Source organism: Cydia pomonella, chromosome 21, assembly GCF_033807575.1.
Source record: "Cydia pomonella isolate Wapato2018A chromosome 21, ilCydPomo1, whole genome shotgun sequence".
In the NCBI taxonomy this organism is placed as follows: Eukaryota; Metazoa; Arthropoda; class Insecta; order Lepidoptera; family Tortricidae; genus Cydia; species Cydia pomonella.
Window position 1 is genome coordinate 15,181,437 of NC_084723.1, and position 144,179 is coordinate 15,325,615.

The 144,179-nt window shown below is 37.5% G+C and overlaps 3 protein-coding genes, 5 long non-coding RNA genes and 1 pseudogene across 10 annotated transcripts; 6 read left to right on the top strand and 3 right to left on the bottom strand.

Moving 5' to 3' along the window:
- Positions 1 to 23,568: 23,568 nt before the first annotated feature.
- Positions 23,569 to 25,408, top strand: LOC133529623 (uncharacterized). The gene is made up of 2 exons (XR_009801179.1): positions 23,569 to 24,014; positions 25,213 to 25,408. It is a non-coding gene; the product is annotated as an uncharacterized LOC133529623 (long non-coding RNA).
- Positions 25,409 to 42,301: 16,893 nt separating this feature from the next.
- On the top strand, positions 42,302 to 44,622 carry LOC133529570 (uncharacterized). The gene is made up of 2 exons (XR_009801165.1): positions 42,302 to 42,993; positions 44,412 to 44,622. It is a non-coding gene; the product is annotated as an uncharacterized LOC133529570 (long non-coding RNA).
- A 324-nt stretch (positions 44,623 to 44,946) lies between these two features.
- LOC133529572 (uncharacterized) lies at positions 44,947 to 46,284 on the bottom strand. The gene is made up of 2 exons (XR_009801166.1): positions 45,977 to 46,284; positions 44,947 to 45,678 (listed from the first exon to the last, which is right to left on the bottom strand). It is a non-coding gene; the product is annotated as an uncharacterized LOC133529572 (long non-coding RNA).
- Positions 46,285 to 53,420: 7,136 nt separating this feature from the next.
- LOC133529915 (uncharacterized) lies at positions 53,421 to 56,793 on the top strand. Its single transcript, XR_009801239.1, has 3 exons — positions 53,421 to 53,914; positions 54,329 to 54,496; positions 55,360 to 56,793. It is a non-coding gene; the product is annotated as an uncharacterized LOC133529915 (long non-coding RNA).
- Positions 56,794 to 65,977: 9,184 nt separating this feature from the next.
- On the top strand, positions 65,978 to 70,758 carry LOC133529563 (uncharacterized protein K02A2.6-like; annotated as a pseudogene).
- A 3,833-nt stretch (positions 70,759 to 74,591) lies between these two features.
- On the top strand, positions 74,592 to 90,087 carry LOC133529806 (26S proteasome regulatory subunit 10B). The gene is made up of 9 exons (XM_061867617.1): positions 74,592 to 74,773; positions 74,999 to 75,118; positions 75,506 to 75,642; positions 78,051 to 78,149; positions 78,415 to 78,564; positions 79,522 to 79,645; positions 80,022 to 80,232; positions 81,684 to 81,849; positions 89,931 to 90,087. The coding sequence occupies exons 1-9, from the start codon at positions 74,668 to 74,670 to the stop codon at positions 90,006 to 90,008; spliced, it is 1,191 nt and encodes a 396-aa protein (XP_061723601.1). The 5' UTR covers positions 74,592 to 74,667; the 3' UTR covers positions 90,009 to 90,087.
- LOC133529808 (uncharacterized) lies at positions 84,373 to 87,836 on the top strand. 3 transcript variants are annotated; one of them, XR_009801219.1, is made up of 4 exons: positions 84,373 to 84,819; positions 85,104 to 85,247; positions 85,482 to 86,428; positions 86,586 to 87,836. It is a non-coding gene; the product is annotated as an uncharacterized LOC133529808 (long non-coding RNA). The 3 variants fall into 3 exon arrangements; XR_009801218.1 differs by having other exon boundaries at positions 84,373 to 85,247; XR_009801220.1 differs by having other exon boundaries at positions 84,373 to 85,247; positions 87,397 to 87,836.
- Positions 90,088 to 90,266: 179 nt separating the features above from the next.
- On the bottom strand, positions 90,267 to 103,115 carry LOC133529807 (TGF-beta-activated kinase 1 and MAP3K7-binding protein 1-like). Its single transcript, XM_061867618.1, has 8 exons — positions 102,802 to 103,115; positions 102,284 to 102,418; positions 100,771 to 100,876; positions 97,650 to 97,757; positions 95,188 to 95,335; positions 94,634 to 94,689; positions 93,274 to 93,374; positions 90,267 to 91,018 (listed from the first exon to the last, which is right to left on the bottom strand). The coding sequence occupies exons 1-8, from the start codon at positions 102,960 to 102,962 to the stop codon at positions 90,469 to 90,471; spliced, it is 1,365 nt and encodes a 454-aa protein (XP_061723602.1). The 5' UTR covers positions 102,963 to 103,115; the 3' UTR covers positions 90,267 to 90,468.
- Positions 103,116 to 104,080: 965 nt separating this feature from the next.
- On the bottom strand, positions 104,081 to 105,556 carry LOC133529511 (transcription factor BTF3 homolog 4). The gene has a single exon (XM_061867236.1). It carries the CDS (start codon positions 105,381 to 105,383, stop codon positions 104,862 to 104,864), a length of 522 nt encoding a protein of 173 aa, XP_061723220.1. The 5' UTR covers positions 105,384 to 105,556; the 3' UTR covers positions 104,081 to 104,861.
- Between the last annotated feature and the right edge of the window lie 38,623 nt (positions 105,557 to 144,179).

The window sequence follows — 144,179 nt, forward strand, 5'->3', positions numbered from 1 at the left end:
GCGCGAAGCATTATGTTAGGTTTACACCACTAGATGGCAGACTTTACTATGTGAAATGGAGTCAGCGTTAAGTGTAATTAATAAATAAATAATTATTATAGGACATTCTTACACATATCGACTAAGTCCCACAGGCACAGTGAGCTCAAGAAGGCTCGTGTCGTGGGTACTCAGATAAATCATATACAATATAATATACAAATACTTAAATATATAGAAAACATCAATGACTCAGGATCAAATATCTGTGCTCATCACACAAATAAATGCCCTTACTGGGATTCGAAACCAGGACTATCGGCTTCATAGGCAGGTTTACTACCCACTAGACCAGACCAGACGTCAAGGTGTAGGGGGCAGCACCTGCTTAGAAGCGTGAATTGTTTTCGCTGTCGATTCAGGCCACGAGATGGCGGACCCTCCATCCTGCCCTCCAGCACTCACGGTCTCTTAATTTAGCTGCATCGAGTTGGCAAGCCACAGAGTGGTGAAATAATAATATTATAGTGACACCTCCACATTTTGTCACTGTAAAATCTGTGCGGAGTCAGCTTAGACGGAATCTCATTGAAAAGCCAGTCAGGCGTTTTCCTTCACTGAAAAGTGACTGATTAATGTTATTGAAACTGGTAAGTGTCTCGTAGACCTCGTGGACCCATGGGTCCGCCATTTTGAACAGTCGCCAAAAAGGTCTCTTAATTATCAAACCTGCTGCAATCGGTTGAGAAATGCTACGAGTACATGTAGAGGAGAACAGCCCGACAGACGTACGAAAGCAAGCAAACCGACGCGACGCCAACACCGATGATCGAACAGGTACAGACGAGGTCAATACAGACGGGGACTTGATTATAAGTAATTAGTGTAAGTTAATTATAAATTAATACACACGCACGACGCGCCCTTGATGACCAACTGGAAAACAATACTTATTAACAAAAATATCTAAGTCAAAGTCAAAGTCAAATCTTTATTGCATATCACAAATCACATAAGATGGAACAGAAAGTGTAGAATTACATGTGACGCCCTGCAAGGGCACAGCAATTTAAGAGGACTAAATCTACTTTAAACAATGAGAAACCAATAATCTAAACATTGCAATTAAATACATGAGTTTTAGCATAAACCATTAGTATTACCATCAATCATTAGTATCCTCTTCAAAGTATTCACTTAGGGAATAATAGCATTTATTTATTAGAAATATTTTTAATAATTTAGTGAATGTAGTAGTCTTTTCCTGATTTTTTATAGAGTTAGGTAACTTATTATATATCTTGATCATCATGCAGTGAGGGCTAGACGTTACAATTTTCATTCTCGAGAAGGGCAATTTAAGTTTATTAAGATTCCTGTTATTTCTTCTAATATCTGTTACTGGGGTATATAGTTCAAAATGTTTTCTTACAAATTTACTGCATTCAAAGATATACATGGAAGTTAAGGTAAGTATTTTAAATTTAATAAAGTATGGCTGGCATGATTCCATTTCCATAAGATTAATGTTAGCAAGAATTCTTATGCATTTCTTTTGAAGAATAAAGATTTTATCGACTTCGGTACTTTGTCCCCACAGGACTAGACCATAAGACATTCTTGAATAGGCAAAAGCGTAGTACGCCGTGAGAGCCGTATTGAAGTCGGTGCCGCGTTTGAGATGCTGGAGTGCGTATATAAAAGAGGAAAGTTGCTTTGAAAGTTTAAGGATATGAGGTTTCCAGTTAACGTGGGTATCCAACTCCACTCCTAATAAGGTAGCAGAACTAACAGATTCAATTTTAATATTATTATAGCAGAATTGAATTGGCAGTGAGGCTTTATGATATGGTTTGAATTGAATAATTAATGATTTCCCCAAGTTGAGTTTACAGTTTATCTGGATTTTATTTCTAGCTGATTTTTAAATGAGTTGGTTAGTTTACCATCAAGCGTGTCTATTGTATCGGTGTTTAGAAGGACTATCGGTCTTTAGAAGGTTGTGCATTCATTACCGAACACCCGATATAAAGCTTAGAATACATTTAAAAGTACATAGAAAATAACTGCCTTGGGTGAGACTTGAACTCACGGCCTCTGAATCGATACTGCAGCGCTCTGCCAACTAGCATCGCAATAATAATAGCATCGTTCGCAGACGTTTCTGCTTGTTAAAAATTAATTCACCTGTATAATAGGGTTGTTTCCAATTTTTCGAAACGCTTGGATTACGTTCTATATTAACTAAAAGTTGCTCTAAAATTCAACTTTTATACTAAATACGGCTTTAAATATATTAAATTAACAAAATATATTTTGACAGATGCTTTCGCGCCCAAAACGCTCTTTGAAAATTGTGTGACGTCACAGTTTACGGTTTGACACATAACTACATACACACGTAGAAGATACGAACTGTCAACTGACATTTGTCATTTGTTGTTTATCGCCTAACTGTCAACAGTGTCAATCCGAGAGTTGTGACGTCATCAGAATCTTCAATGACGTTTCGAGTTTGGTCACGTGACGTGTGCCAAAAGATATTTTAAATTCAATATTGAAAAAATATGGTCATTACAGGTCCCCTAAAAGTAGTTTAACATGTTCTTATAATCCAAAAGAATTTATTGGGATACAATTCTGCCCTGAGATTTGTAGATGGAAACAACCCTATTCCACACAAGCTCCAGGATGTTTAAGCTTTTTTAACGACTTATTTGTGTTCACTCCGACTGCAATATCTGCATAGGAAATAACGAGACCCAATATAATGCATGATTCTGTTCTACGATTATGTTAAACACTACACAGACGCCACACCACGGATTCATTGATACAGTACGCAGATAAAATCCGCTTTGTATAAATATTAAGTAGGTAGATACGTCCCGGAACAGTATATCAATGTTATAACCGACATGTTCAAGGGTGCAAGGTCAATGGTAAGGACGGTGGTGGGTGAAACAAAATCTATAGCGGTTACAGAGGGCGTTCATCAAGGCTCAGTACTGAGCCCCTTCCTGTTTTGCTTGGTTTTGGACTCACTCACCGAGGCAGCGCAAAACTTAGCGGAGTTGACTTTTGTTTACGCTGACGATGCGGCTATTTGTACCGAGAGCCGTATGGAGTTACAGGCACCAGTTACAGGCCGGTGGCCTAGTGTAGAGTATTGCAAAGACACAATTCATGTCCCTTAACGAGCCAGATCCAAGCGACAACAGCCCAATATTCTTCGATGGGCAACTATAGTCACCATGTGCGATCAGTACAAGTATCCGGGTAGTATGATGAACCACTCTGGGAATGTGATAGCCGAATAGCCTCTCCTTGGCTAAAATGCCGAGAAGTGACTGGTATTACGTGTGACATGAGGACAAAATCCGTATCGAGTACGTACTCGATACGGATTTTACGGATTTTTCCTCGTACGTACGAGGAAGCCTGGGCGTGCTTGATATCGCCGACAAAATGCAGGAGAGTAGGCTGCGATGGTATGGTCACGTAAAGAGGAGGCCTTCTGACTACGCTTAGCACTACAACTTTCCATCTCATGTCTGAGATCCAGGGTCAGACCCGGAACAAGATGGAAAGATGTAGTGTTAAAGGACATGAGTGAGTGCAAGTTACCCGAGGACGATGTCGTGGACAGGGCGAAGTGGAGAAGGTTAAGCAGGAAAGCTGACCCCACCACCATGTGGGATACATAGCTGGGAAGAGAGATTAAGTAGGTAGATATTCATATTCAGAGAACAACCGTGAATTTGTGATTTCAATATAAAATAAAACTAGACACTTTTATTATTATGCACTTAACTTTAATGCAAAAAAAATAGAAACAAAAATCATCTTCACCATGAAAAATTAAGAATAAAAAAAACTATAATGTATGTAAACCTTCACACACAAGAATCATAGTTAACATTGATGCCAATTTACGCACTGGTTAGTGTTTCAGTTCATACATTTTCTATTTGTGTTTAGCAGTAAATGTATTAACTCGTAATAACACTAATCAATGTAACGACCATCAGCTACACTTATCTGTATATTATAGTAGTAATATTGGCAATTCATATCGAGTTTCGGGTTTAGCATATTGTGGTTGCATTACTTTTGTTTGCCATCGAAATAACAAACCACGAGTTAAATTGCATTCTGTGAACTTATTATACGACTTCCTTATTTTGAAATGGCACTATATTTAAACAACGACACTATAGTAAGATTATTTTCAGCTTCTGATCAGACTTGGTCATGTCGAATGGAAGCTGCATTTTAATTGTAAAAGGGTCCACCATATTATTCATATCGCGTTTCGCTTCCTGCTTCATTGCTGAAGAAGCCAAGTTGAACCATATATCGAAAAATGGCATCATCGCTCTCAGAATAAGTTTCTTTCTTTTATGTTGCTTTAGCATATTTCCGAAGCAAAAATAAGCGTCTGCGGGACCTCTTTTCAAGAGAAGATCCTTAATGTCCTGTGCTTTTTTTTCTACTGCAGGACGCCCAGAATTTATCCATCCTTTATATGTAATATCCAGGTATTCCAGGCTTTCACATCCACGAGCTAATCCTTCTAAAAACGCACTGTTCACATATCGGTTATTTTTCATTACAATGCATTTTAAATTATGAAGCTGACTAAAACTTTCGATGAATTCGTCGCTCAACTCAATACCTTCAACATCATAGTCACATAAAGATATGTATTCTAATTTTGGCATACTTTTAAATAGTACATGCAACTTAGGATATATTGTTATAGAGTTCCCGTCAAACTCTAGCTTTGTAATGTTTTGCGAACTATCAGCGACATAATATAAATGCTCGAACTCTAAACGTGAGCAGTGATTAAGACTTAAAGATGTTAAATTATTTAAGTAGATCGATTTTAGAAAATATCCAGTCAGGTCAAGAAATTCAAACTTAATTTCTTGGAAATAATCATTACGAATTATTTTACATACTGTTTGATCTGTAAAACTGGTGACGGAACACAGACCGTTGCTGCTCAATTTTAAACGTCGCAAGTGAGGGCAATTCAACTCAATGATGTCCCAAAAAGTTTTGTCAGTTTTACAGGTAGACAAACTAAGAATTGAAGACCCCATTTTCTCTACTATATTGCATAATCGAGGCAAGGAATAACCTGAGGATATATCTATGGTACGATAGGAGCAAGTGACTAAAGATTTAAAGTAATCACTATAGAGTAAAGGCTTGGCTATCAAATTAATATTACGACAAGTCTGAAGGTATTGTAGTACCATATGCTGCCACCGCCGGCTGACTGTCTCAGAGCGGACGATATCCTGGATGTCCACGTACACCAGGATCTCTCGGCGACAGATATCTACTTCAAGCACATCTAGTATTGTTACCGCATCAGGATCTTCCATAGTTTCTTCGTTCCGAACTGCCAATAAAACAATCAAATGTCTAATTTGACTTGTCAAAAATTTAAAAGGTATTTTAGATTTCCGTAGTAGTGATTATATGCTCTTTGGTATTCTACACAAAAAGTACAGTAAATAAGTTCAAATCTGACATGTTAAATTAGACATCGATTGTCCACTAATGTAGAATATCTGCTGTATTTACATTTAAGTGTTAATTTAAATAATATTTGGCAGTTCTGAACAAATAAACTATGGAAAATGCAAATGTGGTAACAATACTAGATGTGCTTGAAGTAGACATCTGTCGCCGAGAGATCCTGGGGTACGTGGACATCCAGGACATCATTTGCTCCGAGAGAGTCAGCCGGCAATGGCAGCATATGGTACTCCAATATCTTCAGGATTGTCGAAATATACATTTGATAGCCAAGCCTTACCGTTGCAGACGTAACTTTAACTCTTCACGCACTTGCTCCTACCGTACCGTACATATATCAGTTTATACCCTGTCTCAATTATGCAAGATAGTAGAGAAAATTGAGTCTTCAATTCTAAGTTTGTCTACCACCATAGCTGACAAAACATTTTGGGAATTCATTGAGTTGAATTGCCCTCACTTGCGACGTTTGACCTTTAATGGTAAAAGGCTCTCTCCCATGACCGGTAGTTTAACAGATCAAAATGTATGTAAAATAATTCATAATGTAAATTGGCTAGAAATTAAATTTCAATTTGTTGACCTGCCTGAATGTTTACTTAAACTAATTCATTTAAATAATTTAACATCTTTGGAGACCCAATCGAGACCCAAAAAATCACTGCTCGTGCATAGAGTTCGAGGATTTATATTTTATTGCTGATCGTTTGCAAAACATTACAAAGCTGGAGTTTGATGGGAACTCGATAACAATATATTCTAAGTTGCACTTACTGTTTAAAATGATGCCAAAGTTGGAATATATATCTTTATATGACTATGAAGATGAAGGTATTGAGTTGAGCGACGAATTCATCGAAACTTTCAGTCGGCTACATAATTTAAAACACCTTGCGATGAGGAATAACCGATGCGTGAACAGTGCGTTTTTAGATGGATTAGCTCGTGGATGTGAAAAACATGAGTATTGCATACAAGGGATTTAGCGATTTTGGGCGTCCTTCAATAGAAAAAAAAAGCACAAGACATTAAGAATCTTCTCTTGAACAGAGGCCCCGCGGAAGCGTATTTCTGCTTCGCAAGCCTGCTAAAGAAACCTAGGGAAAAGAAACTGATTCTGAGAGCTTTGATGCCATTTTTTTTCAATATGGCGTAAATGGGCTACTCGGGCCATGCAAGAGGAAGCGAAACGCGATATGGATAAACTGATGGAACCTTTAACGCTAAAGATGCAGCTTCCATTCGACATGATCAAGTCTGACAAGAAACTGAGAATAATATTATCATATTAACACCGTTGTTTAAGTTTAAGGATAGTGCCATTTAAAAGTAAGGTAGACGTTATATAAGACGAAGTTCACACAATTCAATACATTTAGTGGATTTTTATTTCAATGGCGAACAAAAGTGAAGTGAAGTGAAGTGAAGTGAAGTGAGTGAAAGTGAGTCATGCAATTCAACCACATTACCACAGAATAAATAATAGTACTACCATACTGAAAGGAAACTTCCTACAAAGCCGAAGCTTGACAGCGATTCAGGGACGAATCATGTTGTCCCTTTCTAATGCAAGGGATAGTCCCTTTCGGCTATTTAGGGTTGCCAAAATTCATGTAATTATCTTATCTGTGGTTGTGCATGCAAATGAACGTCAAGTTTTGCCAACCCTAATAATTGATCGGAGCAATGCTGAGCCGAACGAAGCCGAGAACGCTCAAACGCTCTAGTTACCCCCCCGACATAACGCTTAAACCAAAACAAGATATGAATTGCCATAATTCTCCATTTAATGTAACTATGATTGTTGTGTGTGAAGGTCTACCTACATGTATCATAGTTCCTTTCTATTATTATTAATATCTTGAAAGTAAAAAGATATCTTATTTATTATTATTCCTTTATTTCTCTTTCTTCTTAGGGTTATGTTTTTTACAATATGGATATAAAAGTAAAATATAAAAATACATTTAAAAATACTATACAAAACACATATAAACACATTGTAAAAAACTTAACCTAGTGTGCCGCCAGCAGCGGGGCAGGGCCCAAGCTGCCGGTGGTCAGGGCTGCAGAGAGAGGAACCGCCGCACTATCCGCGCCGTGTCCAAGATCACCGCCTTCTGCATCTGACCCTTGATCCAACCACCTAGCGAGAGTCTCTCAAGGTGTTGGTCGAGACTCTTCGCTATGAGACCGTTCGCTGAAACGACTATTGGGACAATGATCGTCGAATCAACATCCCACATGGCGGTTATCTCGTGAGCCAAGTCTAGGTACTTGCTGGACTTGTCCTTCTCGGCTTTCACGAGATTCTCATCATGGGGGATGGTGATATCAACGAGCACGGCCCGGCGTTGCGATCGATCTATTATCACGATGTCAGGCTTATTATTATTATTATTATTTTATTTGATACACTAGCAGCTCTTGGAGCTGATTCGTGTATATCGCAGCACTTGTGTTTATTTAGCACTTTTTAATGTTCTAAAATGTGTACGTAGTCTATTTTTGAAAGAGTTCACTGACGTACTCGTAGCAGGTGCACTAACAACTGTTTCTGGTAGAGAGTTCTTGTTGATCTTGATTTCACTTTTTTTGCATTAAAGTAAAATGTATGTACAAGCAAGCGTCTAGTTTTATTTTGTATTATTAATATTTTGATATGGATGAATATGAACTGGTTTTGTATACATCTAATGTATCTAATACATTCAAGGTTCAAAATATTCTATATTCAAGTAGACATAGTAGACAAGCACTTTTCAATGACATACATAATATGCAACTTATACAAGACATTAGGTTTCAAAACGTTATTTAATAATTAATAAAACCTAACAAATAAAGTACAGCTCATATATACCGTGGCACATAATATCTTATCTAAGACATTTACAATCACCTAAAATGATACAATGAAAACACAGATTAGATATATATAAGATATGGCCACCCCATACATTAAAATGCGACCGCCTAAAAGCGCGTCGATACTAGATGGCGTTACTGAAAATGCGCTGTTGCCTAATATGGAGACTAGATGGCGTTAAGTGTCACATCCAGGTCATAAAACTTTTTAGGAAATATCATCAATACCATATAATATTATTGCTCCTAGCGACATCTATACATCTTCATTGAAAGTTATTTAGACATGTCGTTGTCATCGATTACGAATAATCAACAGGTGTCACTTTATTGAGTAAATTGAATAGATTTATTTTCTTGCGATAACTTATTAAGAAAATATTTAAAATAATTTAAAAATGAGTTTGTTGTGTCAAACTATTAGTGAAGTGAAGCTAAATATGATCCATGGTTCCAGCGGGGTTCGAACCGGCATCTCCAGAAACTGTGTTTCCCTATACCACGAATATCGAAATAAGGAAATTGTCTATCTGGGCATCTGCCACTGGCCCACTGGAATTGCGCAAGAGCGATAGAGACGGACTTACACGTTCGATTTAGCGACACCCGTCTGCCTATTTATATTGCTGGCATTTTTAAAACCGACCACGACTTCGTGTGAGGTGAATCCACCGGGATCCTTGTATAGGTTAATTATTTGCCGAAGATAGCTGTTTGATAAATAGTTATCATATCACATATACAATTTTTTAGATTTTTTCTGGTGAGAGGGACAGAGAAAAATATATTAACATTTCTTTGATGCTAAGAATCTACGCAACAAGCTAGCAGAAAGTGTCACGCTGAAGATTAAATGTAATAACCTCTAAAGGCCTCTCGCCCTGTGACAAATCACACGCGGCTTTAGATACATTGCCGGCTAAGTGTGGTCAACCAATGCAGTTGGCAACAAACATAGGTAGCATAGGTTTTGTCTATTTAATAATATGAACGGGTTTACCGCGAAATAATAATGAAATTATGTCGCGGTAGCCTAATTCTAGTTTTGTTCTATTAGATTTGGCTTAAAGGATTAAGGAAAGGATCCAGGCGGTAAAATTTCAATAGAAAAAAGAAAACCGGCCAAGTGCAAGTCAGACTCGTACTGGAAGGGTTCCGTACCATTATCTATAAAAAACGGTCACCCATCCAAGTATTGACCCCGCCCGACGTTGCTTAACTTCGGTGATTGGAAAGAGATATTTATTTTATTCTGTTTTTAGTATTTGTTGTTATAGCGCCAACAGAAATACATAATCTGTAGAAATTTCAACTGGCTAACTATCACGATTCATGAGATACAGCCTGGTTACAGACGGACGGACAGACGGACAGCGGAGTCTCAGTAATAGGGTCCCGTTTGATCCTTTGGGTACGGAACCCTAAAAACAAGAATTTGACACTATTCGTAGGACTGGCCGGTAAAACCTATGGGCCAGCCAACCCCATTCAATGGATTCGATAAAAAAAAATCTTAGTTGTTCCCAGTGGTAACAGATGAAAAACTAATTCCCATGTTACCGATAGCAACAACTTGGTGGTAGTAATGCATACTTACGATATCAGCCCGCATGTAATTAATTATTTACAACATTCCATTGGTTGGACCTCTGTCACGTCACTTGAATGACGTTAGGACAGGGATGGCGGATCTTTAGTACCTATATGTAGGTATAATTTATGTTATGAACTATTTTTCGGATAGGGCGGTGTACTGAATTAGGGCACTTATATTAGGCAATACAGGTGTGGAGAAGAGGCAGGGTACAGAGAAATAGCGTAGTCAAAAACGGGTTCTAATATACTTTCTGAAAATTAAACTCTGATGGTAATATTATACCTACGCTACATAGTCAAGTCTTACCTAAGTGATTTGACCTGCTGAAAATAAAAATGTCATAATAATTTTGCGCCTGCTACCACCCACCACGGCCACACTAAAAGAATTAGACATGGTGTATTCTCATCTGTTCCCACAATACATGTCCCCACCGGGCACAAATGGGAAGAATCCATTCACATTGTTGCTGGCGGGGACAAATGAGAATGAATCCTTCTCACCTGTGACCGCCTCGGTTTCTTCCTGTCCTTATTATTATACAAATGTCGATTAACTGTTCAAATAGCAACTGTCAAAACAATGACAGGAAAAAACCGAGGCGGTCACAGATGGGAATGGATCCTTCCCACAAATGGGAATACACTTTAGACATTCCCTACTGGCGTAAGAAAGTGCATGTACCACTGGTATCATCAGCACTGTACCTGCTTCATACATTATATGTATTACGTATGATTATTCATATATAGTACATACTAGGTATTTCAAATGCCTAGGGAAATAAAACAACAAGCATGACAACTACTTATTTCATTTATTTTGTAACAACCTAAGCTTTTGTTGATTTTGAATCCTGTTTCTTTTTTGTGATTTGCAGTAATAATTGATTTTTGTTTCAATTAATTTTTCTACACTGTATTTAAAATGCTCTGTACAGTATAATATATATTATATGCGGTAGCGTGATCTATTTTTAAAATACATATTAAATGATTAGTCATGTTTTTTAATACATTTAATTTAAGTTTTATAATATTAAAATTGGTCCTCATAATTTGTTAGACAAACGTCAATGACTTGGTAAAAATTGACACTTGGGCATTTTAATGTTGTTTTCAGCGAGCCCATAGGTTTTCTCTAGTATAAATAATTGTTTTTTTATCACTTAAATCGACATTTTTAGTCATCGACTTCAAGCATTTGTTACATTTAAAGTTGTTGAAACATTTGTTTGCTATATATATCCTGCGAAATAAGTGACAGCGCATTGTTCGAGAGTCGGAGTCCCTGTGCTATCGGCGCGGGCGGCTGTGCGAGATGTGCATTGTGCAGGGCGTCGGAGCCTTCTCCACTTGCTGTAGGGCCGTGCTGCGGGGCACAACACTTGCTGTAGGCTCGGGTGTATCCTCAGAATCCGAACTGAGGCTCGGGCTCCGGCTCCTTGGTGAGGTTCTGTCTATTGTCAGATAGGTCACAATTTGATACATCTGTCTGCTCGCAATTTTGATGACCCGGTAGCCGTACTAGCATTTCAGTTAAATAGCTACGAAAGACTGACCTTAACATTCGAGCGCTTGGATTTTTATTGTTCCCGCCCTTTAGTCTATATGTTGAAAATAAATTTTCTAACACATCCTGATTTAACCTGTTTGTTAACAAGTACTGTACACCTTCGGTGTTTTCTTCTGTGTACAATAGTATTATGCCATTTGTAGTGTATTGAAATAGGAGGGTACTTCTACAAAACCAGTCTGGATTTGTCAGGTAGGCATTCCCATGTGCTCTCCCGAATTTCGGCGATTATATCGCAATATAATAGTGGCGACGAGGCAAATCGAGGCAAATCATTGTGTTAGTGAGTTTTTGTGAAATTGTGAGTGCAAAGTGCAAAAAATGGGTATTAAATTTGGTGAATTTGATATGGGTCATGGCTGCTGGGAAAACTACATTACAAGGTTTGAATTCTGTTTAAGTGCAAATGATATTGTGGATGAAGACAAGAAAAAGGCTAATTTGTTGGCGGTATGTGGCTCTCAATTATTTGATTTAATAGTTTCTTTGTCATCACCAACTAGTATAGGGAACATAACCTATAAACAAATTTTAGAATTTTTGAAGGCTCATTTCCACCCCACGCCTAATGAGATTGTAGAATCTTTTAAGTTTCACTCAAGAAATCAAGAGGAGGGGGAAAAGGTCAGAGATTATGTGGCAAATTTAAGGAAAATGAGTATTCATTGCAATTTTACAGACTTGGACCGAACTTTACGTGATCGGTTGGTATGTGGTATTAGAAGCAAAGAGGTTCAAAGGAAATTGTTACAATGTGAAAAGCTGACATTTACTCAAGCAACTGAGATAGCATTTTCACATGAGAGTGCCACATTTGATTCCAGTATTATTGTAGTGCCAGGACCATCTAAACCAAATGTGGAGGTCGATGAACCCATGGAAGTAAACAAAATCACTAACAAAAAAGTTGACAAACAGAATAAAGTATGCTTCAGATGTAATAGGCAGCATAGGGGGGAGTGCAGATTCCGTTGGAGTAGATGTAATGCTTGTGGTAGAATTGGTCACATTGAGGCAGTGTGTCTTACCAAAAATAAACAGGATGGTGGACATAAATCAAATTGTAATGGGTTGTATGCAAATGTAAACAATGTTAGAGAAAATAAAGTTGATCCCATTATGGTAAAGGTATCAATTGAGGGTTCTATCATTGAAATGGAAGTTGACACGGGATGTCCATATACTCTAATTTCTGAAGTGACAGCCAGACTCATTTGGAAGGGGAAATTACCTATATTAGAAAAAGATGATGTTGCATTGACTACGTGGACAGAGAACCAATTAGGAATATTGGGGAAAACTGAAGTGCAAGCTTCTTTTAAGGGTTTGCAAAATAACCTTATGATGTATATAGCCAGAGGTCATGGACCTAGCCTCTTAGGGCGTAATTGGTTCCGGCCATTCGGAATACAAGTCCAAGGAGTGATGCATTTGAAAATAAGCACTGAAGAAATAAGAGGACTTCTCCAGAGATACAGTGATGTTTTTCAGGAAGGTTTGGGAAAATATAAAGGCCCCATGGTGAACATTAAACCTAGGGAAGGAGCAGTGCCTAAGTTTTTGAAAAGTAGACCTATTCCGTTTGCATTGAGGGTAAGAGTGATTAAGGAAATAGACAGACTAGTAGAGGAAGGAGTTTTGGAACCAACGGCACACTCTGAGTGGGCTACCCCTATAGTACCAGTTCTGAAACCGAATGGTAATGTAAGGCTTTGTGGTGACTATAGGTCTACAGTAAATATGGTGACCGACACTGATACATACCCTCTGCCTACTCTGGATGAGGCTTTCACATCTATACAAGGTGGCACAATTTTCAGCAAAATTGATTTAGAAAGGGCATACACCCAAGTTAGTGTGGATGAGGCAACAGCACAGCTATTAACAATAAATACACCGAAAGGCCTCTATAAAATGAAACGTTTAGCTTTTGGGGTCAAGGCGTGCCCAGGCATCTTTCAAAGACTAATGTCTTCGTTGCTTGCAGGAATAAGAGGGATAGCTGTGTTATTGGATGATATTGTTGTAAGTGGCACAGATGTCGCTGAACATAACTGCAGATTAGAAATGGTGTTAAAGAAATTACAAGAAGCTGGCCTAAGGGTAAACAAGGAAAAGTGTAATTTTGCAGTAAGAAGTGTGAAATTTTTAGGATTTCTCATTGATGAATGTGGTATACATCCATGTAATGAGAAAATAAATGCAATTGAAAGTACACCGGCCCCAAGTAATGTTAAAGAGCTCCAAGCATTCTTAGGATTGCTTAACTTTTATGATCGGTTTTTACCACACAAAGCTAATATTGCTGAACCGCTGTATAAGTTGTTAAATAAGGATGTGAGATGGCACTGGACTATGCAGCATCAAAAGGCATTTGAAAAGTTGCGCAAGATGTTGTCGAGTACTGACACTCTAGTCCATTACGATGTGAATAAAGAGATAATTATGTCATGTGATGCGTCACAATTTGGCTTGGGAGCTGTTTTGGAACATGTGATGGAAGATGGATCTGTCAGACCGGTAATGTTTGCTTCAAGAACTATGAACGTTCATGAAAGGAATTATGGTCAGATAGACAAAGAGGCAGCAGCTATAGTATTTGGCCTTAAGAAATTCCACCAGTTTATTAGCGGCCGCAAGATTACGATCAGAACCGATCATAAACCGTTATTGGGGTTGTTTGAACCTAAAAAACCCATTCCTAATGTTATATCTCCAAGAATGCTCCGCTGGGCTTTACTATTGAACTCCTATGATTACTGCATACAATACGTGGAGGGAAAAAAGCTAGGAAACGCGGATGCTTTAAGCAGGTGGCCGTCCCATGACCAATCGTCTGAAGAGGAATACTTAGGAGTCCTGCTCATAGAAGAAACTCCATCAGACCTGGAACTGTCAGCCAGTGAAGTGGCGAAACTAACGGCTAAAGATAATACATTAAGCAAGGTATTATACTGGAGTCGAAATGGGTGGCCTAGCAAAGTGGATGCGGAATATAAGGTGTACTGGCAGAAACGCAACGAAATTTCAGAATATAAAAATTGCATTCTGTGGGGTAATCGGGTGATTATACCGGACAAAATGAGGTCCTATGTCCTACAGGAATTACACTCAAATCATGACGGGATAGTGATAACAAAAGCCATAGCACGGAGTTATTTTTGGTGGCCGGCTATAGACAAAGAAATTGAAAATTTGGTAAAAAAATGCGAAACTTGTGCTGAAAACAGAAATATGCCGTCACAAGTGAGCCATAAGTGGATAAGGCCGGAGAAGGCATGGTCACGGTTGCATATTGATTATGCGGGGCCATTTCAAGGCAAAACATTTCTCATACTGATTGATGCTTATTCAAAATGGCCTGAAGTAAAGATTGTTCCTGATATGAGCTCAGGGACACTAATAAATGTTTTAAGGGGCATATTTGCAGAACAAGGTTTACCGGACACCTTGGTCAGTGATAATGGCAGAAGTTTTATTTCAGATCAATTTAAAGAATTCCTATCAACAAATGGAATAAGACAAGTCTTGACACCACCTTACCATCCGGCGTCTAATGGGCAGGCCGAGAGGACTGTTCAGACAGTTAAGAATAAATTAAAGAAACAGTCCACACTTCCATGGAGCATAAAATTACCTACAATATTATATGGGTTGCGTACTACACCAAATAGTACTAACGACAAGTCACCGGCGGAACTTTTAAATAATAGGCGTTTCAGGACAAAGTTTGACCACCTTAATCCTCTCACATTTAAGAACCAAGAGGAAACGCAAGTATGTGATGAGAACGAAAACAATAAAGTACGTTCATTTCAAACGGGACAGACAGTGTATTTCCGGAATTACAGTTCAGGGCCACGCTGGTTGAAAGGAGTTGTAGAGAAGAGACAAGGCATTTGTAGGTATATAATAAGATGGAACGGGAAGCTGATGAAAAGACATATTAATCAGATACAAGGTCATGGGGGAGAGGCGAGAGATATCCGCCAGAATACATCAGAAGATACTGGTCGTGAAGTTATACATGACACGGAGAAAAGTAAATCATGTGAAGATAGTGATGAAGATGAGGAAATTAATGTACAAGTAAATGCTACCCCCCCGGCCTCACAGTGGGCTGATATCATAGGGGTTTCTGGGCCTCAGGATTATACGTTTAAACAGAGCCAAGAACGCATACCGCCAACCAACAAACGAACAAGATCACCTTCATCCCCACAAAACATGGAAGCCAAGAGATTAGCCATAGATTCCTATGAGAGTCTGTCAGAGTCTGATTATGAACAGACTGAAGATTCAAACCAAGATTGGTAGACGATGATAGTTAGGTTTAGTATAGATATATGATAGAGTGTAAGGACCTTGTAGTGGACAATTAAATAGTGTTAGTGAACTACCAATAAACAGTGAAACTTAGTGTTAGTGAGCTATCAGTGATTTGTGAAACGTAGTTTTAGTGAACTATCTCGAGGGGAAGGCATGTAGTGTATTGAAATAGGAGGGTACTTCTACAAAACCAGTCTGGATTTGTCAGGTAGGCATTCCCATGTGCTCTCCCGAATTTCGGCGATTATATCGCAATATAATACCATTAATGCTTTGCTGTAAGCCCTCGAAACAAGGAGGCGTAGTTTTCTTTTTTAGATTTCCTTTAACAACAATTTTTTTTAAGTCTTGTAGAATTCTGAGACCATTTTCTAATGCTTGCCTCGCAGCGTTATCTTTTGTTAATCCACATTTCTTTGGATTCTTGTCAAATTTAGTTTTGCTGTTGAGAGCGTCAAACAAGTTGTTTATCTGAACAATAAACTGAGCTGTGTTCGCAGCAGTAGGGCTTGACAGTTCTCCTGTTTGTATTGCTGTGTTGATCGCTGCGCCAACTGAATGGGAAAATATTTGTGTAGCTAATTTTACACGTGAAGTAATCTTTTTCTCTTACGGCACTCCTCCATGCAAATGCATGTTCAAATTTTGACGAAGTTGATGAGCTTCCCGCTTCTTGATCGTGTAATACTTGCAACGCTCGTTTTCCATACACATTTCTTGGGGTCAACCTTTAATTTTTGTGGTGATGTATCAGGTGTCACTTCAACTGCAGTTCCTGAAATTAGATTTGGAATTGAGAAATAATATTTGGATACAAATATAAAGAACGAAAAAGTTCCTTTAAATAAAAATCGGCCAAGAGCATGTCGGGCCATGCTCAGTGTAGGGTTCATGTATCATGTACATTACAAGTATAAGGGAGTACCTTCGCAGCGCTTTCTACGTCTTTTACTAAGATGAGAAAACTTTTGCAATAACTCAAAAATGGCTGGACCGATCATGTTCGCTATAGTTTTCATTGAAAGTATTTAATAACCTTTTATTTTACAAATTAAAGCAAGAAATATTACTTTGATAATCCGCGAGAAAATAACGTGTTATGTCAATCAGTGCTAACCCGTTATACTTACTTGCGTATTTTTACATGCAATTAATGTTCCCACCCTCCCACATTACCAAAAAACAAAATTGGTAATGCATCCACATTACCAAAAAACAAAATCAATCCCCTACACCAAGAACATTTTAACAAGTGAACAATAAAAAAAACTTGGACCGAACATGAAATTGATGACTTGTCAACAGTTATAGAATTTTTTTTGTAATTAAGTAAATAAAACAAAACATACCTGAATTGTTTATGCATGTTCGTAGACGATTTGTATCCTTTACTGGAAAACGGAATAATGAATGAGTTCCGCTTGTATTTAGGCAATTTATGTATTGACAGCGCCGGGTAGGAGCCATGTTTTTTGTGTTTCTTTGTCCGTTCAGTGTGCCTTGTTGTCGTTATCCCTTGTCAACAAATCCGTATCGTGGAGCAATCGTAAGTCCGTAGAGAATGCCGAAGTCAAATAACAAAAAAACAAAACAATGAATAAAAAGTAATGAATAACAAGGAGCGCATACGCAGGAGTCACATACCGAAACGAAACCACACTAACCACAGACTACAGACACCACAGTACGTTCCGTTCCGAAACAGAGGAGAGGGCCTACCGCGAACCACCATTGACGTGTTGCCTCTCTGTCGCACTTGTAACTTCGCACGTAAATGTGACAGGGAGGCAACACGTCGAATGTGGTTCGCGGTAGGCACTCTGCAGTGCAAGTCAACGATATAGTATTGCCAGTTTAATTTCTATCAATCCCCACAAATTCCAAAGTATCTTTATTCGTTTGAATTAGAATTGAATTTGAACACGGGTCTTAGAAATATATTTTAAATTTATTTCTTCGTTTAAATATTATTAAGAATACAAATAAAAATATTTATTCTTATTTTACCATTTTACGTGATGTAAAATATGTAGGCAGGCATGTATAATTGTAGGTAATAACGTAATCAGGTTGGTATTGGTTGGTACGGTCAAGGAATTTAATTTCTTACCCATTTCGTACCTTGTCACAGTGACAAACAACATGAAACTCGCTAGAGACCTCATACTATTGTCACTGTGACAAGGTACGAAATGGGTCACAAATTAAATTCTTTGACTGTACTTATAATACATATTAATTAACGTTATACATAGATTTTATTTGACTAATATTAACATAATTTCATGTGGAGTTTAGATAATGGGAACAAAATTTTTAACGTTTTTAAAAGACAATACATACTCGTATTAGCGAAATTTTTCAAGGCCTCTACAAACCACACCGACAAATTGCGTGCGATTTGTGCGGCATTTGACCGATCGGTTGAATTTGTTGCACTTAATTGTCGGTGATTATCTAAAACGCAAGTAGTTCTTTATACTCTTGCAAAAAAACTTTGTGCCTAATGGAAAAAGGCGTGAAATTAAAAATATGTATGGGCTATAGATCCTTCGTGTCTACTTTTTGCCGCCTTTTTCTACTGACAAAGCTGGATTTTGAGAATATACAAGGCCTTCATTGGCCTAAGAGGACTTCATGTTTACAGTTTTTAAAAATATGGTTTCTACAGATACCATGTCTTGCAACATGCGATTTCATATAAATACTATAATAATGGCCTGAATACATTGTTTAAAGGTCCCTTCTTTTAGTTTTTCTTAAATAACTCGTAAACAGTGGCCTATACCATAAAATGTTCTTTCACGTAAACAATCTAAGTATATAAAATTGCCTACAAGAAAGATTTAGTACTTTTTTTCGCTAGCATCAACATTTAAAAATTGTATTGAATTTTTTTGTAGACAATTTTGTGTACATTATTTACGTTTAACAACGTTTTTGCGATGTGCAAATCAACTGCCGCAATGCAAGCATGTTACGCAAATCGCATTTAATTATTAATGAAGTTTGTAGAGGCCCGGCCCATAGTCTCCACAAAATAATGTAGTAGACTGCTCGCAGTGGTAGCGTTGTTGCCACTTGCCAGCTCAACAGAATGCGTTCGAAGCTAAGCAAGCTGACAACGTCGCGAGGCAAGTTTCGTAATGTCTCATATCTTTATCTATATAATGAAGTATCAGAAGACACCATAATTATGTTATTAAGTGCATGCCGGGGTCTATAACTACATAAGAGTACCTAAAGCGCTTCACACGCCTTACTTAATCTAGTATAAGTTTGTTGGACGTTGGAACGACTTTTTGGAACGAAGTTCCTTGTTGGACGGTTGGCGGATGGCGGCTAGGCGAAAAAAGTGTAATAGTAGGAGATACGTTATAAGGAATTACATGGACACTTATTATAGGTGATAGAAGTTTCAAGAGGTATGGTTAGATAAACCGGTAAGGTCCAGTAGGTAAACAAATCAAGCCGAAATAATTGCTGATCGGTAAAAGTCTAGTTAAACAATAGCACAACAAATAGAAGCGGGATAAGTATTGAGTCAAAATAAACGTGAGGCGAGTCAAGAAGGTAGAATCATGACAATGAGCATGAGCTATAAGCTATGCTATAGTACCTGGGCGACCGAGCTTTGCTCGGTTATAACTATTTATTGTAATATGGTGGTGTATAGGTGATAATCTTAACTACTTACATTTTTTTACTAAATTAAACTTGTATAAAACAATAAAAATTAAAAAAAAAAATTTATATATATATATATAAAGAATAAGTAGAACACTAGCCACGGTGATTATCGAGCTCGCAATATTTTATTCTAAAATAAAAATAAATAACACTTATTGTGTGTGAGAAGTGACATAAATATATAAGTAAAGTGATCAGCATTGACGAACAATGTTATCTTTAAGAAACAATACCATATATAGTGATAATACGGACAAAACCAGTGGTAGCATGGTGACGCAATAACAACAATATTAGAACTACTATCAGTGAACTTCTTGGTGAAACCCTTCGTGAACACACTTACGGACTCTACAACCATGTTTACAGTTATAAAACACCGTTCTATTACCCTTAATTAATTATTAATCTACCGTTAAAATACAAATTACGAATATATAACAGTTTCTGTCGCGTTGGAATGTAAACAAAGGTCAGCTGACCAATGAGATTGATAGCCTGTCAGCCTGTCACATTTGACACTAAGAAATTGTTGCCATAACAATCACATACTAAGACTTACCAAACTTTATTTAAACGCCATCTACAAAACTATATTAGAATTACAATATAGCGACATCTATCGACTTTTGCGCTAATTACTAGATAGATCAATATGGCATCGGAAGCAAACATACAGCACCAAAACCCATCAAAAACTGATCCGGGTAGGCGCCGCAAGATGGCACTAGTATGTTGTAATAAGTGTAAAGCATATGTTGACGTTAAAACAACGGCTCTATGCTCAGTATGTACTAAAAATTATGAGTTCGATTGCGCTGGCTTTTCTGAGAAATTATATGACTTAATGAGTGAAGAGTCAAGGAAAAAATGGAGATGTAAGCCGTGTACAGCAAAAATGACACTTAAAAAATCACAAAATCAACCCATAAATAAAAAATGTAATAAAAACACTATACCCAAAACGCAAAGGTAAACCTTAATAGATTTAAAAGTGAACTACAGAAAACTGACTGGTCGTCTATAATAGTACCACAAAATACACTAAATGAAAATTTTGATAGTTTCCATAATCTTATAAAAAACATTCATGATCAATGTATGCCCAAAACACTAATTAAATTAAAACCTAAACCTAGAAGGCAATGGCTGACCCGGGGAATAAAAATCTCTTGTAAGCACAAACGCTACCTCAAGACTTTAGTTAATCAATCCAATGACCCAATATTAAAAAGACACTTCAAGGCTTACGGAAATATCTTAAAACAATCCGTGTATATCTCAAAAAGAATACATAATATAGAAAAAATTAATAAGTCAAGTAATAAATTAAGGACCATATGGAAAATCGTAAACGAACATACTAAAAAATCTAAAGATAAAGGTACAGTAAACATGAGCCTAAAACTTGATGACAATAGTATAACCGACGATCCACTTCTGGTCTCGAACACATTTAACACTTTCTTCGCATCGGTAGGACTGAATACATCCAACAGCAAGCCACGCGGTCGTCCAGTTATGAATCCTACTATCAATTCATTTTTCTTACCACCAGTTAGTCAATATGAGACGCATACATGTATATTACAGTTAAAAAACAAAACTAGCTATGGGGTTGACGAGATACCTCCGACGCTTGTAAAAGAATGCGTAAAAGAGCTTACAAACCCACTTACGGACCTTATCAACCAATCTTTTTCTTCGGGAATATTCCCGGAAAAACTGAAAACGTCTCTTATAAAGCCTATTCCAAAGATAGGAAATTTGTCAAGTCCCGAAAATTACCGCCCAATAGCGTTACTAAGTACATTTTCGAAGGTCTTTGAAACGATTATGGCGAAACGGCTAACTTCATTTTGTGACAAATATGAAATTTTTGATAACTGCCAATTCGGTTTCAGAAAGGAAAAATCTACAACCCTTACGGTGTATAAATTTATTCGAGAGGCTATAGGATTAATAGAAAATAAACAATACGCGTTTGGGCTTCTCTTAGATATGAGCAAAGCTTACGACCGAGTACAACATGATATTCTTTTAAACAAACTCTACGGAATAGGTGTTCGCGGTACAGCACACAAATGGTTTACATCATATCTTGAAAACCGACAACAGGTTGTGGAAATTGAATATTTTAATGATGAAAACAAAAATGTAAATAGAGTCCGTTCTTTCACCGTTGCTACAAAATGCGCTATCCCGCAAGGAAGTGTTTTAGGATGCATCTTGTTTATTTTATACATAAACGATTTGCCAAAACTACTAGAAGTAAATAATATTAAATCATTACTATATGCTGACGACATATCTATAATATTCCCCAGCGACAACAGTAACGAAGTTTCAAGTAAATTGGACACAATCTTTAATACAACATTGTGTTGGCTAAAAGACCATAATTTAACTATAAATCTACGGAAAACCAATTTAATCCAATTTAGACCCCACCAGAAATCGCCCCTAGACCTCGACTACTGCTACCGTGATTGCAAACTAGAATTAAAAAGCAGTTGCTCATTACTTGGTATAGATATAGATGAGCATATAAACTGGAAAACTCACGTGGGGAAAATAGCCGCAAAATTATCTTGTTTTGCCTATGCTCTTAGACAAATAAAAATTAGTACAAATATGAAGACAGCCATCTGCGCGTATCATGCTTTTGCCCAGGCTTGGCTACAATACGGCATAATATTATGGGGCAATAGTGTTAATGTCAATGAACTCTTTTTACTTCAGAAGAGATGTATAAGGGTACTAGCAAACGTAAATAGTGATATAAGTTGCAAGCCCTACTTCTTGAGATTCAAAATTCTAACCCTTACAGCTTTATATATATTAGAAACATGTAAGTTCGTCCGGAAGCATGATAATCTATTTGCTAAATATAAAGCCCCCAATTATGAAATGCATAACTTACGTCCGCGAAATAGAACGCTTGCAGCTGCTACTTCTAGGCTTCAAATGTCAAATAAAGGTCCCCATGCGATGGCAATAAAAATTTATAATAAACTCCCTTTAAGTATCTCAGGTCAAATAAAATATACTACCTTTGTTAATAAACTTAAGCTGTTCCTTATAAACTTGTGCCCATATACACTGCAGGAATTCTTAGAAACTGAACCCTAAATACATGTAATAATAATATCTGTTAATAATGCCTGTGATAGCTAAGTACAATGTCTATTTAATTTGATTAGAAATGTCTCAAAAATTGCATGCTATGATTTAAGTTGTATATAATATTTGTATATTCGTAGATGTAAGTGTAACATTGCTACACCCTAGTAGGGTCCATGTATGTACTGGTAAATTAAATGAACATCCTGTAAATACCATGGTTGCAAGAAATAAATGAAATGAAATGAAATAAACTTGAACATATATAAAAAAAACAAAAGTTAGTCACCGGGCGAGATTCGAACCCGTAACACTCGTTTCTAGCAGTCCGCGTCTTAACCCGCTGGGCCAGACGGACAGTGGCCGGCGACACGAAATTAGCGACCATATTCTGCGTCGAAAGAAAAACGCATGAAAACTCGAAAACACGCGTTTTCCCAAACATAAGACAACTCTAGATCGATTGTATACCCCCAAAAACCCCCATATACCAAATTACAGCGAAATCGTTAGAGCCGTTTTCGAGATCACAGAAATATATATATATATATATATATAAAAGAAAACAGTTGTGTGAGGTACAACTTTTTGTTGTGATTTTTGCCCGAGGAAGCATTTCGACAAACTTGAAAACATTATTATGTACCTACGACGATCCGAACTTTAGGATGCGACGTTGTCAGGTCATTAGCTTCACGGTCACAGTCGTTGCGATTTGGCAGGCTGGCAACGTCGCCTGCTTTCATTGAAGTACAAAATTATTGTTACCTGTCTATGATTGTTACCAAATAGTACTTTCATAACGTTCCTTTCTACAGCACAACATTTTTTAAAACAGTCCCGTACTTCAGGGTAAAGTTGTCAAGTTGTTTCTTAAAAAAACTTCGAGATTGGAATGGAAAAGCTATTTATTTTAAAATTAAAGCATATGATATTTTATTGTTTTTTTAAACAATATATATATTATGCTTTATTTTATTCTAACTGAACACACATGCACTAGACAAGCAAAATCGTGAAGTTATTTTTAGGGAGACAAAGAAATTTAAATGGCAACACTCAAAATAAGTTGTCACTGTTCCAATCCAATTTGTAATGAAATGGTTTTGTAATAAATGTTTTTTTTGATTTGATTCTAAATGTAGAAATTAGATACATACCTATGAACGTCACTTGCGACTTTGTCTTGCAGGCACAAAATAGTGAATTCAACTAAAGCAAAGCTAAAGCTATTGAAATGATGTTCCGGTTTGGGAATCAGTGATGAAAATTGCATGCGAATGGATTATCACTTCAGGTAAGTCGTGCTTTAAATTTAAATCTTAATTTGTGTAAATACTGAAACAATTCAATACCTACTCTTTATAACTTTATTTTTACTTCCTGTCAATCTGAACTGAAAACTATCATGCGCACGAATATGTATGTTATTTATGTTAAAACCAGAGTGATACTCTTTAAGTATTTTTTGTCAAACATGATTTGGTCGTTTCAAAAAAGTAAATGGAATTCCTGTTGTTTAGATTCAGATTTATTTATTAAGCAACATACGATTGCATTACAAATAACATTCATGTCAATATATATGAATCTATATTGTGATCTCCTTCCTCGCGTTGTCCCGGCATTTATGCCACGGCTCATGGGAGCCTGGGGACCGCTCGACAACTAATCCCCAGAATTGGCGTAGGCACTAGTTTTTACGAAAGCGACTGCCATCTAACCTTCCAACCCAGAGGGTAAACTAGGCCTTATTGGGATTAGTCCGGTTTTCTCACGATGTTTTTCTACACTGAAATGAATCTATGTATATTGTGAACGTCAAAATAAATCTAGCTATTCCTAAAACGAAAAACCAATAGACATCAATATTTAGAATTTATTTTATACCTATAAAAAACTAGGCAAGTGCGAGTTGGACTCACGCACGAAGGGTTCCGTACCATTATTTATAAAAACGGCAAAAAAATTAGTGCGAAAGCGTCATTTTTCAGCATACTGCACTAAATAAAGCTGCCGCTCTCCAGCTCCATCAAACAGTTAATAGTATACACACCTCGGGAAGTCAATAAGAAAGCCTCAGATCACATGTTTCCATTACATCACTTCAATTACATCTGATCTGAGACAATTCTTACTTTACTGCCCTAGACTGTGACTGTACAGTCGACGCAAAAAAATACAGTCTTGCATCCTTCTCTATAAAAAGGTGACGCACATATTTGTCAAATCTAACCTTTAATAACATGACAATACGAGTCAAGGCACGCATTGTTGTGAATAACATAATCTATATGAGAATGCTTCCAATTTCATAAAGAAGAAGGACATTCAAGAATGTTTTCGAATGGTCTGTTCAGTGTTGATGTTGGTTGCCCAAGTTCTATGACTGTCTGTTGTAGACTTATTCTTGTCAAGTCAAAATGCAGGTTAGGAAAACTGTATCTATAAGTATTGTTATAGAACTTTTTAACAAATATATTTTCTTATTTCAGGGACCAGTCTCTAGCTACTAGAAGTAACAATATAGTATGGGGCAGGACAATGAGATGAGATATGGTCAATGCATCTCATTACCCAATTAAAATATTTTGAGGTAAAAATGGTATCAATTTTTATACCTGCCTCAATGGATACAGACACAAGCTACGAAAATCTTTTTAATAGTAATAAATCCTCATAAAAAAGAAACACTTGACAATGATTTTATTTTTGTTTACCCCCTCAATGATGTCTACTCAATTGCTACAACCAATATTATCTCCATCCAACTCTAAAACCACTGAACTGATTTAGATAAAATTTGCTATGGAGATAGTTATTTAGATAGAGGATTATCTATTACATCTACTTACGAATGAAGACAAATTTCATAGTAAAGTTGTTCATTAGTAGTGTGTGTGTATAGACTTCAATCTTAGCAAACATATCCCTTAGTAGTCTACCAGTTTCCATAATAAATGTATCTCACAATAGTACACATTTTTTACCGAATATTCGGCGCTTCGGTCTACGGTGTGACCGAACATTCGGTATTCGGCCTAAACCACTATTCGTGGCATCTCTAGTTATGAGCCCTTTCCATAATAGGTTATCTACTTAGCATATTAGTAGTGTTCTACACATAGTATAAGAATAAAAAAAGTGTATCTTCGCATATCGCAGTCGGATTGTTTAATCCGCCGTATTACACGACGGCTAGCTGTTATCAAAAACAGGGCCGTTTTGAATTGCGGCGGTTCAACGATTAGCCAGATTGTCATTGTGATACGTTCGTCAATAAGGCGGCCCACGTTTAGTCGCATCGCATCGTACTCATTGACATATATATCTAAGGACGGGCCTTACAGGCACTAAGAATGGCGCTAGTTCAGTGGTGTCACTCTCGAATTCGAGCCAATCGTGCAGTCTAACGCAACTAGGTGCGCCCAATCGCGCGCGTGATGCAAACTCATCAACCAATCGCGTTGCGGCGTTAGACCGCACGATTGGCTGGAATTCGTGTGCGTGACACCGCTGTACTGGCCCCATTCTTATTGTCCGTAAGGCCCGTCCTTAGATATATATGTCAATGATCGTACTACTATTTAGATTGTAGGGTGACCAATGACCATACTTACAAAATAAAACGGCATTCAATACGGCTAATTGTTGAACCGCCGCATTTCAAGACGGCCCTGTTTTTGATAACGGCTAGCCATAATGTAATATGGCGGATTATACGATCCGACTCAAAATAATATATTATTTCAACGGCCAACTAGTCGGTAGTGACTCTGCCTACGAAACAGAAGGTTCCTGGTTCGAATCCTGATAAGGACATTTATTTGCTTGTTCATCACAAATATTTGTTCCCGAGTCATGGATATTTTCTATGTATATAAATATTTATATATAGCGATATAAATAATTATTGTAACTTTTCTAAGAACAAAATATTTTTAGTTTATATGTAGGATAACTACAGTGACATCTTTTGATACTTATCCTTAAACAATCCAGCTATCTCGTACACTGGTAAGAAGTTAAACTGCCAAATGGCGCGATAGATGGCGCTTAAAATAATCTCGCGATATTACATCGATTTTTTTCCGCATCGATTAATTATGTTTAAATGGCCTTTTTAAAAGGTTTTTTTGTTGTAATATGCCAATCAATTGGAATTATACACGTTTGGTTGATAATTGGAGAGATTTTAATTAAAATAAATACCGATGTAGGCCAAATGGTGCTCTGAGTGACATCTATTGATTTTCTCTGGAACTAATCGAGACTACTATGGGTTTGTTACTCTATATATATTTACTTTATGATGAAAATTAAGTTTACATTTTTGTAGATTTTTCTGATATCAAACCAGCTCTTACCATTTGAACCAAAAGCTTCGGAAGTACATTATTAAGACTGATATCACTTACAATCGTTATTATAATGTAATGTTTGTGATTTTATTAGGGTACAGTGGGTCACAGTGGATCACTTTTTAAAGAACTATAGTTGCGCCATTTCATTTCAACTTCAAATTGTATCGTTTTCTTATCTAAGCCTAGAGTATAAAACTATCTCTTAAACCTTATTAAGAAAAAAGCTGTAAGGAAGGCTAGAAAAAAAATAAGATGAGCGTACTTATTGGCAAAATGTCATAACGATCCGAAAAGCATATATTGCTTATAACGGTTAGTCAGCCATATGCTGTCGCAAATATAATATGTGAAATGTAAATTAAAAAAGAGCATCTTCCCTGCCTTGGCCTGCAATTTTGTACGAAATTTCATCACAGTATCACGTTTCGGGCGTAGCTAGCCGAGAGGTCTTCATCTCGTCTAGCCGCGCCCGAAACGTGATACTGTGTTGAATTTTCGTACAAAATTGCAGGCCAAGGCAGGGAAGATGCTCTTTTACTTCCCAGCCTAATATGAAGAACATAATATCAATATTTCATTGCATGTTTGAGATAAACTCCTTGCTCGATATCCTCCGTAGCTGTGTGGGTTCGCCAAGTTGGCGAGCAAAGAGTAAAGTAGTATGTAGTAATATTAGATTGGCGAGTGCCACTAGGGAGGCCAACTTACACCTAACCTAATTGAAAATACTATTCAGAATTTATGTTTACCCCTAATAAAGTTTAGCGGCGAGGGAGCGCTATGTTATAAAATGGTATATGGTAAATCTTGTTTTTATATTTCAGATGCTAAACTGGGTGCACTCCTTTTTTAGGGTTCCGTAGCCAAATGGCATAAAACGGAACCCTTATAGTTTCGCCATGTCCATCTGTCTGTCTGTCTGTCTGTCTGTCCGAGGCTTTGCTCCGTGGTCGTTAGTGCTAGAAAGCTGAAATTTGACATGGATATATAAATCAATAAAGCCGACAAAGTCGTACAATAAAATCTAAAAATTTTTTTTTTTAGGGTACCTCCCCTACACGTAAAGTGGGGGTGATTTTTTTTTTCGCTTCAACCCTAGAGTGTGAGGTATCGTTGGAAAGGTCTTTCAAAACTAATAGGGGTTTTCAAGAAACATTTTTTGATAAAGTGAATACATACGGAGATAATCGCTCCAAAAGAAAAAAAAATGTGTCCCTCCCCCCTCTAACTTTTGAACCATAGGTCCAAAAAATATGAAAAAAATCGTGGAAGTAGAGCTTAAGAAAGACATTAAATGAAAACTACAGCGGACATGATCAGTTTAGCTGTTTTTGAGTTATCGCAAAAAGTTTTCCCTTCATAGTAAAAAGACTTACTTTAATTAGGTACTGATTATGCAAATTTGCCTATTTGTTTAACTCGGGTGAAAGGTACCGTTTCATCCCGAGGTTAACAATTTACTATACTTTAAGCTCCAGTTTAGCTTATTGTGACGGAAGAGTAACTACGGAACCTTACACTGAGCGTGGCCCGACTTGCTCTTGGCCGGTTATTTATAATTGTTTTTCATATATTATAGTCTAATATATCGTTATTTTGAATAACATAATAAAGGACATACTACCGTAATACCTAATTAACGGCAAACATAATATTATTATTGGTATAATGGCCATAAGGTATTTTTACACTTCGGCTAATATACATTGCTATAATTATTACATACTAATACTAATAAGCATATTATTTGTTCTAACAAGTGACATCACATAATTATTTGTGGTTAGGTTGGGACTGCGACTCCGCACAAACGAACAAAAAGGAAGATTAGGTTAGGTTAGGTTAGAACTTCGACCCCCCGCCCGTAAAATAAATTAGCTCGCAAAAAAGTGGTATAGGTAAGGTTTGAACAGTGGCCCCCACAGAATTAAACCTTGAAAAAATTGGTTAGGTTGGGTTAGGTGGGATGATAATCAACCTAATTATATGGTCTGTGTACTACTTGTTATAAAAATGAAGTTTTACATTATCGTTAAATTGAATATGACAAAAGATGTTTCACAATATATGTATTTACACTTGATAAAATCATATATCTCATTATAAAACACGTCTATATATTACTTAAAAATTATATTACAATAGGCATTATATAACTGACAGTTTAGATAAAATCATAATATAACAAAATAAACATATAATAGAAATTAAATAAATAAATATTATAGGACATTATTACACAAATTGACTAAGTTCCCCACAGTAAGCTCAATAAGGCTTGTGTTGAGGGTACTTAGACAACGATATATATAATATGTAAATATTTATAAATACTTAAATACATAGAAAACACCCATGACTCAGGAACAAATATCCATGCTCATCACACGAATAAATGCCCTTACCAGGATTTGAACCCGGGACCATCGGCTTCATAGGCAGGGTCACTACCCACTAGGCCAGACCGGTCGTCAAAAAAATTACATTATAACATAGAATAATATATCAAATATTACGCATTACACACCCGCTAAAACTAGTGGCTTTGCAAGCTGATACCACTCGAACCAAAAAGCTCCGCCATTTTGAAAATATTCCTCAAATTGAATTGACAAAAAAATAATATACCGAATAAAATTTCACAAGAATCGATTGGCAGCCTACTAAAATGGTGCCTTAGAGCCACCCCACAGCGTCTCCCGAGTGTCGGCGTCTAGTCAACTCTATGGCTGCTGCTTGACGCAACGTTGGCGCAACTGCGCAGCGACGTCATTCTCCATAGCGCTGACCAAAGAGCATATAATCACTACGTTTTCTAGACGCCGACGCACAAAAGACGCTAGTGTGGGGTGGCTCATACTGTCCAATGATTTGAAAAAAACTATAAAAACCATATACAAGTAATCTTTACCACCAGCAACAACTGAAATATCTTGAAAAAACAACAATAGCTTATCTGCAATCTTCTTAGACCATTATCATCACAACATAAAACTTAATATTCACAACGACAATGTAGGGCTCGATTTTGCAAAACAATTTGATAAGGTTTATTTTATTTTAATATTTCACACGAGATAATTCAACGTGTGTGCCCTATCCTAACCCTCGGTGCGCGAGTATAACGAACTCGCACTTGACGGGTTTTTTTCTTTTAGTTCGGCATTTGTTGGTGTACGAATGTCATTTTGGCTAGGCCCTCTGCCCGCATAGCCATCATGCCAATCGTTAACGCTCCGTAGCAATGAAACGCAACTTTCACTGTCGCCCTAATATGAAAGAGTGACAGAGAGAGAGATGACGACGCTACGCGGGCTGAATGCATTTATTCATAAATATGGAAGGTGAAGGCAAGGACAGAAATCTCCATGTACCAAAAAGTGTCGTCAAAAAACCTTAAATAGGTGGCGCTATAACCTAGAATACTTGAACAAAAAAATCAAATCATCAGCGCACTTCACTCCGTTAATAACGCCTAGGTTCTTAGCTACTATAGCGCTACTCTGGAGAGATTTGGAACTATTATAAATAATAAATAATAGCTATAAATAGCTGACAGCTGAAAACTTTTGCAACAGTTCTACCATAAGAGATTTCACTCCTTTTTATTTCCACACTACATAAAGAAGACACCACACTACATAGAGAATGCCTTTTGGCATTAAGTTTGCCATTTGTACATTTTTCAAAGTTTAAATAAATAAATAAAGTAAATTTACATGTCAAAATTGAATTACTACTAAATTAAAGTTAAAATTTAAGCACTAATTCTCTCATCTGAGCACTAATTAGCTGAAGCAGCTCACACCGACTAGGTTGTATCAAAATAAAATGAAAGCCATCAAATTTCTTAAACCAGAATCGCCCTCCTTATCTAATTCTATCTAACAAGAATGCACAGCAAAACTACAATTGTAAAAAGCAAAGCTTTGAAGCAAATAAACAAAAATTCAATCTTGCACAAAAGAAAAGGAACTATTCGCCATACTATCCAATACGGACGGCCATTTGGTGAACTAATGTAAGATAAACCGAGAAAAGAACTGCCGTTTCTTCGTTTAATTCCCTTAAGGGCAGCGGTTAGGGATGGGCGGTTGTCTATACTTATTTCGATTCAATATCGATGAAAACTTTTTTAAAGCAAAAAAAAAAGAAAGGAAAATATTGGGTGGCGCAGAAAACAATGTTAACAAATGGTTACGTTCATGTATCAGAGCTAACCAATCCTTTTTCGTACAAAAAAGTGTTTATTAGTTACCTACTTACTCAAAGCTAAAGTAGACTATTATGAAGATAAAACATGAATTGAAACCCGTGGCGAAAAAAAGACTATGGGGAATATATTGTACAGGTAATTTGAATGGATGTGAACGATACGGATTGGTAAAACATTGCCTACAGCGAAAAATATGACAGGAAATAAAAAAGTGTGAGAAATTATATGCTGGTGATAATGACGTCTGGAAATTAAACAATATGGGGAAAAGGCGAATAGGAATATAACGATTGGTGAAAAAATATTGGGTAATTCATCTATACAGTAATTTTTTTAAATTTCGAAAAATAATATACAAATATCGATATCGCCCCATCACTTTCTGTTAGTCTAACCACGTTAAAGATGCTATTTAATTTGTAAAATCCTGTTTTTCAGACGATTCTGTCTGTGCGTTTTGTTTCAGCTCAGGGAATTCGCCGGGATCTTTGATTACAGTGTAGAAGACAAAAAGTTTAATCGGAGATAATTTAAAATAATGACTGTCTTTGTATAACATAAATAATAATGTAATATTATTATTTATGTTTAATATAAATACTTATTATATGTATAATATAAATACTTACATACAAGACATCCATAACTCTGGAACAAATATTTGTGATAAGCACACAAATAAATACCCTCTACCAGGATTCGAACCCAGGTTCTCCTGCTTGGCGGGAAACTTTGTATAGAAAATACCAATCTTTTTTATTGACATCTCTCTGGTTTATAACATACTCAAACCAAGTAATTTAATTAAATGTATAACAATGTGTTCATAATAAAAATAAGTAAGAAGTTTTGTAGAATGTAAGATTAAATATATTTAAGACGACATCTATAATTCGGTCTAATTGTAATATAATATTTTATGAGTGTAGGTATATAATACCTACTTACTCGTGACGTCTATCTGTTTGTATGTTCGCGATAAACTCAAAAGCTACTGAACGGATTTTCATGCTGTTTTCACCTATCAATAGAGTGTTTGGCGTGGAAGGTTTAGTTGTGTAATTTGTTAAGGTTTACCCGTGCGAAGCAATAAATATAAGAGCCTCGGAAGAGAGTACCATTTTGTACAATTTGGCGCTGAAAATGTGCATGGGGTCCCAGCGCGCACAAGCGTCTGGTTGACGTAACTGGTAACCGAAGAGCTGGCGGCTTCCTCGCACAACGTATTATTATTCCGATACAACGAGTAAATGCCGCCAGCATCCTTGTTACAATGCCTCATAGGCCTATTTTAGATTTAAGCTAGTTATAGTAATCCTCTGTATATATCCATTAAGTATATATAAAGAAGAAGAAGCTCATGTATGTGTCAGTATGTTTAAAATGTGATTTAGCTACAATATTTAATCCAGCTGTAGTTTCAGTCCCGCGAGATTCTCAGGCTATAGCGTCTGCTGACTTGTCGTTTGGGTGTTTGCAACCGCGAGCCAAATCTGAAACTAGGGCATTATGCCGAGTTTTACCTCAAGGGACGTGAAGGTTCCCCACATCTCTCTTATGCCTACCAGTATAAGTTTGAGCTCGAATTACTCAATAGTTTTTAGCAGCTCTTATTTAACTTGCAATGTTTGTTTGTATGTATTATGTAATAGTATGTTATGTTTTTGATATAAGCTAGTTATAGTAATAATCTGTAAATATCCATTATGTATATTGTTATTGTAATTAAAGAGCTAATAAATATAGTATGTATGTTTGGGTTTAATCTATGTAAGTCCCGGCGGTTCCGCGACCGGCACCCTGATACTGCGGGGTTGCAAATTAAGTGCATCGCAGTCATAATTGTGTGTTTTTAGTTTTACGATATATTTTATAATGAAATGTATGCTAGTTTTAAGATATTTATTTATTGGTCAATAGTTGACTGACAAAAAAGATTTTTAATTATTCATTACTTTCATTAGACACAAAAAAAATTTGGTTCAAAAGTTAGAGAGGGAGACGCATATTTTTTTCTTTCGGAGCAATGATTTTCGAAATTATTAACTTTATTAAAAAATAGTAGTTGGTGAGCCCTATTGATTTTAAAAGCCCTACTTATCCAACGCAACCCTACACCATAGAGTTAAAGCGAAAGAATTTTTTAGGGGAAGTAACCAAAAAAAATGTACTTTTTATTATTTATTTATTTACTTTATTGATCAAATAAGTAATACAGCATTACAGTAAAACTAAGGCAGAAACTACAAAATCAAAGAAAATACACGAAGACAAACATTAAAAATTGTATTTGGGCGACGCCGTAACAGCGTGCGTTGTCTTGTCTCACTCGGCAGGTTGACTCGGAACTCGGAACCGCCGAGACTCCACACCCTTCGGCCAGAAGTCCGCGCGGCCGCGACACGCGCACTACAAATGAACTGAAGTACATATAGCGACATAGTGACGCGACTGAAGCTGGTGAACCCTCAGCGTGAAGCCAGTCTTCCGACGAACTCCACCACCTCGTGGGCCACGGCGGAGTAATAGGCGTGACACGTAAACACTTTGTCACGACGATTTTGTACCTATCCATGCAAAAACAATCACGGAGCAAAGCCGCGGACGGACATGGCGAAACTATAAGGGATCCTACTTGACTCATCATTCTAGCGTTTGTCCTGTACTGTGACGGGGTCCGCTTTCTTACTTTTCTCCTTCTACTTCGCTCTATCCTGGACCTCGTTTTCCGCTAATCCACAGGGGTTAAATCTTTGGCGATGACATTGCGCGAACGCTGCCTTGGTTTGCCTCCTGTTCGGGCCTGGTAAGGCAAAGCTACGGGCTCTGTTGCCTACGTATTCTGGCGGCCATCTTTTACCATGCCCTAACCCCCTCAACCGACTTTCGAGCTTAAGGGTTTCTAGTTGACTACGGAACCTTAAAAAATAAAATCCCCTTTGGTTTATGTTTGTTTTTTTTTATCAAATTCTGAAATCGGAAATCTTCCGCTGGACACCCTTGCAACTACATACATAGATTGACATAAATCTATCTCGTTAGGCGTTAATAATAACGAAGCAGTTAAGCATTCTAGGATAAGTAAGTTCCTTTACTAGTGAATAATAAATACAAAGCACCTATTGAGAGTTTATACTTGTTTAAGTTACCACAAGTTACGTTAATATTGTATTTAGTTGGGATGTACTAAGTGCTAGTTTATTGCACGAGCAGGAGAGTGCGATATACAGTTTTTTTGTAACAAAATATATAATTAAGCTTAGAATAAATTTAAAAGTGGAATTATTACTGCCTTGGGTGAGACTTAAACTCACGGCCTCTTGATAGATAATCCAGCGCTCTGCCATCTGAGCCACCTGAGCTTGGGTGAGTTCAAGTCTTACCCAAGGCAGTAATGATTCCACTTTTAAATTTATTCTAAGTTTAATAGCATCGTTTGCAGACGTTTTTGCTTGTTAAAAATGAAAGTGTTTTAGTATTTTTTAAACAAATGGGGCGGGGCTTAAAAATAACAACATTTTATCAGCAGTTGAAATAATGCTTGCATCATACACAATATACTTCATATCGAAATCATTATTATGGCTACCTATATAGTAATGGAAGAGTTCCCTGTAAGTCATAGGATCCCACGGATCCCACTGTCCTTCATCAAACTATTATTATTACTAGGTGCGTATAGAACCAGCGCAGAGTACCAGTATTTTATGGCATGATTTGTTGCCGGGCGACAACAAACTATGGCACGCGCCACGCCAATGAATTTCACGGCGCTTACAACGATCTGGTCGCGTGGTTCACGCCCCGCTCCACTACAGCACAAAGTAAATAGCGGCGGCGCGCGCCGGAGCAGAGTTCGCTCAGTACAAAGTGCCATTTTCGCCGCACGCACACAGACGTGACATTTACGCACACAGACGTTACATTTACAGGTGTTCTCGGGCACTCTCGGGCAGAGCTTAGTCGGGCTGTGCGCGCGTTGCTCACTTCACGTCCCCGCCGCTACGTAGGTACCTACTGTCATGTACGTCATAATGCAGTCTCTAAGGAATGTAAACATGATAAGATGTATGTATAAACGAATAGATGTATGTATGTCTGTAAACTTATATTATGTACCTACTCCGTTTTATAATATTTACCAGTCGCTTTTCGGTGAAGGAAAACATCGTGAGGAAACCGGACTAATCCCAACCAGGCCTAGTTTTACCCTCTGGGTTGGAAGGTCAGATGGCAGTCGCTTTCGTAAAAACTAGTGCCTACGCCAAATCTTGGGATTAGTTGTCAAGCGGACCCCAGGCTCCCATGAGCCGTGGCAATATGTCGGGACAACGCGGGGAAGAAAGACTCCGTTTTAAAATTCGAAATTAATACAGAAGGAACCCTAGTGATTCGGGCAAATTTAGTTTAGGTATGTATTTTCAAGAACGGCGGGAACGGACCTTCTATTTTTTTTTGTGCCTACAGGCTGCGATTGCTACAATTTCATTGTTTATGGCTTCTCTATATGAAGTAATAAATAGCTCAATGACGTCCTTTGATATTTTGAAATCAGGTAAAATATACGTAACTTCTAGTTTGTAATAAAGTTAATAAACCTCTGTAGCAACTATTCTCTTTCTTATTCCTATTGCCATCTGTCAAATCGCTGGTCACGTCATATTGCAATATTCAATTTGTATTCAATAATCATCTGTCTGTCAGAAAACCATGTAAAAATCTAGTTTTATCCTTAAAGAATTTCCTCAGAAATTCCAGCCCAAAATCAGAAATGAAATAACTCCAGCATCAATGCCGTGATCAGCTATGTGTACCGTCTGTATTATAATTCTTGCTTATGCACTCTGGGCAATGTTATAGACTTCGTGTCTAGTCATTTTATTAACTAGATCTGCAATGGAGATTTAACAAAATAAATATAAGCACATAGCACAATTTAAAATTGTGCATATATGTGCAAAAGTTTATACATGAATATCTAGTCACCCAAATGTTAAATCTATCTTGACTTTTTATCGTAATCAGTGTCAGTAGTAGAAGAAGACCAGTAAGCAATTCGACTAATATAAATACTAAATACGATGTGCAATTTAAAATTGATGACAATTGTTAAACTGATTACTGTGGCTTACATTATAGATAAAATTATACACTAACTACTACGATATTCAAGATATAGAAGAGATACTCAAGATATAGAAGATAAATAGAACAACAAAAAAAAACTGGATACCTAAACGTCAAGTGGCAGATCTAGTATTAAATGCAAAGCAGCAGCATATTCTTTAAGAAATCATTAAGAAAGAAAACAATGGAAGGGCTGTAATTTTCTGAGATCTTTGAAATCATTTCTCAAAGGTTCAAAATGTGCTGTATATTTCCTTTATTATTTTCTCCGTTTCTGTCTTGTATCCCGTGCGTAAATCCTATTTTCAACATGTGCCTTCCTCGCGATGAACTATATTCCTCTCCTGTTAATGTTGAGTCTGGATATGCTTACGAATTAAGTTTAGAAAAATAAGTGATTCAATCATCTGTAGAATACGGAGAACAGAACACTTTAGAGATACTACTAAAGAAGTTTTAGATATTTATTTTAATAAAACTAAAAGACAAAGAGCAATACTGATTAAAGTGAAGACTAGTCGACATCAAGGAAAAACTGAAGCGAACAGAAGGTTAATTATTTATTATATTAGGACTCAGTAAGATTTTTATTTCAAAAAGGCTTCTACGGTTGCAAAGAGAAACAGAACAGAAACGCAACAATATACGATTAAAACTTACTTAGTTCACTGTTATATACTTATAACAGTGTGAAACTAGCAGCTGTAAGGAATCAAAATGGGTTGTTTAGACTCATTCTTACCTCTACTGTTTATTCCTTGTATATCATGGGTACCATGTTTCAATTCTTGCATGGAAAGCATCAGCCATGACGATTATTACGAAAGATATGGTCCCACTGGATTACTTCCTCCTTATAACTGTAAATGTACAAAATGTATGCAGTATTTTCATTAAATTAGATAAAACCCACATTGAAAGTTAACAAACGCTAAAAATATATATAAAAATCTACATAAACAATATTTCCAAAATAATTTTCACAAAAAGACAAGAGATAATAGACAGACAGATGTCGAACAAGAGACATTCAACAAAATAACATTGCTATGGATGCTAATGAAAGTCTAAATATAAAAAAGATAGATGATTAATTTGAAAACGAAGAACAGAAAGAAACTGTAACAGCATAACTATTTTACATTAGACGGATAATAAGACGAACAGAGATATAGAACATACGCATGAAACATTATAGAGAGTGAAAAATTGTATAAAACGAAACGTCCATTAACATCTGCATTGTTAGATAATATATTTAAGAAATATTGTTGATTTGTAAACGAAGTATGGAAAATATGAAAGTGTATAGGAACAGCATAATTGTTCTCCAGGAAACTTGAAAATGGGCTTTCTCCTAAACTGTTGCATTAGTATTTGTCTATGCTGTGTACTCAGTTGTGTTTGTGTAAGTTACGACCCTTGTTTCGATATGATTATGGGTGAAGACCGAAAATGTAAACGCCAAGTATGCGATTGTAACAACAAAGAACGAACGATTGGGTGTTCATTAAGTGGTTCTATCGGACCACCATTACCACAATGAAAACTATTGAGTGTAACAATTCTTTAACATACAACATCTCATTTTCAAAGTTAATTTAAGCCTACCTACAATTTTTAATAAATATTAATTCGATTCTATTTCGTGTTTTATTGTATGCTTAGTAAGTTAGTAACGAGCATTTTATTTAATTAATTAACTTGTAATAGGAGTACGAGAGTGTGCACGTTTTTATGAGACCATGTACAAAGACAAGCCAGTCACATATGTCAATCTTCGGAAATACTGACTGACACTACTTTGAAACCACTAAATCCTAACTTTTTACTTGTAGTATGAACTTCTAATTGAACAAAATCCTCAATATAAGGAAGAATTTAGGATCCATGCCATCAACTTATTGAACCACAAAGACCAAGATACCTTAAATTCGTTAGATCTAAACTTCCCTCAAGAAAAACTAAATACACTTTGGTTTTTTTTTTATACTACGTCGGTGGCAAGCAAGCATACGGCCCGCCTGATGGTTAGCAGTCTCCGTAGCCTATGAGCGTTTGTAACTCCAGAGTAACATGCACGTTGCCGACCTTGAAACAAAAAGGAAAGGAAAAGAGAGCGAGATAAGGAACCAAACCTCATTTGTTGCTCACTTTTATAAGAAACTCTACTTACCTTTCAATGTATTCATAGCAAAAAAGTCATAAATAATAGACATTGTGTCAAATACTGCAGCAACGTAGCAACTGTCATTGTCAATTCTTGTAAAATTTCTAATTACATGCATTGATTACTCACAAAATTAAAATTGTAAAACCCCGCTTACCATCCGTTTCTCGATGCCCCTTTGGCTGGTCTACTGGTGACCACACCCAACGAACGGACGGTTTTGCGGGGACTTTAATGAACCAACTAACCTAAAATTAGAAACTAAAGTAAAATATCTTGAGAATAACAACTAATATGATATACCTCGAAAAGATGAAATATAGGAAATTGTAGCAGAAAATGTTTCCTAAACCCATTAAAGTTTGTATTCAAAACAATGCAAAAGGCAACCAAACTGAATCTAAGGAAGAAGAGAAGTATTAGTGAAAATTCAAAATAAATCAACAAGATAAAGCAGAGGGATGAAGTTACCTTGAAACAAAAAGGTTTTCAACATATACCGTGCCGTCAGCAGATTAACAAAATAAAATGTTTGGTAATAATTGAATAAAATATAACAAAAACAGCCAAAAATTGCTTAACACATAGTATAAAAATCTACCAGATTCCAAATGTGTTGCTGTGTGCTACTACTGCCTTTTATTGTATATCCATTCTTTTTATGTGTGCCATGTTTTGATTCCTGTTACGAAAGCTGTGCTTCTGCTGCTGGTAAAGATGATTTAGAATAGAAACAACAAAAACCAGATGGAGAACGACAACAATTTTAAACGTATACAAATAAATACATAAACATACACGAGGACACACAAGCTGCAGAAGACAAAGCAAGTTATGACTTACACCATCAGTCAAAGGACAAATAGGAAAAACAACTTTGAACTGTGCTTCGTTATACAAGATGTGTTGCATTATTTTACCTATTCTTTTCGCTCCTTTTCTTGCATGTCTGCCGTGGTGTGATTGCATATATAACCGATGTTTTCCTGAAAAAGACATTCCTAAAAGCCTTAAAATATCAACTGATATCTCTTTCTGATCTGTCTGAGTAAAAAGGACAAAGAAATAACATACATTTTATTTTATATCCATTATTTTTCTATGTGTGCCATGTTTTGATTCCTGTTGCAAAATCTGTGCTTCTGCCGGTGGCAAAGATGATGATTTAGAATAGAAACAAAAATAACCAGGTGAAGAACGTCAACAATTTGAACATATATAAACAAACAAACCATGTATGGTGTAATGCAATCAGGAAAGACACAAAAGCTGTAGAAAATAAAACAAATGACGACTTACACCATCAGTGATAAGAAAAATAGAAAAAACGCAGATTTTTAACTGTGTTCCCTTATACAAGCTGTGTTGCATTATTTTCCCTCTTCTTCTCGCTCCATTTTTTTCATGTGTTCCGTTTTGTGATTGCATATATAACCGATGGGTTCCTGAAAAAGACGAATATCCTAAAAGCCTTACCTTATCAACTGAGTGAGAGGGACAACGAAATAACAAGTATTTTATTATATATCCATTATTTTTGTTGGTACCATGTTTTGATTCCTGTAGCTGAAGCCGTGCTTCTGCCGCTGGCAAGGATCATTCAGAATAGAAGCAACAAAAACCAGATGGAGAACAACAATTTTAAACCTACTCAACAAATAAACCAAATACGTTAATTATTTAATGCATTCCAGAAAGGCACAAGAGCTGTAGAAGACAAAACAAATGAAGACTTACACTATCAGTAAAAAGACAAATATAACTTAAAACGCATATCGTGAACTGTGCTTCGTTATACAAGATGTGTTGCTTTATTTTCCCTCTCATTCTCGCTCCATTTCTTTCATGTGTTCCGTGTTGTGATTGCCTATATAATCGTTGGTTTACTGAAAAAGACGGATATCCTACAGGCCCTAACATATCAACTGAGTGAGAGGGACAAAGAAATATACATTATATTGTATATCCATTATTTTTATGGCTGCCATGTTGGATTCCTGTTATAAAAGGTGTGCTTCCGCCGCTAGCAAGGATGACTTAGAATAAAAACAACAAAAAAACAAATAGAGAACAAGAACAATTTTAAACTTACTCAACAAATAAACCATATATTCAAAATTGTTAAATTATTTTATGCATTCCGAAAAGACACAAGAACTGTAGTAGACAAAATAAATGAAGACTTACACCATCAGTAAAAAGAGAAGTATAATTTTAAAAAGGCATATCGTGAACTGTGCTTTTTGTACAAGATGTGTTCCATTATCTTCCCTCTTCTTCTCGTTCCATTTCTTTTATGTACTCCGTGTTGTGATTACTTTTATAATCTTTGTTTTACGGAAAATGACGATTATCCTACATACGGATCCTAAAGGCGTTAACATGTCTACTAAGTGAGAGGGACAAGAAAATGACATACCTTTATTATCTCTCTCAGCAGAAAGTATATAGAAACGAAAAGGTAAATGAAATTCAAAAGACTGTGAAACGGAAATAATAACAGCAATGGAGACAAAGTGAGCCTGTTTTGAGAAAATACGATAAAGTAAAAACAAAAATAAAGACAGTTATTGAATTGAAGAAGAACTGCTTGAACTTTGAAGACACATCGGAAGTGTTATAAATTGAAGAACATGACTAAGAATAATTACTGCAGAAACACAGTAATCCATACAGTTACTTAACAATAATATCAATAAAGATATAGTTCAAGTAAATATACCAAACAGCGAAATTAAATCAGAAAGTACTGATGTGTGCTAGATGTTGGCCCGAGTAAAAATTGCTGAAGATTGTACAGACATTTAAAACATTGGAGTTTTATAAGTACAAAATAGTTAGTTTCAACTGTTATAAATATGTGTTGCTTGATCCCATTGTTTATGAGCCCCTTTGTGGCATGTCTTGCGTGTTATGATTGCTTTTTCGCCAGATGCTTTCCGAAAAAGGATGAAAGAGATAGGTATATAGGATGATTCTTGGGCTTATTATATCTACCTTTTCGTTGGACACTTTCTGCCATTGTTCAGCTTATAGACAAGGAAAGATAAAGTAGATATAATAAGCCCTGTTACAAGCAGAATAAACAATAAACATAAATACAATCTTAATTTGTGTTTAATTATTTGGTTAGATTTATTCATCTTCCAGTGTAAGATAGGGTCAAGTTAAAGGTAATAGTAGATGGTATCACAAGAGAGCAAAATTATATATTTACGGCGTAAGCGTATATTGAATCCTGAACGAACCGAATATTTCTATGATTGAACCCTGTGCGTAGCGAGATATTCTTACATAGAATCCTGAGCGTAGTGAGATATTCAAGTGTTAACGCCCAAGGTGGAAATAATGCTACCATGTGTCACATAGGTACTGCTTTTCACATCAAGTATAAGGAAATTATCATCTTATATTTTAATTTCGGAAGCCCTGCGACTGGACTTTCAACACATATGGATCTTTTGTGCAATTATCCCCTAAAAGAATGGTAATCATTAAGTTCAAAATATTGTTTAAGGCTAAAAAAGTTGTATCCAAAAAAGTAAAAAAAATGTGTCATAGAATAGAAAAGTACTAGCAGGGAAAAAGTGCTTCTTTGATCCTCTTAGAGGGGAAAAAAGCCCTTTTTCGAATAGGTAAAGATAAAGATAAAAGATAAAAAAGAAGCGAAAAGTAATGTATGTGGATAAGTGTGCATAGACTCCGACTACGCTTAGTGCTTCATGCCAAGTGCTAAGTCAAACATGAAATTCCATGCTTCTTTATATTGTAGTTCATACGATACGTAATAACTTAATACGCAAGTCCTTAACATACGAGGGTTATATGCTATGGTTACATGTACAATTTTCAAAAGCCATAAGATATTAAATGCTTAATACACCTTTTTTGCCACATCTTTATTACTCCTATATTCCACATTGATAAAAAATAAAACAATACTCACCGCACGACACATGTCACAACATTTATGACATGATTCTCTAACCCAGCAAAATGTGAAAATTGTAATCCGCAAAAATCCGCAAATAATATGTGTTTAATCGTAGTCCCTCCCGTGTGTGCCTTATCTTGGTTTCTCATACCTTGCTTACTTCTACCCTTATGTTGTGCTGCTGCCAAGAAGACTTTGAAAGACTGCGAAAACAGGAAGTATAACAGCAGTTACTCTACAGTTAAAGTTGAAGAAGTTTTGTATGCTTAAGATAAAGAGAATTCAGTTTCGGAGGAAGAATTGTTTGAAGACACATTTGAAGAACGTGATTAAGATAAAGAAAATACTGTAGTGTATGAGCTATTGACATCAATTTTGATAAAGGAAAAGCTATAGTTAATAAAGAAAACAGCGATATGAAATCAGAAAGTGCTGTATGCTAGATTGAGTCAGGAGCAAGAAGTGGTAAGGATTTTAACGACGTTTTCAAAGATAACAAAGTAGTAGTTTTGAATAATGTGTTGCTTCATTCCGCTGTTAATCAGTCCTTTAGTATCATGTATGCCTATTGTAGGCCCATGTTTGAGGCTCTGTGGCATTGATGCTAAGGATGAAGATACATATACGTACTAAGTACTGCAGGAAGGCAGAGACGGGAGGGACTCGATATTCAGCCAAACCACTCACAGGAATTTCATGAATAGTAATTTAAGAGGATTGATAAAATAGTTACTGTAACGTACAATAATACCATTTTTATTTAGGAATTGGAATAAAAATAGTAAACATAAAAGAAAAGCTTTTATTGTAATCAGAGTCTAGTAAATATAGAAGTCTGACAAACTTTTTACAGCTTTGTACTTATATGTAAAACGGTTTTTAATAGAAGTAAAATAACAGTTATCATACTTATAATGGCGCATTTACATATGTGAGTGTTAGTTAGTCATCTGTAGTTAGGGTTCTGGGCATTTTCCGCAAGTCGACAACCATTGTACCTATTTTGCGTGAAACGAGGTAACGCTACTCTAACCACTCCAGCTCCAGGTTTCAGGTTGCTAACTGCCTCCTTTAGTGTGCACGGAGTCTCTAGATATTTGCTCCTGTATACTTCTACCTATTTGCAGTCTAGGAGAATATATTTGTTGTTAACTCATCTTCCATGCAGACTCTGCATATGGGGCTGTTTGTTTTACCCATATAGTGTAGGTGTTAAGGGCCGGATTTAGGGGAGGGCAACCGGGGCTACTGCCCCGGGCCTCCACAAAAGACCCCCCCCCCCCCCCCACAATAGAGAATTCGGTAAATTTACCATTTTATTTGGAAAAAATTTGGGGCCAGGAGGCCTCCACTCCTTTATTGCCCGAGGCCTCCAGACCTCTAAATCCGGCATTGTAGGTGTTTGTTTAATATGTATGTCCTGTAACCTGTAATTATTCCTATATGACTGTAAGGCGAACCAGGAGACGAATAGCGAACACATATACGCAGGAAAAACGGACCCCACCACGAGAGTTAGACCAAGCGAAAACCAACTTGGCATGCTATCAAATGTGGAAGACTATAATAAACTTTATATTCCTATGAAAATATGACTACAGAGTGCTACTTTCACAGTACAAATATATTAGGTATATTTTAATAATAGAGACCCGCCCCAGCTTCTCACGGGTTACACAAAACTTTAACAAATTATACACTTAAACCTTCCTCAACAATCACTGTATTGATAGGTGAAAGCTGCATGAAAATCCTTCAGTAGTTTTTGAGTTTGTCGCAAACATACATACATACAAACGCACGCGGCGGGGTCTTTGTTTTATAAGGTTTAGTGTCAGTTTCCACGATATTTTAAATTTAATGATATTTCTTTTACTCAACAGAAACGAAGAGTATCCGAAAATGTGCTGGTTAACATATTTGTGTTTCCCCATGTTGATAATCCCATGTGTAGCGTTATTCCCCTTCACCTGTCCTTGTCTAGTCCAGTGCTGTGAGACAGAGGAGGAAAATGAGAAGAAGATCAAAATCGAGAAGGATTTGGATGAGCTTAAGTTTAATTATATGCTGAATTAAAAATGTGATTGTTTTCAAGTTTTGTATCATTTTAACCTACTGAAGAGAATGTGTTCTGGAGATCTCTGTGACGGACATTTGCTACACTTGTAAAGCCTGACCAGTGATATAATAACCCCTCTTGACAATGATCATATAAGTAATTCATATATATCTGGTCAGGCGTTAATACAATTCTGTTTATACCTAGAGCAGTAAAAATGTATCAGATCATAAACATTTGATCTGAGAACTTATTTACTGGCCGAGGTGTGTATACTATTTTTCTGTTTGACGAAGCCAGGAAGCGGCAACTTTGTTTAGCGCAACGTACCGGCAGTCCGCATCGAGAACAAAAAAAAATTAATTTCATAATCATTTTAATAAGCTTATCAAAGAAGCGATACCTGCATAGCCAACATTACAGAAACTGTACAGTGAAACCGTAATTATTAATTAAATCGTTCAATATTTATCGATCATAGAATATGACTAACCAGAGTTGGTAATACAATATTAGTGTCTTTTGGAGATCTCTGTTAGAGTTAGAGCTCTTTTCCACTGATGTTCAGTTTTTGCGAGTACAGTTTTCTGCAGGATCCCGTTTGAGTAGTATACGTGCTAATATAGTAACGTTCCCTTAGTAACGTACCCTCAAAAAACTGGAGGTCAGTGGGAAAGAGCTCTTAAGGTGGTCTTGCTGTAATAAGCACTGTAAGCAGGCCGATTTCGCGATCATTGTTTGATCATATCGGTCTTGAATTGGACGATCTTCTAGAATTGATAATATTAGTATCCACTGACTGTATAGTGCTGGATATTTCTATGATGGTGGTCTTGGTATAGCAGACACTGTAGACACGCTAGGTTCACCATTCATGTTTGATGTTATCTGTCTTGAATTTGAGGATCTTCTTGTGGAATTAGTTATTGAGGATCTTCTTGTGGAGTTGGTTACATTAGTGTCTACTGAATGTGTAGATATTTCTGTGACAGTGGTCTTAGTGACGTAGGCAGGTCGGCTTCGGGAGCTAACAGTAAAGTCAGGGTTGTTCTCGTCGAGATGAACGACGAAGCATTGGCAGTATTTCATGTCTGCAAATAATATAATGTTAATAAATAAAGCATCCCGTTACATAGGTGATATAGAACGCCTTAATCGTAAAAGGAAGGACCTTGAAAATTTATACAATATATTCTTTAAAACAGCTACAGTAAGGATACTTTAAACCAAACCTCAAGGGGCTCAAAAGTTAACAGAATAACATGGTTTCAAGCGACAGCCCGTTTTTTCAGAGGCGTAAAGTGGATTCTGTGCTCCTTTTGGGTTAAAACCAGGATAAAGCTAATCTTATTAAGAAGTAAGTAAGGAAAGAGGAAGTAGTTATGTTACCTTTAATACAGCATGGTAGGCAGGCCAAGCATGGGCTCAAAATGGATGGAAACCAGCACAAATTAGGAACGCATAAGCAGAAACACATGTACTATGCTAGGCTTTGTATCTTACTTATTTTAACATTGTTAATTTTGCTTTGGTCGATCTTAAAGCTTGATTTATATCCTAAGTGGTTAAGATAAATTAACATAAATACTTCTTGAGTATAAGTTATGAATGTAAGAAATGGTTTTCCAGAAATTGACTATAATGTGACGGGAAAACTAATAAAAAGACATAGAGATTCGATAGATGATAGATGATATAGTTGATGTCTGTCATTCTTATAAATAACTGCGTCCTGCGGCGGTATCATGGTCGCATTTTTATCACTTGTCATGCCATGCGTCACTTTCGCACTTACGTACTTGTTAGAACGTGACAGGCATGACGACAGATGTTAAATAAACGACCATCTTAGTCCTACTGTTTTCTACGTTTCTTATGACATTAATCACTTGACAATTGGAATAGATGACAGAATAATTGACAGATGTAAGGCCCAGACACATGAAGTCAGTAAGTAAACGTAAGAGTAACTGATTTTGAGAGCTCGTTCTGTTTGAGCAAGTGGCATGACTTTAAATAATGCAACAACACAAGTTTGTGATTTGATGACGAAATTTATGAACTGCAATAATATAATAGTTACTTTACTCTTTAACTGCACTGAAAAATAAATGAATGCTGTGCATTTTTTTATATTATATCTGCGATATGTGCAATTATTTAAAGGGTCGGCAACGCGCATGTAACACCTCTGGAGTTGCAGGCGTCCATAGGCTGCGGTGACTGCTTACCATCAGGCGGGCCGTATGCTTGTTTGCCACCTTCGTGGTAAAAAAAAAATATTTTGGCGTCTTAAAATTAACGCTTTTTTTTTCAAATTGCGTTTTCTACAATTACAGATTTTAACAGATATTTCTATTGGGAATCCGGATCCCATAGCATTAGCCATATACGTTTACTAGCTAAAAAAAACCGGCCAAGAGCATGACGGGCCATGCTCAGAGTAGGGTTCCGTAGTTACTCTTCCGTCACAATAAGCTAAACTGGAGCTTAAAGTATGGTAGATTGTTAACCAAGGGATGAACTGTGGGTGTACGTCTTTTTACTATGAAGGGGAAACTTTTTGCGATAACTCAAAAACAGCTAAACTGATCATATCCGCTATAGTTTTCATTTAATGTCTTTCTTAAGTTCTACTTTCAAGATTGTTTTCATATTTTTTGGACCTATGGTTCAAAAGTTAGAGGGGGTGGGACACATTTTTTTTTCTTTCGGAGCAATTATCTCCGAATATATTCACTTTATCAAGAAATGTTTGTTGAAGACCCCTATTAGTTTTTAAAGACCTTTCCAACGATATCCCACACTGTAGGGTTGAAGCAAAAATTGTCGGCTTAATTGGTTTATATATCCATGCCAAATTTCAGCTATCTAGCACTAACGACCACGGAGCAAAACCTCGGACAGACAGACAAACAGACGGACATGGCGAAACTATAAGGGTTCCTAGTTGACTACGGAACCCTAACTAGAAGAAAAAGCAAGCCTAGAATAGCTCGCACAGGTAAACAAAATTCAACTCGTGTACACCAAGCATTATACTAGTTGTATTTTAGGAGCGCACGCTTTATCATCAAAATAGGAATAAATACAAAACTACAAGCGTGTCGCTCCTAATCTACAACTAATACAAAAAACAAAACTACAAATATCGCAATACAATAAATCAACAAGATCCCCAAAACTTATCTATAAAGACAGAAATAACCTAAAAAAACCAAAATGCCGAAATATGTTTATTGTAAAAAAGCAACAATGTGTGATATTCTGAAAATGAAATATCAGTGTTGGAAGATGAAAAAACATAAGTGTGGTGTAAAGGACAATATCATAATGATGTGTATTTTATGTTTGCCGTGCATATTCTTCATACCATGCCTGTGGCCTTTTATCTGTTACTGGTGTCTTAGGAAGACGTTCTGCTCAGGTTTTTGCAAATGCTGGTGGCCATTTTGATTCAGGATGCAATCGCAGTGCTTCATAATGTCAAGAAGGTAAAATGATGAGGATCATTTCTCAAAAAATATGTCTGCGGTCAAATTGTCGGGACCTATACAAAATATATGAAAAGACACAGACATATTCTTAGAGAATGACCTAAGTTTGGTTGGGTACTTAGGTTAAAGTAACTGGTAAAGGCTAAAGTCATTGCAACCCCTCTTGTGGAAAAGTAAAAAGTCTTGGCTGGGGTCAAGGGTCTTAAAAAAGGGCCTTTTCTACAACAAATAACTAATCCCTCTTATTCATAAACGAGTATTACGACATATTGGTATGATGGAAAGGGACAAACGGTGATCAGCGGCATCGTAACTTTAGTACACGTTTATGAATAAGGGGGTAAATGTTTTCACCACACCAACTGGTAAAGGTCCTCTTGATTGTTCAAAAACGTTGCATTTTATACACACGTGGGGCTAAGTAATCTAAAGTAAAGTAAAATAAAAAATGTGTGTGCTGTTTTGCGAGGGAAATAACTATTTCTGCCAAAGTTTAGTTGCTGAAAGATAATGCCAAGTTCTTCTAGGTAACGCCTATTAAATATGAGGATACTTAAGTATTTATTTCTTTCTTTTTCTAGGAAGTCACTTTGGAACGCCAAAAATTGTCTAAAAAATTATCAACCCAAACACTGAAGAGATAAAATCAAAAGAAACTGCGCAGAGAAGTTAAGAATAAAGAGAGGTACCTACCGGACTAAAGCATCTAGTTTGCCTTGAAGCTGTTTCAAGTCGAGTGATAAGATCTGACCATCTAGCATCAGTTCCGTTCTAGCGCACGAGTCAATAAGGAGTTTTACTGCAATGTTCTGCCACCAGAGAGCAGCACTATCACATTACATAAACCATAGAGTAACTTATACATACTATGCTAGTTTTTTGAGAAGTTATGACATTGATGCATCAAAGCGGTTTGTTTACAGAGGCCTGCTGCGAAACGCGATAATCTAAATTTCGTTATCTGGCCTCTTTATCGTTTGAATATGCAAGAATGATAGGCACGTAAAGAAATTTTGATTTTCTTGTTTCGTGGTAAGCCCACAAAATGTGGTAGTGGCGCCCTCTACGCAGAGTTTTGCGTAATATCCCCTATATTTGAAGTCGCGCAGGGTGTATGGAGTCGCGCGCAAGAACGCAACTCATGCGAGCAGTTCAGATAATTGCGTGAACATATTTATTATAGATTAACATCCTATAATGTTAGGTCATAAAACTACCGTCCTGGAAAGTGTCATGTCGAGTTACTTTTCTGTCTTGGAAGTCTTTCATAAGGAAATGTTTACCCAGTTATTCTCAATAAAAATGTATAAGCAATAAAACTTGAACTGAGTTTTATTAAAATAGTATATTAGAAAAGTAGGAAATGACACGATAAACTTAAACACGACCGAAGGGAGTGTTTAAAATCGACACGGGTTGCAAATTACCTATTCGCACGTGTATCATACAACTTTTTCCACTACAGTCACATCTTAGATATCAATACGAACAAAGTCCCAAAAATATGCATAGAAGAAATACGGACAAAATGACACAGTAGGCTTATTTCGAAATTAGCAGTCTGTAGTGAGCTTATCGACACAGCAACACCTCACAGTTGCCATTTTTACAATCCTGCGAGATGCCCAGCATCATTGGCTCGTCGCATTGAAGTAATGAGTGTGAACGTTTTTAGTGCCACATAAGTTTATTTTATACGTGAGTTTCTTCAGTTTTCATTAGAATTATGCGTAGTAATTTTTGATTGTTTTTTGATTAAAACTGAATACGAATGGTATGATATATTTGTCTTAATTTTACTACAATTGGCAGTTATTTTAATTAAAAATAATTTTTAATCTGTCTTGTTTACAATTGGGCAAAATGACAGACATAGGTATACACTGGACAAAACGACATAGTCTATGCCATACAGTACCCCTAGTGTAAATAAATTCGATTTCGAAACGTGACGTACGCGTTTGCGTTTAGTCTCATTTTGTATGTGATTTAGAAAGAGCGCGCCAAGCGGGACGTTTTGGAAACTCAAAATCCTATACAAAATGAGACTTAACGCAAACGCGTTCGTCACGTTATGATGTCGATTAAATTTACACTAGGGGTACTGAGCAAGTACATACCTATACATATAACTGTTTAAATTTTCGACAAAAACACGCAAAGTGCTAATTACGACTAAAGCTGAAAATTTTAAAATTAAAATATAAATATAATAAATTTTATAGGATATTCTTACAGATTGAATATGTCCCACAGTAAGCTCAAGAAGGCTTGTGTTGTGGGTTCTCAGACAACGATATATATATATGTATTATATATTATTATTATTTAAACTTTATTGCACAAGTACAAGTATAATGTACAATAGGCGGACTTAATGCCTTGAGGCATTCTCTACCAGTCAACCACTGGGCCAAACAGAAATTTGCTAAGGTGGGTGCAGTGTGAAAAAAAAATATTCCAAAATTAAATACTAAGTCTAATACTACTAAGCCAGTATACAAACTAATAGGTAATATATAATACTTTTATAAACTACACAAATTATCATTATAAATACATATATAAATTAATTACATAATATACTATACAATATACATAAATATACTTCTGCATGTGTGCGGGGCAGGGGGGAAGAGGGGGGGGGGGGTCCCACTAGACAGTATCTAGCAGGTGCTTGTAGAGAATACGTTTGAAATTCAGCTTGTTTGCGGCTTGTCTAATCGTTAGAGGAAGCGCATTCCAAAGACGGATTGCTTGAACAGCGAAAGAAGACTTTAGGAAACCAGTATGGTGAGGGAGAACAGAGAGTTTAAGAGAACGGGCAGAGCGCAGCTCGCAGCCTGGGCGGGGGGTCATAAAGTTGAAGTTACATTTGAGATATTCTGGAGTGGAGGGCTCGAATAGGATAGAGAAAAGTGAGGAGAGTATTCGAAAGGAACGGCGCTGACGTATGGGAAGCCACTTGAGCTGGCGACGGTAGCTAGATATATGATCAAACTTTCGAATTCCAAAAATGAAGCGTATTCCATATACAGATACATAAATACATAGAAAACATCCATGACTCAGGAACAAATATCTGTGCTCATCACACAAATAAATGCCCTTACCGAGATTTGAACCCAGGACCATCGGCTTCATAGGCAAAATTATTTCTGAAAATACGCATTTTATTTATTTATTTAAATTTTACACGATAATTTTTTTTACAAATAGCGGACTTAATGCCTTAAGGCATTCTCTACCAGTCAATCAATTATATTTATCCCCTCCCCTCCCCTCCTCGATTACTTTTTTTGTTAAAACTTACTACAAGTCAAAATTCAAAAACATGATATCCTCGGTCCCGAGCACGCACATCCATCTCGCTCACACGCTCATTGAATAAATAATAAATAAATAAATATTATAGGACATTATTACACAAATTGACTACGTCCCACAGTAAGCTCAATAAGGCTTGTGTTGAGGGTACTTAGACAACGATATATACATATATAATATATAAATATTTATAAATACTTAAATACATAGAAAACACCCATGACTTAGGAACAAATATCCATGCTCGTCACACGAATAAATGCCCTTACCAGGATTTGAACCCGGGACCATCAGCTTCGTAGGCAGGGTCACTACCCACTAGGCCAAACCGGTCGTCACACCACCAATATACCACCAATATCTATTGAGAGTAAGAAAACACGAACCTACGGGGCCTTCATTGAAAACTACCCTATCATCGTTCAACAAAGTTACTCCGAACGAAGCATTTGAACTTCGAATTGGAATTTGGAACTAACCCACTGAACGGCACTGAATCCAGATCTTTACCAGCGGAGTTGCGAACAAGAAATTAGTTTTGTTCAGTCCGTGTATCGGTTAACGAACATTGATAGTTCGATATAAACAAGGACTGGATAAGCGTAGTTTCTTGCAGGGGACAGTACCCCTAGTGTAAATTTGATCGACATCATAACGTGACGAACGCGTTTGCGTTAAGTCTCATTTTGTATAGGATTTTGAGTTTCCAAAACGTCCCGCTTGGCGCGCTCTTTCTAAATCCAATACAAAATGAGACTAAACGCAAACGCGTACGTCACGTTTCGAAATCGAATTTATTTACACTAGGGGGACAGGTTTGGAACAGTACGGCAACTTAACATTCCTTATGCGAACTGCCAAGGAGTGGAATGCCCTGCCCGAGTCTGTGTTTCCGTATGAGTACAATCTGAATCTCTTCAAGGCTAGAGTAAATAGGTATCTCATAGGTAAGCGTGCTACACCGTAGACCGCATCATCACTTACCATCAGGTGTGATCGTGGTCAAACGCCTGCCTATCCTCCATAAAAAAAAAAAAACTGCATTTTCGTCGTCTTTCGCTATATACAGTCGCCATCAGATATATCGGAGCGGCTAAGGTGCTCACAAATATCTGAACACGCCTCTATTGTCAAGGTGTATTGTCTATTGTGTATTGTGCGTGGTAAGATATTTTTGAGCACCTCGGCAGCTGCAATATCTAATGGCGATCTTAGAGGCTCGTTACACTACCAATTTAAATTAGGTTATATTTAATAAAGAAATATATTTTTATTTAATCTTTATTGCACAAAAGAAAACCATTTATATAGATTTTGATCCAGTTAACCGCAGAGATTCTTTTAGATTCTATAAACGAATAATAATAATAACGAATAAAGAAATAATAAAGCTCCTAAATAATTGATATGAACTAACTAAATTATCATATATTTTTACAAAATTAAAACTAAAGTTTAACTTAAAATAAAATCACAAACTATAAAATATACTTACCTACAAAAACAAAAACCAATTACAAAGAGTTGCCCTTCTAAGAAATCGGCCTGTGGCATGAACCCCGTTACATTTTCGGCGTTACCCCTCTGTATCGTAAGGGAAATACGTTGATAGAGGTACGCGCCAGCCCTGGGATCCCCTGTGGTGTCGACCAGCAGCGCCGACAGTGCCCTCATGAATACAACAATTTAAAATAAAACTAGATGGAATTTTTACGAAATCAAATGATTTTGCAAACGGTGGTTTTAGTTCTATAGAAAAGTTACTGCTTTGTGGAATTGTGGCTTACCGATTTGTTAACTATTTTTCATTTACAATAGTGTTTCATTTTATAAATCACATTAGGTAAACTCATCAACCAAATCTTACACAAAACATATGAAAAAGTTACTTAAATACCTACTCAAAAATCTGCATAATGTTAAAAGTCCTGTAGCGCCGTCTGTTGGAAGATCAAGTAAATTAAAGCAGAGACAATAAATTTATTATTATTGACTCTTTGTAGACATTGAAGTATTCTCTTTCTCTATATATTCTCTTTGGGCATGACATAAGAAGATTGACAAACGCTGTCACTGCTTTTGGGGGCGCAATGAAAACGAAACGTTGCGCTCCCAAAGCAAAATAAAAAATATAAAATAAACAAGAAAAACTAAAAAAAAAATGCCGTGTTGTATATTTTGGAATCCATTTGCTTGTAGACAATGTAAACGAAGAAACGAACATGAACCTTGTTGGTCTCGTTGTAAGAGAAAGCCCGATAAGAATAGAATGCGTTGCAGTAAATTGGATGTGACTATCTTTGGTTTGCTGCTATTTTGCCCAATATTGGTGGCATGGCCGTGTTTATGGCCGTGTCTTTGTCCGTGGTTGAAAAAGATGAAGAAGACGACTTATCATAGATGCATGTAGATGCATTTCCTGTACTTTAGTGATGCAGACGTCTGCGAGATGGAGAGAATAAAACGTCTGCGAGAATATAGACGTCTGCGATAATACCTATAGGTATGTGAATAGGAGAAAATATTACAATTTACAGTTATCGCATTTAAGTTTAACGAACAAACTTAATCAATTCAGCTTGAGAATAATGCTTTTAAAGGTTTAGTTTTAACTCTTAGGAAGCCAATAACCCTTAAAATTGCCGTGAACTGACTCTATTTCAATATAATGAAATCTTAATGCTTCTGATTAAAATCAATTATTTTCATGAACTAGAAAATCAAATATAATATGAATGAGTTTAAGAATCACATAAGCAATTTTAAGTAGAAAAAAGCTAGGATTATTTTTAAAATGAATATCGATAACTGGGATACATTTATAATTTCGTACCTTTTCTTTTTTTTTTCGTTTCTTTTCTTTTTTCTTTTCTTTTTTTGCCAAACTAAAACAATCAACGATGTTATCAATTTACAGAAGTCCAACGATGTTACACACTAAAGAAGTAAAATGTTGTCTGCAATTATTCAAGAACACAGACGTAAAAGTACAATGTCCACGTTTTATACATCTGTCATACTTATGTGAAGATTGAATGTGTATGTTAACTTGTTGACAAAACGGTACTAAAACTAATAAAAGTTGGTGAGTACTTTTGATTACCTATAACAATATTAAAAAAAAGATATATACTTTTTCAAACCATTTTCAATGGAAAACGTACAGTCGAGTTAATCAATATGTATACATTTTTTCACCTTATTGCAATCTATTTAGGAGAAGAAATAGTAAGCACCCCTATAATGGAACAGGCACCAGTAATGGGATGGTATAGACAAATCCTGTAAAACAAGTATTTTATCATCAGTTTTTAAACGCTGGCAACATTTTACCATAAACAAGAGCCAAAGAGCTGCTTAAGTTTAATTTTTCATTGATATTTGTTAGTTTGAAAATTAATGACGCCATACATCCCATGACTGGAGCACAAAACCATAGTTTTAATTGGTTAATAATATTAAAACCAATTGCAGTAGCTTCCATTCAATACATAGAAAACATAACGGACGAATTGGACATTCAACTTTTAAAGGATAAAGCGGTAGAAATTTTACAGATGTCGGTGAAACATCAAACATACTCCAAAAGTCCAAATATTGTCTTAAATGTCCCATGATTGGTGCCGTTAACATACATAGTTATGAACACGACTGTAGATGTAGTACCTACATGTTACTTTACTTACAAGTAAAAATGTGACGTTATCTATGAAAAGGGACCTTATTGTCGATGGCGCTTCCGCCGTTATAAACGATGCTCCGATACAAATACAACGCTGCGCAACGCGCAACGTAAGCGCCATCGACAATAAGTTCCCTTTTCATAGATAATGCCACAAATAAAAACCTTAATGATATATCTAAAAAAAATACTTAGCGCGGCAAGAAACAAACATCTATGTTAGAAAAATAAGTCAATCATCACTTTCATTTTTTTTTTTAAATTAGGTGCCACATATTGCTTCTCAACTGTGTACCGTGGCCGCGCCCGCGGGTATCTCCCACTCCGGTAACCGCGTTCGGTGGTAATGTGAGGACCTATCAATAGAAATAACTGTACCTAGCTAACATGTTACTATCTCTTTCACTCTTGTGACGACCATGCAAGTGTGAATGAGAAGTTTTACGACCCAATTTCAGTTTGATTCGCGGATAGTATAGTCCTTGGTTGTGTTTTTATTTTTTAGCCTTTTGAACGCATTCTCTCTCGCATTGAAATGTGGCATACACGCACATTTCAACTAGTGAGAAAGGAATTTAAACCTTATCTGTCAACAGTAATATTGCTTTGACAGCGTCTGCCATGATATGCCCTTTTAGTGGTCGTTGGCGTGGCAGGCACGACAGCCACACGACCACTTTAGTGGCTCTTGGCGTTCAAAGGGTTAAACAAAAGGAAATTTGCAAATGAATATGTTAGAGTGATATCATGTTTCCTGCACTTTTTATCTTGGTCTGACTCTATCATACACACTGTGTATGATAAGAAATCAATAAATATAGAATGGAGTAAAATAAGCTGCAGCAACTGGAAGCTCACCCTGCTCCGTACAAGTTCACACAGAGATCATAACATAACGATAGCTGCTGAGGGAACTGTTACCAGTGCAGTGCGACATCGATATATCGTATCATAACTAATATCAAATATATACACGGTGCTCACGAGGAACCCGAAAGATTTTAACCACGTACTTCTGAGGCCAAAAGACGGAAAAAATGTTATATGAGTTTCACTAAATTTGGCCAAAAAAATATATTTTTTTGTTTTTTTTTTTTCAAATTTTGAACGTATTTGTACATAAAAAGTTAATGTTATGGTAAAACTGGCACTGAAAATATTTTTTTACGATTTTTTTTGTAAAAACTAGTTCTTGCAAAGGTTACTTGTCACTTTTTGACATCTATCAATAAGGATATTTAGACTACGCCCCATAATGGCATTATCGCGATCAAAAAGGCGTTTTGAACTAAGTTACGATAACATGTTTTTTTTTACATTGGTATTAACTCTGAAACTAGGCGAAATCCAGAAAAGTTTATATGACATTTTAGTCTCTAAATGTGATCAGTAATACACTGTCAAAATCTTTTGGGTTCCTAGTGAGCACCGTGTATATAACTCCGTATAAGATAACTAAAATGTAAGAAGGGAAGGAGGCACGATTTCTTAGGGTCTACAAACTCTTTCCTAGGAAACGAGCGAGGAATCCAAAGAAAGTTAGAAAATCCCTTTCCACGCAATAGTTATTTGTGTCCCATGGGAGGAAAAGTAGGAAATTGCGTGCCGCGTGTAAAATTGTTACCCTAGCCGAAGGCGAGGGTGACAAACACGCGGGATGGAATGTCCTGCGTTTCCTCCTGAGGTGCGCATACTATTTTTCCGCCCGGAGGGCAGAAAAAATTCTTATCCCACCTTTCTCTAGTTTGTTACAAAAACAAAAGATAAATTCTCTAGCCAGAATTTGAACCCGAGACCTCTTGCTGGTCTCGGGTTCAAATGGGGTTCAAACGACCGAAGGGAGTGTTTTAAATCAACACGCGTTGTGAATTACCTTTTCGCACGTGTATTGTACAAATACAACGTTTTACAGTACGCACCATATGTACGTACTGTAAAACAGAAAATTTCTACGTGAAGCTGGATTTCCAGCTATAAAATAAAATTAAAGTGCTCATTCCGAATCGGCTATCAGCCGCTGAATCTTCCACATAACCTCAACTCGATACAACCTCAAACGTCTCGATGTTACCTCAAATATTCCCTCATAAACCTCAAATATTTCCGCAAATATTACGGAAGGAAACGAAGGTTAATTTCCAATATGCACTAAACTCGATGTAGTAAGTTTATGATACAGATTACATAAATTTTTAGATACACCGAGTGTGGCCTGTAACATGAGCAAAAAAATTAACTGTAGGCTGTACTTCTTAAACTAACAACATTAGAATAGAATAGAATAGAATATTTTTTATTCGTAGACACAAACAAGACACATTAAATTACATGATATAACAAAAACAAAGGAAGTATAAATAAAGCGCCAGCGCCGATCTTCCGACATTTGCTCAGCAATATTTAAAAATAACTGGTATATTGATTTTAGAACGTTTATTGTAAGACGCAATGTATTGCGAATTTTGTTATATTTAAAGCGTGACAAGCAACGTCAATTACACTGTTGACAGTGATGACAGTGTACATTGAAGGTAATATTTATTTTGTATAAAAAATAAGAAGAAAACACTTCATCATTTTTAAAAGTCGCTGAACAAATGTTATAAATGTTGTTATGTATTTTTCATGTAACTATATGATGTTACTATAAATGTTGTATTGACTTGTAAAAGAGCCCTTGAGGCCTACTTGCAGTATAAATTTATGCATTTTGAATTTTGGTTGGACCTACTTTCAATTTAAAAATTTTACTTAGAATTGAAGTTTGTTTATAAAGTTTGTTACTAATCTTAATTACCGATAGATAGGAACTAAAATGTTCTTCTAGTCTTTTGACAATCATACTTATCGTACACAGACTAATATTGTTTTAATGTACAGAACACGGCACCCATACAAAACAAAATTTAAAAATCAGGAAGAAAACATAATTTTGCACGCGCGTAGCTTTGATAGGTACAAAAGCGGTTTAACTAACAACAAAACTGACATAGGACAATGCAGTCTTCAATCTTCATGAAATTCCCTGCAACGAGCTGCTACGGCTACCACCAGTTCCTGACATATTCGCTAGCATGTGCGTATTGCGCGTAGCTTACTTTCTATGCATCTCGCTCGTACTCGCATATGAGTGCGAGCGATATGTATAATGGCTCGTCTACACGATGGCCCAGCGTTAGACCAGCGAGATGGCCATGCGATGGTTATGGCTCCTCTACAAGATGGCCCAGCGCTGGACCAGCGATGGCCATGGGATGGTTGAGGGCACGCACTATGGAATGGGCCACGTGTAGATGCGTACGCACCATCGCTGGCCCACTGCCTTTGATCTGCGGACGAAAAACTGACACCGTGGCCATCCCATCGCCATCCCGCCATACCATAAACCATCCGACACCATACCCTCTCTACACGCTGGCTCATCTTAGTAGGCCAGTATGATGGCCTATCGTGTTGAGGAGCCATAAAAAGTAAGTTACACAGACGTTAGCGAATATGTTAGTTTGACATTGCTAAGGCAGTCGTGGTAAAACTAGTTGTCATATGAGCATATTTGCCATATTTAATTAAACCTTTTTTCTGAATCCCAGTGAGTACAACCACAGCTCAGTCCCGGGGCGCCGTGTATCTCAGTGTTGTATCTACTTTCGTTTTAAGTACTCTGTTGTCAGCTGGAGTTTACGAGCGAACGTGTAAACTAGTTACGACGCTGTGGATCATTTATCATGGTCGCCAATTTGCTATAGTGTGCTAAACTACTTACCGTTAAACCAGCCAACTATAATCCAGCACTACAACTATGTTCCACAAGTCCTACACGTAATAATTTTATTCATTTAAACTTTATTGCACGATATAAAATTGTACAAACGGCGGGCTTAATGTCTTAAGGCATTTTCTACCAGTCAACCATTGGGTCACCCATCATCATCATTGGGCCATTGGGTGGACCCAGAAAAGTGGTGTGCTCTTTTGTTGGAGGCCAAGATTTTGGGTCATCGCGCCAACCAAGTAAGTAAGTAAGTAACCACTGGGTCAAACAGTGCAAAGTATCAATACCTATCTTTTTTTGTTTTTCTTGGTTTTCCTTCCGATTATGAAATTATAGAACTGTGGCTTTTTTATGATAGGAGACAAACGAGCAGACCCATCACCTGATGGTAAGCGATTACCGCCGCCCAAGGACACCTGCAACACCAGAGGTGTTGAAAGTGCGTTGCCGTCCTTTAAGATGGGAGTACGCTCTATTCTTGAAGGTTGATTTAAATAATAGTCAGGTCTAATCGAAAATATGTTAGTTTTCAAACCAAAAGCCCAAAGCTGGGAGGTTTTGTGCTATAATATGCACAGCATATACATTAAACTATAAAAGGCAGTGATATAAAAGGGGGAAACAGAGGGAACTGGCATGGTATAGTATGATTTAACAGACAGTGGCGCAGCTAGGCCTGGGCAAATTGGGCCCTCGCCCACGGCCTCGCGCCCGAATGGGCCTCGCGCGAGGCTCCTTCGGGCACATTAATACATATAAAAAGGCCTCACAGAAACGACTTCGCCCACGGCGAGATTAGTTCGCGCTACGCCACTGTTGACAGACGAGCAAAACTGGGATGTATAGCAACACGAGGCTGGCTTTTCTCAACAAATACAGTAGGAACCAAAAATAACCTAAAAAGTTCAACGTAAAAGCTGAGAATAAGCGTATCTCACCTAAATCTTGCTAACAGACAGCTAGACAGACCGTAAGAGTATTACAATATCATTTATCAAAGAAATTGCATAATTTATTTCCCTGGCGTGTCCGTCTTATTATATAAAGCACTTTAACTAGATAAGTAACGGACTCCTTTATCCACTTTTAAAGTCACAATGCACAAATGCACTTTTCTCTGACTTGCTTTAAATGGATAAAATACGTCACACTCTTTCAGAAAAAGTGTAACGAAACGCTCTAGTGGTATCATTCTGATCACTTGCCGATGTCTTAGCTCAAGACTGCTTAAGTCGATATCAACCGTCCAGTGGCGCCCTCAGTGGTGGCCCCAATTTTCCGTCTAGGTCATCAGTAAGACAGCCAACGTACATATTCACGCTCCGTTGCGAACGAAACGCAACTGTCACAGTCGCACTAATATGAAAGAGTGATAGAGAGAGATGACTACGCTACAGAGCGTTAACGATTGTAACGTTGGGTACGCGGCCAGTAGTATTTGAGGGATGTAGGATTTATACAAAAAGTAATTGATTTATTAGAAAACACAATTCACCCAAGGAGGGCGCCATTATACATTGTAGAATTTATTTTTACTGAATTTGGTGTATATATTTAATTAACCACAAATGAAGGGGCATTTGATTTTTTATATTTTTTAATTATTATAGAAGTGTTTTTTTTTAATGGTTCATTTGTATTATGTAATGGTGAATTAGTTATTGCTACTCTTATTATAACTAGTGGCTCTGACAGCTGTAGACCTCGGGAGCATAGGTTAATATTCAATAAACCATAAATTGAGTAAAAATAGTTTCCATTCAGAGAGGAAAATGGGAGCTACTTATGTATGGAGAAGCGCTCGTCCACTATCGTCTTATGGCTCCTTCCTCTACACGATGGCCCGGCGCTGACCAGCGAGATGGCCATGCGATAGTCGAGCACACGCACTATGGAATGGGCCACGTGTAGATGCGTACGCGCCATCGCTGGCTCACTACCATCGATTTGCGGACGAAAACCCGACACCGTGGCCATCCCATCGCCATCCCGCTGCGCCATAAGCCATCCGACACCACTACTCTCTCTTCACGCTGGCCCATCTCAGTGGGCCGGTATGATGGCCCATCGCGTAGAGGAGCCATTAATTGTTTAGCCTGCGGCGACTATTCGCTAAGCAATGTGATTGAGAGTCCAGGAATAGCTGAAGTTAACAAATTATAGCATTTTTCCAAGTCGGATAGGGATAGGACAGATAGAAGCGGGACAGATTGTCAGGGCTCGCTTATCGTGCGAGGTATACGGAACGGAGAAACTTCACGATGTCACAAAGTTTTTAGGGGTCCGTAGGCAAAATGACAAAAAGAGAACCCTTATAGTTTTGTCATGTCTATATTTTCCTAGCACGAACGAGGCAACGCTAGTGACTTCCTTGCGAGATTTAGTACATCGATATCAAAGATACATCGATATCTTATAAATATCTAGGTATCTTGTAAATAAGTGAACAAGAATAACAAAATTATTTATTTATTAATACTTTAACTACATAAATAATAATAATAATTCAGCCTATATAGGCTATAGACGTATATACGTCCCACTGCTGGGCACAGGCCTCCTCTCATGTGCAAGAGGGCTCGGGCTATAGTCCCTGTGCGAGACAATATGAATAGAAGGGGTCCTGGTCCTGACCGTGTCTCCACATTAAAACAACTCACTTTAATTCTTCATCATTTTATTTTAACTCCACCAAATCTATAACATTTTTATTTCATTGACAAGTCAAATTCTTCTCTTGTTCGTCTTCTTTTGTTTCCATAGACTTATAGACAATAGAGTAAAAAAAACTTAAAGAGTTTCAATATAAAATTGTGTTCGGTTATGAACAGTCCCCACGCTAGCCCAATGCGGATTGGGGATTGGGGACTTCACATACACCTTTGTTGAATTTCTTCGCAGATGTGTGCAGGTTTCCTCACGATGTTTTCCTTCACCGAAAAGCTAGTGGTAAATATCAAATGACATTTCGTACATAAGTTCCGAAAAACTCATTGGTACGAGCGAGGATTTGATGGCTGAGATACACGTCATACTCGTGAACGGGTGCTGTTTGTGGAGACCGGTCTGTTTAAGCTTACACGGGGTACAGGTTATGTTAAAGTATGTAACTTTACTTTTGTTTTGAGTGACATTAACGTGAGACACTTCATTCGGTTCTTGTCTGTTTTAATTTTTTTGTCTTTTAATTATTTATATAAGAATTCAAGCCTTGGCGACCCTCTACATCTCTAAGGATAATTTAATATATATTTTTATATTTTATCTCTGACACTTAGAGACTTATACATCTCTAAAGAATTTTAGTATTTTATGGTTTTATTTTTTTATCATAGTTTTTTTGTGTAATTTGACGGTTAGAGACAGTATACATCTCTAATAAAGTATTTATTATTTCATAGATTCGATATTTGTAATTGTTTTTTTTATTTTTTATTTATTGTTTGTAAAAATGGACATGTAAAAGTGCCCCTGTGGCCTATTTGCTGAATAAATGTTTGATATTTGATATTTGAACCCACGACCTCCAGATTGAAAGTCGGACGTCATATCCACTCGGCCACCACCGCTTACTTTAACTACATACTTCAAAAAAACTCCATGAAATACACCAAGATTGGTTTTCAAATTCCATCGCCAATAAAACCATAATACCATGATATCATTTGACGACCGGTTTGGCCTAGTGGGTAGTGACCCTGCCTACGAAGCTGATGGTCCCGGGTCCAAATCCTGGTAAGGGCATTTATTCGTGTGATGAGCATGGATATTTGTTCCTGAGTCATGGGTGTTTTCTATGTATTTAAGTATTTATAAATATTTATATATTATATCTATCGTTGTCTAAGTACCCTCAACACAAGCCTTATTGAGCTTACTGTGGGACTTAGTCAATCTGTGTAATAATGTCCTATAATATTTATTTATTTATTTATTTTAATACACTGCCCCTAGTGTAAATTTATTCGATGGCGTAACGTGACGTACGCGTTTGCGTTAAGTCACATTTAGTATGGGATTTTGAGTTTCTAAAACGTACGTCACGTTTCGAAATCGAATAAATTTACACTAGGGGTACAGGTTTTCTTATATGTATATATATGAAACAAAGAAGTGGCCTACCACATATACTTTTTAAAACTATATTTCCATAGACAATGTTAGACGGGAAAATATTACATTTCTTTTTTAATTTACTTATTAAAAAATAGATTCTCAATAACGTATCTAAGGGACGAAGATACACCCTTTTGCTGGTATGGCTTTTTATACCGTATTTAACGAACCCCATTATGTGGGGCCCGAATCACACTTGGCCAGTTTTTTATATGTGTGAATATAACTAGAGTCCGCCTAAGCCAAGGGTCTCAAACTTCTGACCCGAGAGCCGCAGCCGTGCAGCCTTGCCTCCGCTTCCTTTTCACGGAGCGAATTGTGTAAAATTTGGTAGTTTTCTCACCGACTACACGTAGTGTTCTAGTGTTGCTAGGAACTCGAGTCTTTCGAGTCTAAATGCAAACTCGACTTGTTTTTATGCGACTTAGCGCTTAAAAACTTCCGAGTCTTTTAAGCCCCGAGTCAAGTCCTTTATTGAGTCTTTAAGCGCAACTTAAAAGAACTCGAGCCTTCGGTTAAACACTAACCCCCTTATTCATAAAACTTTACGGGCCTGATTTGGTTAAATTATATTCTATCCCTTTCTTACAAACGCCTAAGTCAAAATGACAGATAAAGACTAACAATTTATAGCTAATTCAGGGCAGTAACGTGTTTATGAATAACGCCATAAGGAAATAGGCGTTATTGAATGACGTTTGAACCTTACCCTTGAATTTCATGTGAAAACGATGCCTTTTTACAAAGTTTTATACATAATTTAAGAGTTATCTTTAAAGGACTCAAGTCTTTACAGAAGACTCGTGTCTCGATAAGGACTCAAGTTTCAACTAAAGTCTGAAAACAGAGTCGAGTCTTACAGCAGACTACTCGAAGGATTTGAGTCTTCACCAACACTAATACGACATCAAAGTGTGGCACGCCATCTTTTTTCATAGTTCATAGGCAGGTATTGGATTTTAGAGGGCAAACTTTAATGACAGGTAGTGAGTTCCTAATATATCGATAAACTCAATTGTCGATGCTCTCCCCATATGCTACCGATCCTCTGCCTGCCAAAATGCCCTCTGTCCAAAGTATTTACCTTGATCCTACAACAATGCATGATAATATATGCTTCCGTAACTTTTTAGATAAGACTAGAAACTTTACCGGCTTATATGCTTTGGATTATCCACCGTAAGATCCGTAAGGGGCGTATGCAGGTTTGAAAAATATTATATTGATTTATAGTTTATGCTTTTTTTATTGCTAATAAACAAAAAACATAACTATTACAAAACTTCGCCAAACTGCGAAACAGTTTGTTGGCGAACTAAATACACCCATTTTATAGTTAGGTACGTTTACTGTCTAACCTAATTAATATGCACTATGAAAACGGAGTACCTTGTGTTTTACAGTCGAGTTCATAAATATGTATACATTTCTTCACCTTAATCCATTGCAATAAAGTGAAAAAATGTATACATATGTATGAACTCGACTGTACCATGCAGAGTTCGCTTGGACCGACTCTACGTTCTACGACTTCTACGTACTTGAGAGGAAAGAATAGCTTTGCGATATAACGCTAGCGAAATAAACTAATTCTTCCTAAAACTAAGTCTTAATCTGATTGTGCTATTGAGTGAGATACGATTTTTCAAAAGTAACGACTCCGATGACATTCAATTTGTCACTTGTTATGGATAAAACATAGAGGTGACCATAAATGTCGTAAATAAAATAAAATAAAGTGTTTGAACAGAAAAAAATAATTTAACATTAATCTCGCAAATACCGGTACGAAACAGTTACTGGAAACATATTGAATACGCAGGCTTAATCCTGCTCACGTCTCCTGAATCATCCTGTATAGAAACACTTTGGGAACACATCAATTTATTTTGTCAAATAATTTAATTTCAGTTTATAACTTTTTAAATTTTGTTTTGATAGAGAAGCAGACTGTAATGCAACTGGTTGAGATTCTAAATTGGAGGCGTTACAAAATAACTACAACAATATAAAGTTTGCGTATAATAAAATCAAATAAAAAAACAATTCGGTCCGGGCATATCTCACCTTAATTGAAGGTTGTCAATATGTAATAATACATTACAATACAAGTGCGAAAAATAGGAAATTCGAAACGAGTGGCGATAAATAAAAACACGACCGAAGGGAGTGTTTTAAATCGACACGAGTTGCGAATTACCTATTCGCACATGTATCGTACAACTTTTTACAGTACATATGGCCCTTTAAATGTATTACACAGTAACGTAATATACTAATTTTCGCACTAGTGCGGTAAAGTAGCACCATATGTACTGTAAATATATTTTAAAATCGAATTAATGACGTGATTTATATTACAGAATAAGAAATAGCACTTTAGTAAATGTTAATATCCATCAAAGCCATAACCCAGCTGTAACTGTAAATCTATATACAAGGTGGGCCGAAATAACCAGACCAAAAACTACATACAAGGTGTGCTGAAATAACCAGACCAAAAACTATATACAAGGTGGACCGAAATACCCCGCACCGAACCTCCACCAAGTTTGACCATAAAACCGAATGCCTCATTATAGGTTTTTCAATACATCTACCTAAAATATCTCTTTCTCGCTTTCACTTATAGCTTCGTCCTTAACAGACGTAGGGTGAACCACCTTCCACACGATTGAAAGTTCTCGAACCGGACCAAAATTGCGGTCCGGTACGCCCGTCTAGAATGGCTTTGAAAGTGGAACATTGACTTCATTCAGTTTAATCAGAATTTAAAATGCATTCAAACGGCTATTTTAAAGCCATTTACGTTTAGTGGGCACGTTCAAGATCTTAAAACTTATACATCATACCTAATAAATTGAGATTGGGTATTACAAACTTCTTTATTTTCTTAATGTAATTCTGAATTACGAGACGAGATTAAATTTAGATTTGACGTAAAACTGTTTTATATTCTGTTTCAATAGCAGCTAGCTTTCTTAAGTATCTTAGTTTTGTTGTATATGTAATATATGTATACATGTAGCTATAGCGGGTTCGGTGCCTCGACCCCTACTTAAGGTAACACTTCGCATGAATATAACCAGTGTGATTTCAACCGCCGTTAGTTTCACTTGTCCCCTGTCACATACGGAACAGTGGCGACGAATCTACCCGCGTTTTAAAAAAGTGAATAGTACAATGTCTCATTTTGGGATATTAACCAGCTTTGATCATAATACGGGAACGTGGCAGGTGTACAAAAATCGGTTGTCACAATGGTTTATCGCGAATGATATAACCAAGGAAGCCGACACTACCGGAGTGAAGCGGCGCGCGATATTGTTGAGCGCACTCGGCGAGGCTACCTACAAGTTAGCGGCAGATTTAGCCTTGCCTAAATTACTACATGATTTGCCTTATGAAGATATTCTTTGTATTTTGGATGCACACTTTTCCCCCAAACGCTGTATTTTTGGTGAAAGATTTACGTTTTATTCAGCCGTGCAAAAGGAGGGTGAAAGTTACACGGAGTGGGCTGCAAGATTGCGTGGACTGACGGAGCATTGCAGTTTTTCAAACCTCGAAGAAGCATTAAGGGACCGTTTTATAATGGGAATGCTTTCTGGGAAGGAGCGAGAGAAGCTGTTTGCCTTAGAACCTGGCAACGTGACCTTGGCAAAAGCAGTCGAGTTGGCGGAGACCTTGCGCAGCGCACGCGCAGGAGCTACCCCGGCCCAGGCCTCGTCAGCGCCCGAACAACTGTTTAAGATCGCTACGAAACCTAGTGCTAGTGCTAACGCTAAAGTGAAGTGCGCGGTATGTGGTTTTAAAAACCACACCACAGAGCAGTGTCGGTTCGCTAACTATACTTGCAGGAAGTGTAACAAAAAGGGTCATCTGAATAGGATGTGCAAAAAAATTAATTATGTGGGAAACGAGAGTGTCGATGAGAACGGCGATGATGGTGAGTTACTTAATATTCGTACTGTTAATGGCGAGCCAATGACAGAAATAATTGACGTTCACGGGGTAAGAATGAAGTTTCAATATGACTGCGGCTCAGCGGTTACCGCAATTTCGGAACAAGTGTATTTACAATATTTCAAACACGTGCCGCTATCCCAACCAAATAAGCGGTTACATACTTATATAGGCGGAAATATTTCTTGTGTCGGCATCGCCCCATTACTTTTTTCTTTTGGGGTAAACCTCATACGTTTGATGTTCATGTCATCCGTAATGGGGGGCCACCAATTTTAGGTAGGGACTTTATGGCTCACTACGGTCTAGAAATTACCACACCCGTTAATTTTTGTGAAACTTCAAATACCTTTTTAGATAAATTACAAAAACAATATCCCGCGGTTTTCTCTGACGAACTAGGAACTTTCAATAAATATAAAATAAAATTATTTTTAAAAAGTGATTCAAAGCCCATATTTTTTAAAGCGCGTCCCATGGCCTTCGCTTTGCGCCAAAAAGTTGAAAACGAATTAGAGCGCTTAGTACGAGTAGGTATATTAAAACCGGTCGAGTACTCGGAGTACGCCTCGCCGGTAGTGCCGGTCTTAAAACGCGATGGCTCTTTACGTCTCTGTGCAGATTATTCTGTCTCAATTAATAAACAGCTGTTAGTGGAACAGTACCCGTTACCCACTGCACAAGAATTGTTTACCAAATTGCATGGCGGACAGCAATTTAGTAAACTAGATCTCTCACAAGCATACGCGCAGTGTGTCCTTGACGATGAATCTCAAAAACTCACTTGTATCAACACGCACAAAGGGCTATTTCTATATACCAGATTAGTATATGGCTTAGCAAGCGCGCCGGCCATTTTCCAGCGCGTTATGGAGTGCGTGTTGGCAGGTATGGACGGAGTTTTATGTATGTTAGACGACGTGTTGGTGACAGGAGCTAACAGGGAGGAGCATTTAACGAGGTTGCGGGCAGTACTTCAAAGACTGCAAGATGCCGGTCTGACCTTACAAAAAGCTAAGTGTGACTTTTTCAAGGACGAGTTAGAGTATTTAGGATACACTATAAACAAACACGGCTTGAAAAAGTCACCCAAAAAGGTTGAAGCTATTGTAAATGCGCCTACCCCGACTAATGTTGCCAGCTTACAGTCATTTCTGGGCTTAGTAAACTACTATAGAAATTTCGTACCCGGTGCATCGTCACTACTTAGTCCGTTATACCAATTGTTACAGAAGGGAAGCAAATGGGTTTGGAATTCCGTACATAACGATGCCTTTATGGCCATAAAAAAACATTTGAGTTCAGATCAGGTGTTGGCCCACTTTAATCCAAACGCGACTATAATTTTGACTACGGATGCATCCCCGTACGGCCTTGGTGCTCTTTTATCACTTATCGATGCTGATGGCGTCGAACGTCCAGTGTCTTATGCTTCACGAACATTAAATGCCGCCGAGAAACGTTATTCCCAACTACAGAAAGAGGCTACGTCAATCATTTTCGGAGTCCGTCGTTTTCATCAATATTTATATGGTAGGACGATTCCTTTTGTTTTGCGCACTGATCATAAACCCCTTATATCAATATTCGGTCCATACAAAGGAATTCCAGAGGTGTCAGCAAACAGATTACAACGCTACGCTATGTTTCTAAGTGCATATAATTATACAATAGAATACATACGTAGTGCTGATAACAGCGCTGATTACCTTTCCCGCGCAACCCTGCCCGATGACTCATGCACCGGCTCGCAGTCGGGCCACGAAACCAGCGCAGGGGAAGAGTTTATTGACGATCGGGCTTCATACATTAATTTTGTAGTTGATGAAACATTGCCAATCACATTCAATACATTGCGTGAGGAATGTATTAGTGACCTAACTTTAAGGAAAGTGTTAAAATATGTTCAAGACGGGTGGCCTAGGAAAGTGTCTGATTCAGATATCCGGCCCTATTTTTTATGTAGGAACCAACTTTCAGTTGAGAACGGATGTCTTATGCGAGGCCATAAAATAGTGATACCGACAAGATTGCAGACAAAAGTATTAGCTGAACTTCATAAATCACATTTAGGTATCGTAAAGTGCAAAGCGGAAGCACGGAGTAGATTATGGTTTCCGGACATAGATAAGGCAATTGAAAGTACTATTGGGAGTTGCCTAATTTGTTCGCAGCTCCGACCAACACCTCCCCGTGCGCCGTTGGCTGTATGGCCCTACCCTCCGCAGGTATTCTACAGAATACACATAGATATACTCGGACCGGTAAATAATAAGTCGTACTTAGTTGTCGTAGACGCCTATTCTAAATGGGTAGAAGTATATTTTTTGAATAAGACAACTTCGAATGCAGTTATAGCTAAATTGTTTGAGTTCATGTCAAGATTCGGTCTTATGCATACTTTGGTTAGTGATAACGGCACTTGTTTCTCGTCAAATGAGTTCGCGCGTTTTTGTGCGGTAAATGGGATTTCCCATATAACTTCTCCCGCTTATAACCCGACCAGTAATGGGCAGTCGGAAAGCTTCGTAAAGGTGGTAAAAAAAGGTATACGAGCATCATTGCTAAGTAGTAGTGCAAAGGAAGTCGATCAAAACTTATTAAAATACCTATTTGACTATAGAAACTCGGTTCACTCCACTACGGGCGTTTCGCCTGCCCAGTTGGTATTCGGGCGGAAACTTCGTTCGCGCCTGGATTTACTTGTACCTAATGTACTTGCCGCCGCGCCGTCCTCACCGGACACTCTCACTGAGGTTGTAAATTATAAACAGTGTTTGCAGACTAAAGCATATGGTGGCACCAACAAGCAATGTTTTAAGCCAGGTGATAAAGTTCTGTTTAAAAAATATTTCAGTAACGGTAAATTTACATGGAATAGAGGTGTAGTAATGAAGAGATTGGGTAAAACTGTATATATTGTGAAAGACAGTGTAACCGCATTGCAATTTAAAAAACACAAAAATCAATTGATAGCTTTTAGAGGGACAGTGACAAACAACAATCTTAGTGGCACTAGAGACATTGATACTTCTATTGAATCGACATCGGGTGACGAAATTGACCTCTCTCCATCTGAGTTATGCGGTGAGGAACCTGAAATAACTCGTCCAGTGTCAGCGGAGTCTTCACAGTCCCCCACTGTGGAGGGGAGTGGAACCACGCCGACATCTACTGCGACGACTTTACCAGACCTGCAGACATCGAAGGCCTCACCGCCGGCCGCGTCAGCTGATGACGGGGGTCACGACGAGTTCTTCGAAGCACGAGAACAGAGCCACGACACAGAAGGTGTACAAGATGCAGAGACTCAACTCGAAGCCGTAAGTCCGAGTCGAACGGCTGGACAAATGTCGTTGCGTCCTGTCCCTAGGGTCGATTATAAACCGTTTTTTTGTCTTATGTAATTTAGGTGGTAGTTTCTTAATTGTTTAATCAACGATGGATTGTAAAACTATTAGGGGGAGATGTTGTATATGTAATATATGTATACATGTAGCTATAGCGGGTTCGGTGCCTCGACCCCTACTTAAGGTAACACTTCGCATGAATATAACCAGTGTGATTTCAACCGCCGTTAGTTTCACTTGTCCCCTGTCACATACGGAACAAGTTTATTTTCTGTTATTAAATTTAAGTCATTTCTGACCTACATTATTTCTGCTATTTTAAGGCCTAATTTATTTTAATTACTTACTTACTAATACTTAACTAGGATGAAGTGACTTACATACATACGATGACATTTCAAACATTCGTCCAACCCATGTCCTACCGCTACCCTACCCTCCATAATTCGTCCGCCACATTGTAATTTTGGAACATGTTAGGCCAGGGATCGGAAACCGGTATTTTTTGTATGGGAACGAAAACGGTATTTTTTCGTTCTTTGTTAATTACTTCATTTCTAATTAGGCAATCTAATAATACGAAGTCGTTATCTGAAAACACAACTGAGTCCTACATTTAGAGTATAAAATAAACCGAAATATATGGTTATTTCGATGTTTTTGCAAAAAAACCGGTTCCGATCCCTGTGTTAGGCATCGAAGGCACAGATCCATCCAACATTCAGCCATGATTAGATACATTAGATTACTGCAAATAAAAAATCAAAAGACTTGTGACATATAATTCAAAGTCCCGGAAAGTCTTGGCATATATTTCTATACGTACGTACGTACGTGTACGTATGTACTTTAAGACGTTTTATGTCAAAAAGGTTCGAATTCAATTCAATTAATTTATACAAGTATTTTAATTTAGGTAGTCATGTTCTGAAACAAAATTAACGAAACATTACGAATTTACGCTTAAATGAAAATCGTCTATTAAAACGATATTGTGCAAAAAATTTAAAAAAATATAATCTGACCTATATCTAAAGTTAATTTCCTCACATATTAAAAGCTACGTACCGTACTTTTGTGATTACGATATTTTTTTCATGTCTGACACGTCTGTCTCGGTGATATTCGCAAATACTTTCCTAACGCGTCGTAAAAAACCAGCTAGAGTCAGACCAAGCTAAGTTGGCAGCGGTTTTGATAGCCCAGACGGTGCAAATGTTATTTTAAGTAAAAATAACAAATAGATTTTTACATTGCTGGTTTTGAACGCACGCTAAGCCTGGCTCGGCAAAAACACACAATCGCCAGCTCGTGTCATGATGAAAATAAATAATATATACACGGCAACAATATAAATTGTTTTTAGGGTTCCGTAGTCAACTAGGAACCCTTATAGTTTCGCCATGTCCGTCTGTCTGTCTGTCTGTCTGTCCGAGGCTTTGCTCCGTGGTCGTTAGTGCTAGAAAGTTGAAATTTGGCATTGATATATAAATCAATAAAGCCGATAAAGTCGTACAATAAAATCTAAAAATTTAATTTTATTCAGGGTACCTCCCCTACACGTAAAGTGGGGGTGAAATTTTTTTTTCGCTTCAACCCTAGAGTGTGGGATATCGTTGGAAAGGTCTTTCAAAACTAATAGGGGTTTTCAAGAAACATTTTTTGATAAAGTGAATATATTCGGAGATAATCACTCCGAAAGAAGAAAAAAATGTGTCCCCCCCCCCCCCCCTCTAACTTTTGAACCATAGGTCCAAAAAATATGAAAAAAAATCGTGGAAGCAGAGCTTAAGAAAGACATTAAATGAAAACTATAGCGGACATGATCAGTTTAGCTGTTTTTGAGTTATCGCAAAAAGTTTTCCCTTCATAGTAAAAAGACTTACTTTAGTTAGGTACTGATTATGCAAATTTGCCTATTTGTTTAACTCGGGTGAAAAGTACCGTTACATCCCTTGGTTAACAATTTACTATACTTTAAGCTCCAGTTTAGCTTATTGTGACGGAAGAGTAACTACGGAACCCTACACTGAGCGTGGCCCGACATGCTCTTGGCCGGTTTTTTAATTATATAACAGATATCTTTAAGACAAAGAATATTTTCCGATGAAAGGACATACAGGATTAACAGCTCCAACTTTATTTACGGTGTTTGAACACTTAATTATTGAACAAACCGTGATTTTGATTTTGCAACCTGACGTGACACGCGGAAAGCGGTCGCGGAGCTGACTGATGTCCGCTGCGAGCATTGGAGACGTGCGGCGACTTTTTTGCACGCGAGGGACATTTCCTTCTATCTCGATATAGTTATGTGTAGTAAAGCTTGGACAGACTCTATTTACCTGCTGTTGCGAAACCCTATAAATTACACAAGCATTCGTTTTTACAAAAGCAACTATATATTAGTTTCTTTGACCAAAACCTGACTGGTAAAGATCAAATGATGTTTCAGTAAGTACATCAATTCCGAAGAACTTATTGGTACGAGTTGGTGGGCTTTAAACCCGTGACCTTTCGCTTGAAAGTTGCAAGCCTTGTCCAGGCTTCCAGAAGGTTCGTTCCAACGTTCTCTAATGACAGTTAATGTAATAAAATTAAACACCACGGGTTTGAAAAAAAAATGTATTCCTTGGTATTTCTAAAACCGATATAATTATGTTTGTCAAGCCGTCAGTAAAAAAAAACGGCAAATTTAAAATATGTAGGTGCGATGCGTTATCGTCCCATAGAAAATTTTAATTTCGTGCCTTTTTATACTGACAAAGTTGTTTGACTGGCTATAATTATAATTCGGCCAGGAACTCTGTTATTTCAAACAGACAGAGAGAATCATTACTGGCTTTGTCTTACGCTAGTACTAGCACCCAAAAGAAAGGAATGAGTATAGTTCAAAAAGTATAATATATAGCACAGTATAGTTTTCCTAGTTCTTACTACTGACAAGTTGTTTGTAAGACTATAAATTTGTTGTCAATTTACGCTTAATGAGCATAGTAAAGTTATCCTGCATAAATAACAGTCGAGGCAGAATGTTTTCTGAATTAACACAAAACTCCTGGGTCCCGCGATCACGTCTCTGAAAAAAAAAATAAGCCACGTCTTTAATATATTTAGGCGGGAAACTGAGCAATATGGCGGACGCGAGTCACGCGTTATTTTTATTTGTAATGTACAATCTTGTGAAGTCGTGTGCGGTGAAATATTGTAATTTTGTGTAAGTCCCAAGGCAGTTTCGTTTTATTTCAACTTTATTCTTTGATGACCTAACAGCAAAGTGTAGCTAGTTGATATTATAATAAGACAATTAAAAAATATGATACACCTATTTGTTTAACTTATTTTAATATGGCACTTCGTCTTTTGTTTTAATTTTCATTTTTAGCCTTTCGACGACTTCCTTATTTGACTTCCGCCAGCATAGGCAAAGCAGTTTCTGGATCGGTGTATTCCCTCTCCGCTCCTTCTCTTGCCAGTTCGTCTGCGTTTTTATTTCCTGTTACTCCTCGGTGTCCGGTACTTATGCCACCGTGGCACTTTTCGACTATCGAATTCAATTCTTTGAATTATTTCGCCATTAACGCTGTGTCGGTCTAAGGAGCGCCAGTTTGCTGCGTGTTGTCTTGTTCTTGTCCTTAATCTTTCGCGCGCTTCGCATTTTCATACAGAGCGGCTACCGGGAAAATCGAAATTCGTCAATTTCGGGCATTTTTCTCTGTCACTCTAATTACGTCTTAGTGAGAGTAAAAGAGAAAGATCCCCGCAATTTGTGAATTTCGGTTTTCGCGGTAGGCCCCCAGACATCTGCCTGGAACACACTGGCATACGTGCTCAGTGGCACAGATACTTTCACTCCCAGTTTTAGAATTCTTGACCCACCTTACCAATAACTCGCTAACTGGCCCTTGAAGTAAAGATGTATAAGTCGCCGAGTTCACGAAATGTTCTAAAACTAAAGGGCCCAAAAAATCTTCAAAGAAACGCATGCAAATTCTGACGGCTTAGGTACCGCGAACACCAAAGTTCGCAAATTGCGGACATCTTCCCTGTCACTCTAATTACGCCTAATTGGAGTTCTAAACCCCAAAGGTTGGGTCAATTGGAACACGGTGTATATATTGTTTGGCCCAGGACTGTTGCATTTCAAACATAGACAGAGAGAATTATTCTGTCTTTGTCTTACGCTAGTACTTGCACTACTAGTATTTCTCATTGTTCAACGCTTTTGTTGCCATACGAAATAAACCTATAACCAGAATCCAGGGCAGACGCAAAATATTGTTAAAAAAAAACAAACGTCGAAACGAAACGTCAAATGACTTGAGATTTGTGTTGCAGTGTATTCGAGTTTGATTTAATTTTTAACTAAAATGCCCGCTGGAACGTCTACCATGGACCCCTTGAGGGAAAAGGGGTTTCAAGATTACAGAAAGAAGTTGATGGAACACAAAGAAGTCGAGTCTAGACTCAAGGATAGTAAGTAAACCGTTTTTAGTGTTCGATTATTGCCGAATCATCATTAACTTTTTCTGTAAAACAATGAACTTTGAACATTATTTATGTTTGTTTATACTTTTTACTCTAAAATATTGTTAATTCGTCGTGGTTTAATCGATATTTACGTTAATATTGGTGTTTGTAGCATAAGATTTAGGTTACCTGTTTGTTTCTGTACTAATATCTAAATTTTTGTGCTTTCAGTGAGAGAACAGTTAAAAGACCTGACAAAACAGTATGATAAGAGTGAAAACGACCTAAAAGCCCTACAGAGTGTTGGTCAAATTGTAGGAGAAGTACTGAAACAACTAACAGAAGAAAAGTGTAAGTATTTTACTGCTACCATTACCACATATGAATATGAATGAAAATTCACTTAAATCTAAGGTTCGATCGAAGTTAATTTTATGTATTAATAAGTTTTTTTATAAATTTCCATTTTGGGTTGAGTTGGTAAGGTTTAATCCAAATGCACATTCCAGGCTAATCCTACCTATAACAGTGGTATTAAAACTTTTCAAAAATTATATTTACTTGTTGAGACTTATTATGATCAGAGAACTCTATTATTTAAAAAAAAAACTCCACTTTGCATCTAGTAGTGATATTATTGTACATGTTTTTTTCCACCACCTTTTTTCTCACAATGCAACTAAATTCAGGCTCATATTTTACTGATTTGTTCATAAATATATTATTTTTCTATTCCAGTCATTGTGAAAGCAACCAACGGTCCTCGCTATGTTGTTGGCTGCCGGCGTCAACTGGACAAGAACAAGTTGAAGGGAGGCACCCGTGTGGCCCTGGATATGACTACACTTACCATCATGAGGCATTTGCCAAGAGAGGTAAGCCTTATCTGGTTACTGTAGAAGCAACCAATGGTCCTCGCTACATTGTCAGCTGCAAGCATCAGCTTGAACAAGCACAAACTGAAGGCAGGCAGGGCCCTGGATATGACACTCACCGTCATGATGCATTTGCCGCAAGAGGTAAGTTGTTAGTTTATTGTGAAAGCAACCAGTCCTCGCTATGTTCTCAGCTGCAGGCATCATCTGGACAAGCACATTGTTTATCACGAGTTCAGTTACTTGCTACTTGTGTTTAGGGCCAAATGTATGCACTAAACACTAATCATGTGTAAAAAGGCCCTGGTATGAAGGACAGTTCCAATTATCCGAGAATCACACGTACCCATATTGACATAATAATTTTCCCGACATAAAATGTCTATTTTCAAAATTAAGTATTTATTTATTTAAACTTTATTGCACAATATAGTAAATAAAGTACAAATGGCGGTCTTAATACCTAAAGGTATTTTGTACCAGTCAACCATCAGGCTAAACAGAAACAGTAGTCATGCAGGCATTCTTTCTTTTTCTTTTCATCCTGTGACCCCCTGCTCGGGTGTAGGGCTCGAACCATTTTTTCTACTGACTCCGGTCCTGGGCAGCTCGGGTAACCTTCGCCCACCCCATCCCTAATACACCCAACTCTTGCTCCACGGAACGGCGTCAAGTAGATTGACGTTGAAGAGGGAAGCCATATTTGGTACACTGATGGTTCCAAGAAAGGCAGTGATGTAGGATGTGGGATCTATGATGAGAGACCTAAGTTCAGAGCTAGCGTCAGCATGGGCACACAGGCCTCAATCTTCCAGGCAGAAGTCTACGCCATCAACAAATGTGCGGAGATTAACCTGGATAGGAACCTAAGACACCAACATATCTACATCAACTCAGACAGCCAGGCTACTCTTCTGGCACTAGAATCCCTTGAGTCAAACTCAAAACTAGTCCAGAACTGTAAAACAAACCTAAATGCACTGGCTAACTCCAACAAAGTCATACTTAGATGGGTACCAGGGCACTCCGACATTAACGGAAACGAAGAAGCGGACGAACTTGCTAGAAAGGGCGAAGACACACCCCTGGTCGGCCCAGAACCATGCATATTCTCTGCTCAGGAACTTAGAAAAAACAAGAGCAATCGATTGGTGGAAGTTCGTCAAAGGACAAGAACACTCGAAAGCTCCAATCAAAGGGTTCAACAACAAATTTGCTAAGGAGCTCTTAGAGCTCAAAAGACACAAAACCTGCGCGGTGACCAGAATATTGACTGGACACTGCAAGTTGAACAAACACATGTTTCAAATTGGGAAGAAACAAGACGCGACATGCAGGTTCTGCAAGGAGTCGGAGGAGACTGCACATTCTGTTCCTGTGGACCACTAATGTCAAAAAGAAGTACCCACTTAGGGCGGCACGTATTGCAACCCTATGAGGTACAGAACATTACGGCCCAAAGAATCTGGAATTTCCTGGATTCAACGGGCATCAGTAATGAACTTTAAAGGTCTGTCACAATAGATCATTACCTGGTCGACGTGGCACTTAAAGGCCCAAAAACCCCACTAATAAATTTAGGCTGACCATGTGTCCGTTTTCCGGGCATCTTCCAGGTCATGGCCACCTTGGATAGTTGGGTGTCAGGCTTCCCGAGGATAAGCCCAATTCAAAGCCATTTGCGCGTTTGTATCTCCTTATGTACGGGTGCTTGTCCGGTTATTCTCCATAAGTGGGCGTTTGTGATCCAGTTAGGCCAAAAGATGCGCTGAATTTGCCTTCAGCATTTGTTCATAAACACTTGGAGTTTTGTCATTAGGTCTTTGCGGACAAACCAGGTTTCGCACCCATACAGTAACACGGCCTTTACATTGGAAATGAAAATCCTCACTTTAGTTCTGCTCGTCAGGGTAGAGGAGTTCCACGCAGGTTTAAGCTGGCTGAATTCGGCTCGGGCTTTGTTTATTCGTGTTTCAATGTCAGCTTCCGTGCCTCCACTCTGGTCGAAAATACTGCCAGACAATACAGGTGCAGGCACTAAACAAAAAAAAAACAGAAAAAGTGACTTAAAACAAGCTAAATAGCGATAAATAATATATACTAATGGTAATAAACTTACATAAATATACTATAATAAAATATACTTATAATGTGCACAGAATTTGCAACAACCTTCGTGAACGTTCACGAAGTTAAGTCGACGGCGATATGCAGATTTGTGGTCATTCTTCGAGTCCGATAATAAATCTAGTGCTGTTATTAAGATCTAGATTGTACAGAGAAACTTGTGTGATATTCCCGTAATACACATCAGCATAATCTACAATAGGTAACACAAGTGCCTGAACAAGGAGTAGGAGAAAGTATGTGATTATTTAAGCCTAACTTTTTCTTGTAACTTGTTCCAGGTGGACCCATTAGTATACAACATGAGCCACGAGGACCCCGGAGATGTCACATATAGTGCTATTGGCGGTCTACAGGAGCAGATCAGGCAGTTGCGTGAGGTATGGAGTAGAATATTATATAAATAATAGTATTCCACTGGCTCCACATAAAACCAGCATCGGTTGACTACTCTAGTTGTGCCATTTCGGCTTCACATCTCTGTTTCCACTGTTTTCTTTATCTTTCCTGTATTTACTATATGTGTTATTTGTATTGATGTGTTGTCTGAATAAATGATTTTTATTCTATTCTATTTGAGTTACTGTTTTAGTTTTTAGATATTAAGACATGCAACTCTTTTTAAGACAATGTTTTTATGAACAGGTCATTGAACTGCCCCTGATGAACCCCGAGTTGTTTGTTCGAGTGGGTATCACTCCGCCCAAAGGTTGTCTGCTGTACGGGCCTCCTGGCACCGGGAAGACATTGCTGGCCAGGGCTGTGGCTTCACAACTCGATGCGAACTTCTTGAAGGTTAGTGTTGCTTGTTGTTTCATTGCTTATAAGTTTAGTCCCTAACTTCCTATAAAGATAAAATAAAGTTTAATAAGTAACTTAATAACATCATAACATACAATTAACAGTTGAATTAAGACACTTATGAGTCATAAGTTGTAACACACTTGACCATTGGTTTGTAATTGGTTTTGGACCCGGGTACATCCTTAAACTACGTCCAAAAAAGAGGTATGGGCACTGTGGATGTCATCTTGCTTTGTGTGGTAGGGCACAGCACAGCGGATGTCATTCCAGCTCTAGAGCAGAGCCTAACTGGGGAAGTACCTCCACCTTATAGAAAACCGCAGCCAAATAACACTAGATCCTACTCATAGTGTTGTGTTCCTGTCGGTGAGTAAGGTTGCCAGCGCTCAACAAGGGTGAGGAGTGTTAGGGTCAACGCGTATGTAACTCCTTTGGAGTTGCAGGCGTACATAGGCTATGGACACTGCTTACCATCAGGCGGGCCGTAAGCTTGTTTGCCGCTGACCTAGTATAAAAAAAAGCTCAGTTCTCTTGAAGCCTTCGGCTTGCCCACCAGACGTTTCACGTAAACCTCATTTTTACAAGCTTTTATTTAACTTGCAATGCTTGTATGTATGTATGTTCGAGTCACATCTTGCAAGCTATATTAGATCCACTTCCCATTATTGATTGAGCGGAAAGTTCACATACATAAATTGGGTCACGATGCAATATTATGGGGCCATCGAACTGATCTGATGATGAGACAGCACGTGGCCATAGGAACTCTGATAAAACAATGCAACCTCATTGTGTCTGGGATTGTTAGAATTGTCTTGACAAGTATTAGTTGTCTGTTGAAAGAAAAGTACAGTCAGCTATCAAATCTTGTATCAAAATGAAATTTTTGTCAGAAAGCTTATTTTACTCCTTTCAAAGTGTGTTTGGTAAAATTGTGAATGATCCCAGGTGGTATCATCGGCCATCGTGGACAAGTACATCGGAGAATCAGCGCGTCTGATCCGCGAGATGTTCAACTACGCGCGCGACCACCAGCCCTGCATCATCTTCATGGACGAGATCGACGCCATCGGTAAGTTATACTTGACCTGGGACTAGGGCTGCCATCCGTCCGGGTTTTCCCGGATTTGTCCTAGTTTGGAGGCCGTCCGGGGGAGGTGTCAAGAAGTGTCTGGGGAAAACCCGGACACTTTTCATGTAAAACACATTAAAACTACATGTAAAATTAAAGGTCTTGTTTTTTAAAAATATTATTTTCGGACTCGTCCGAGGAAAAAATGCGATTTACGCCAAATGTTCGGGTTTTTTTGAATCTTTGTCCGGGTTTGGCGAAATTCGAGATGGCAGCCCTACTTGGGACCTGGGGGTAAAACTGGTATTTACGGTACGGGGGTGATAAGCTAATTAAATATGTCTAAGATCAATGAAAATAATGTTGTCATTCCCAGGTGGCCGTCGGTTCTCCGAAGGCACGAGCGCCGACCGCGAGATCCAACGAACCCTGATGGAGCTCCTCAACCAGATGGACGGCTTCGACTCGCTCGGCCAAGTCAAGATCATCATGGCCACCAACCGGCCCGACACGCTGGACCCCGCGCTGCTGCGGCCCGGCAGGCTGGACCGGAAGATCGAGATACCGCTGCCCAACGAGCAGGCCAGGTCAGGACAGACTGACTAACTTTCTAGGATCAGGCAGATAGACGTTGACTGCGGCTGAGTTGAAATTGTCTCGGTCAACTGGCTATCCGAATAGCCAGATGAGGTACAGACAGAGCTTTCGATTTCAAATGAAAATCATAATCAAGGCCCGGAAACCGGTTAAATTTCTCAACCGTTGTACTTGGTGCAAAACCTTTTAATTTCGGTTTCGCTCGAAAAACCGTTAATTTTAATCCGCTATTTATGAGAACAATTCTTGTCAAATTAACCGGTTTAGAGCAATACAAACTGGTTTCTTCTCATGTTGGTGTCTATGTTTAGGTGGCACACCAACAGGGCCGGCTGGCAGTTTCGTCACTCGTCGAGTAAACCGGTTTTTTTTAGTTTACAATAAAGTTCTTAAAACGTTCGCGTTCTCATAAAAGTTCGGAGGAAACCGGAATAAACCGGTATTTTATAAACCGGTTCCGAGCCGTGATAATAATCAACCGGTTGTACATTATTACACTCGGGCAGATGTTTCATCATGCTTTTAATTGTAGTTTTATGTTTGTGTCATTAGCTAAACCAGTATAATTTTGCTTTAAAGTTAGTTAATAACGAAATGACAGGTGAAATACGGTCGAAGCTAAAATGCAGACCGTAACAAATGGCGCCACATATTTTTTACGCTTTTTCGCTAGCTTTAATATTTAATAAGTTATTAATACCTTATTAAGGTATTAATACCTTATTAAATATTAAGGGAGAAATTGAATTAAAATCAATTCTTCGCATTATTTAACTTTGCCACTTTATCCGTTTTAAAAAATATTGATCCTAGGGAAAAGTAATCCCATGTTTCTTGTAGGAAATTTTATGTAAATTATTTATCTATAAGAATTTTATTTGCTATGGGTCATACTTTACAAATTATTTACGATAAACTAAAAAAAAAACTTGAGAATTGATTGTAATTAACTTTCCCTTTAATATCTTTTTAAATGCAGCACAAGTTAGTCCTCCTCCGCGCATATGCATAGTTTTTATAATATATTGTTATTATATATTACCTATATGTTGTACATTGATATTATATGTTATATTTATGTATATATATATTGGTATTTATATAGCAATATGGCTATATATGTGTAGTACCTAATATAATTTGTGTAACATTGTAAATAATGTTATTAATGTCCAAAGTTGTAAATAGTTTTTTAAAATTACTTGTATTGTTGTCATTTCTTTTGAATTATTTTTCTCACTGCACCCACATTCGTAAATTTCTGTTTTGCCCTATGGTAGACTGGTAGAGAATGCCTTAGGCATTAAAGGCATTAAGTCCGCCATTTGTACTTATTTTTATTGTGCAATAAAGTTTAAAATAAAATAAATTTTTATATGTATACATGACCTAGGCGTGTGCATTATATTTTTGACATTAAAACAACAACAATTGTTTACAGGCTCGAGATTTTGAAGATCCACGCTCTACCAATCGCGAAGCACGGCGAGATGGACTACGAGGCCGTCGTCAAGCTGTCCGACGCCTTCAACGGCGCCGACCTGCGCAACGTGTGCACCGAGGCCGGCCTCTTCGCCATCCGCGCCGAGCGCGAGTACATCATACAGGTGCGTGCCACTCCTGCGAGGCCGGCCTCTTCGCCATCCGCGCCGAGCGCGAGTACATCATACAGGTGCGTGCCACTCCTGCGAGGCCGGCCTCTTCGCCATCCGCGCCGAGCGCGAGTACATCATACAGGTGCGTGCCACTCCTGCGAGGCCGGCCTCTTCGCCATCCGCGCCGAGCGCGAGTACATCATACAGGTGCGTGCCACTCCTGCGAGGCCGGCCTCTTCGCCATCCGCGCCGAGCGCGAGTACATCATACAGGTGCGTGCCACTCCTGCGAGGCCGGCCTCTTCGCCATCCGCGCCGAGCGCGAGTACATCATACAGGTGCGTGCCACTCCTGCGAGGCCGGCCTCTTCGCCATCCGCGCCGAGCGAGAGTACATCATACAGGTGCGTGCCACTCCTGCGAGGCCGGCCTCTTCGCCATCCGCGCCGAGCGCGAGTACATCATACAGGTGCGTGCCACTCCTGCGAGGCCGGCCTCTTCGCCATCCGCGCCGAGCGAGAGTACATCATACAGGTGCGTGCCACTCCTGCGAGGCCGGCCTCTTCGCCATCCGCGCCGAGCGCGAGTACATCATACAGGTGCGTGCCACTCCTGCGAGGCCGGCCTCTTCGCCATCCGCGCCGAGCGAGAGTACATCATACAGGTGCGTGCCACTCCTGCGAGGCCGGCCTCTTCGCCATCCGCGCCGAGCGAGAGTACATCATACAGGTGCGTGCCACTCCTGCGAGGCCGGCCTCTTCGCCATCCGCGCCGAGCGCGAGTACATCATACAGGTGCGTGCCACTCCTGCGAGGCCGGCCTCTTCGCCATCCGCGCCGAGCGCGAGTACATCATACAGGTGCGTGCCACTCCTGCGAGGCCGGCCTCTTCGCCATCCGCGCCGAGCGCGAGTACATCATACAGGTGCGTGCCACTCCTGCGAGGCCGGCCTCTTCGCCATCCGCGCCGAGCGCGAGTACATCATACAGGTGCGTGCCACTCCTGCGAGGCCGGCCTCTTCGCCATCCGCGCCGAGCGCGAGTACATCATACAGGTGCGTGCCACTCCTGCGAGGCCGGCCTCTTCGCCATCCGCGCCGAGCGCGAGTACATCATACAGGTGCGTGCCACTCCTGCGAGGCCGGCAGCGACTTGTACACATTTTGGTTGAAATAATGTAAGATTGTTTTGAGCCTAGCTCGTTTTAGGTACAGATATACTGATCTCTTTTAAGGTTTACAGAGGTACGCTGAAGGTACAATATAACTGCATACTTTTTCATAAGATTTCATAAGTCCACCCGCCATTCTGACGTCGGAACCTTCGACGACCTTTTTTGTTAAATATCTTGTTTGAGGGAGAGGTACACTGGTTTCTATTAAACATACACTGAGGTACACGGAAGGTACGACATGTTTATAAATATTTAGTTGAAATTCGCTGAGGTCCACCCGCCATTCTGACGCTCACCAAATTAATGCTCAGCTAGCAAATGCCTGCATTCCCCGCCTAGACAATAATACAAGAGTTAGACCAAGCTAAGTTGGCAGCGATTTTGATAGCACAAACTGTGCAAGTGTAATTTAAAACGACGAATTTCTATGAAACTATGACGTTTAAAATAATACTTTCACAGTCTGTGCTATTAAAACCGCTGCTAACTTAACGTGCCCTATTTTTTACTAATTAAATCTATATACTTATGTCTAAAATACACAAGAAAGAAGTAAAATTTTAAGTATTTTTATGACGCTTTTCGTCATATGTCATATGTCTAAATGTCTAATTTAGTTAGATCAGTGGGGTGACACTGATCCTTTCGGGCGTTCTCGGCTCAGCTCAGCATTGCTCCGAGCAATCATTTAGCGTTGGCACAACTTCGGTCATTCGCGGATGGTCTATAACGCAAAATGACTACTGTAATATTTTGTCTATATCGCCATTGGTCTAGAACGCAAAATGACCACAACATTTTATATAGGTAGGTTAGGTTCGTTAGGTATCTTCAAATGGCTGAAGGCCAAACAGTACAGAATAGCTCCGTCGACATCGCTATAAAATTAAGATAAAACGGAAAAAATTATGTCGGCATTTTGCGTTCTAGTCCGTTAGAGCGGTAGACTATAACCGATGTAGGTAAAATATTACACTAGTCATTTTGCGTTCTAGACCGTCCGCGAATAACCCCACAACTTTTTTTTTTTTTTTTTTTTTTTTTTTTTTTTTCTTCTGGCTTTTACTCCCTGCCAATTTGCACAGGGTGAATTCGCCAATGTCGGTGTTGACTTTCACACGAGAGGAGAATGTTCGGTAATATTTTGAGCTTGTGGAAGGATGTGGTAGGGAGAACCTAAAAAACAAATAATTGTTATGGACATCACAAACGAACACATGACGTATACAATTGTTAGCAAATAAGCGGGAAGCGGATGACAGAACGTTAATAGTGCCAACATGAAGGAAGTGAGAGAGAAGAAAACCATATAAATGTATAATGTAGAGTGTGTATAAAATTAAAGATATATAATTAGGTCTGAAAAGATAATACTTTATTTATAGTTTAATGTTATTTGCTTGTAAATATTTAATTAGGATAGAAGTTAGAATAGGATCCATGTAACAAAGTAGCGAGCTGAAGCATATAGGTCGTGGAACATTATCGGGCAATACATCGTACAGTGAGTAGCTACACTTTGAGCATGCAAAGAAAATGTGGTCCAAGTTGCCCTCATCAAGCCCACAATCACACAATGAGTTCGCACGAACACCTATCATAGCCAGAAATAACGGAGTACATACTTTGCCCAAACGTAAACGACAGATGGTGGATATTACCCATTTCGGAGACGTACGGAATCGATAGAACCACGGTTTTCGAGATATACGAGGTTGTATACAGCCATAATGTCTACCTGTCACTAATCTCGAGATATCCCATTGCTCCTGCCATGTATTAAATAGATCCGACAGTGAACCACTCAGAAGGTCTGTACTGTAAATATCCTCTTTTATTAATCCAATGTCAATAGCTCGTTTTGCCCATGTATCAGCCATCTCATTGCCGCTAATACCACAGTGGCTTGGAACCCATCCGAGAACAATATTTAGGCCCCTTAATTCACACCTACGCAGTACAGCTTTGATTTCTAAAATCAAAGGAAATTTGGCTCTAAGTTTGAATTGGTTGCCTACAATAGCCTGTAGGCAGCTTCTACTATCAGAGAAGATAATAGTTTTTTTAATACTATGGGTCTCTGCATATTTGGCAGCTTCAAGAATAGCAACTGCTTCACCTGTGAAAATCGACGCTTGAGGAGGACACCTAAATGAGAGGACAATATTGTACCGAGGAATCCACACTGCTGCTCCCACACATCTTGCAGGATCCACCTTTGAAGCGTCAGTATAAACCGGTAAATAATCTTGCCATTTATCTAAAAATGTATTAAATTTGTTGTTTGCTGCAGGATCATTTTTGAAAATTCCTATGTCTAATATAACTTTAGGGGTATATATTAGGGTTTCAAATGCCGCTTCAAATAAAGGATTAGTGCCGGATGTATATAAACTTGGGTAAATATTAATTAATTTTGAAAAAGATATCATTATTTTAGGAGAAGTTTTATGTGTCCAATATTGGTTTTCAGTGAGTTCCAGTGCAAGTGACCGCAAACGTGGAAGCAGCAAATGGTTGTAGTAAGAACTGGCTTTGATTAAAAATCTATCGGCAAGATATTGTCTGCGGAGAGACAAAGGAGGCTCAACACCTTCCACCTGCATGGCGTTCTTGGGAGAAGAACGCATAGCTCCGAGTATGATCCTCAAACATTTAGCTTGTATGAGATCTAATTTACCTAGTCCATCCTTATTGCAAGGTTCCATTAAAAATGACCCATAGTCTATATGACTGCGTATGATGGCATTGTAGAGTAGCTTCTGACAATATGGATGTGAGCCCCACCAAACACCTGACAATGCTCGCAGAATATTGATATTTTTTTCACACTTACCTATTATATACTTGTGATGTGAAATGCCAGACATTTTGTGATCTAAAATGACACCTAGGAATTTTACTGACTCCTTACTTGGAATCATAACACCGCCATAACGGACATCTGCAGCAGGCATGATTCTTCTGCGACTGAACGTGACTACACAACTCTTTGTTGGCGATAGAGTAAGACCATGTTCATCAAGCCAATCCTTGAGGTAACCCAGAGCTGTGTTCAAACTAGCAGCGGTTTTATCTATTGACTTTGCTGAGGTGTATAAGACCAGATCATCAGCATACTGCAAGATATTACAGAAGGATAAGACAGATTGCTCCAAGTCGTAGGTGTAGATACTGTAAAGCAGAGGGCTGAGTACAGATCCTTGCGGGAGACCCCGCCACAAAGTCCGAGGTGGATGATAAGAATTACCATTCCTAATTTTAATTGACCTACCCATAAACAACTTGGTGACAATATGTACAATCTTCGCGGGAATGCTCAGATGTAGCATTTTTGCCCTGAGCACCGGAAGAAGGACATTGTCGTAAGCCGCAGAGATATCTAGAAAACATCCTAGCAGATATTCGTTTTTTGAAAAGGTAAGTCGGATATCAGTTGTTAAAATGTTTAAACTGTCCATTGTACTACGGCCCTTTCGGAAACCAAATTGAGTGTCAGCTAGAATGCCCTTATTTTCTGCAAACCATTCCAGTCTATTTTTAACCAGGTGCTCCAGTATCTTTCCCATTGTTGCAGAAAGAGCAATCGGCCGATATGAGCTAGCCTCGTCTGGGTTTTTAGACGGTTTTAGGATTGGAATAATTACTTGGGTCTTCCAGTCTCCTGGGATCTCCCCCGTGTCAAAGGCATGGTTTAGGATACCAAGTAGATATTCCTGTGATGATGTATTTAACTTGGTCAAGAAACAATATGGTATGCCATCCTCTCCAGGTGTAGTATTCCTTAGTCCATTAAGCACTACACTAAGCTCTGAGAATGAGAAAGGCTTATCCAAGTCGTTGGAGGTGCATAGCAACGGGGGAAGTAACAAGCAGGATGCTTCGGGGACAGTTGGAGGGGCAAGTCTATCTGCGAACTCTGATAGCCAGGGGGAATCCGTGGTAGTCTTAGACTCTGGATTAAATGAACCCCTGAACCTCTTTACGTTTCGCCATATAAGTGTTGAGGGGGTTCTAGGAGATAAGCTCTCGCAAAATCCCCTCCATCCCTTCTTCTTAGCCTTTGCTAGGAAACGCTTTGTACGGGCCGAGATTTTTTTAAATGAAATAAAGTCATCCAAATTTCCTGACTCATTGAAAGCTTGCTCCGCAGCATTTCTTTTTTTTACGGCTGCTGTGCAGTCAGCGTTCCACCACGGGGGTGATGGAATTTTATGTTTAACAGCTCTCTTTTTTGGGATAAACTTATCGGCAGCTTCTAATAAAACATTTTTAAATTTTAAATATTTTTCGTCTTGACTAATTTCGCTCGTGTCCCACTCTTTTATATTTTCCTCTACATAAAAAGCATAATTGGGCCAGTCTGCTGATTGTATTTTGTGTTTCAGCAGCGGTTCAGGGGAAGGAGATGGAAGAATAGATGAAGGCTTAGTGATAATAATAGGGAAATGGTCACTGCCAAATGACTGGCGTAATACCCTCCAGGATAATAAAGAAGATAAACTAGGAGAACAAACAGATAAATCGAGAACTGATTGGGGATTCTGGCCTGGGTATACCCGATGCGTGGGAGTTCCATCATTAATAACTCCCACATTGATGTCATCGAACAGATCCAGCAGGGCTGACGAAAACGAATCTGAATGGTATGATCCCCAGGAGATATTGTGACAGTTAAAGTCTCCTAAAATTATAAGAGGAGGTGGGACAGATGTGAGAATAGATTGTAATTCATCTATATCAACTTCTTCAGGATGGGGGATATATATAGAGATGAAATTAATGCCCATAACCTTGGCAGCTACGGCATTAATCCCATCCGAGTGAGGGGGGATCGGAATTTGGAAGAAAGGGTAACAGCGCTTGATCAATAACGCGCATCCGGCGCGTCCGTCACTACGGTCTTCCCGGAGACATGAGAAGCCCGGGACTCTAAAAAGAGCGCCGGGACGCAACCATGTCTCCGAAATAGCCGCAACAGACACGGCGTGGTCGTTGATGAGCTGAATAAGGTCAGGTTTTTTTGGTATGATACTTCGACTATTCCATTGTAGAAATGTGACCGGGGGGGCCATTGTGGAATGTAAGTCTCTCCGCGAGTGTAACCATTAAGGGTGCAACGTCGTTCGGTAGGAAATCGCTCCATTTAGCGATGATGTTTGTTAAAAATTTCAAACAGAGTTCCATTAGGTCTTCATTGGGAGTGATTCTATTGTAAGAAGAAGAGCCATTCAGAGCTTGACCATTGGGGAGTTGAGGTGGGGGGGTTCGGACGATATTGTTGTGAGCTTCTCTATCATAACCCGGGGACAGAGGGACCCTCGTCCGGGGTGCTCGGTATACGGTCTTACGATACGAAGTGGTGGGCGGAGGAGTGGGCATGGAAGTATTAGGGTGGCATGGGGACTGGGAAGATCGGGAAGAGTCTGTAACCTGCTCAAACATGACTCTTGCTATATCTGAATATGGTCTGCGAACTGCTGAAAACTGTGCTGCTGCTTCTGCGTATGAGATGTTCTGCTCAGACATGGCAAGTTTAATGGCTTTTTGTCTACCATATTCATTGCATACTTTATCTGTAGCAAAATGCCTACCTGTACAAAAGATACATGTCACATGTTCTGGTGCTACATTGCATCCATCACCGGGGTGTTTCTGTGCACACTTATAACATCTAGCATCAGACCGGCACTGTGTTTGAATATGACCAAACCTAAGGCACTTCCTGCATTGAATTACTGGCAGTTGATATACTTCTACCACTAGAGAGGTGTAATAGGCGAAGATTTTCGACGGTAAGGATTGCCCTTCGAAAGTAACTACAACTGATTGGGTTGGCACCCAGGATGAGGAACCATCATTGTTTGCCACCTTCCGTTGCAGACGGCGAGCCTTAAGAATCTTCCCTTTGCCTTCTTTGAGATTCGTACCATTGACTAATTCCTCCATAGTCCAATCCGAAGGAACTCCACGAACAACTCCCATACGCGATACATGGTATGAGGGGATATCAGCTGTAAACTTATTTTTGTCAAGTAATGGGTGCTTTAAGAAGCTATTTGCATCAGCTGCTGTGGAGAAAGTAACTGCTACTCTGTTGCGACCTACCGACTTAATACCACCTTCCTTCTGGATGTTGTTTACATTTCCTTGAGTAAGCAAAAGGCCTACATTGATGGGTTTCAGAGAGGCATTGGACGATGGAGCGGACTCTCTAGAGACATGAACTATAAATGGTCCATCATCTTCGGCATTGTACTCTCGGTATTTGCTGTCTAGACTGGGGTGTTTGTATAAATGTGGGTTGAACTCGACTGTATTATTTTCATTTACCTCAACTGGATTATTTTTATTAAACTCTGCCACATTACTATTATTAGGTTCGACTGTATTATTTGTATTGCCCAACTGCTTGCTAGTCTCTATCGGGTCGATTACAATTTTTTTTGGGGAAGGCTCCAGCTGGGTCGGTGACAAATTCAAGTTGCGTTTACGTGAGGTTGTCTCCCAATTCATGTCATTATCACCGGCCTCATCTGGAGGCTTCCCCTTTTCATTCCCATCCATCCAAACGTCTACAGTATTAACCTACTGTATTGTGTAAATATACCACCACCTGATTAGTAAATAAGGAAAGTTGTTTTATTTATGGGAATAACCTAAAAACGAACCACTCACTCAACGCGCTACTCCTCCTAGCGATAAGCACCCCACAACTTGACGTCCCTTTGCGTGCATGACTTGAATTTTGACAATCCTAAATAGCCGAAAGGGATAGTGCCATACATTAGAAAGGGACGGCATGATTCGTCCCTGAATCGCTGTCAAACTTCGGGTTTTGTAGGAAGAGGCATTACTGTAGGGTAGTACTATTATTTATTGTGGTAAGATTTTTATTAATTTAGTTTAATTTATTTTCCAGGAGGATCTGATGAAGGCGGTCCGCAAGGTGGCCGACAACAAGAAGCTGGAGAGCAAGCTGGACTACAAGCCCGTTTAAATGTATTTTATATTGTATCGCGTTAGCGAATATTATAAAACTATGTTACTCTAATAAACGTCTAGTAATTCTCTAACAAGGTATATCATTTGAAAGAAAACTAGAATAGTTTGACTAGTTGTTTATTTCTAAAAACTATCATAAAATACATTCTGCGTTATTTCTTAAAAATACATATAATATATTATGTACCTATAAATACTTAAATAGGGTAAAAACACATTTATTGATACCCAAAATATAAACGCCAAGAACGCATATAAATCAAATATTGTACGCTCTCAAAGTATCCTTTAAGATTTCAGTTTGCTAATTTCACCAATGATGATGGCTTGTGTGATGTTGACTGCGTATGCTATAACAGTTACAAGCATTCTTGGTGTTTTTCAAATAAAGTATACTTAAATCTTAACTTGTAAAAATTGTATTAAGGCACAGACTGCTAAAAACGAATTTCAAATCATTCAATAAAACTGGGCAAAGTCCCATTTTTCCTTGCCTTCTCAACATTTTCATAATAACACGAGAAATCCACGTAACCCTTTATCTTTCTATCTCGATCATACTGCCTTCCAGTTTCTATGTCAGAACTTGACTCCGTGGACCTATTCGTATCCACATTAGATTCTGTCGCTTCAGACGAGTAAATTTCAGAGTCCAACTCGTTCAGTAAAGTGTTCGACTTAGATTGAACTATAGGATTAAAGCGAACCGATGGATTCTGGTGCTTCGGAACCAAACTAGGCTCCGGATCGATTTGAATAAAATTAAAATTCCTTATAAGTAAAGTCATATGTGTGTTAGATTTTGGTGTTAAGTTATTCTTAATACAATATGAGACAAATTCTTGTTCGATCTCATCGAGAGCGGATTGGCTGACTTTTTTGAAGTTGGTCTGGGAGCGGAAGTTCTCGACTATGATCTGGGCGAGCTGCTTGTTGGCTTGTTCGCTGCTGCCTTTCACCTCAGCTATGCGTTTGTAGACTCCCGAGCTGACGAGAACCAGGAATCTGGAAATAAATAGTATATGAATTTGAATAACTCACCTTCAAAGATGTCAACTAACGCGTGCGGCTACAATATTAACCTTTTCACCACACCAACTGGTAAAGTTGCATTTTATCCACATCTGTGGCAGAGTAATCTGATGCAATTTTGAGTTGTTTCCTTATGTTGGCTGGCAGAATTGACTGTTAAATGATGATATCGAATGATATATTTTTTATTACGTTCATTTGGATTTGATTTGGTTTGATATTTTACAGTTAAAATTTTGTATTTGTATTTTGTATTTATTTATTTGCTGAATATGGGTTTACAAAGGTGTACAATAATATATTTTAGTCCAACCATACTCTGCTTATTGTAGCATGCAAATTTAAGGTAGATATAGTCGCACTATAACATAAAATAACATGAAAATATTAAAAATAACATGTCAGATTAATTATTAACATTAGAAAAATCATGCAGCGATTTATTACAATTTCAAATTTCTATAACTGTTCAATTTCATAATCAAAGTATTAATGTATGGAATAAAAACACATGTCACAAAGCCATAAAAATAATTTTTTTTTAAACTTGTTGATCGGAAGGTCTTTTATGTCAGCTGGCAACCTGTTAAATATTTTTATGCACATATAAAACGAACTTCTAGCTGTTTGTTTGAGACAAGTTTTTGGCAAAAACAGTAGATTGCGCTGTCTAGAAATACGGTCATTGTAACTTATCATATCACTGTTTTTTTTAAAATAAGTTTCATTAAGGCGAACAAAGAGAGCCATTTCAAATATGTACAAAGATGGCAGAGATAACAATTTATTCTTTTGCATTACTGGCTTACAGGATTCCATTTGTGTCAGTGTGAAGATGGCTCTTATACATCTCTTTTGCATTATAAACGCCCTTTGCACATCAAATGAGCTACCCCATACTATTATACCATATCTGAGTGTAGACATAATGTAGCTATGATATGCCAGTAATGCTGATTCTCGAGATACTGTTTGTCTGAGTTTCCTCAACGGGAATATAAATTTATTTATTTTACTACAAACACTATCAACATGCACATTAAAGGTTAAATGCTCATCCAAATCTATACCAAGAAATTTAAAGCTTTTATCTTCGCTGACAATATCACCTAAACAAGATATATTTAGCTTCAGATATGCGTTATGATACAGGAGGCAAACAAACAGACGGATCACCTGATGGTAAGCGATTACCGCCGTCCATGGACACATGCAACACTAGAGGGGTTGTAAGTGCGATGCCGGCTTTAAGATAGGATGTTTCACTCGGTGGCAAAATTTGTTTAACTCTCGTGCCTTGAAACCTTCGCAACGCTCAAGATTCCACTTTTTGAACCAGTTGCTGCGCTCGTGGTTCAATTTCGGAATCTTTCGCTTGCTCGGGTATCAATATTGACACGAGCAGTTAAACAACAACTTTATATTTGTGTAAATAATGTTTTCATCTATAAAATAATAATGTGCGATTAAATAGATATAATGAATTGACATGTAAAATAACTATATTTTATCAATAAAGTTTTGATTGATTGATTGATTTTGCCTCCTTGTCAAACAAATAACTATTACAGTACATATGGTGCTACTTTAGCGCACTAGTACGAAAATTAGCATATTACGTTACTGTGTCGAACATTTAAAGGGCCACATGTACTGTAAAACGTTGTACGATACATGTGCGAATAGGTAATTCGCAACTCGTGTCGATATAAAACACTCCCTTCGGTCGTGTTTTAATTTATCGCCACTCGTTTTGAATTTCTTATTTTTCGCACTTGTATCGTAATGTACTATTGTGCATTTCGACAACGCTAACAATGACGCACCTCGCACGATAGATTTTGCATTCAAAGGATTAAAGGAACATAAAAAAAGAGAAATTAATAAAAATTTGCAGTGTGTTCAGAAGGTTGGCGACATACTAGGTGTCGAGGAGATGTTGGCTAGCCCTCGGGTCACTTTATGGTGTATTTACCTACATGTGTTTTAAACTTTAATAAATATCTGTGTTGAGTAAAAAGAGAGGTTGTCATTTTAGAGATTACTTTGCCAAATGTTTTTGTTTGAGATCACATCTCTTTGTTTTGCAAATTTTGAAAAAAGGGGAATTAAATAAACCTAAGTGTTTCATTGGGTCGGTAAGGCAAACTTGTTTTTTTTTTGAGGTACGGGACCCTAAAAAATAGAGTTTAAATCAGTGTAAAGAAAAAGGTAGCGGTAAGTTGTACCTGCAGGAGTCGTCGATGGCGACGGGCCCGTGCAGCTCGGGCTGCGGCGCCACGGGCGCGGCGCGCGCGCCGGCCAGCGCCGGGAACGCCTTGTGCAGCCCCTGCGCGGGCACACCGCACTCAGCAGCCGCCGCACTCGTCTAGCCGGGGGCGAAGTCGCCAAGGGGCCCTAGTCTTTCAATGTGTATTTCCCGACGTAACAAAATTGACTCGTGTAGGCCCCCCTGAGTGCGAGGCCGCTTCGCCCTCGCCTATAATAGCGACGCCACTGGAGTAACGCCCCGGACTGGACGCACGCGACGAGCGGCGCGGCAAGCGGCCGCCGGTATCGTCCAGATTTTCTCTTACGTGCTCGCCGCCCTGCCCACCGCGCCGCTTGCGTCCAGTCCGCGGCCTACGATCAGTGATCGGGACTATGGGAGTAAAACTTTAACAAAACTTGTTAAGCGGACATAAAATAGTGCATACAGCCCTAAAAATATTCATTTCCATAGGGACAGGAATAGTATAGTACTTACAGCCATAAAAATATTTACATTCATAGATATTCGAATATTTTTAAGACTATAAGCACTCTTTTTACGTCCGCTTGATAAGCACTGCCTACGATCCACCTCACACTAGCGTCTTGAGCGTCGGCGTCCAGTCGGCGCTATGGAAAATGGCGACGCTGCGCAGTTGCGCCAACGTTGCGTCGAGCAGCAGCCATAAAGTTGACTAGACGCCGACGCTCGGGAGACGCTAGTGTGGGGGTGGCCCTAAAGGTAACATACTTCACAGCAGGGATCGGAACCGGTTTTTTGCAAAAACATCGAAATAACCATTTATTTCGGTTTATTTTATACTCTAAATGTAGGACTCAGTTGTGTTTTCAGATAACGACTTCGTATTATTAGACTGCCTAATTAGAAATGAAGTAATTAACAAAGAACGAAAAAATACCGTTTTCGTTCCCATACAAAAAATACCGGTTTCCGATCCCTGCTTCACAGATCAGTTGCGCTGATATCTATCCCCATTAAAACTTTCGCTATATTTTAGAAAAAAAAAGCAATTAATAGTAAGTTTTTTAAATGAAGCACCAAAGATAGCTTCCAGACCCCGTGCTACTACATCATGATCTTAAAAAACCATTCCTAACTTTTTAACTTCTAACTACCATTTACAGATGTTGTAAAAATATATAGTGCCACTAACTGTAAATCTATAAACGTCAATAATATTTAAAAAGTTAGAAAAAGCTGCTCTCAGTGCCCCATTAAAAAAAAACCCACCCACGTAAATTCTTTTTTTTTTTCAAATTCCAAAATTAAACCATTAACGAAAAATCACAATACACGCAACCATTTCTTTAACTCACCTTCACCAGATAATTGCCCAAACAGCGCGTACCAGCCTGGTTACCCACATACATACCTGCAAATTATTTTTTTCTATAGAGGAATTTTAAAAGATACCTACTACATATTAGCAAAGAGAATTTTAAATAGAGGGAGATTGTCAAATGAAACTTTGTATAGGTAAAAAACTTAAGTAAGTCACCTCTATTGTATGTAGTTGTGACGTGTTCGAACAGACAATACATGTCTAAAAGACACACAAACAAAACAAATGTCTATTCGAACACGTCACACCTACATACAACAGGGGACTTGCTTAAGTTTTTTACCTATAGCTACAGTAAATTTCTGCCATCTTTCAACACATGTTAAAAACTTGATGTTTATCAAATTTAACACATATCTGCGAAAGAATAAGGATCCCAGTCAACTGGCGTTCTAAAAGTGTTAATCATGTGTCGAAAGATGGCAGTAAATTTACTGTGGCTACAAAGTTTTCCATGACAACCTCTATTTCAAATTATCTTCGATGACACGAACCATAATACTATTACACATTGCCATTTACACTTACCATTCCTCAATTTGTTAGTGTCCAACCCCAGTTGCCTCAGCCGTAGCAACTCATCCTCATTGGACAGACTGTGGTCTGCTGTCAGCTGCACCACTCGCAGTACTGAGTTGGCGTCCGTTCGACAAAGTAAAGCTCGGCAGCAACCAACCTAATAAATATCAAAGAGAATTTGAAAGAGAGGTGGATTGTCAAAGAAAATGTTGTAGCCACAGTAAATTTACTGCCATCTTTCGACACATGATCAAAACTTTTAGAACGCCATTTGACGTTGATCCTTATTCTTTCGCTGATATGTGTTAAATATCAAAAAGTGGCGCCATCTTATCGGGCATTGCCATCGCTCGAAACGATGCCGCCATACCTTTGGCCTATTAAATGGCGCCACTTTTTGATATTTAACAAAGATTTAAGACATATCAGTGAAAGAATAAAGATCAAAGTAAAATGACGTTTGAATCACTTGTCGAAAGATGGCAGTAGGTAAATTTACTGTGGCTACAAAGTTTTCTTTGATAATCCACGTCTATTTCAGATTTATTTATTTATTTAAACTTTATTGCACAATATAACAAATAAAGTACAAATGGCGAACTTAATGCCTAAATGCATTCTCTACCAGTCAACCATCAGGCTAAACATAAACAGTAGTGCGTGCAGGCATTAAACAAAAAAAAAACAGAATAAGTAACTTAAAACAAGCAAAATAGCGATAAATAATATATACTAACGGTAATAAACTTACATAAATATACTATAATTTTATTAAATATACATACATATATATTAATTTATGTACCCAGTGCAAAAAATACTATGACTACGAAGGACAATTAACCAGAGAGCTTGTCGAAAAAGTGTTGGTTTGAGCCTGTCTGATGTTGAGTGGGAGATCATTCCAAAGCCGGATCGCCTGAACGGTGAAGGAGTTAGAGACAAAACCAGAACTATGACAAGGAACAGTAAGCGAGACTACGGGACTCGCGAAGGGTGCAACCTGTTCGGGCAGTTATAAAATGAAATTTGGCTCTGAGATAGTCGGGTGCTGTTGGATCGAATAAAACAGAGTAGGTATAGTGTGCACAAAAACAAAAAAAAAATCTTTGTGAATATCAATTTTTGTTAAGAAATGGTTTAGAAAGCATCAACAGATGGAAAATTTATAGGTCACATCAAATTTAAATTAAAAGATTCTATTTTTGAAGTGAAAACTTCTTTAGCGGCGCTGTGCACTTTTTGTGATGGTGATGGGGAAAAACTGTTTGTCGCGTCAGGGGTCACGTGACCGTCAGATTGAGAATAAGTAAGAAAGACACGTGAGGTCACTGGTGCAAATTTAATGTCATTGAAGCCTGGTTACTTTATAAAAATCGTATCTCATTCAAGTGTGACATTTTATTTTCTTCATAATCAAAGTGCTGTCATAACGATTAAAGAGGTTTAATCTTTGTTAATTGTGTTGTATTTTCTCTTTGTGTTGTTGGGTGTCCATGATTGTAGATACTCAAATTTTTCCTCGCCAAAAAGTTAAATAACAGAAATGTAGCGTGATTGTTTTACTTGATATATGATGGTGAACGATTCATTAATATTTACTGATTGTATAGGTTGTAGTCCTGCTCACGTCTCATGAATTACTCTGTATAGGTATGTTATATATTAACACTAAAATTCGCATTTCAAAATATCTTCCACACTCAAATTGATTTACTTAGGTATAATAGAGAATTATCTCTTTTTATAAAACTGCTACTCAATTTCTCCAAAATATCAAAATTGCACAACGTTAGTGTTCAAGTTTTCACTTCTGCCGGCACTCCCGGAGTGCAACCCGATATTTTGGGTTATTCCCACTAGTTCCCACCAAGTTGTTACCAGTGGTAACTACTGGGAATTTTTAACCACCAACTTGGTTTGGTTAGGTGGTTTTCCAGTAGTTACCACCAAAATTTGGTTAGCGTTCAATAGTAATAAAAACAGTATATATGTATAGAGAGTGCTATAATCAATAATTAATTAAAAGTCCAATTAAACCAAACCGAGTTGGTGGTAACTAGTGGGATTCTTTTTTCCCAGCAGTTACCAGTGGTAAAAGGTGGGAAAAAAAATCCCAGTAGTTACCACTGGTAACAACTTGGTGGTAACTAGTGGGAATAACGCGATATTTTTATATTGTTTAATTATCAAATACAATATTATTATATTACAATATTATCAATATTATTTATGTAATAATGTCGTATAATATTTATTTATTATTTAATTATTGTAATATTTAGAAATAAACCACTTCGTGGAATATACTGCGCCGGTCCGCCAACGCGAGCTCTTAATGACATTTCTCGGTACGGAGTGATATTTGTCGAGCGATTTTCGACTATGATTTTAAATCATATAACATATTCAAAAATTTAAAATATTTAAATTTTTAATCATATATTTTCTATATAATATTTGACACTTACATTGGCACAAAACAGCTTGTTGTTATGCACTAGAGCTATAACGACAGTGGCGCCGCCCGACAAATGTCGGTCAATCTCCTTCAGCCGCGCCAGGATCGCCTCCACCGCCTGAAGCATGTAATAAATATTGGAAATACAGGAAATATCGAAAAAATCTACATTTAAAATGCTGTGCCAATAACTAGATAATGCAACTGTTTAGGTGAACATGTTCACTTTAATTCCAATGTTAACTAATTTCCACAAAAAACGTGTGCCAAAATGGGTCAAATGTCCTCATGGTTCACTGCGACAGAATACAAAAGTAGTGTAAGGGACTGCCTTGGAGGATTTAACAACTAGAGACGCCTTGTCTGTAATGTTCTGTACAAAACAGTCTGCAGATTTTTGCGGGGGCAGGGCACGTCATATGTATGGCTATTTATTCATAACGTACAAATAGCCATGTCAGATAAACATCAGTCCATACAATACATATGACCATTGGCCGAGGTTTTCAACAGAGGGGTCAGCTCTTAAAGGCCACGTTGTTAAATCCTCCATGGTTATAGCAATGCAGAAGGGCCGCTATTTCTTTATCTAGACAGGCACAATTGGTTACTTGACTGTTTTTTGTAAATAATGTCAAACGATTTTGATTTTCCTGAGGATGTGTCTATATAGGACTCATGGCATTTAAGCAACACAAAGGTCAGAAATGAGAGTTAAAGTCTGACGCTCGCAATCGACGATTGAAACGCCTCTAACAAAATGATAATATGATGTGACGTCACATCATATAAGTCTGTCCTAAATGTATGGAAGATGAAGGAAATTGCCATTTAGACCCTGAAATTTTATGTGTATAGTAGTAATACAATTTATTTTTCAATAAAATGTAAGGAATCGAATAGTGCCATTTCTTTTCTATGTTTGAAAGACAATTTTTTTTTTTTTGTGACTTCGGAGCCTTGTTTTTTTTTTATAATCTCAATATAATTTTTTAAATTCCACTTTTTTATAATAGATGGCTCATTTTCTATTCATTTAACTAAATTTTGTTATAATATTTAACATGTGTCAAGTACCCAATTGTCCCATAGTTCAAAGATTCAAAGATTCAAAATGTTTATTGCATATCACATTACACATTATTAGGTGGAGCTTATAAGTAGGTGGGTTCATATGTGACACCCTGCAAGGGCACAGCAATATACTTAAAACTAACATGCATATATTAACATTATTAATCAAATTTATCATTCAAAAATTCATGTACACTATAATAACATTTGCTGACTAAAAAGGTTTTTAAATTTTTATTAAACATCGGTAATTTTTCAATATTTTTTAGGGAGTTCGGTAAGTGGTTGTATATTTTAATTAACATATAGTGAGGGCTGGATGTAACTAGTTTTAGCTTTGAGAGGGGTAATTGAAGTTTATTTAAGTTTCGATTGTTCCTTTTGATTTTCGCTGCTGTCGGAGTAAACAACTCTGCATGTTTTTTAACAAATTTGCATGATTCAAGGATATACATTGACGGTAGAGTAAGTATTTGGAGTTTCTTGAAAAGAGGTCTATACGATTCCATTTGATCAGTATTTGTTAATATTCTAATACATCTCTTTTGGAGAATGAAGATCTTATCTATGTCATTGCTATTCCCCCATAATACGAGACCATAAGTCATTCTTGAATACGCGTATGCATAGTATACGGAAAGGGCAGTTTGGAAGTCGGTCGCCCGTTTGAGATGTTGTAGTGCGTATATAAAGGAGGACAGCTTTTTGGACAGTCTCTGGATGTGTGATTTCCAGTTCATGTTAGTGTCTAGATCGATACCCAGTACAGTAGCTGAATCTACAGATTCCAATTTTATATTATTGTAATTAAAAATAATTGGTAATGCCGGTTTTTGGTAAGGTTTGAATTGGATTATTTTGGTTTTTTTCTATATTTAGTTGCAGATTATGAATATCCAACCAGTTTTCGATTTTTTTCATTGTTACTGTCAGTTTATTTTCAGCTTCATTTGTATCAGAGCACGAGAACAACACAGAAACGTCATCTGCGAAGAGAGCGCTTTGCTCTTCTATTGCATTCGGTAAATCATTTATATAGATTAGGAACAAAATACATCCCAAGACACTACCTTGGGGGATCGAGCCTGTCTGGGTGACTTTATCGGATCTGAAATGTTTTATTTGACCTGTCTCAAAATCGGTATGTTCTATTTGGACTAATTGAACGCGGTTACTGAGGTAGGATTTGAACCATTTATGAGCCACTCCTCTGATTCCGGTGCTGTACAATTTATCTAATAAAATCTAGTTCGTTTTTTTAGCGACAGAAAAAAGGTAAACAATCAGAACAATCTTGACATGTCTTTTTATTGAAAAACATTTTTTATTTTAATAATTTACTATTACTTATGAAAGCAAAATAATGTGAATGATCGTATACGATTTATAATTGTTTCTTATTTGCCGCCAAAATCGCTTACCTTATTTCTAATTTTGACGACCTGTCTGGCCTAGTGGCCTATGAAGCCGATGGTCCCGGGTTCAAATCAGGGTAAGGGCATTTATTCGTATGATGAGCATGGATGTTTTCTATGTATTATATTATATATATCGTTGACTAGGGCATCGAGGGCATCGAGGGCAATTTCCCGCCTCACCTCTAGCTTGCTATACCCTATTATTCCCAGCACGAACAGCGTGGGATACAGCAAGGGATACCCCGGATATATTACGCCTAACATATTTATTTTGAATGCGTTCCATTATGATTTTGTTTTAGCTTCGTGTGGACTCCAAATTCTCGCGTTACATTCAAGGTGCCTTCTCATGAGGGCATCATACACTTCTCGGATCGCTGCGATGTTCGTGAAGTCCTTTGCTTGTCGCATCAAGAAACCGAGGTTACGAAATGCTTTCTTGCAGACACCAATAACGTGATCACGAGTTGACAAATCGGCAGCGAAGACACTCGCTGCATTGGCTTTCCACTGATACTGTAGAGATAGTTAATTGGCCTATGTGCATGGGACCGGCAAGAAACTCGGCACTATAGTAGGGCACTTTCTTGCCCCAAGAGCTATATTAGTTGACTTCAGAAAGACAAACAGTTATCTTACCTGTGACTCAGTAAGAGTCTGCAGCTGGTACTGCAAGCTGGTTCTCTCAGCGATCATGCTGTCATAGTTCTCAATGTAGGCTTTTTCTACAGAGCTAAAAGCATTCCTGAAATGTGACAATGAAAATAAAACATTAATATAAGTAGAGCAAGGAAAGCATATTTTTTTAACATAATCATTTATTGTATAATTTGTAAACTACATGTCAATTATTTACAAAAAATATTGAATAAAAATGAATTATATAATAATAATTAATATAATTAATTATAATATACTCTGGGTATAAGTGGTATAAATCATAACTAAAGCTTTAAAGAATTCGTTGATGCTGTATAATGTGTGCTTGAGAAGCCAACTTTACTTTTAAAACAAGCTAAAGAAGCCGGGGTGATTGACACTGGCAACTTTTTAAACTCAGTAGGGCATATCACATGAGTTCATCTTCTTCGATCTTGCTTTACTGGCAACAGCTTGTTCGGGTGTAGAAGCTTCAATTTCTTTTGATTTATGCTTACACAATATGAATAGTTTGTCCATTAATTTTTATTGCTCCCTTAGACTAGTAATTTGACTTCTGTATATGTATGCAATTTCAGTATCTATAACTTTGAACCATAAATGAATACTGTGAAGACTGCTAGTGTAGGTACATCTAAAAGAAATTGCTAATAGATTCGATTGTCCGATCTTAAGGCACTGAACTGAGCAAATTAAAAATGTAGCACAATTTATAATATTGATACTATGCTGTAGTAGTGTAGGTATATGTATTATAAATTGGCATGTCAAATTTAAATTAAATTCTATGTATAAATAGTTGAACAGTTCAAATCTAGGCTTAAAAAGTTGGATATAAATCATCAAAAGGAATTCCAGGATATACACGTGACAACCCGGTGAGGGATGCATTCAAAAGTTAACTTTTAGGTAATTACTAACTCCATGATACACAATACATGTTACTTATTATTCTATTCCAGTGTTAATTACCCCGTAAAAACTCTTGTTACCTACTAAATGTTCTCATTTTTTGTCAATTGTACAATTCACTAAATAATACAGATACCTCTTCAATTAGCTGACCTAGGGCGGGTTTAAATCCAGCAAGCTGTACCCGCACCTTTTTCATTGCTTACACAATCAAATTGTTGCACATTGTTGAGATAAATACTTACCTACACATTGTACCTAAGATGGACTACTTACCTACCTAATACATATTTGTACCTATGAACTGCTGTAAAAAGTAATGAAATAAACATAAGTATTTGTATTTGTAAATACTAACACTATGTTAAGATATTTTCTTGTCGTACTAACACTCTATTGATACATAGTTAGTCCGAAATAAAGAAATTTATTATATATTAGATTTATTATCTAATCATGGTCTTTTTATAATGTCAAGAAGTGAAATGTATACTACTTTTATTTAGCTGTCAAGTCTAAAGCTTGCCCTAGTCTACACATAGACCTTAAACAAACTCAACATTAAAAAAAACAGCAGTACCTCAGCCGGTCCCTGACCTCCTCATCAGTATTGTTCGCAGACGGTGGTGGAAACAGCAGCTCTGCTGCCATCCGCTGCATGATGAACTGGGCCGCCTCCAACCCATTGTGGGGCTCAAATACTCCATATAAGCTCCTGTGAATTGTGTTACCATTGGACACTAACACATTTTTTTATATAATTGATTTAGTGCAGGGAAAGAGGGCCTCTGGTTTTTGCCCACCACGAAGATGAGGTGGTTACCTCGAGTCAGTGATGTGAAGATGTGATATCACATTGACAGAAAAGTTACCACTAAGTCCCACAGACGCAAAATGTATGAAAAGCCAAACAACCAGGGCTACCAAGGACTTCAGAGGTTTATTGCGTTGTCTACGCCTGGGACTCGAGGGATTATACCTACCACTTAAATTTGATTAAAACGCCTATTCATCAATGCACATGAGGCACTTTATGCTAAAGGTACCTTGTACTTTTAATACCTAGGATTTGAAATATTAAAAAATTACAAAACTTACGAGTTATCTTCAGTCTGGCAATGAAAGCAGAGATAGTCATCATTGGAGTCGACATTCCCACCTCCCAGACGCGAAAAATACGACGCTACGCATGTATTGCGACACTTCGGAAGGTCGTCTGTCCAGGGCCGTGCGACGGGCCTAGCGACCGGAGCGATCATGGTTAAGAAATCTATTGAATTAGCGAAAATAACAAAGATAAATAGGTGTTTTCCTTCCTGTTGACAAAAATGTCAAATATATTTGTAGATTTGACTTTGACAACTGACTGTTTCAAAATTATTGCCAATAATGGCCTCATGTTCACTTCAACATTAAAATTCGCACTAGATTTGTTTGAAAAATTCACTTTTATATATAATAAAATACTCTAGACTATAGCGATGAGTACTAAGTCACAACACTAAATATATATGGATTTAATAATGAGAAAGGTACATTTTTTGTTTTATTCTTGCATCTAACCGAGGTTTGGGCAATCTGAACTACTGGCAATATTGCGTTTGACAGATTATAGTGATGCCTGAAATGTTAGGGGTCAAGTTACTAATCGATAAATGAATCGGCAAATTATTAAAAACAAAAAAAAACATTTCAAAAATTATGCTTCATTTTACTTTTTATAACTAGACAAACATACTGCTGGACTCTTTGAAATATAATATAGTATTTTCACAAAACAATTTCTTTTACTTGCCCCACCAATTATTTCTGTCAAAATAGTTAACTTATAAAAAGTTTGCATACATTTAAATTGAAGTCTTTTTTTTTGGTCAGCGTGCTAAATGTGCGCAAATTCGATCACACTACACTTAAATGAAAAAAATATGAGTCATACTAAAATAAGTGCTAAAAGCAGGCAACCTATATCAACTTTGCTTTGCCCTTTATCTAATCGTTTATAACCACTTATCGAGGCTGTTGTCTTGCGGTTTGATTTCCTCGAATGGCCTCCTCATTTTGGGCGGGAATCATATTGTTCCCACGCTTAGACACGCAATAATAACATATTCTAGTAAAAATCGAGTTAAAATAGCTAAATATTGCATAGAATACTATTTTTGCAACATGTGTTAAGTGACAACTTAAACTATTAGCCAAGGTTAAGTTATCAAATAACCTTAAATTTTATTGCAGTATTTATATGCAAAAAACATTTGCCTTTGTTTACATTGCAATAAATGAGCTAGAATAGTTTTAAAATTACTTTTGATTTGAATTCAATGTTTCTGAAGGTTGTAATAGGCATGGTTTAAGGAAATTCAAATAAAAGTCCAAATTACAGTGATCAAAGTTTTAATGTCATGCTTACACACTCATAAAACTCTAACCTTTTAAATTTTACAATTTTTATGGTTTTATTATACAATGTCAGCTCTGAAACCTAACGAGCTTTCGGTGACTAAGATTCTTTTGTTTTAACCTATTTCTCTTCTATTAAAAAATGAGAAAGCAAATTCCTTCAACCGGACATGAATCAACAACTTTAGAAAATACCATTTAAAAATATGATAAGGTGTGTCACTCACCTTACTTTACTAATATATAATAATATATTCCTATATGCCAGTGCAGTGTAAAAAATAAATGTATATATGCCATACATAGACTTTTTATCATATTGCCAATATCTCAACAATAGGTTTATTACAACACTTAACTAGGACCTATGATTGACAGAATATCCCATTATGCGGTAATTTAAAGTAGAAATATTAGTAGCGTTGAAGGAGAGACAAGCTTTTTCGTTTCATACAGGATGGCTCTATACAGGATTTCCAAAGTCACGGAGTCAAATGTTTAAAAACAAAACTGTGTCCCCTTTTTTCTAAGTACAGGCAAAGGCACACTAGTGTCCCTTTTAGCACTTCACACATAAAAACTTCAAATAAATGCAAAACCACTAATTGAAAGTACATTTATTTAGGAACACAAATACTAAATAATAAAATAAATGTTTGAGACACTTGGTTAGGCTTTGGAAACCCTAGTGTTTGTTATAAAGACACTTGAATGAGCAAAATTAAAAACCTAGATCACTCCTGTCATAATGGGGATAGTTAGTCGGTTTTCTTGTCGGCGGCTTTGGTTTCTGTCTCAGGTTTCTTGTCCTCCTTCTTGTCGTCGGCGACGACCTCCTTGGCTTCCTGTTTCGACGCCTCATCAAAGTTACCAACGAGGTTTGGTACCTCGTCATCTTCCTCGAGCGGCTTTGGCGCGGCCACGCTGGACGCCAGTCTCTTCAGCTGGTTGAGGCCTTCAGGTCCGAGCTGACTCAGGATACCAGGGAGCATCTCCGCAATCTGCTTGTTCTCTCCATGACCGGTGATAGCGAAAGTATTTGCCGCGAGCGAGGCCTGCGCTTTAGGGTTGTTGAAATGTATCACAGTGCCGTCATCTTTGATCATATTAACTTCCTCGATGCCAGGGATTGTGTTTACTGACAGTTTTTTGAGGGAAGACTGGAGTTTCTTGTCGTCTGTTGCGGCTGTGGCGTGCACAACCTTCTTCTTGCGCCTCGGTGTGCCCTTACCGCCGATACGCACTTGCGATTGCAATTTCTTCAGCTTTTCGGTGTTCATTTTGATTTACTACACACGTCACCTGACTACTTAAACACGGCGCACTTTTTCAGACGGTTTATTTGTTATTTCTAGCTCGGAACACGCCAGTTTTCCATGTAACTTGATAGTACGCACGTGTTTTGAACACCGGTTAGCTACAAAGGGAAAATGGTGGATTTCCGATCTATCTCGGTCACCGACGAGAAGTTGGCAGCACTGTCTACAATGATTTTACTTTTCACGTCAGAACTTTGAGGAAAAATTACTAATATAACATAAAATTATTTTATAATTATTATATTGATAATAAATTGAGAAATCATGTTTATGTATTTAATTATAAAAACTATTTCGTTTAATGTTTATTTAACATCTTGTTCATAATTATAACTTACTCTAAGGGTATCTTTTTATTACCAAACTTTACGATGTATTATTTGCTATTAAAGTGCATGTTTGTTGTGTTGAAATAATTAATAAATTTTCATTATGAATCTCTTATAATAAAATTTTACCGTAAAATGGAACGCTACGACATCTAACGACATTCTTTTGCAACAGTTGGCTTTCAATAGCCGTTGTAGTTCATCGTAGTTAGTGAACAGAGACATAGATGGCGTAGCAAACGTCATAAATAATGTTTATGTCACCCACTAGATGACGGTAGCAACCCCTTTGTGTTATATTTATAACAATGTGTTACAACTGGTTACAACAACGCTGTACAATGAAAATTAAATATGCCATTCAGTTAACAGTTTCCTTGAATGTACTTAGCCGAAGCTTGGTGGAGCGGAAAATTTAACAAAGGTACTCGTTTAAAAAAAAAAATGAAATTTGCGCCTTTTGAACTTTAATAACAAAATATAGTTATTTGTTTTACAAGGGGGCAAAGTTGTTGTTTAACCGCTCGTGCTAATATTGATACCCGAGCAAGCGAAAGATTCCAAAATTGACACCCCAAGCGTAGCGAGTGGTTCGAGAACTGGAATCTTGAGCGTTGCGAGGGTTTCAAGGCACGAGGGTTAAACAAACTTTGCCTCCGAGTGAAACACAACATTTTTCACCACATCAACGCGAGGAAAATACTAACTATGAAATACCAAAAAAAAAATCAAACCAAATCAAATCCAAATGAACTTAATTAAAAATGTATCATCCAAAAAAGTCAATTCTACCAGCTAACATAAGGAACCGACTCAAAATTTGCATCAACTTTCTCATTAGTTTTTCACAATGACGAGGGCCTTTACCAGTTGGTGTGGTGAAAAAATTGAAAAATATATTACTCTGCCGCACAAATTTGTACTTATTGCAATCCTTAATGTCGAAACAAAATATTTAAGTACATAAAAATGATAATCCTCGTGTTGCGAATTAAAAATGTAATATATTATTTGCTACTTAGCCAAGTCGACAAAACTAAACTAGAGCCTGGATGGAAACTTGTGCATTGACTTTACAAATAACTGTGTTAACTTATTCTACGAGTATACCCAATGTTCCTAATAAAACATTTTGTGCCCATAAATTAACAAAACCAAGTGAAACAAATGAAAACCTTGCTTCACATCAAACCGTTTTGATAAGATGAAGCCGTCAAGCGTTAAGTCCTATTTAGTTAAAAATCCGTGTAACTTGTAAAATTCTAAATCAACATAATCCCCATTAGCAAAAAATGGCGGCAAAATTTGACAGCTGCCATTTTACGCGGGTGGTCGTTCTAATATAATCCCACTTAATCGGCACAGATAAACTATACTGCGTGTAACAGGGGCGGTAAGTGCCAACGATTGTATAGTCATAAGATCTAAATTGGAATATCTTCACGTGTCATGGCTTTTAACATGTTGATTTATTGCTACAGAATGTAGAAGACATGACGTATTAGACTAATCTTTTTTGGCAAAAAATGATTGAGATTGGTAATTGGTTGCTTAGGAAAGATTAGTGTCGTGGCTTGTGACAAATCAGTTTCGTACGAAGGAATGTTTTACTATAGGTATAAGTACGGCTTCAATACGAAATATTAAGGTAATTTATTAAAGATCAGCCAAAAGCAAGTGGGCCATGCTCAGTGTAGGGTTTAAGTTACCATTCTGTCCGATAAGCTAAACGGGGGCTATTAGTGAATCAAAGTCAAATCTTTATTGTAGGTAAGGTGTAGAAGTACATGTGTTAGTAGTAGTGTAGTTATAAGAAATGTAATGTCTTAGGCTAGCCCTGTATTGTTACATTTTGTGGTTACTTGAATTGAAATTGAAATTGAAATGTGACGCCCTGCAAGGGCACAGCAATATAAGAGGACTAAATCTAATTTCAACAATGAAAAAACAATAATCTAAACATTGCAATTAAATACATGAGTTCTAGCATAAGTATTAGCATCAATTGAATTATTAGTATTCTCTTCAAAATTGACGACCGGTTTGGCCTAGTGGGTAGTGACCCTGCCTACGAAGTTGATGGTCCCGGGTTCAAATCCTGGTAAGGGCATTTATTCGTGTGATGAGCATGGATATTTGTTCCTGAGTCATGGGTGTTTTCTATGTATTTAAGTATTTATAAATATTTATATATTATATATATCGTTGTCTAAGTACCCTCAACACAAGCCTTATTGAGCTTACTGTGGGACTTAGTCAATTTGTGTAATAATGTCCTATAATATTAATATATTCACTTAGGGAATAATAGCATTTATTTATTAGTAATATTTTTAATAGTTTAGTGAATGTAGTAGTCTTTTCCTGGTTTTTTATAAAGTTAGGTAACTTATTATATATCTTGATCATCATGTAGTGAGGGCTAGACGTTACAATTTTCATTCTCGAGAAGGGCAATTTAAGTTTATTAAGATTCCTGTTATTTCTTCTAATATCTGTTACTGGGGTATAAAGTTCAAAATGTTTTCTTACAAATTTACTGCATTCAAAGATATACATGGAAGTTAAGGTAAGTATTTTAAATTTAATAAAGTATGGCTGGCAAGATTCCATTTCCATAACTTTAATGTTGGCAAGAATTCTTATGCATTTTTTTTGAAGAATAAAGATTTTATCGACTTCGGTACTTTGTCCCCACAGGACTAGACCATAAGACATTCTTGAATAGGCAAAAGCGTAGTAACGTAAGTATCATGTACATTATAAGCATAACAGCGCAGCGCTTTGTACGTCTTTAAACTTTTTGCAATAATTCAAAAGCGGCTGGACTATCACGTTCATTATAGTTTTAATTGAAATTTAAGGTTTTGTTTTAGGATTTTTTCAGACAATCGTCACTCGTGTAATCATGAAATTACAATAACATAAAGAAAAACAGATACTGTTATGTTTAACTCGTTAAAATGAATACAGTTTTAGGAAAATACTGTAAAATATTGTCTTCGGTTAACGAGATAGTTATTTACTCATGGTCATGAAATAAAACTATGTAAACGGATTACAATACAAATAATACAATTCAATTCAATATTTATTGGTCACCAATTTAAATTTATTTCTTTATAAAATAATAATTCTACACGTCACATCATTAAGATTACAATTATAATTTATTTTATATATAAAACAATAATTAAGTATTATTCATAGCAATTAAAGTATTCAAATCTCACATGCATACTTTTTTTTTAATTTTAGTCTGATCTGGCCTATAACCGCAAAAATCGAAGTACGCAAATAGCGGGCATCTTTCTCTTTTAATCCAATTAAGGCGTAATTAGAGTGACAGAGAAAGATGCCCTCAATTTGCGAACCGCGGTGGTCGCGGTAGGCCCCTGGACTTTTCGTCATTATTGAGGACTAATTAGCCATGGGCATTATGACACATAGCCGTTCTGACATAGTGCATGACCCTAAAGAACATCAGGTGCATTATTAACTCAATTTATTGTGAAAGCCACAATTTCATTAAAAAAATACAGATTGATGATTTCCCGCCAAAACATATGGGTGCGTTCACGATTCCCGATCTCCCATCTGTCATCGAGTTTAAACACGCTTAAAACGCTAACAATTATCCCCAAAACCCACAAATTAGGGAAATCTATTTAAATACGTTCTCGGGAAGTTTATTTTTTATTTTTAAACATCTTGATAACTTCGTAAAGTAATTGTTTTAATGACAGAACGGGACCAAAACGGTCCTGAAAAATGGAGTTGAAAAAATCGGCTGAGAGCATGTCGGGCCATCCTCAGTGTAAGGTTCCGTAGTAACCATTCTTACAGAATAGGTTCTATTAGTAAGTATCAGGCATATTACAACCGTAAGGGAGTAAGTACTTTCGCAGCGCATTGTACGTACGTCTTTTTACTAAGAGAAAACTTTTTGCCACAACTCAAAAACGGCTGGATTGATCATGTTTGCTATAGTTTTAATTGAAAGTATTTAAAAGCTTTTTGTATTACGATTTTTTTTTTTCATATTTTTGGATCCATGGTTCAAAAGTTAGAGGATGGACTCATATTTTTTTCACCTCAGCAGGTCGAACAAGCGTACTTTCGTCATTCCAGGGAGTGAGACAAGCTTTCGTCATAATGATGATGCCTTTTATTCATGAATGTAAATAAATGTGGTTAACTTTACTTGATGTTGAATTTTTTTAACCTTTAATATGTTCTCACTACTGAGGTGAAAAGTTGTATGTGTCACACGAGAGCAAAGCTACGCTCCCTCGCTACGCTCAAGACTCTAAAAACCAACTTTCCTATCTTGTTGCATAAATAACTATTTCATCACTAACGCGGGGTTAACCGGGTAAACCTGGAGTTACCACGGTTACCATCAGTACAATGAACGCTGGGTTAACGGTTTAACCGGTTAGTGGGATGGTTGAAGTGGCCTTTAGTGCTTGAAAATGGAGACCTAAGCTCTCCGAAACCTGTCGCGCGAATGACAAAAATATAATATATGAGTTAGTATGACACACGACACTTTAATTAAGATCAAAACCGTTACAAATTGTTAAATGACAATTGGCCTCTTAGGTGTTATGTTTTCGTCAATAATGTTAATTACCTATACTTGCGTCACTTTCGTTTGCACTATAAGGACACATATGCAACACTATTATTTGACAAATACGGCCATGTGCGTACGACGTACTAACATGCGTAAGAATTATGTATTCATATGTACAGAGAAGCCATACACAAAAACATAATTGAATGAAATGAAATCACTATTTTAAATTTAGAATTCACGAGGACAATTTGAACGTAGGTACATTTTGACATCAAAATGATATCTACATTATGTAATTTAGTTATCATTGGCGTGTAAATTTCGCTCGTATTCCGAGCATGTATTGGTGCGAGCGAGACCCACGGACGAATAACTAAATTATATCATTTAAATATCATTAAGAGGTCAAAATATAAGATTTGAAAGGGAGGTCATTTCTGGTCCAGCTTATCTACCCTCATCGGTTATTAATTTGTGATAAGGAATAAATGATAGCTATTATTGCAAATAAGTTGCTTAAATTGCGTATGGACAGTGTTTTTTTATTTAATCAATTATTATATCAAATGAAAGCTTATTTTATATATAATCTTACTGTAATATGTTGCCTTATTAAAAAGTTGGTCCAGTCCATATATGCCTAGATTTTAGATAAAAATCGGTTAATCTTCTTAGATTGTCTAACCATGGACTGGACCAACTTTTTAATGAAGCAACCTTAATAGGTTTAACTGTAATCCGTTAGATTATACCGGGTGTTTCCTGTAACAGGAGCAATAAATTAAACTATAGGCTGTACTCCTCAAACAGAATCACTGAATCCTGAGTCACAGGCTTTGTCCTAATAAAGATTATTATTTATTTATACTGACCAACATTTGTTCAATGACTTTTAAAAATAACTTATATTTTGATTTTTATTACAATTTAAAGTTTATTCTAAGACGCAATGTATTGCAAATTTTGTTATGTTTAAAGCGTGACATGCAACCTCAAACACACTGATGTTAGTCTACATTGGAAATAATATTTAATTTGTATGAAAAAGAAAATCTAAATAGTTTATAAATTTTAATATCTCTTATACATCTCCAAACTTAATGTATTAACCGTGGAGACTATACGTCTCTGTCATATTGTATAATATATTTGACTTGGTACATACTAGTTATGTATTCTGTAGCATTAGTTTATGAGACTGCTAGTTTAACAGTCCAGACGCGGTTTATTTATATAGTATACATTTTATTTTGACACTTAGAGAGACTCTGACATTGGGGACCTTTTACATCTCCAGATTTAATGTGTTTTTAACCATAGAGACTATACATCTCTATTGTATTGTAGTAATTATTTATTTTAAGATTATTATAATGTAATGTTTACCCAGGTATTGGCTGTTGTATTTATAAATGTTGTTATGTATTTTTCATGTCACTATATGATGTTACTATAAATGTTGTATTGACTTGTAAAAAAGCCTTTGAGGCCTACTTGCAGAATAAATTTTTGAATTTTAAATTAATTGTTGATAATCAATAGTTATATCGTTTAAGAAATAAATAGTTTAATTATTTGCTCGTGTTACAGGAAACACCCGGTATAATTAATAAATATTTTTTTGTTCGTACGCAATTTTACTAGGCAACCTAATTGCAATGTGAATAATGTCTATCATTTATTTCTTATTACAAACAAATAGGTAACAGATGAGGGAGATATTCCTTTACCTCCTATTATACAGATAAGAGGTTCATTTCATTTGCCTTTCTCTAAACTTCGGGTCCACTTGTAACTAGGTTGACTCCAGGGCGGCTACCGGAAAAATCGAAATTCGTCAATTGCGGGCATTTTTCTCTGTCACTCTAATTACGTTTTAGTGAGAGTAAAAGAGAAAGATCCCCGCAATTTGCGAATTTCTGTTTTCGCGGTAGGCCCCCAGTACCCTTGGCGACGTGACCGACGCGTTTGCGTTAAGTTTCATTTTGTAAGCGCCACTTGCACCATCTCACTAACCCGGGATTAACCGGTTAAACCTGGAGTTACCATGGTTACCAGAACAACAGACACTAGGTTAGCTTAACCCCGGTTAATCCCGGGTTAGCGGGATGGTGCAAGTGGCACTAAGGGATTTTGAGTTTCCAAAACGTCCCGCTTGGCGCGCTGTTCCTAAATCCCATACAAAAACAGACTTAACGCAAACGCATACGTCACGTCATGCTAACGCTATCGAATAAATTTACACTAGGGGTTCTGAATACTGTTGCTAGTGTAAAACGCCCAAATATTAGTCTTAAAATAACCACATAAATAGCACACATAATAAAATAAACGCGTTAAACTAAACTAAAAGCATTCAATAACACTCGATGATTTATATTGCGCGCCACTTAGAGAGTTCATCAAATCATTACTCAAGCACGAATCCGATTATAAAAACCAGTAAACATGTTAGGGATAAATATAAGTGCATTAGCTTATTATTTGGTGAGAACTGGCGAGCTCAAAAGTGGTTAGAGGAAATGTCAGCTGTTTTGAATATATTTTCAAACTGTACATTTATCGTTACCCTGCATAACATAGCAGTATAATTTTAGTATAAAATAGCTAGTGATATAGTTGAGAAATTCGACAAGCAAAATTTTATACTTATATAGTAAAACCTTAAAACCTGCGAAATCGCCAAATCTTCCGTCGCAACTTTCGCACGGCGCGCAATATCTTTTGTTTGTTTCTAATTTCTTGGCTTTACAGCCTCTTTTAAGCGCTTTTTACATCTAAGTACCCTGTCGCCGGGCACTTTTAATAGGGAGGCCGACCGGCTTAATTATACTATCACCTACTGCATTATTTTTTCTCTTTATTAAGAGGCTTTTTGAAGTAAACGAATATGTTGCCCTATCAGAACAGACATAATTAACAAAATTTGAATAAATAAAGTATAAATCACATCTAGTTTAAGTTCATCACCCTTTTCTGTCCTTCAGGCCGCATTTAACAACATTTAACGCCTTTCCAACTACATCGGACTTTGGGGTTCGATAGGTAGGTATTATGGTCACGTCTGAAAATATCGATACGGACAATGTGCCAAAAAAAGGAGTTGAAGCAGTCGCCGTGGCCGAAAACGGTCAGGGGAATATATATATGGGCCATAAGGTCGTGTATACATATTTTTGGCGTTCGATCGTGTCGATGTTTTCAGACGTGACTGTACATAAACCAGTACCTAATGAAATAGCTGCCGATGCCGTCTAGGTCACTTATTTTGGACACACTCGACGCGATTAAATAAGGTGCATAATTCCGAATACACTTTACGAACTTATTCAATGGAATGTGTCCAGCACGCAATCTTAACAAAAAAAGTGGATCCAGCCTCATTGAGGTCCGGCCTAGACGCATATTGCATGCAGAGTATTTCTAGTACTTTTATCATAGCACTTTTGCTAGCGACCTTACATCTGTCAACATAACCGCTAAGAGCGTAACCGGGAACGTTTTAGCGAATTCGGAAATAGAACGCGTTGAAATTATTAACTGTCATATCTCCAAGATGGCGTCACGGATTGGGCGCTGACGGATTTATGGAGCGCTATTTGAGTACATTTAGTAAAGAGGTTAATATATCGATTATTTTTACTGCTGAAAGGTTTCGGTAAGTATGAGTAATAAGAATGCAAATACACTTGTTAGTAATAAGTAGTTACGTCAATGCATTACACTTGAGTTTTCTGTGAATTTTTGTTGGATTTATTTTTAATCGCACATGTAAGTCGATTTATAGTCTGGGAGGTCGATTCTCATTTGAATATTTTTTGTTTTATTTGAAAGATGGTGCCTTTAGTGTAATCTTGTAGATGTTTCAACTATAATAAACTCCTGCAAACGGGATTAAATTTGCAATTACAATTACAAAATGTTTTCTGTTAGTTATGAAAAAGTTCTGATTCTGAAGAGGTCTGATTTTATTTTTCCTGTAATATGTATGATAACGTTATTATTATCTAAAAATTTCATAATTTTTCATTCGTAAACTTCGGAGATAAGGGGGCGGGAATTATATTTTTTTCACATTTTCCTGCGTAAGTCAATTTTTTTTAACTATGAAAAAAAAGTTGTTTTGTAATGTTTAATTTGAGCTCTTTCAAATGATGGGTATCATTGACACTTGACCTAGTAACTAGACTTTGAAATTTTGCCCCCTCTTTATATTGGATATGAATAAAATAATAAAATTACACTTCCAATATGTCTGAATTAGCGTTATTCATTACTATTCCAAATTTCAAATCGATAGCTTAAGTGGTTCTCGAGATATTTAGCGTTGTGACAGACGGACGGACGGACAGAGTCGCACCATAAGGGTTCCTTTTGTACGTTTTTGGTACGGAACCCTAAAATTTGTTATAGTTTTGAACTGGTTTTGATACGACCTTGACGATCGCGCATCTCACGCAAGATTTCTCTTCATATCGCATGCACCAATCAGCCCGAGCGATCTGAAAGGTCTCAATACGATCAAAACTGTAATGAGTTAAATCCACCTTTTCAGTGCAGTTACAGTATATAAGTTAGTTATTAGTTCATTGCGATACAAGTGCGAAAAATAGGAAATTCGCAACGAGTGAGGGTAAATTAAAACACGACCGAACGGAGTGTTTTAAAGCGACATGAGTTGCGAATTACCTACTCGCACGTGTATCGTTTTTTTTTTAATATATAACGTTTTACGGTACATATGGCTCTTTATAGTTTCGACATATGCACGGAAAGTAGCACCATATGTGCTGTAAAAGTCTTTCTTTTCCCGGTTTGCATAACTGCAGTTATGCTGAAATCAATTATATTCTTTTCTACTCTATTCTAAATCGGGCTCCGGCTCAGTTGTCAGTTCCCTGATAAATTTAAAAAAAATATAGCCTCATCCGGAAGAATGCGTGACACTTAGCATATAGGTATATTATAGTTTTTGTTATGTATGTGTGCGTGAGCGCACCACCCCGCTTCCATTACTACATGTAATAAACCAGTGTGTCTATAGCCATCGGTTGTTTCACTCGCGCCCTTCCCGAATATAACATTGGCGACGGGGATGGGATATTTAGGTAATTATTTAATATTTAGGTATAAGGTATTTAGGTAAGTAAAAATAGATGGGGAAGCATTGGCAGCAACTTGTCAAGTGAATGCTTCCCTAAAACCTTATAGTTTTCGAATTATGTGTGGCCCATTTTGACTAGATATGTTTTTCTAGCGTATGGGCAACGTGGGAGACATCGCCCAGCAAAATACTCTGGCACACCCACTCTGTCAGTAGAAAAAGGAGCTAAATATTTAGACGCGAAGGACTAATTCCCATAGAAAAATTTAATTAGAGTCAGACCAAGTTAAGTTAGCAACGATTTCGATAGCCCAGCCTGTGAAAGTGTTAAGTACACGTCATAATTTCATAGATTTTTGACGTTTAAATCAACACTTGTACTGTATGGGCTATCAAAATCGCTGTTAACTTAAATTGGTTTAACTCGATACGTCTTTTACTACTGACAAAGTGCGTGTGTTTGGTTATAGTTTTGTTTGCCAAGGGAAGTACTCGAAATCAACATTTAGTGCTATTTTACCATCTAGTACCCATATCCACATAACAAGCCTTACTAAGCTTACTATAGGACTGAGTCGATTAGTGTCAGATTGTCGCATAAAATTTATTTATTTATATTAAACTACCTCAACCACCTATCTACCTTACCTTACCTTACCTACATTACCTTACCTTAGGGTGTTAGGGTCGGCAATGCGCATGTAACACCTCTGGAGTTGCAGGCGTCCACAGGCTATGGTAAACGGTTCCCTACATAGTAAAAAAAAATAGTCTCGGTTAGGTTCGGTTAGGGTCGGTCTTCTCATAGTTTTTCTAATGTTTAATCCTTGTTTCACACTCAGAAGATTCTGGAATAAAAAGTATTGTAAGTCCAGGATGTCTGAACATTATCCCATAGGTGCTTAAAAGTATTCAGTTACAACTTACAATTTGCCATAAAACAATAAAAACTAAACGAGTATGGTCCAATGTGCACTTAAGGCAAACACACCGTCCGCGTAATATTTTCATCGGGTCCCGAACGAAATCACCCCCAGCGGATCAATTCCTAAACGAAACGCTAGAAAAAAAAACCTTTTCTTTTTTAAATTTTGTATCTTACTGACTATTATCATTCAAATTTCGACCTTATCTAGTTGAAAATAGAGTTTCAATTTAAGTGTGGAGAAAAGAAAAATGGCGTTAGGAAAATACAAGGCAGAATTCAATAACCAGTATAAAGAGACATTTTATGCTACAATCGGGTGTTTTAAATAACAACACGGTACAGATCTTCGTATATTGGTTGGGAGCCGAAGCGATGCCAGTTGAAAAGGTGGAACATAATATGAGCATAGGTATATAGTTTGACCCAGGACTGTCTCATTTCAAACATAGACAAAGATAATCATACATCTTTGTCTTACAATTCAATTACAAATTATTCATTTCAAAAGACAACAATGGTCCACAATGGTTAGTAACATTTAAGGTTTAAAAACTAAGTGTTAGTAGAATAAATACAAAAAGACAAAAAGAAAAGCCTTACGCTAGTACTAGCACCCAGAAGAAAGCTAGGGATGATTATAGTTTTCCTGGTTCTTACTAATTGACAAGTTGTGTTTACCAGATTATATTAATTCTTTGCGGGTAATTGAGTATACTTAGAGAGCGGAAACACTTAAATGCTTCTGAAGAGGCGTCTAAAGCAAAATTTTAGTTTTATAATGTTTTTTTTTTAAATGTTTTAATCAAAGGAAAATGCCAAGAGAAAATCACACGGAAACTAGAGTCAGACCAAGCTAAGTTGGCAACGATTTTGATAGCTCAGCCTGAGCAAGTGTTAAGTAAACGTCGTTTAAAATAATACTTGCACTGGCTGGGCTGTCAAAAGCGCTGCCAACTTATCTTATATATATTATAGTCTGACTCCAGATTGTCTATCTCTGGACTATATTTGAAAGGACAGTCAGGAAATGATACGACAAATAAAGAAAATTCAAGCATCATTTTTCCTACTTGCCTTGCCTGTCTGGCCCAGTGGGTAGTGAACCCTGCCTATGAAGCCGATGGTCCCGGGTTCAAATCCTGGTAAGGGTATTTATTTGTGTGATGAGCACGATTATTTGTGCCTGAGTCATGGTTGTTTTCTATGTATTTATCTATATAAGTAATGTATATCGTCGCCAGTATCCATAGTACAGGCTTTGTTTAGTTTGCGGCTGGGTCAAACTATGTCTAAGATTGTCCTCAAATATTTATAAATTATTTATTTTATTTAATAGGCAACTCCTAAATCCACCTAAAATTCCTAAAAAAGGTTCGCCAATATTGTTTCCTAACCCAAACACTGCCCGGATTGAAATTTGCTCGCACTAGTTCTTTATTTAGTTCGGTATAGGCACGCTGGTACTTACCCCTTACCCGGATATCACGGTGATACGCAGTTACACACGATGCTTGTACCTTCACCTTATAGACTAAGAGCAGACCCGGAAAATAAATAATGATTATAGGAAAAAAATATGGGAAGGGGAAGGAGGTTCATCTGGCTTGACAACATAAAAAAATTGCAGTGGGGTCTTTCGACTCCGTTCGGCTCAGCATTGCTCCGAGCAATAGGGTTGGCATAACTTGACGTCCATAACCTCCTAAGACCCTGAGTACAAATTCCCCCCACTTTACGTGTAGGGGAGGTACACTAAAAAAAAAATTAGATTTTATTGTACGACTTTGTCGGCTTTATTGATTTATATATCCATGACAAATTTCAGCTTTCTAGCACTAACGACCACGGAGCAAAGCCTCGGACAGACAGACAGACGGACATGGCGAAACTATAAGGGTTCCTCGTTGACTACGGAACCCTAAAAATGATACATGATAATGAGACCAACGATTCGATTCTAATTAATTTGCTATTATATCCAATATATGATTTTTATTAGATCCGTGCCTCTGGGAGCTGTTCATTGGTGGAGGGAGGGCAGAGTGATAGACTAATAAAACTTTTCACTTGAGATAAATAAACCAAAATATTCGTGAAAAGTGCTGAAGATGCCTTATTTATACCGAAGCTCGTCTGGAGTTGATTCTATCATTAGAATAAACAACATTATTGTGGAAACAAACTGCATACGAAGAATCTAATAATAATAGATGTCTAGTGGCCTTTGTTTTGCCCAACAGAAACACCTGGGAATATTATATTAGAGTAATTTCGGTGGTACCGTACCAAAAAGGTACTAAAGGAACCCTTATTTTTGTATAAGTATTATTATAGGTACATATTTATACGTATACTCATAACAAAGCCTTAATACTATCACACTGAAACTGTACAACTTGCATCCTATAGTTTTTTAGTTTTTTTTGTAACATATGGACCCTGTGTAACAGTGTTGTCTGAAATAAATGATTTTTATTTTTATTTTTATTTATTTTTATTTATAGCCTGCATTCTTTGGCCACCACCATTAAACAGCTGCCAGACGCATGGATCCATTGTCATGTACCATTTTCTGGGACTAGATCTCCGCCTATTAGACACATTGTTTTCCGAGGTTTATTTGGGAAAGGTTTTCGCAGAATTCGTGAATCCGATTTGGGTTAACAATTTTGTTTCTACTGGTTCATGTTTAGGGGAAATGAGTTTTCGTTGAAAACAATTGCCGATGGAGAAGATTTGGATTTGGGCTGAAGGGTGTAAACTATAACCTTTAAATTGCCGATGGAGAAGATTTGGATTTGGGCTGAAGGGTGTAAACTATACCCTTTAAAATATTGAAATATACCGGGTGTTTCCTGTAACACGAGCAAATAATTAAACCATATATTGTAGTCCTAAAACAATATAACTTTTGATTAACAACTTTTAAAAATGATGAAATCTTTAGATTTTAACTTTTTCATACAAATTTAATATTATTTTCAATGTACGCTGACATCAGTGTGTTTGACGTTGCTTGTCGCGCTTTAAACATATCATTCGCAATACATTGCGTCTTAGAATTAACTTCGATGTGTAATAAAAATCAAAATATAAGTTATTTTTCAAAGTGCTTGAACAAATGTTGGTCAGTTTGAGAAGTACAGCCTACAGTTAAATTTTTTGCTCCTGTTACAGGAAACACCCGGTATATATACTACTTATTTAGGAAGGTAACTGTTTTACTCGAAAAAAAATACCCTAACTTTTGGTCGGACAAGAACTAGCGGCCTGATTCGAAGAATGATTAAGACACGTTTAAGATCTTGGAAAGATCGATAACTAAACGACATGTCAGAATTGACTTTTATTTCGATTCCGCTGTGATCCCAATCAGTACCTCTAGTGTAAATAAATTCGATTTCGAAACGTGACATACGCGTTTGCGTTTAGTCTCATTTTGTATGGGTTTTTGAACAGCGCGCCAAGCGGGACGTTTTGGAAAGTCAAAAATCTCATACAAAATGACACTTAACGCAAACGCGTACGTAACGTTTCGCTGTCAAAAATATTTACACTAGGGGTACTGATCTATCTACGATACTTCTAACGTCAAAGTGAAATTGGTTGCCGAATCGGACTGCTTCTGTCAATAAAACTTTATTGCACGATAAGCATAAATTACAAAGAGAAAATTTTGTAAACTTAAGTGTTAAGAGGCTGTCAACACCCAATGTCCTTGAAATTGATGTTACTTAAACTTTTTTTTAAGAAAGACTATTTGTTTTAGTCAAGTAAGAAAAATATATGTTCATATTAATTATATTTCAAAGACCGTGGTTGTACAACAGGCTTGCCTAGTGCGGGGACCACCAGTACCCCTAAATGTATTGTATTAAAAGATTAGCCTAATATTACTATAGCCAACTCTTTATTTCATTAAGAGGCTGTCAATACCTAAAGCGCGCACACTGTCTATTTGTATCGGAGTAAATGAGATAGCACTGTCGCATGTTACTGGGCCTGGGCATGGGAATAATAAGAAAAATATTTAAATAAAAAAAAGTGGATTATTAGTGTAATAATTTACTCAACCACGGTTTAGATATAAATGTTTTGAAATTGTGATTTTAATTGCAGACCCATAAGTCAAAACAATAAAGACATAAAACCGTTTAATTGTGATTTTAAGACCAATCTTTGCAATTATTTTCTATCGAGCCGATTTCGTTCAATCATGTATCGAGTACATACCGCGGGGCCCACTCATGATGTGTTTTATACATTGTTTGGACGGCTGACAACTGAACTACTTACTAAAGGGGTTAACTATAATTACTTAAAAACAAGATCAAATAATTAAAAATAGATTGTATTCCTCAAACGCTGACATTTTCATTCAATAACTTTTAACAATTAAGACTTTCTACTATTCATAGAAACAAAATTTTATTTTCAATGGACGCTATTTTTATTCTCATTGACATTGCTATTTATTGATTATTATCAATCTTTAAATATGTATAATAAAATTTGTCTAAGAATACCTCAACTTTAAAGGGTACTTAAAGTCAAAATACAAGTTATTTCAAAAAGTCTTTGAACAAATGTTGGTCGGTTTGAGGAGTACAGAGTACAGCCTACATAGGTTGAATTTTTTGCTCATTCTGTAGGCCCCACCTGGCATATAGACTGAATATTATATTGACAACACTGTACCTGCCTCTAACCAAACTAAAATATAAACAAAACATACACCTACAGCCTAGAAACGAAATGCCTTATCTCACACCAATGTAACTCAGAAATAGTATTCTTCTACGGATTATCCGATTTGTTCGATCTCAATTTTTTCAGTTTTCGGTAGATTGTCGCTGTTTACTGCTGTATTTTATTGCTGATAGTCGGGTCGTACCCGCCGCCATATTGAAAAGAATTGGCGCGAAAGGTCGCTTCTGTATTGTACTACTTAAATAGTTCCTTCAAGTAAACATAGATTTGATGACCGGTCCGGTTTTTAGTGGGTAGTGACCCTGCCTATGAAGTCGATGGTCCTGGGTGCGAATCCCGGTAAGGGCCATTTATTTGTGTGATGAGCACAGATTGAGTCATGGATGTTTCCTTATGTTTAAGTATTTGTATGTCTTTCCCATCACGGAACAATGGTGTTCCGGACCTTTGGGAGCCGTGCGCGGAGCCGAAGCCAACACGTAGAAGCCCTTTTGACACTTTAATGAAATATAAGGGGTACACCTAGCGGATGTTGCCCTTGCCCGCGTCATGGGACGCACGCAGAGGCAGCACCCGCCAGGGTGTAAGGACTATTTGAGAGTTGATGGAATCTAAAATGAACTGGGCTATTGGGTGAAAGCGATGGACTAAATACTGGGCTATGGGATAAAAAACCGGACGCCTGCCTAATAAAACGGTATTCAATTTTATTTCAGTATTTGTATTATTATATATATCGTTGTCTAAATACCCACAACACAAGCCTTCTTGAGCTACCCGTGGGACTTAGTCAATTCGTGTAAGAATGTCTCTGTAATATTTATTATGTATTCAATTTATATTTATGATTATTATTTCGGTGGCGTCCAGACACTCCATACAGTTTCAAAACGTGAAGCTTCCGGGATCTGAGATTATTTTGACTATGCCTATTTAATCGTAAAGTCCTGTCCTGAAACTGCTTTTACCTGCATCAAACTTCGAAAAAAAAATTTAAGGCATCTGAAACATTTTGCCCCTATGTGCGAAACTTTAACTCGTACAGTCAGCATCAAAAGTAGCGGATTAAAAAAAGGTCTCAAAAGTATCTACCATTCTGTAATAACTTAACAAACAGTGATGGTTTTATATCTAGAACAATCAAGACTGTAAAAGATATGCTTTTGAATGAAAATTTTAGAGATTTATCTATATTTGGAAAAGTTATCCGGGATGTCAGATACTTTTGGCGCGTTGTTTCATCCGCTACTATTGATGCTGACTGTACACTCACAAACTACTTAAAAAACGTGCCGTAGGACAGCATTTTTATAGTACAATGCAAATTGCAATTTGGAAATATGTAAGTAATAAAAGTTAAGGTGGTTTATGACAGCGCAGATAGACCATCCTCTGCTGATAGAGCTGCAATTTGGGCACAAATCGTTATACCCCATTTCATTTATCATAGCGGGGTTCCACTTGAAACTGCATAAAGAGAACCATAATGTTGATCTATTGTTTAACGATTGCTTTACGAGCTCTGCTCTTCGAAGCCAGCGTGTGGTCAAATAACAAAAACCGGACAAGTGCGAGTCGGACTCGCCCACGGAGGGTTCCGTACTTTTTAGTATTTGTTGTTATAGCGGCAACAGAGATACATCATCTGTGAAAATGTCGACAGTCTAGCTATCATGGTTCATGAGATACAGCCTGGTGACGGACGGATGGATGGACGGACAGCGGAGTCTTAGTAATAGGGTCCCGTTTTACCCTTTGGGTACGGAACCCTAACAACAAAAAAAGGATCAAGCAAGACTGGATAGTTACATGTAAGACACGACGCTCCAAAAATGGCCGGGTATCTTTTGTTGTCACTATTTATTATTATTGTTTACGCCTCATGACCGTCTAAAGTGGAATCCCGCCATGGTAAATGAAATGGGGTATACAATGCTAATTTAATTTTAATTTAATTTCATATTAAAATTCAAAATTCAAAGATTTATTCTGCAAGTAGGCCTCAAGGGCTCTTTTACAAGTCAATCAACATTTATAGTAACATCATATAGTGACATGAAAAATACATAACAACATTTATAAATACAACAGCCAATACCTGGGTAAACATTACATTATAATAATCTTAAAATAAATAATTACTACAATACAATAGAGATGTATAGTCTCTATGGTTAAAAACACATTAAATCTGGAGATGTAAAAGGTCCCCAATGTCAGAGTACTAATACTAATAAAAATTGGAAGATTAATGTACCTCATGTACCTAATCACAGTAACGACCATCGTAAGACCTTAATATCTTGTATTCTAAAAGCGGCATAATTGGGTCCCAAAAAGAGCCCACCCAAAACGAAATCTCTATCGCTTTAGTATTTATCACCGCGCCAAAATTGCTTTCCCGCGATAAACCTGATTGGACGATCCGGTTACATAGTTTATGTTCAACTATGTTATGTTGTGTTGTGTTGTGTTATGTTGGTGTCGCTTTCATACAATTATTGGGGGGTCGTAAAGTTCTCTGTTGTCAATTTATTTGGAGAATGGGTTCGGGACGGGATTGGGATTTTTATTAGTATCGTAGATAAGTGAAAAATAGTAAAGTTTAGAAAAGCAATAGTTATATTGGTCTTCCGCTTATATCAGTACCCCTAGTGTAAATATTTTCGACAGCGAAACGTGACGTACGCGTTTGCGTTAAGTGTCATTTTGTATGAGATTTTTGACTTTCCAAAACGTCCCGCTTGGCGCGCTGTTCAAAAACCCATACAAAATGAGACTTAACGCGTACGTCACGTTTCGCTATCGACTAAATTTACACTAGGGGTACAGGCGGTTGACAAAGAAGTCAAATAGTGATTTTCTAGTAGGAAGTACCTAAGTTTTGACTTTTACTTGTTGACCGGTAGTGTTAGCGAAAGTCTCCGTTTTAACTCGGCTTGTGATACTTGTATGATTGGGATCAATTTTTTTTATACTATGTCGGTGGTAAACAAGCATACGGTCCGCCTGATGGTAAGCAGTCTCTGTAGCCTATGTACCTACGCTTGCAACTACAGAGGAGTTACATGCGCGTTGCTGACCCTAACACTCCGCACTCGTTGAGCTCTATAATTCTATATGCGTACTTGTCTCACCTGTACCCCTAGTGTAAATAAATTCGTTTTCGAAACGTGACGTACGCGTTTGCGTTAAGTCTCATTTTGTATGTGATTTAGAAAGAGCGCGCCAAGCGGGACGTTTTGGAAACTCAAAATCCTATACAAAATGACACTTAACGCAAACGCGTTCGTCACGTTATGATGTCGATTAAATTTACACTAGGGGTACTGAACCGGGATGTGAGATATCTACACTGACATCCTGACAACTGTATAGAATAGCGAAATTGTATGAAGTGACATTTTATCAAATTTGACGTCTGTATTAATTAATACCTATATTGAAACATTTTAAAATTAATTTTATTTGCATTTATTTTTATTTGATCGAATTTAGGTTTTATTGTATTTTGTTTGATTTAGTTTCACTTCTTTTCAATTTCAATTAATTTATTTATTCTTATTCATCATTAATTTATTGACATTCCCGTTATTGTGTATGGGTACTTCTAATCAAACCAATTCAATTAAATTCGTTTATTATTTTTAAGACAACAGTGATCTCATTTTTGTTAGTATTATAAAATATAAAATAAAATAAAACTTAAAAACTATGTTAAAACTTAAAAGTTATGTTGGACTTAACTAAATTAATTAAAGCTAACATTATTGGGCAATATACATAATCAATCACTCATCTTTCCGACCATACATATACATATTTTCACATTTATTTTTACTAACTAGATTTAAAAAAGAAGAAGATTTTAAAAAATGCTACTATCCAACAGTTGAACTTATACTATTATCGATGAGCTTCTCCTGTACCCCTAGTGTAAATTTATTCGATAGGGTAACGTGACGAACGAGTTTGCGTTAAGTCTCATTTTGTATGGATTTTAATTTTTCCAAAACGTTCCGGTTGGCGCGCTGTGTCTAAATCCCATACTAAATGAGACTTAACGCAAACGCGTACGTCACGTTTCGAAATCGAATAAATTTACACTAGGGGCTCTGAAGTAGATGATTTTATCTCTTGGTATTAAAATAGTTTGTATTTTGTTTTGTACTTAGGTCTCAAAAAGAAGCTTGTGAAAAATTTAGCTCTTTTTGTGTAAGAACATAAGCCGACATTTCTATAAATCTCAACTAAAATCCACATTACTAAACATATTACGAATATGAATTGACATTGTATTAATATTGTATGAATTGACATTGTATTAATATTTTTAGCAATTAAGATCGTTGACATATAATATATTTTCATTATATTTTTCATTTAAATTATTTTACAGATAAAGTTATTTATAACTTAGTGTTTTTGTAAATATGTTTGTTTTTTTTTAATTCTTTTTGACATTTCGACAATACCTAGGTTGTCCCTAGCTATGTATACATTGACATTTTCTTTTTTGTCGTGACATTTCTTTATTTATTAATTTTATATTTTTTGTTTTAATGTTAAGTTGACGATCTTTTAGTGAAAGCCTTTGTTTTATCCTTTTGTGTAAAATACTGTGTCTTTTTCTTTAAGAAATAAATAAATCTAATCTAATCTAATCTATTTACTTCCATTTTTATTCCACCACTTGAACCCTTTGCAATTCAAAGTAAATCTCAAATATTTCCCCCCTTGTAGGGGTGGCACTTATCTCGGGGGTGGTGGGAGTAAGGGGGGGGGGGTATTTACCCTCCATTACAGGCTGATGGAGCCGTTAGCGGCATGGGAGCAAAATGGCGAGCGTTTACTCTCGTCTCAAGTACAGTCAGCATCAAAAGTAGCGGATGAAGCAACGCTCCAAAAGTATCTGATATTCGGTATAACTTTTCCAAATATAGATAAATTTCTTGAATTCGCGTTCCAAAGTATATCTTTTGCAGTCTTTGTTGTTCTATATTAAAGACATCACTTTTAATTAAGCTGTTATAGATACTTATGAAGCGTTATTTGATCCGCTACTTTTGATGCTGACTGTACATACATACATAGGATGATGAGCACAGATATTTGTTCCTGAGTCATGGATATTATCTATGTATTTAAGTATGTGTATATTATATATATCGTTGTCTGAGTATCCACAACCCAAGCCTTCTTGGGTTACCGTGGGTGGGTGGGTTGGTTTGTGTAAGTGTATTAATGTATTTATTTATTTATGTAGTTATTAGGTACAGTCTGCATTAGAAGTAGCAGATCATACTGCATTCATTACATTACATTAGACATACATCTCTATATTTTTGAATACTACGTCGATGACAAACAAGCGTACGCCTGTAACTCCAGAGGATTTACATGCGCGTTGCCGACCCTAACACTCCGCACCGTCGTTGAGCTCTGGCAACCTTACTCACTGGCAGGAACACAACACTATGAGTAGGGTCTAATGTTATTTGGCTGCTGTTTTCTGTAAGGTGGAGGTACTTCCCCAGTTGGGCTCTGCTCTAGACCCGGAATGACATCCACTGGCTGTGCCCTACCACACGAAGCGAGATGACATTCACAGTGGACATACCCCTCTTTTGGACGTAGTGTAAGGATGTCCTGGGTTCGACGTGTTGCCTCTCTGTCGCATTTCTAGATTCGTATGTAAGTGTGATAGGGAGGCAACACGTCGAACGTGGTTCGCGGTAGGTTCCAGATCTATATGTAGAACTACTGTAGAACAGACAAAAGATAGAATTCATCATCATCATCATATTAGCCTTTTATCGCCCACTGCTGAGCATAGGCCTCTCTTCCAGTACGCCACTTGTCCCGGTCCTGAGCTAATCGCATCCAGAAGTGTCCCGCAATTTTCCGAATGTCGTCCACCCAACGAGCCAACGGACGCCAGGGGCTTCTTTCATCCGAAAGCGGCCACCATTCCGTTAACATTTTAGTCCACCTGCCATCACTCTGCCTAGCAACATGTCCCGCCCAACTCCATTTTAGGTTGGTAATGACGCAACCCACCTTGGTGCGAAAGATAGAATTAGACTCAAACAAGTACTTTTGAATGCGAACCAGTGGCGGATTAACCGAACAGCAGAAAAAGCATATGCTAAGGGCCCCGCGCCCAGGGGGGCCCCGCACTCCGACCCTGACCATGCGATTTCGGCACGCGGAACCGGCCAAGTTCAAGTAGAACTCGCACTCCGCGGATCCTGTACTATCACATTTTATTTACAATGTATTTGTTTCGTAAGTAAGCAACAACAGCAGTCGTAACAACATTGATCAATTATTATTATTTGTTATTATCATATATTTTTCTTTATGACGATACCAAATTAAAAGAATTTTTAGGCTTACGCAAAGACCAAGAGCAGAGTTTAGCATAAAACCGAAGGTGCAGTGTCTCAAAACTTTTGTGCATGGCTAAGCTGCAGGAAACAGCAGAGCTCGGAAACGAACAAAAGAAGATACTGTGTTAAAAAACATATTAGTGAAAAGCAAGGAAGGATGATTTATTTATTTATTATTTCAAATAACACATTGCACCTTACAGCTAATGCCTAATGATGATCAGCTTTGAGCCCGTAGTAGGCCAAAGGACGCGCTCCTCTACGGCTGGCCGAGCGCTATAAGCCGTTATAAAAAAAAACAGCGGGGCCCCTATGCAGGGCTTTGCATTCGCGTAGGCCGGGTGTAAAGCCCTACATAGGGCCCGATACCCAAAGCATCCCAGCAAGGCGCACTTTCGAGCAAGAACTAAGGCCGAGCATCAGGCGAGCCGAGATCACATTGGATCAATTCCAAACTCTGTTCTGCTGCAATTCAGCCTTTGCATGGTGGCGCGCCGCGATAGAACGCTCCGGGCCTCCGCCCTTATACGGAGCTCGGCCTGCGGCCTCGTTCACACTCTGGCATTGGTTTCATTCTAGGCTCTGCTTTCCTGCAGCTTGGCCTTCAGCTTCGCACGGGAATGCTACGAAATCGTTTGGTCCGGATATTCAGCTCGTGGGGCTCAGCCTTCGGCCCTTTTTTTGGCTCACTTAGCCGTTAGTTCCCACTTCTTATTATAGATCCGACTCACGTTTCACCTATTTTTACAAGCTTTTATAAAACTTAATACCTAATATTGATGTTGTTAAACAGTATCCCTACATGCTTTTATTTAACTTGCAATACTCGTAAGTTGTTCAAAATCTGCAAACTATTTTTTTGACCATTTGTCAAAATTTGTTGTTAAAAATTCACTTACTAGGGAAAAATCGGTGACAATACAATGTTGATGAAAACCGAAGGTTAGTAGGAAACCTATATAGAAGAAAAAAAACTGTGATAAAATAACAACAACTAACAACTTCATTAAGATTAGGCACTTTTATAATGGCTAAATAAAAAAAAATATTTCGGAGTGATTATTTCCGAAAGTAATAACTAATAAAAAAGGTTTTTGGACACCGTTATTTGTTTTGAAAGACCTTATCCAACCATATGCCATACTATAGGGTCAAAGCAAAAAAAATACAAAGAAAAAATATTTTGTATGGGAGGTACCCTAATTTTTGTATAGTTTTTATTTTACCGTTATGTCACAATGCATGATTTATGTATCCATGCCAAATTACGGCTATCTAGCACTAACGATCGCGGAGCAAACCCTCGGACAGACGTACATGGTGAAACTATAAGAGTTTCCAGGTGACTACGAAACCTTAAAAAATACACTGCATAACATGTTAGAAACTAATTGAGAACGAGTCGAAAAATATTAAGACATCGTAAAAATGTTGTGATGATACTGAATCCTCGGGGTGCGAGTCCGACTCGCACTTAATCATATTTTTTTTCGAACCAGGGGGCCCCGCAAGCTAATGTGCTAAGGGCCCCGCGCCTTCTTAATCCGCCCCTGATGCGAACTATAGATAATTATAGTGTGACAGATACTTTTGGCCCATTATTTCATTCGCTACTATTGATGCTACATAATTTTATACGTATTTAGTATGAAAGAGCCAGCTCTACAGCAGCCAGAGATTCTGACTGATTCTGAAATGATTTGTACTCCGAAATTATCGAGGGAAGTACTTATACCTACAGATTCTTCCGTATTTTAGTACAAACTGCTTTTGTGTACTATTATATTTAATGACGCCTGTATCCTGACATACATTTTAGGACGAAAAGTCAAATACAAGAAATGTAGGTTTATTATAGGTATATTGGAATTGGCGCCATTTACATTTTTATCGGAAAAAAAATCTAAAACCATAGACAATCCGATCCGATCCTTAAAAACGTGAAAATCTAATAAATTAATGTAATGTAATGATAATATTTGAAAAATGCATCGTTATTTATATTGATTTATTAACAAAGATATTTTTTATAATGCAATGCAATTGGCATTTAATTTCGATAATATATTGGTCTGAAAATCGGAGGCTAATATGAGCGCTTTTAACTGAATAATATGGCATACATGGCTGTTAGTCGTTGCTAGAAGTACACATAAAAAAAAACCACGGTGAGTAATGCAATTTTCCACCCGGCTATCAGTCTATGAAAGGTGGACTTTCCGAATAGGAGTGACGAAAATTTTATTTCATCAATCATTTTTAGGTGTGAAATGTGAATGTCATTTATAGCCTTTAAGATTGTTCGTCATATTAAACATTATTTATTTATTTAAACTTTATTGCAAAATTCAAAATTCAAAAATTTATTCTGCAAGTAGGCCTCAAGGGCTCTTTTACAAGTCAATACAACATTTATAGTAACATCATATAGTGACATGAAAAATACATAACAACATTTTATAAATACAACAGCCAATACCCGGGTAAACATTACATTATAATAATCTTAAAATAAATAATTACTACAATACAATAGAGATGTATAGTCTCTATGGTTAAAAATACATTATACAATTGCACAATCCATGAAGAGTACAAATGGCGGACTTAATGCCAGAAGGCATTCTCTACCAGTCAACCATCACTGTAGTCCTTGCCAAAATGATCTCAAACACCCCAAAATGATTAGCATTCTAATTCGTCGCATCAGCGCTATTTTACACGGGTAAATGAGTGTAGTATTTGTACACGATTGTCGACCTTACTCGGACGAGATAAGAGCTTGTGTGTCTTTATGGACTATACGTCTGTGTGGGTGCTACGTGTCTCGTTCAGTTAATCGAGTCATTACTACGGTGAGTGCGCGGTACAGGGTGTTTCTAAAGATTAATAAATCTGTGGCGTACCTAAAACTCATAAAACCAACAGTGGGCAGCCGCGCCTTTCCATATAAACGTAGTCCCTATTTTCTAAATTTTGATATGGACTTATAATAATAAAAAACATGACAAAAGTCAAACGAAGGGGAATAGCTATAGTTAATATACATCAAATTGTGTAAAATTATGTCCCGAAATGTCAATACACAGTGACGAAAATGTGGACCACGTTTGCATGGCGAAATGGTCGTTCACAGTCACATCTCTTAAGACAACCCGCCGGCAAAACGCTGCTCCCACACAATTGAAGTCAGGGCCGGATTTAGGGGAGGGCAACCGGGGCTACTGCCCCGGGCTTCCACAAAAGAGGGGCCCCCCACAATAGAGAATTCGGTAAATTTACCATTTTATTTGGAAAAAATTTGGGGCCAGGGGGCCTCCACTCCTTTATTGCCCGAGGCCTCCAGACCTCTAAATCCGGCATTGATTGAAGTTATGCTCTCATTTTAAAACGACACATGCTTAAATTACATTAAACTTCGCGTGGATATTTAGGTCATGATACAATACAATACAAATCCTCTTTATTGCACAACCTCTGAAAAAATGTACATGGAAACACATGTAATACATGATTCTAGTCAGTTTTCGTTGCTAAAATTAGTAATACAAAGAATTAGAGTGAGTAGAAGTTATCATTTAGTTCATTGCACTTTTCATTTACTAAATATGGACTTAAAACCGTTGATAAGTCCAAATATGTGATAAAAAAACACTGCCGAAATGCTCCAAATATTCAAAAAATGTCAAAACCGTTATAGAAACCAACAAACGACAAACATACTTTTATCAATATTTTTTCCCTAACCGATGTAAAACCTCAACTGCTCATCTGAGGCTTTAGCATGTACCTAATATGGAGTTGGATAGAATGGAAAAATGTAGCATTATAACTTGTTCCGTGGTCTTTAGTTGGCGAGATTTGGACGCTGTATCAACTGACCTCGGTCTCTCATTAAATATTAAACTTATCATTCAAAATCTTCACTTAATAGTAAAAGTAAATTTTACCACTGTACATAATAAGGAATCCACTCAAAATCTGCATAAAGTTACTTTACCACTTTTGCAGATGAAATGCAACTTTCCCATCAGTTTTTGCAGAATAAATAAAGCAGAAGAAAGAACGGTATTCACGTTGGCTATACGGTCTGGTGTGGTGAAATAGTACATAACGATACAAGTGCGAAAATTTGGGAGTTCCTGTTCGCACGTGTATCGTACGTTTTCCCGTAATATGGCCCTTTAAATTCTGATATAGGCACGTAAAGAGCAAATCACTACACACATACTATGTAGGTACTGTAATTTTTTTTTGCTTTACTCGTACAATATTTTACAGAGTTCTAGGCACTTTCATTTCATGCACCTTCCTCAATACTTAAAATTAAAAATAACCCGAGCACCAAACTTCATCCCCCTGTATCAACCATCCGCACATAGCGATAGTACTACCATGCCAACTACGCGCCGTCCAATCACAGCCCGCCGTTGCATGTGTGTGTGATGGGGGTACCAGTACGGGGGCCGCCCATTGGGCAATGAAATTAGTTCAACTAAATGTCGTTAGTATTGTAATTTCGCTTTATGAAGGGGTTTTACTTCGTGTTTAAGTTTTGAGTGTATTTGTTTTAAATTACCGTTTGTTTTAGTTGGAATTGAAAGTTTGTCGTTTAAACTTGATATTAGTTTGCGATTTAAAATTAAGACAATGGATTCTGATTTTAAATTACAGAGAAGGATAATCGTATTTGAAAGTTTAAAGTTCCAAGTCACCTTGTTTGAATTATATAACTGTAAAAGACTTGCTTATACCTTATTTTTAGTTTTTAAAAGACTTTCAAGTCTTAAATTTGTAATTTTGTACATGACGACAGCTTTTATTATTGAGAGCCACTTTCTTTTACGGATTCGTTTAAAAATGTAGAGTCATACCAAGCTAAGTTGGCAGTGATTTTGATAGTCCAGCCTGTGCAAGTGTTAAGTAAACGTCATAATTTCATAGAAGTTTGACGTTTAAAATAACACTTGCACTGTCTGAGCTGTCAAAATCGCTGCCAACTTATTTTGGTCTGCCTATGTTACCCTGAGGTCATAAAACTAACCGACTGAAACCTTTTTTATTATGATATTACTTTAATGAAAGAAGCACATAAATCGCCAGACAGTAACCCCCTTATTCATAAACGAGTACTAAAGTTACGATGCCGCTGATCATCGTTTGTCCCTTTCCATCATACCAATACGTCGGAAAGGGACAAACGATTATTAGCGGCTTCGTAACTTTAGTACACGTTTATGAATAAGGGGGTAAATAATTACCGTCGCCTATGGACACCTACTGCGACACCAGAGGGGTTGCAAGTGCATTGCCAGCCTTTAAGATAGGAAGCTCGTTTTTTGAAGATTTGAACTTTGAAGGCCGTCGGTCCAGAAATAGGTACTTGGCGACGGTTCATTCCACAGTTTAGTTGTGCGAGGTAGGAAGTTTCTGGAGAAACGCACAGTTGAGGACTGCCAACCATCTAAGTTGTGTAGATGACCTTACCTCGTGAGGAGGTAATGAGGTTTATCATTCATCAAAATTAGATCAGTAATTTTGACATGCGTTCCACCGCTATAGTGAATATACCTTATTTATTCCCTACGTTTTTTTTATTTTTTAATTTATTTATCCAAAAAAAGTTGGTACAATATATATTTACGTGGGACCTTTTATCGGATAAAATAAAAAGGACAAGGTTTTTAATACCTATTGTTTTTATATCTTTTCAGGACCACTATTTAATAACTATCGGATCCAACTTCTGTAAAATAATGTTTCCAGCCCCATAGAAATCGGAAATAAATATATTTTTTCAATTTGATAGTTACTTAGCTATGGTGCTATTATTTCCGACAATAATTATATAAAGTATTTTTTTTTATACTACGTCGGTGGCAAACAAGCATACGGCCTGCCTGATGGTAAGCAGTCTCCGTAGCCTATGTACACCTGCAACTCCAGAGGAGTTACATGCGCGTTGCCGACCCTAACCCCACCCCCCTCGTTGAGCTCTGGCAACCTTACTCACCGGCAGGAACACAACACTATGAGTAGTATGAGTAGGGTCAAGTGTTATTAGGCTGCGGTTTTCTGTAAGGTGGAGGTACTTCCCCAGTTGGGCTCTGCTCTAGATCTGGAATGACATCTGCTGTTCTGTGCCCTACCACACAAGGCGAGATGACATTCACATGGATGATGTTAATGATAAATAACAGAATCTGTTCTTTAATTTAAGAGCAGGGCTCTTGTCGGTGCAGCTTCATGGAGTTGTCTCCACCTTGGTCGGTCCGGAGCCAGCCCTTTAGTGTCCTGGTACGACACGGCTCCTACATGCTCATTAAAGGTGCGACCTGACCGCAGCTTAAAAACCGGCCAAGAGCATGTCGGGCCACGCTCAGTGTAGGGTTCCGTAGTTACTCTTCCGTCACAATTACGCTAAACTGGAGCTTAAAGTATAGTAAATTGTTAACCAAGGGATGAAACGGTACCTTTCACCCGAGTTAAACAAATAGGCTTTGCATAATCAGTACCTAATTAAAGTAAGTCTTTTTACTATGAAGGGAAAACTTTTTGCGATAACTCAAAAACAGCTAAACTGATCATGTCCGCTATAGTTTTCATTTAATGTCTTTCTTAAGCTCTACTTCCACGATTTTTTCCATATTTTTTGGACCTATGGTTCAAAAGTTAGAGGGGGGGGACACATTTTTTTTTTCTTTCGGAGCGATTATCTCCGAATATATTGACTTTATCAAAAAATGTTTCTTGAAAACCCCTATTAGTTTTGAAAGACCTTTCCAACACTCTAGGGTTGAAGCGACAAAAAAAATTCACCCCCACTTTACGTGTAGGGGAGGTACCCTAAACAAAAAAAAATTTTTAGATTTGATTGTACGACTTTGTCGGCTTTATTGATTTATATATCCATGCCAAATTTCAGCTTTCTAGCACTAACGACCACGGAGCAAAGCCTCGGACAGACAGACAGACAGACAGACAGACATGGCGAAACTATAAGGGTTCCGTTTTATGCCATTTGGCTACGGAACCCTAAAAATGGTCACGATACGGAATCGCAGTGACGCGTCGTATGCGTACCGTTTTTGACGCATGCTCCCCACACCGCTGCTTAAAAAACGGTGACGGTACGGAATCGCAGTGACGTGCTTCACGCGAATCTTTTTTGTTTACAAAACAGTTGCGTCTTTTACGTCACCGGTGTGGTGTCTGCCATAAGATCTCCGTGTAATATTTTTTGAGATTTTTACGCAGATCAATTTACGTTGCGTCAGCGTATTTTAAGCAGCGGTGTGGGGAGCATGCGTCAAAAACGGTACGCATACGACGCGTCACTGCGATTCCGTATCGTGACCGTTTTTTAAGCTGCGGTGTGGTCGCACCTTTACTTGGCTCATATAACTTTTTCTTGGTCTTCCCCTCCCTCTCCTTCCATTTATTTTCCCTTCTATAATGTATCTCATAAAGTGGTCGTGTTGTAATAGGTGGCCGATCATTTTTCCTCTTCTATTTTTCATAATGCTCATTAATCTTCTCTTTTCCTTCATTCTTTTTAGGACTGCGTCATTGGTTACTCTTTCTGTCCAACTTATTCCTTCTATTCTTCGCCAACACCACATCTCAAATGCTTGTAAATATTGTTCATCTCTTTTATTTAGTGTCCATGTCTCACATGCATATAAAGCAATAGACCATATGTATGTCTTCATCTGTTCCGTATGTTTAAGGATATACGTGATTTGAATAGGTTTTTCTTCTTATAGAAAGTCTGTCTAATTCTGGTTCAATACTGGCCAGGACATACACAAAATTAATTAGACTAGAAGCACAGATTTTACACCTTCACCTACTAACGACTGCCCGGAGCTGCATGACAACATACGCTTTAGGGTCCCCTCACGCAGCACTGCCCGTTCTAATGCCTTAATTCGCCGTCCCGACTTGCTCAACTAACGCTGGGATACGCGCACCTTTGCGCCGTCTTTGCAATTCATACAATAAAATGTTGTCAGACATTTTCAATACAAGTAGAGCAAGTTTCAAAAAACAAATCTTTGAAATACTAGCTGAGACAACTTAGTATCTTCGTACAATTTGTATCATTCCCATCTAGTCGCTAGAGCGCGTTAAGTTTAGCATAGTTTACTGTAGCATTACCTTACCTATATTATATATAGTTCTTAGTGAGAGCGTTTTTAGGAGGTAGGTGCACGTCTATTGCAATGTATAACTTATCACTTATACTATTATTGTACTTGCTTCTGTTGTTTCTCCAATAAAATAAAATAAATAACGATCACAGATAGTAAACCTATTTTTATGAATGTAATAACAATCTGTTCTCAGTCAAATACTGTATTATTTAAAAATTATGATGTGAAAGTGATTGCTGTGCTACAATTAATGTGATCGGTGGATGAATTGGGAAGGGTAGAAGAATTGTCTTCTTCGATATTTTATTTAGAACTAGGTTTTTAGCGTATTATTTAGAAATGTTACTACATGAATGATATATCCTATAAATTGTACCATAAAGAACCATTTTTCCTCCTGTCTGTCTATTCTATCCTAATTAACCTAGTCATTCATGCCTATATAATATAAATCTACACTAGGTATATTTTTATACTACGTCGGTGGCAAACAAGCATACGGCCCGCCTGATGGTAAGGAGTCTCTGTAGCCCATTTACGCCTGCAACTCCATGTATACCTATGTATTTTTCTAAGAAAATGGGCATTTGGTACTCCTTAACATAGGTAATATAACAACAAATTCAACTCCCGTTCTTACAAAATAACCCCAAAACGCCATCATCCAATATTTGACATCAATTTCAGTTTTATGCAAAATCCTCTTAACTCGCTAGAGAAAATCAATAGCGAGCGAGCAGGACAGGCATATCACTCACGTGTACCGGAAAGAGATAGACGAACAGCCTCCTGATACCATTACTCTGAAAATACGACCATTACTGCCAAGAGTCATTTACAATAGAATTTGGACTTTAATGACTACAGTTTACGTTTGAAATTTGTGTGACGCTTCTAAATTTTCTTGTATCCAAGGTGTGTATAAAAATGAGTTTTATGGATTAGTATTTAAAGTAGTTTTTTGTATGTTCATGTGTTAATTGATGCCATTTCCCGTTGTAATTGGTAGCGATTTCATAATGGTGATAGATGAGACGCTATCGCTTTAAATTTAGCGAAGTGGAGCTTAATTGTTTTTATTAGGTTAGCAAAATGGCGGATTTCTTTAATATTGGCTGGCTGGTTATTTTTGGTAGGTATTTTAGGTTTTGCACGCAGGACAAAATGTCTTTTGTGTCTAAATTAGAAGAAATAGCGTCCGTTTTATGAGACTGAGCTTAAAAATCTTTAGAGGTTTTTGAATAATTATTTCTATCACGTTAGGTACGAATGGTATAGTCGTTCGATTTGAAGCTGGCCCCGAGCGGCTAATCTTTTGTCTACTTATTGTTAACTAAAACCGCGCGTGCGCACGAATGCGTGTGCGTGACACCGCTGTACTGGCCCCATTCTTATTGTCCGTAATCCGTAAGGCCCGAGCTTAGATATATATGTCAATGAGGTAACCTACCTATGTTAAAAATCGGCATTATCACTCACCAATAGGGGCCTACCCTACATAAAGACACAAAAATGCCCCATTTCCTCACATTACCATAACAAATTCAAACATATCCCCTGAGACACCGCACCATTAGCATCAGTTACACCGTCACAGTTAACCAAACGATCTAAAAGCGCAATTTATCGCCCTTTCCCTTAGGAACAATCTACCCTATTCTACCCTATTACTGCCCCTATTGTAACAATCCCGAGGGCCTACTGCGAACACCGAAATTCATAAAACGCGGGCATCTATCCCTTTTACTCCAATTACGGCGTAATTAAAGTGACAGAGAAAAATACCTGCAATTTGCGAACTTCGGTTTCCGCGGTAGGCCCAGGCCTTTTTTTAACACGATTCTCAACCTTGCTATAACGTTATAAGGTCTGTTTTTAATATGTGGGTGTTTGGGGTATAGTGGGTTAAATTGTGTACGATAAAATCGCATGTGGCACATCAGATGATGTGGGTAGATATAGTAATAAACAGTGATTTGTAATTAATGGTGAATGAGTAGGTTGGGATTTTATGGTGGTTATTTTATGGGAATTTGGGTGATATAATCTTCAATTAGATACTTTAATTAATAGCTAGTATGAATAGGTATGATATAATCGATAAATGTGAAGTTTTGTCACTGTTTCAAAATTCAAAAACTTATTCTGCAAGTAGGCCTCAAGGGCTCTTTTACAAGTCGATACAACATTTATAGTAACATCATATAGTGACATGAAAAATACATAACAACATTTATAAATACAACAGCCAATACCTGGGTAAACATTACATTATAATAATCTTAAAATAAATAATTACTACAATACAATAGAGATGTATAGTCTCTATGGTTTGAAGGATTGAAACAAATAGAGTCTAAAGATGGAATTCTTTTGAATGAATAGACTCTTATTTGAATGATTAAATTACATAGTGTCGCTATTAAGCCAATTACTCGTATAATATGTTAACGGCACCAATCATGGAACATTTTTAAGAGAAAATTTGGAGTGTTTTTGATATTTCACCGACATCTGTAAAATGTCGACCGCTTTCTTTACGCTTTAAAAGTTGAATGTCCAATTCGTCCTTTATGTTTTCTATGTATTTAATGAAAGCTACTGCAATTGGTTTCAATATCATTAACCAATTAAAACTGTGTTTTTTTGCACCGCGCTATTCATTATCAAAATAACAAATATCAATGAAAAATTAAACTTTAGCAGCTCTTTGGTTATTGTTTATGGTAAAATGTTGCCAGCGATTAAAAACTGATGGTAAATACTTGTTTTACAGGATTTGTCTATACCATTCCATTACTGGTGCCTGTTCCATTATAGGGGTGTTTACTATAATTGGGACCAATAATGAAATATCAAATAACAATTAGTATTGTTTTATAATCTAGGTAGGTATCTAACTTGTTACAATTTGTATCCATTGAATAATTGGCTTAGTTATAGCCAACCAGTTATAACCAGCGTGTTAAAAAAGCGTTGGTACTTTTACATACGAATTTTGCGTTAAGTTAAACTCACTATTACTCGTATTTGTGAACATTTCACTTATTTTCTCTGAAATACGTCTCGTGTCGCACATATTTTGTTTACCCTTTTTTCAATCCAGCGTTTTGTTAGCATAACAATTTAACACTCGTCGTCGTAACGGTGCCGCGAACAAAAGAAGGAAACGCAAAAAGAATGAAACGAAACGCAAAAAGAACACGCGGGAAGGAACGTAACGGCACCTGATGGACGTTGATGTGCGTTTTGTTATTCCTTGTTGCTCGGTTAATTTAAAGGGTAGCCTTAGATTGATTCTTATTGTTATTTTAAAACGACATTCCCTTTGGTGTAAACGTAAGACAGGATTGGTTACAAACTAGGTATAAATACCTATTAGAATTTAGAATTAGCCGTCAAAGATAAGGTTTTTAAGATCAAGCTGCAGCAAGCAAGCGTTGACCGGAGTATAGTCACGAGTATGAGAAACTAAACTAATTCTATACAACTGTTTTGTTTCTGTTTATTTATGTGTCCTGTGTGATTATTAATATTATATATTTCTTTTTGTAATGTTTTAATACCTACACATCTTTATGTGCTATCTGTAGTAGAAGTTTTGTACATAAAAATTAAACTCGCTTTAATTTCTTTGCATTACAATTTCTAGCAATGAAAATAGGGGTTGGTCTGAGTTTAAACGTCAAACTTCTATCAAATTATGACTTTTACTTAACACTGGCACAGGCTGGCTGTCAAAATCTTGATCTGATTCTACTTGAAATACTTTATGGAGTGTGGATTTAAGAGGAGAGAAATCTCTTATGATAGAGCTGTCGCAAAAGTGTCCAGCTGTCAGCAGCATAAATAATAGTTCCAAATCTCTCCAGAGTAGCACTAGAGTAGCTAAGAACCTAGGCGTTATTGACGGAGTGAAGTGCGCTGTCTATGATTTGATTTTTTTGTTCAAGTACTCGAGGTATTGTAGCGCCACCTATTTTAGGTTTTTTGATGACACTTTTTGGTATATGGAGATTTCTTTCCTTACCTCCACCTTCGATAAAATACTTGAATGTTTATGTCAAATTTATGTTTGGTTCAGAATGTCGTTTTAAAAATATTTACAGTACATATGGGGCTACTTTATAGCACTAGTGCGAGAAGTAGCATATTACGTTACTGTGTCGAACATTTAAAGGGCCATATGTACTGTAAAACGTTGTACGATACATGTGCGAATAGGTAATTCGCAACTCGTGTCGATTTAAAACACTCCCTTCGGTCGTGTTTTAATTTATCGCCACTCGTTTCGAATTTCCTATTTTTCGCACTTGTATCGTAATGTACTATTTTAAATGACATCGCCACTTCGACGATACGGCGACGGCTACGTTCGTATTACTCTTAAATTTGAAATTTAAATATTGAAAACAATGCAAGATTTAAACCAAATCGTTACACGTTAGGAAAACAGATAAATTGAAAGAATAGTAAAAATACATCCAAATGAATAGTAAAGCGTATTCATCTCAAGTCACATTGCCTAAAACACCATTTTCCCAGCCTTCCTACCAGATGAGATGACAGACACGCTCACTTCACGCGTAAACATTGTTACATTTGTTTATTTGTTACACACCGCCCGATTGTGTTCAAATCACCTCCGCGTATGGACGCATAATGTGGCTTCAGGTTAAGGGGTGTACAGAATACAGGACCTGGGGCTCTTCACATTCTTGTGATGACAGATATTAATTTCATAATGTACCTATATACCAAGCCATTGCCGTCAGTGGAAAAAAGCGACAAACTTAAAAAAATAATTCTCTACTCACAAAGTTGTTTAACAAACGGTATTTATTTATATGTAACTACCTCTGCCTGCGGCTTCGTCCGCTCAGGAATTTAGCCAAGATGATAATGCAATGGTGGATAGAAAAATCCAATCAATATCTTAATAATGTATGGGAATAGACACGTGACTTTTCGTAGCACCCGTCAACCGTTTGGTGTTTTTCGACGTACGATTGTTATCTTAGGCAGGCACCCTCAGATTCCGTCACGTTCTATAAAATTTGTAGTTTTAATTTCCGAGTATTAAGAATACCCATTGGATTGGTGAAGGTACCCACAAACTTCACAGGTCCAATTGCATGTATGGGTGGTGGCTTTTTAGTACCTACATCTATAAGTTATAACATAATTAGGCTCCAGAACCTTAGAGACAATTTCTGTGTTCCAATGTGTTTATGATCCAACTAGGTCCATTGTCTGAAGTCTGTTGTGCACGCCCCTGAAGCTGGCTGGCAACTGTTAACCAAATCAGCCGCGGTGATATCTATCGCGCTAAGTTAGTGCGCAGGCGAGACATTTGCGAGTCAGATGCGTGCGGGATGGAGGCCTGACGGGTGGAACGTACGGAGAGAAATATTGGGCGGTTAGGAGGCAGTTAAAATATGTCATACCCTCATATTCATATCATATTGGGATATCCTCCTCCAAATGAGGGCGATTTAAATCTTCTCGGGTCAGAGGTGTATAGGGTTAGGCCGGTGTAGCTTTATTTGACGTTCATATAATATATATATATATATATAACAAACTATTTTTATATATCTTATCAAGAAATTGCATTTCAAGTCAGGTTCACTCTCTTCAACATCAGGCATTCGTTTCTTGTGTGTTCGTCATCTTTGACGGAAGGGAGTTCTGAGTAGGTCCTGAGAGTCAACAGGCACGATATTTGCGAGTCAGATCCGTGCGGGATGGAGGCATGACGGGTGCAGATTATTGGGTGGTTAGGAGGAGAGAGGTTGAAAGTCAGGTTTACATAGGATGACGGGAGGGAATTATAAGTTGGTTACACTGAAGGTAACTTACTTAAACCTACTTTAAGTAAAATTTACGAGCGATAGGAGCCTTACGAGATGCAGAATTTATTGGAGGAGATATTGGATTAGAAAACAAGGAATAACTGTAGAATACAGGCGTTTTTGAGTTTATAATCGCGCAGAATGGAGACCCAACGGGAATCAACATTATTGGGCAATTGAAAAGCGGAGAAACATCCAGAAACTGCTAACTACGTTCGGTATGGAGGCTTCATTGAAGACACACTTGAGACCTTGACAAGATCGTAGCACGTGTGACAAAAATATGGAATAAATATGAGGATGCTTTGCCCAGCAGTGAGACATCTATTTACTCTAAAGATACCCGAGACGTGTCCAACCGAAATATTCCTCCGGCCGGTTTTGACACATATTTGGTCGATGTAACGACCCTAAACATGATCTAAATATACACTACACAACCAGCCTAGTACCCGCAGCGTCTCTACCTGAACCATTCAGCCGTATAATATTCGTCCGGCCGATTCTGTCACGTATTTGGTCGATGTAACGACCCTAAACATGATCTAAATATACACTACACCTCCAGCGTAGTACCCGCAGCGTCTCCACCTGAACCATTCAGCCGTATAATATTCGTCTGGCCGGTTCTGTCACGTATTTGGTCGATGTATCGACCCTAAACATGATCTAAATATACACTACACAACCAGTCTAGTACCCGCAGCGTCTCCACCTGAACCATTCAGCCGTATAATATTCGTCTGGCCGATTCTGTCACGTATTTGGTCGATGTAACGACCCTAAACATGATCTAAATATACACTACACAACCAGCTTAGTACCCGCAGCGTCTCCGTCCGAACTATTAGTCCGTATATTCGTCTGGCCGGTTCTGTCACGTATTTGGTCGATGTAACGACCCTGAATTTGTTTGCGGCGTCAGTTTGATCGACACTGATCGGTTGCTGCAATTCTCAAATCCAAACTACTATAACATGAACTCTCATTACATATACTTACTACACTTCTACAGTCTCTATTAGACTAGTTGTTCTACTTTTACAAAGTACCTATTGGGAATGCAAGGCCCGGTTCTCATCCGAGCTCATTATTCATCTTATTGGATTGATTGTATAAATCAACAGTATTTTCTTATTTGTAACGTTTCAGAATGTTTTCTTATTGGTTATTGGATATTGAAATTTATCATGTGCAAGAAAGCCTCGTCAGCATAAATGTATTTTATTTATTTTCTTAAGGAATTACTTTTATCTTCTATTTTGTAAATAATAGGCAGTAGGGCTAAGATGGTCGGCTCTTTATCATTTGTCACCATGCCTGTCACGTTCTAACAAGTAAGTAAGCGCGAAAGTGACGGGCATAGTGACAAGTGATAAAAATGGAACCATGATGCCACCGCTGAAAATCGTTCCTATGTATTTGCAATATAATCTTTGCTCAGCACAAGTTTTTCTTCAAATATTATTACAAAGAAAAAACGAATGCAATAGTCGTATTAGGCGTTAACCAAGCAGGCGTTATTTTATTGGTTTCTGCGTGACGGAATACGAATTTTGTCAAGATTTAATGGTACATTATTGTCGAAGTAGCTGCTTGCTGGCTGAGCATTCGTTTTAAAGGGACGAACTTGGGACCTCCGTTTAATGAATCCGAAGCTAGCAAGTAGCCTTCCAGCCGAGTGATATATACTTAGTGCTATTCTCAAAAATGGTGCAAGAAATATAAATATCATAAAAATATTTTGCAGAAGCCACATTCTTACGTATATATGTTTACAGAAAAAAGTAAAAACAATTGAATAGATTTGCTTTGCCGCCATTTTTTTATAAAAATAAATTGCTGTGTATTTTTCTGCCGAAAATACGCCAACCTATTTAACATTATAATAATAAGACCTGCTATGCCTTCATCTGACATGGCCATTTCAATTTTTTATAGTTTTTATAGAGTTTGGAACTCGACAAATAATGGAATTTGTATCGAGCATTGCAGTTCTAAAATCGAGACTGCAATATTTTTAACTTTTTAAAATGATTACACTTTTTAATTTTTGATTGACCATAAACTATGCACAATGCGACCTATTTTTTAACCGGCAAAGTCGACTTTGCCGTCCATTCTTGAGAAAAAACATTTTCTATAATGGAAATATGCAAAAAACTAATATACACCGTGTTTTTATTGAATTCCGTTAACTTCGGGGTATCGGTAAGAACGTTAAGGGAAACTAAATGGCATAGTTAATTAAAATAAAAACTTTAAAAAAATATATTCTTTTTTTATAAACAATAAGTAATTGTTGCAATATAGCGTTGTTGTAACACGGGCATTACATTTAACTCAACCAAACAATTGAAAACAGTGACATATCAATGTCACAAACACGGTGTATAAGATTTCATTGAAAGCTAATCTCTATCAGTAATAATACTATTAGCTTATCAATCTTATCATACAAACTTGAGAAACAAACACACAGATTTTTTTTCTCTAATTTGTCCAGTTCTTTTCACATAATAGATACCCACAAACCCATGAATACGTATGAAACCCTATAAGCGGAAAATCATATAACAAGATGTTTTTACAAGCCCTCTGCGCCGGGGGCCGCCCTCGATTTATTTAAACCCTTAAGTGCGTCCCCATCGTTTGTCATCGCACACCCCATCTTGTAGCGAATCCTCGGCAAACCCCATCA

Excerpts from the sequence above, each read along its gene's own strand:
- LOC133529806 (XM_061867617.1), top strand. The coding sequence starts at position 74,668 with ATGCCCGCTGGAACGTCTACCATGGACCCCTTGAGGGAAAAGGGGTTT. Across the intron at positions 75,119-75,505 it reads ACAACTAACAGAAGAAAAGT|TCATTGTGAAAGCAACCAAC; the intron begins GTAAGTATTTTA and ends TTTCTATTCCAG. Across the intron at positions 81,850-89,930 it reads AGCGCGAGTACATCATACAG|GAGGATCTGATGAAGGCGGT; the intron begins GTGCGTGCCACT and ends TTTATTTTCCAG.
- LOC133529511 (XM_061867236.1), bottom strand. The coding sequence starts at position 105,383 with ATGAACACCGAAAAGCTGAAGAAATTGCAATCGCAAGTGCGTATCGGC.
- LOC133529807 (XM_061867618.1), bottom strand. The coding sequence starts at position 102,962 with ATGATCGCTCCGGTCGCTAGGCCCGTCGCACGGCCCTGGACAGACGAC. Across the intron at positions 95,336-97,649 it reads ACAAGCTGTTTTGTGCCAAT|GTTGGTTGCTGCCGAGCTTT; the intron begins GTAAGTGTCAAA and ends GATATTTATTAG. Across the intron at positions 94,690-95,187 it reads CACTAACAAATTGAGGAATG|GTATGTATGTGGGTAACCAG; the intron begins GTAAGTGTAAAT and ends AATAATTTGCAG.